This window comes from Anolis sagrei, chromosome 3, assembly GCF_037176765.1.
Source record: "Anolis sagrei isolate rAnoSag1 chromosome 3, rAnoSag1.mat, whole genome shotgun sequence".
Taxonomy (NCBI): Eukaryota; Metazoa; Chordata; class Lepidosauria; order Squamata; family Dactyloidae; genus Anolis; species Anolis sagrei.
In genome coordinates, this window is record NC_090023.1 from 110,016,356 (window position 1) to 110,160,534 (window position 144,179).

At 40.9% G+C, this 144,179-nt stretch overlaps 3 protein-coding genes across 12 annotated transcripts; 1 reads left to right on the forward strand and 2 right to left on the reverse strand.

Annotated features, from left to right (window-relative positions):
- Positions 1–10,150: 10,150 nt before the first annotated feature.
- On the reverse strand, positions 10,151–17,408 carry ING1 (inhibitor of growth family member 1). 2 transcript variants are annotated; one of them, XM_060769606.2, is made up of 2 exons: positions 16,724–17,408; positions 10,151–11,953 (listed from the first exon to the last, which is right to left on the reverse strand). In XM_060769606.2, exons 1-2 carry the CDS (start codon positions 16,869–16,871, stop codon positions 11,250–11,252), a joined length of 852 nt encoding a protein of 283 aa, XP_060625589.1. In that variant the 5' UTR covers positions 16,872–17,408; the 3' UTR covers positions 10,151–11,249. The 2 variants fall into 2 exon arrangements, with proteins under 2 accessions (XP_060625589.1, XP_060625588.2); XM_060769605.2 differs by lacking the exon at positions 16,724–17,408 and adding an exon at positions 13,633–14,498.
- Positions 17,409–17,469: 61 nt separating this feature from the next.
- CARS2 (cysteinyl-tRNA synthetase 2, mitochondrial) lies at positions 17,470–65,888 on the forward strand. 5 transcript variants are annotated; one of them, XM_060769601.2, is made up of 16 exons: positions 17,470–18,198; positions 19,762–20,134; positions 28,207–28,257; positions 30,552–30,669; positions 31,856–31,927; positions 33,510–33,615; positions 36,203–36,286; positions 37,128–37,257; positions 41,911–42,044; positions 42,368–42,432; positions 46,956–47,022; positions 49,325–49,463; positions 53,094–53,217; positions 57,873–57,974; positions 59,983–60,243; positions 61,797–65,888. In XM_060769601.2, exons 2-16 carry the CDS (start codon positions 20,124–20,126, stop codon positions 61,857–61,859), a joined length of 1,527 nt encoding a protein of 508 aa, XP_060625584.2. In that variant the 5' UTR covers positions 17,470–18,198; positions 19,762–20,123; the 3' UTR covers positions 61,860–65,888. The 5 variants fall into 5 exon arrangements, with proteins under 5 accessions (XP_060625584.2, XP_060625586.2, XP_060625585.2 ...); XM_060769603.2 differs by having other exon boundaries at positions 17,470–18,097; XM_060769602.2 differs by lacking the exon at positions 17,470–18,198 and having other exon boundaries at positions 18,392–20,134.
- On the reverse strand, positions 65,799–100,847 carry NAXD (NAD(P)HX dehydratase). Of its 5 annotated transcripts, XM_060769595.2 has the most exons (11): positions 89,804–91,026; positions 85,969–86,340; positions 81,996–82,146; positions 79,193–79,238; positions 77,464–77,552; positions 75,726–75,834; positions 74,114–74,164; positions 73,677–73,781; positions 73,259–73,379; positions 69,585–69,705; positions 65,799–68,795 (listed from the first exon to the last, which is right to left on the reverse strand). In XM_060769595.2, exons 1-11 carry the CDS (start codon positions 90,522–90,524, stop codon positions 68,645–68,647), a joined length of 2,037 nt encoding a protein of 678 aa, XP_060625578.2. In that variant the 5' UTR covers positions 90,525–91,026; the 3' UTR covers positions 65,799–68,644. The 5 variants fall into 5 exon arrangements, with proteins under 5 accessions (XP_060625578.2, XP_060625580.2, XP_067322953.1 ...); XM_060769597.2 differs by lacking the exons at positions 85,969–86,340; positions 89,804–91,026 and adding an exon at positions 100,742–100,847; XM_067466852.1 differs by lacking the exons at positions 85,969–86,340; positions 89,804–91,026 and adding an exon at positions 100,738–100,821.
- Between the last annotated feature and the right edge of the window lie 43,332 nt (positions 100,848–144,179).

Here is a 144,179-nt window from a genome sequence, read left to right on the forward strand (position 1 = left end):
ATTTGGACTCTCTCTAAAATTTGGAAATCAAAGGAGAAAAATCTGCAATAAAAGCCTTGCCTAAAATCAGTTTAAGAATATTAATTAGATCTTCTAAATTGAGATAGTACAATGTAGTTGCGCTAATTCATCTAACTTCCAATGTTCTGGTTTGGTACTAAAAATCATTATTACTGGAGCAACATAACATTTTTATCCAATTGCTGGAGAAGTTATAGATCTGTGGTAGATCTGATTCGGATGTAATAAAAACAAACTGTATCTGGCATATATTTGATGTATGGAGAAGGTTTAAAAAGCTGTTTATGGCCTCTGTTTCTCCTCACTCACTATAATATTTTGTAAAGAGGAGCAAGGAAATTAGAAAATAGGTTGGTGTGAGTGGATGCAAATTTAACTGAGATAGAATTTTTCGTTTAAAGCTGGAGACATTAAATCATAAACAATAATACTCAAGGAAATGTTACCTCTCTGCCATCCAGTCTTCTAACGTATGCAAATGAGACACATACTTACAAGATTACTAAAACTTTATGTTCCACTTAGAGCTAAAATGAAATGTAAAACCTTGATTTAAACTGGGCAAATCAAAAGAAGACTGTTAAATACTAATTATTCTAAACCAAGACCTGATCCTAAGCAAATAGCTATCATAACAAACATGGAAACTGAAAATATCAGGGGAGATACAGTACTTGCAGAGTTTGGAATTGACTCTTTTGCTCACCAACTTTTTTATTCCCTAAAAAAACAGCTGGGGGCAGATAAATCATTATTCAGATCTCTCAAGTGCCTTTGCCCACTATTAGCTCTGCATGTTATCAGTGGTGTCACTAGGATTGGATTTACACTGACATATAATGTAGATTAATTGTGTTGAACTAGATCTGCATTCTGAAGCTGTATTATATGGCAGTGTAGATCTAGCCTAAGACTGGTGTCACCCAGCATGGTAACTCATGTGCCACCCCCATGGAAGAGTAAGTGAAACATAGAAAGCCTATTTTGTTTAGAGTCACAGCCACTGTGGCCAAATGACAATCTCTGGCAGGGATGTTTGGAAGAAGGTGTGTGCTGTTGCTGCCTGGGGGCTATAGTTCTTAGTGAAAGAAACATGGACCTGACATCTTTTCCCCAGGGGATTGCTTCTTGCCTTCCTTTAGAGAACTGGAACTCTCAAGCATCAAGACGCTATAGATAGCTTGAAATAGGCTTTATTGTTCACAAAGAGTTATCTTTCTAAGGCATTAAATTTGATGTTCCAAAAGGGGTAAAGAAAATATACATTACAGTCTCTGGATTCTTGGGTCCAAGGAGTTTTCCAGCTGAGTAGATTTCCAAGTTCCCTCTTTCTCAATGACTATGAAGTCGGAACATTCACAACCCCAGTCCAATGACCTTTATTGAAGGCAAAAAGTCTTTCTCTTGATGCCATGTTGAAGGCACTTAAGATTCCTCAACGTCGTCCAGGAGAGCTGGGCATGAAGTATGAATCTTAAGGGTATAAACCTGAGAATTGGTGGTAAGAGATTATTTGACTGAAGGCTTAGAGCCGAGCCTTTCTCACATCCATCTGTTGAGTTGTTTGGTGGAAGAATGAAAAAGAAAGCACTGCTCTCCTCCCTAGAAAGGGGTGGAGTCAAGCAATTGAGCTGGGGGAGCAATTCAGCCAATGCAAAACAACATTGATAGAAAGCTGTAGATAACCAAATAATTCAATTATATATTTACATACAATTGGCGCCAGTTGCGCCGTCACAAGGTGATAGAGGTGCCTTATTGAAAAAGAAAAAGAAAAGGTCACTTACCAGTCAGGATGGTAGAGAGAGGACAGAGGTCCAAAACCTCAACACATTCTCTGCACACTCCCCTAACAGAGCAGAGTGAATGTAGGAAGGTGAGCATGGTGCCTGAATTACTGTACATGTGCGAGTACTTGGGGTAGACAGAGAAAGGGGACCTCTTGGAAACAGATTCTGTTCAGATCCCAAATCTTGTGCCCCTCCCCAGTGTCTCTAACGGCTGCCCTCCTGTTTTGGGTCCTTATCCAGCCCCCATAAATGGCCCATGCACTCCTATCCCTGCCTTGCTGCCCTGACCGAACCAGAGGAGAAACCTGTTGCGCACATCCACCTGTGAATGGGAGACCATGGCCAGAGGAGTGGAGGTGACAGTGTAGAACAGCAATGAGACCAGGCACATGCTGTGTTCCAGTGTTATGCAGGTCATGTTATGTTTGGACTGTTCCTTCCAAGCCAGGTGGCCCAACATGATATTGGGAACCTATGGAGCAGCCACTTTTCCTCATCTTCCAAGGGGCCCCAGTTAGAGGGAAGTGACAGCTCTGGTGGACCCAGCAGAAGGCCATGATCCAGCAAGCTACCCCACTCTTCTCTTTATCAATCTATCGGGAGAACAATATTCTCTCTTATTCCATAACTTCCCTTCTGAATTGCTAGCCATTGCATTCTCTTCTCTTTCAGCAAATCTAACAAGATTTATGCCTCACCCATAACAAAGAATGTTGCCACAATTCTGCTTCAGATCTTTGACGAAAGATGGAAGTTATATGTTCAATCAGCTATAAAAGCTAGGAGGAAATGCTATGAGGAGCAAACTATAACACACAAATGGTCCTGGCAGACAATAAGGGGGGAAGTATAAGAAAAATATTTAGGAGAATGAACAAGTTGGAGAAAACTTGGTATTGTCCTTCTTACCTCATCAAGACAGAAACCCTCTGGAAGCTGTTAAGAAAGTGCATGACTTCCTACCAAAGGTTGAGTGTTCTAGAGAGCAGAGCTAGGATCTTTGTCCTACATCTATCATGTGTACATCAATCACATTCATACACCACTTGCAATGCATCAAAACATCAGCCAAAGGAAGGATCCAATTTCATGTAACCATTAATTAATTGCTTTTCAGGGGCCCCAGGTAGGCTGATATGGGAAAAGACTGGCATGCTGTCTGGTGCTTTGTTACTTCTTTGTGTTTGTGCAGAAATGGAGGAAATAATAAATGTATATGAGTGAACCCAAAAATGAATTACTGGTTGCCATTCCTGGAGTCACACTGGGTAGCAAGGTGTGATAAAGCTTTAATTATTTAGGTTAGTTAATTAATTCTGGAATCAAGTTGATTCCATAATTAAGCTGACATTTCAACTTTAGCCAATCAAATAAGTGGAAAAAAGAAATCTGCTCCTCTTCATTAGAAAATTTCTAGCTTAACTGATGTTATAACCATCCCATCCTGGTTTTATCAACCAATCTTGGGTTCAGGGTGATAAATTACTGTATTGTGGAGTAACTAATGTGTTTGGGGCCTGACATAAGTAGTAGGCCATAAATTAGTTATGGTCAGAGACAGAGAGGCTTCAGATGGGGAATTGAATTATCTAAGCAAGGGCAAGAGGCAAATGAAATGCAAATTTTGGGAGAAACTAGTGCTTTTGTGTCATTGGGTGAATTACCATCAATTAGCTCTGATGATCTTTGCTGTTACTACATGCACAAGCATGGATTTGAGTTGCTCTTACAATCTGCTAATCATGATCATTCCTGACTAATCCAGTCCTTTCTAATTCCAAGTAGGCATGCATAAAATGGATATTTATTTTATAGCCTTTTTGCTGCTTCTCCTGCACATACTGGACAAGTAAAGGGTTTGTTCTAGAAAAGCTTTGTGATGCCACTTTCCTGTTACATAAAGACTGCTGAACCCTTTGGTGATGTTGTAGCTTGTCACAATCCAGGCTATTTCCCTCCTCCAGCATATCATCCAATACCTGTTACGTAAATGCAATCTTTGGTGGGTTCCTTCATCTTTTTGGATTCCTTTTGCATTTTACATAAAAGTAAGGCCTATAGAGGGAGCATCTACACAATAGAATTGATGCAATTTGACATAACTTAAATTACTGTGGCTCAATACTTCATTTCACCTTATTTCTTAATTAGTCACTCTCCACCAAGGTGCTCCGAGCAACTTACAATTTAAAATAGCATTTTACAATATAAAAACATTCAACATAAAAACATTCAACAGTGACTATTTGGCAAATTAGATCTGATTACTTAAATGCACAACTAAACAGCCAAGTCTTGAGCACTTTTACAAAAGGTTGCAGCTCCAACATTGCTCTAACATATGGAGGCAATGAGTTCCACAGAATTGGAGCATAGTTCGAAAAAGCTCTACGCCTTGTAGTTTCCAGGTGTACCTCCCTGGGCCCGATATGTATAGGAGATTTTCCTGGGTGGATCAAGGTGACCACTTATGGAAAAAAGGAAAAAGTATGACAGCACCCACACTTCAGTTATTTGGAAAGCTTAAGGTTTATGAGTCCACCAAAGTCTTACATTATTTGAGCAAAGGTTTACTCTCAGTTACAGTACCCTAACAAGTTCATCTGGTGAAGACGCAGGAGAGGGCCTTCTTCGTGGTTTCCCCTAGGCTGTGCTTCATTCGGCAAAATACTGCACTCGCAGAGCTCAGGCGGTGTGGTATTTCAGTGTCAATGTTGACTTTTGTGGAGAGGTGGCTGCCAAGATAGTAGAAATAGTCAACATTTTCAAATGTTTCACAATTAAGCTGTATTTCTGGCATTGGAGAGGGGATTGGTTGGTGACTGCTGGACTGTAGGTGACTGTAGGAAACCTACAAAATAACATGAACTGAAATTTATTTTGGCAACCGTCAAAACCTGAATGTAACTGTGAAGCATTGCAAATTTCACAGTGTTTGTGATTACAGTGTAATGCTGAGAACATGCAAATTTTGATGTGTTGCTGAGGACATGGTTGTTAGTATCAGTGCATCTCAGTAAAAGAAATATATGCATCATTTTGAAAGGTTTACAGCTACAGAACTGGTTTTTAATGCTGCTTTTATCTTTATTCTTGTTATCTATATACCTGCTTTATATCAGCATGTTCAATATTTCTATTGAAGATAACAGTGGAAGAAATATAAAAGGATTCCATAACCATATTGCAAAATTCAAACAGATGTTTATTTCTGTGATGTTTTGATAGAATTCAAATCAGCACCCTAGGAAAAGGTAGAGTTTGCTATCAGTGCCTAAAAAGGATGCAGTCTGGAGGGAGTGACATTTCTAGGGATCTGTAAATTCCCAGCAACTTATTTTGTTTAAATTTTCTAATTTGATGATGATGTAGGTCTTGCTATGAGGAACTTTATGTTCAAGATATCATGAAGAATTATCAACAGCACACACATACTGAATTGAAAAAAGGAAGTACAATAATTGCATGGATTAGTCATGCCCAACACTGAAAAGTTGCTGGTAGAATCATAAAGTTGGAAGAGACCTTGTGGGCCATCCAATCCAACCCCCTGCCAAGATGCAGGACAATTGCATTCAAAGCACCCCCAACAGATGGCCATCCAGCCTGTTTAAAAGGAGCCTCCACCACACTTCGGGGTAGAGAGTTCCACTGCTGAACAGCTCTCACTGTCAAAACATTCTTCCTAATGTTCAGGTGGAATAATATTTTCTGTAGTTTGATGCCATTGTTCTGTGTCCTAGTCTCCAGGGCAGTCTTGGCCTCTTCTCAGTCTTCTCTTCTGCAGGCTAAACATGCCCAACTCTTTAAGCCACTCCTCTCTCCAGACCTTTGATCATTTTAGTCACCCTCTGGACACATTCCAGCTTGTCAATATCTCTCTTCAATATCTCTCTTCAATTATGGTGCCCAGTAGGCTTGGTTGATCAAAAAGATCACACCTTTGGATCATAATATCCCTAAGGTAGCTTAGTCAAAATTTGCAGATCAAAGGTGTGATTCAGATTTAAATGTATGTAATAGTGATGGCAGAAGCACTGTCATGAGACCTGGCTGAATGGCCTAAACCAGGGGTCCCCAAACTTTTTGAACAGAGGGCCGGGTCGCAGTCCCGCAAACTGTTGGGGGGCTGGATTATAATTTGAAAAAAAAACATGAATGAATTCCTATGCACTCTGCACAAATATTATTTGCAGTGTAACCCCCCCCCCCCCCAAATCAAAAAACAAAGACCCACACTTCTATATAAATAAAAATGTAATGTTTGTTTGTGGGATTAACAGAACTCAAAAACCACTGGATGAATTGACACCAATTTTAGACACAAGACACCTAACAACCCAATGTATGTCCTTCACACAAAAAATGATTTTGTCATTTGTGAGTTATAGTTGCTGGGATTTATAGTTCACCTACAATCAAAGAGTATTCTGAACCCCACCAACGATGGAATTGAACCAGCCTTGGCACACACAACTCCCATGATCAACAGAAAATACTGGAAGGGTTTGGTGGTCATTGACCTTGTGTTTTGGAGCTGTAGTTCAACTACATCCAGAAATCACTGTGGACTCAATGATAGATCTGGACCAAACTTGGCACTGATATTCCATATGCCCAAATGTGAACACTTGTGGAGTATGGGGGAAATAGAATTTTGACGTTTGGGAGTTGCAGTTGCTGGGATTTATAGTTCACCTACAATCAAAGAGCATTCTGAACCCCATCTAAGGTGGAATTGAATCAAACTTGGCACATAGTTCTTCCATGATCAACAGAAAATACTGGAAGGGTTTGGTGGGCAGTGTCCTTTGGTTTTGGAGTTGTAGTTCACCTGCCTCCATCAATCACTGTGGACTCAATGATAGATCTGGACCAAACTTGGCACTGATATTCCATATGCCCAAATGGGAACACTTGTGGAGTATGGGGGAAATAGAATCTTGACTTTTGGGAATTGTAGTTGCTGGGATTTATAGTTCACCTACAATCAAAGAGCATTCTGAACCCCATCTAAGGTGGAATTGAACCAAACTTGGCACACAGTTCTCCCATGGCCAACAGAAAATACTGGAAGGGTTTGGTGGGCAGTGTCCTTTGGTTTTGGAATTGTAGTTTACCTGCCTCCTTGGAGACCAGAGCAGAGGGTTCCTGCAAAGCAGAGCAGAGGGTTCCTGCAAAGGCCAGAGCGGCGCCGGGTGGGTGTGACCAGCAGCGCCAGGTGGGCGTGGCCAGGGAACGCTGGAGTTCTCTGGCCGCGCCCACCTGGCGCCCCTGGCCACGCCCACCCGGCGCCGCTCCGGCCTTTGCAGGAACCCTCTGCTCTGCTTTGCAGGAACCCTCTGCTCTGGTCTCCAAGGAGCCAGGTATACTACAAAAGGCTTCTCCCTCCCACACGAGCAGAGTGGCCAGAGCAGAGAGGTCCCGCGATGGGCGGAGCGGCGCCGGGTGGGCGTGGCCAGGCCTCGCGGGCCGGAGAAATGCCCTCGGCGGGCCGCATACGACCCGCGGGCCATAGTTTGGGGACCCCTGATTTAACCAAACACAAAATGCAGATCATGTAGAACAAGAGACTGTACGTAGAACAAATCCAACACCATCAGCAAGGTGTTACTAAGTGCTTGACAGGGAAGATCTGTCAGAATTGACTGTAATTTAACTAGATCAAGCAAAATCCTCTGAGAATATCTTTATCTGAATTGGTGGTCCAAGGAGGTAACTTAGGTTTGGTTACCTGTGACAGATCCAATATACATTAAGATCCTTACTGAAACTAATTGTTTTATTCTTTTGATGAGAATGTAGAACCCCATAGAACTCAGAGGCCAGTGTCAAACACAAAATATTTTACTCAGAAACCAGTTGTTATCATTGCTAAGTGGTGGGCTTCCTTTTACAGTACTAGTGAGTAGGCTTATGCATTTTGGCTGAACCTCAAGCCAGATACTGGCACATCTTCGTATCCATTGTCACACGCCTCCCAAAAATGGGCGCATTGCCAGATAGCCATTTTCGGTCCTCACCCCAAAAATGTGGCTAGATCCGGTACACTGGCAGCAATGGGGAACTTACAAGGCTCTCCTTTCCGTTCCTGGGACCCATTCCTTTTTCCCTTTAAGAGAACCTGGATATTAGCAGTTGAATTAAGAAAGCACCCTATCCATCCCATTATCGGGGGGGGGGGGGCGGACTTCTCACAGGCTCCCCTTCCATATCCTTCATTAGGACCTGGATTAAAACATCAGAATTAACATACCACTCTTCCTGCAATCCTTTCCCTTCTGTCTATAGAGGAGACCTGGCTTAATGTGTTGTTAAATCTGTTTCTACTCTAAAGGAGAAGCGCTGCAGGTAGGCACACACTTTCTCTCCCTGCAGCATGTCAGAGTTTTCCATGGCATTTTAAGGAGGCCGGAGAAGGAAGAGAGATAACCTGGAACTATAATCTCTGGCCTTCCTTAAAAAAAACACCTCTTTTTTCTCTACTGGAGGGCACGTTTCAATCTCCTTTCTGCTTTGTGTTTAATGCTTCCTTAAAACTGTTTCTACTTTAGAGGAGAGGTAGGCAACTACAGGTAGCAGTTTTCAGAGAATGAGGGTTTTCTTTTTGTTCGCTGGGATTAATAATAATAATTGTCTTTCAGAAGTATTTGAAGGAGAGGAAGGGAAGGAGAAAAAAAGCTAAAAGGGTAACTTTCCCAAGTCCCCAAATGCATGCGCACCGCACACCCCACTCATCCGTCCCACATGTCCCTAACTCTCAGTCATTCCCACTAAATAAAAATAATCAAGAAAATAAAGAAAATCAAAAAGATTTAAATGTGATGCCAAATAGGGGAGGAGGAGCTGAGATTGGCTGCCATGTGGTCCTGTTATGGAGGAGAATCCATGACAGATGGGCCCTTGCCATTACAAGCACCTGAACAAACTGAAGAAGCTGAATTGGCCAAAAGAAACAGCTAAAAACGGATCTGGCCTCAAGCCTACTAGTGAGATCCCATAAACCCATTTGTTAATGGAATGCCTTGGAGAAGTGAAAGATCTCTGCTGTTCCTGTCTATAGTTAATGGGACTCTTGGAAAAACCTAATCTATTTTGTAGGCTGTAATGAGGCCAAAATGCTGTTTTGAGATATAAAAAGGGAAAGAAACACTGAGTTACTCATATCTATAAAGATATCTCCCATGGCAGTGTAAGTAATTTATAGAATTTAAATTAAATTAATTATATAAAGCATCTTGAATATGCTGCCCAAAACAACTATATGGGACAATCTATGCAAAGATACATAGCAGCAGTGAATCAAGGAGTATATTTTCAATTAAAGTAATAGGTCTTCTCCAAAGAAAAATGCAAAACATTGATGCATCTCTCCCCATTTGCTCTTCGGAGATTCAGTAGAATTCACATCTATTTTAGGTTCTTCTTTTATGGTCACCATTATGTTACCAGTGTTTTTCTTCCTATTTACTATTACTATTCAATTTGATTTTTCAAGTAGGATTGGGGAAACTTCAGATCTCCCGTGATTACTTTTACAGTCATTTAATTTTCCAGAGCTAAAAACATGGAATGATAGTAAAGTCCAGACAGATTTGGAAGAGCATCCCCCAGCAATAATCAGCATAAATATTGAGTTCATGCTTTGGTCTGATTTCTGCTACGTTATCTATATGAAGTAGTACCCTGTTACTGTAATATTTATTCCCAAGATCCCTGGTAAGCTGGGTGTCTCAGTGGTACTGTCTCATGATATATATATATATATATAGAGAGAGAGAGAGAGAGAGAGAGAAAGGGAACAAAAATACTCATATATTTACATCTCTGGATGAAGAGCCAGCAATGTATGACAAAAAAGCATAACTGAAATGGCAATTTAACAATAGAAGACAGCAAGTTCAGGTCTAGGCTACAGTTTGTTGATAAGTGGTTAAAATATGATTCTTCCACTACATGTGAACTAAAGCAAAACTGAAAGAAAACGAAATTAGAAATATATACAGGCTCTATTGATTATGGAAGAAGGAAAATAATATTCAACATTACTGGACAAGAAAGAATTGGAAAGAAGTGGCAGCAGATGCCATGAAAGCCAAGCAAAATGATTACTATTTGGCAATAGGAAAGGAGCAGGACTTAGAAACATTATGTGTATATATTTATATAGGGTTTTAAAAATTATTATTACCACAAATATAAAGCAACAAGTGTTGCCTAATTGTTGCAAAGGGATTTTAAAGTAAGAGCCCCTGCACACAAGCTTAAAATAAAAAAGGCATATGAAAACAGAATGAGGAGCAAAGGGAGAGCAAGCACATACAAACAAGATTACCCAACTTGTTTAATTTATTCTTTATTATCATTGCTGTACAGTTTTCATACATACAGAAGAAAATGCATATTGGCTACACCATGGCATGTGGATGCATTTCCAATTATAATACAATTAAGTGCAACTCCACTTGAAAATGTACATTTTTACAACTTATACAAAGTAAAGACTGCTACTCTATTATCTGTGACAGTATAAAGCTTTGATTTATGTTAAGTTCCATTACTAAACGTCTTCCTGGTTAAATACAAAATATACTAAATCATTTTAAAAGGCCCTTGTGGTACTTGGCCAATATATAAAATATGCTGTGTAAAATTTAACCTTTTGCATTTTTAAAAAATAAGCTTGTAGCTGTAGTTAAACATATTATTGAGCTGCTAGACGGACACACTTAACGGGAGCCATCCTGTAAGTTCTTACATGCTATTGCGCATCAGAGGAATTTTGTGCCCTGATCGAAACCTATTCCTTAGAAATAAGTCTCACTGCAAGCAATGAGGCTTAGCAGGAGTTTAAAAGAGGGCAAAAAGCTTTTGGAATTACTGTGTTTGAAACATGGAAGACCTTCCTCCTGAAAAATGGCCCAATGTTAAATACACTTAAGCCCAGTAAAGCCAATGGGCAGAAGGACTGTATGCTCTTTTTGAGAGATAATAGAGTGGTCATTTATGTTTAGGATAAATTTGTAATGTTCTGCTGCTTTATTCAAACAGACCATAGAACAATTTGCTGGAAAGAAAAACAGCATTCCACTATAAAGAAAACTGGAACGCTATCCAAGATATGTTGACTATCTACATTTTCATGGGCAGAGTCTTACCAATGAGTACAGACAGATTTTTTCATAAAATGAAGCCAAACGTTACATGTTAACTCTTATTAATTCACTGTATGCTTTGGCCAACAGATTGTTTTCTTGTTAACAGCCATATCAAAGGGTGAAAAAACCCAAACATTTCCTTATTGCCACCCCTATTACAAGAATTGTTTGATTTGCAACCTTCTTTAAAAATATACATTTTACAATCCTAGTACCTCAACAAAAAGTGAGACAGAATAAATAAAAGTTTTCATGGCCCTATTCTCTTCTGATTTCAAAACTACCTGTTGTAAGCCCTTTCTTTTTTAGATTTTTCCAGTGCTTTGTCCATTGTTTTCTCATTTTCTCCTCTACATTTGGGACAGTACCACTTCCCCTTTGGTTTATGATTGAGTCCCACACATGAGAAGTGAAACCATTCGATTGGGCATTCGTCGTTATCACAGCCTATCATTTCTCCATAGGAGACCTGGTTACAGAGACAGTAAGTTGGCTCATTGGGATCAATAGGGAGGTCTGCTGGGGAAGCCTCCCTCTCTGCTTTGGCTTTAGACCTCTTCTTTTTCTTGGAGGTTTTTGCTTTCTTTTCCTTTGGAGTTCCTGAGGTGATGTCATCATGATCATGATTATTAGAAGCATTCTCCCGGTTTTCATTATTTCTTTGCCTCCTGGATCGTTTGTTGTTTGGCTTCTCAGCCTGAGTGATTGTCTCGTTCTTTGACTTGTCTTGATTAGCTTTGCCACTGTTTCCAGTGGTGTCATTCGTCTCTTGGCAAGTCTCAAACAGTTCTCCATGACTGTCAAGTTGCCTAGTTCTGTTCTCCACCAGGTCTACCATTTGGCTGACAATCTGAATCTTTTCATCCCCCAGTTCCTGACTCCGGATCAGTGATCTCTGTATACAGTGCAGGACCCTTCTCTTTTGTACTGCATCAGTCTCTCGTTTGAACTTTTCATAATAATCATCCAGTTCTTTGAGGATCTCTGTGAAAGAAGAATAAGATATGATATTTGTTAGTCTTATATGTATAATAGCAGAGCCCCCCAGTCAGAGGTTTAGTGAAGGGGAAATGTCTCAAAATTTCTCACAATCTAACTGCTATGGTTTTAAATACAATACAGCCCCGTGTGGCGCAGCAGATTAAACCACTGAGCTGTGGAACTTGCTAATAAAAAGGTCGGTAGTTTGAATCCGGGGTAGCCTCTCATGGTTAGGTACAGCTTTTGCAGTTTGAAAACATGCAAATTTGAGTAGATCAATAGGTGCCACTCCGGCGGGAAGGTAACAGTGCTCCATGCAGTCATGCCAGCCACATGAACTTGGAGGCGTCTATGGAAAATGCCAGCTCTTCAGCTTACAAATGGAGATTAGCCCCCCCCCCCCCCCCCGAGTCAGACACAACTAGACAATGTCAAGGGGAAACCTTTGCCTTTACAGTTGCCTGGAAGCACTTAAATATATTGCCCTGCTCTCATAGGAATGTACTTGAATCTTGTATCTCTGGTCCACATAATCTAAAGCAGGGCTTCTTACAATGCCATTACAGATAAAAGGATAACATGAATTCAACATTTCCTGGTTTATTTTATCTAGTATACTAGTTCTTTAGTCCAGGACTTCTTAAACTTTTCCATTTGCGATCCCTTTCAAACTGAGAAAGTCTGAGGGTATATAGATGAGTAAAATAGGTATAAAAGTCAAAGCTTTAAAGATAACAACCCAATATTTGCAACGTTTGCTAAACAGGTTATTTTCCTTTTTATTAAATACAGCTGAAGCATCTTTTGTACTGTAAACACTACACAACAGATTCTTGTAAATATCTATTACTGCCACTAGGTGATGCTCAGAAATCTTTTACTATTGCCAAATTTTTGGGACCCCATTTGGGTCAAGACTCAGTTTGTGAAGCAGTGATCTAGAGTCTGGTGCAGGGCCACCAGATCTGGGGACTGGGATTTGGAAAAAAACTGTCTAATCCAACTAAAGCAATAGCTGTGATTCTGGAGGGCCTCTGGCCCTTTTCCGTTTGTGAAAACTGTTTCCACATTGTTAATTTTCTTCCTGCAGCTTGACAAATTTTTCTGGCTTCCACCTTTGCCCCTGGCAGTTTGCTTCATTTTTGGTTTAGGTACACGTTAAATGCCTTTTTAATCTTTTCATAGTTTAATTAATTTACAACATTTATATGTCGCCCTTCTCACACCGAAGGGGACTTAGAGTGGCTTACAAGTTATATGTACATACAATCTATTATACAGGGTTAGTCAAAATGCATAGGCCAATAAGCCATTCAATTGAATGGCTTATTGGCCTATGCATTTTGACTAACCCTGTATTATTAGCATAGCACATATTGTACTATACCACTATATTGTGATATTACTAGTAATATTACATGCAATATAAAATAAGTATTTTTTATATTACATGTAATATTACTAGTAAGATTACAATATAGTGATGTAGTACAATAATTAATATTGCATTATTATTATTATATTGTATTACATTAGAATATTATTATCAATATTATATGTGTATGCAATATATCATAATATTAGCACAGCACAATATTAGTTTTACTATATTGTTGCTGCGGGAGGGGTTCCCAAACAATGACTCAGAAAACATGGTGGAACTCTTTCTTCCTGGTTCCCACTCTTTCTTCTGGCTCCAGAGCGGCAGTTGGTGCTTGGGGGAGGGGCCCCCAACTGATGACCCAGGTGACATGGTGGAATTCTGTCTTCCTGGCTCCCCCTCTTCACTCTGGCTCTAGCGTTGGTGCTGGGGAGAGGGGCTCCCAACCGATGACCCAGGAGACATGGTGGAAGTCTGTCTTCCCGGCTCCCCTTCTTCACTCTGGCTCCAGAGCGGCAGTTGGTGCTCAGCAGAGGGGCCCCCAGCTGATGATCCAGGAGACATGGTGTAAGTCTGTCTTCCTGGCTCCCCTTCTTCACTCTGGCTCCAGAGCGGCAGGTGGTGGTGCTCGGGGGAGGGGCCTCCCAGCTGATGATGCAGGAGACATGGTGGAACCCCCTCTCTTCGCTAGTTGAAATGACATTGAATCCAGGTCTTCGTTGGAAGGTGAGCATACAACTGCAGCCTCCAGTTAAGTGGGCCAGTTTCTCTCACATGGTGAAGAGGACGGTTAGGACACAGTCAATGCCTGAAGTTGAGCCAAAGGTGTTGCACTTCCCTCTGCCTAGGCCAGGCATGGACAAACCTCGGCCCTCCAGGTGTTTTGCACTTCAGGTCTTACAATTCCTGGGTTCAGGCCTCTTCCTTATCTCCCCTCAGCCGCTTAAGTTTTCTGGACTTCAACTCCCACAATTCCTAGCCTGAGGCCCCTTCCTTTTTCCCCTCAGGAATTGTGGGAGTTGAAGTCCAGAACACCTGGAGGGCCGAGGTTTGCCCATGCCTGTCCCAGGGATACCCGAGTGAGCATTAGGAGAAGCTCCTTCTTCCTTTTCGTGGTTGGGCAAGAGGACTTCCTCCGTGTTGCACGTAAGAAGCCCCGCCTGCCGCCCGCCCCCTCCCTAAACAACCACGCCACGTCGAGAGAAGCCCCGCCTCCTGCGCGCGCCCTGGCAGCCCCGCCAACAGACTGGCGAGGGATGACACTGGCCCCGCCCCTTAACGGTCACCGTCAGTCGCGCGGCCGAAAGGGCGGGGCTACGGCGGAGGAGAGCCCGCTCCCTCTCCCCTCCCCTCCAGCCACAATTCCGGGAGGCGGAGCCATGGCTGCAGGAGCGGGAATGGGGAAGGAGGCGCCCCGCCCCTTTGCCATGGCATTGGAAGAGGCACCTGCCCGTCACTCCTACCAGTTGGCCTTCAGCGTGCCTTCGTCCCTCCTCCTCCACAGTCCAAGAGGAGGCCCCTCCCCTTCCCTGCCTGTTGGGCCTCCATTGTTCTTAGAAAGGAAGTGGCGCGTTAAGAGTTTGAGCGTTTGTGCGCGTTTTCCCACCCTTTACATCCGTCTCCAACCGAAACGCCAGGACCCGAATCCACGCAGCTGGCCAATCAACTTCTGAGAACCTGCCTCCATAGAATCTGGCCAATCAGAAGACAAGATGACGCCGATAGCCCGCCCTCTGCCTCGACAGCATCCCCACCAATCACAAGGGAAAGCCCCAGCCGAGTTTCCGCCTCTTTTTGCATCAACATGCCAATCAGGTGTGGAAAGCAGAACTACGGGCAGCCCTCATTTTTCACTTCGACCTGTCAGTCAGGGCGAGGCGCTAACGCTTCCTGCAACGAGGGGAGCCAATCCTCCGCCGAGCAGCCGACGGGGCAGTTCGAACTATTACAACAAACCTCCCCCTGCTGCTTCCCTTCCCGCCCCCTCCCACCATTCGCGTTCGTCAGCGTCACTCGAAGGCCGAATCATTGAGCAAAGGGGGCGGGGCCTCGGCGGCTTCATGAGGGGAGCTCCGGCCAATAACGGCGCGCGGGGGGCGGGGCCAGCACAATAGGGTAGTGACGCTAGGCTATAAAAGCGGCTGTGACGGCGCCTTTTACTCTCTTTGCTAGAGCTCCGGCGCAGAGGCGCCTCCCTTTAGCGCAGTCGAGTGCTTACAGCGGGTAGAAATGCCCGCCCTTGTCCTTTCACAGTGTCCCCCCCGCCCTCCCTCCGTCCCTCGCTCGAACTGGCATTCACACCCTCAACTTAATACATACCCCCCTCCCCTGGTTTCCTCACGATAGGAAAACTCCCAGGTCTGGGGCATAACACACTCAAACCGTTGAGGGGAGGAAAGGGGGGCAAGAAGAGCGTGTGGACGGCGGCGGTGTCACCTCTATTACAGAGGGACACTTTCCTCCTCCTCCTCCTCTGCTCCCTTCAACTCCTTTCCCCCCTCAAGTGACAAAGAAAGGACCTTCGGAAAAGCCCTCTACTCCCTTAGCAAAGCTACCATTGATTCCCCCTCGCTTGGGTAAAAAGGGGAAAGAAGGGAAGGGGAGGGCCGAGCAGGGAAAGCTGCAAAATAAGGAGTTTCATGAAGGGGGAGAAGAGAGAGAGAGAGAGGAGCACTCGCCAAGCAAGCAGCACATCCCCAACCCACACACTATTTATATAATATCTCTTTCCCCCCTCCACTCCAAGGGATGGCTCGGAAACCCAAATCCCATTGAAAAAAAGCACAAAAGGAAGAGGGGGCGAAGGGAGCCAGCCCGGCCCCCCTTTCCCCCACTCTCCCTCTGCTACTACCAGCCATTGCTGAGAAGGCTAGCAAAGCCCCTTCCGTGGGGAGAAAGGGAGGGAAGGCGTCCTTTTCCTTTCAGAAAACACTCTCCAAAGGAGGGAAGAGAAAGAAAACCCCACGCGTCCCGGTGCCCTCGCCCGCCCCTCCCTCCCTCTCCCTCTGCCTCTGCCCCTGCCCCTACTCTTGCCCAGAATCAGAACCATAATCATAATAATAAAGAGGAAAACAATACAGCAAGTCCTTGCTGGAGAAGAAGAACCCAAGACCTTTTGTTGTTCCAGCCCCAAAGAGAGAGAGAGAGAGAGAGGGAGGGAGGGAGAGAAAGCCGAGAAAGGGGGGGGGGGGGGACGTCGACAAAAAGAGCTGTGGCTGCAGAGCAACCCCTTCTCAAACCTCTCCAAATTAATACAAAAGCAAAGAAGCAAAGAGAGGCTTTAGAGGTTGAGAGGGGAAGGAAACAGTCACATAAAGGGGATCATCATCTAAAGAAAGCAAGGCAATCCCTGTGTAGCAGCTTCTCTTTCTGTCTCTCCTCGAGCACTTTACCTTGGTATTTGGCGTCGATTTCCCTCATCAGGGAGACATTTCTCTGCAGATCGAAGGGCAGGGATTCGATGGAGTCCATGTAGTCTTCCACATAGTTGGCCAAATGGAGCTGCTCCCCGCCGCCGTTTGCAGGGTTCAACATTTTCATCCGGGCGAAAATAATAAAAGAGATTGTCTCTTTCTCTCCCTCTCTCTCTTTCCCCTCCCTCTTCTCCCCCCCTTTCAAGCCAAAGGAGGAGTCCCCGAAATCAAAAAGCAGGAGAGCTACATCGGAGTCTTTTCTTCTTCTTCTCCTCCTCCTTCTTCTGCTAAGATCAGGCACAGTCGGCGAGTCAGTCCCTCCTACAGCTGACTGAATGGCTGTCGCTGACTGTAGGAACAATCAGAGGGATTTGTGTGTCTGAGGAGGGAGGGAGGGAGCTCTTAAAAAGCCACAGAGAGAGAGAGAGATACGATCGGAAACAGGGAGGAAAGAAACACCCGGCGAAAAGGAGGAGGAGGAGGAAACAAAAAAATAAATAAAAGAGAGTGAGTGGAGCCGCTCCTGTTCCGCCCGCGATGTTATTAATGCAGCCTTTCTCTCTCTCTCTCTCTCTCTCTTTCTACGCCGCACTTGATCCAACGTGGAAAACCCAAATACCAGTTTCAAACACTTGGGAAACATTCAGCCCCGCCGCCCAGTGCGCATGCGCACCCCTCCCCGGCTCCCGCTCCTCCTCCTCCTCCTCCCCCGCCCGTCCGCCCGGAACCGCGCTCTCAGTGTGGCTCGGTTGCGGCAAAGGCCAGCCAGGCGCTTCCACTACTGAGCGGGGGTCGCGGGGCCGTGTGAGAGGAGCCCCGTGTGTGTCTATGCGTCTGTGTGTGTGTGTTGGCCGGCCTGGGCGAGCCCCTCGCGGGGTGACAGCGGGTCGCCATGAACTTCGGAGGAGTTCCTTCGCAACCTGCGGCTCCTTTATTGCGGCCCCTCGCAGAGGCGCGTGAGGAGGGCACGGCCGGGGCGCTCTCCCGCTTCCCTTTCGGAGGACTTTCCACTTCCTCCCCTTCCCCTCCTTGAAACTAACCACCCGAGCAACTGCATCCATAATTGTGAGCCAGGGACAGGCAGCTCTCCTGGCCAATCAGGCTCCGGTTTGTGCCCCGCCCCTCCTCTTCACTACCCAACGGAGAGGCGCAGCTTGTGGACCCGGAAGAGAGGGAGAAGCGGCGAGGAAGGAATCCAGCGCATGCGCAGACCTCATCCACAAGGCGATGAGAAAATGGAGGCCGATGGGGAAGCGGGGTGAACTACATTTCCCGGCAGGCCTCTTTTTTGTGCGACTGAGCCTGCGTGGGAATCATTGCAGTTCGAGCGGGGGCAGCCCCGGTGCTTTTAAGGTTGCCTGATCTTAAAATCCGAGCACACCCAGCTGCAGAAAACAAAAGGGGGGAAGAAACGTGGATCCCGACCCCTTGGAGAAGAGGAAGCTCTTGGATGAGTTCGTTTAGACATAGGCCTTTTCCTCTCCGTAGCCTTAGAATGGATAGGTAGTGGGTTCCAGTGAGTTTGCCAGGTTGTACTGACACGTTCCTTACTATGGAGTTGGTGGATCTAAAAGCAAACACTTTCTATCAATGTGTTGTGGAAGGCTTTCATGACGCAGGGTTGCTGTGAGTTTTCTGGGCCGTATGGCCATGTTCCAGAAGCATTCTTTCCTGACGTTTCGCCCGCATCTATGGCAGGCATCCTCAGGGGTTGGGAGGTCGGTTGGAAACTAGACAAGCGGGGTTTATATATCTGTGAAGTAATGTCCAGGGTGGGAGAAAGAACCACCAGCAGACCTCACAACCTCTAAGAATGCCTGCCATAGGTGGTGAAACGTCAGGAAAGAATGCTTCTGGAACATGGCCATACGGCCCAGAAAACTCACAGCAACCCTGCGTCATGAAAGCCTTCCACAACACATTGATAGAAAGTGTTTGCTTTTAGATCCACCAACTCCATAGTAAGGCCTATTGAGCCCAAAATGATATATTTAGACCCATGTAACGATGTGACTGATTGGGGCGTGGAAAACCTTCAGGAAACCCTAAATGCTCCAAAAAAATCTCAGGTTACCCAAAAAGTGGGGCTAGAAAGTGACAGTTTTGTTTTCTGGTGGTTCAATGTGCATATACTTTATTTCGTGCACAAAAGTATTTAAAATATTGTATACAAATACTTTAAAACCATGTGCATAAGGTGTATACGAAACATAAACAAATTCCGTATTCAGGCCTGGGCTCCATCTTCAAGGTATTTCATGAGGCAGGTATTCAAAAATAATAATAGAAAATATGAAACACAAAACACGTCTGGTCTCAAGCTTTTTGGATAAGAAAAAAAAGCAAAGTTATTTATTATATGTATTTATTACATATTTTTTGCTAACACTAAAAATCATACAATCTGTAAACTTAAACCAAAAGCATATAAACATTAAAGGAGAATTAAATATAGGACTATTAAAATACATAGATAAAACTGCTAAAAAAGCTAGCAAAATGGCTAATTTGATGAACCACTCCTGTCCAGTGAAGGTGCCTAAGAAGAAGAAAAAAACAATAGAGGGCTTTTTTTTATACCCACACTGTAGGACTTCCAACATTTCCTGTTATTTAGACATTGCATTGCTGGTTAAAAAAGAGTTAAGCTGTATAGGACCTGCCTCATTCTAGTGCCCTCCAAATTAGCTGCTACACTGGCTATATAAGATGGGAGCTGAAATCTCAGAGATTTGTGCCGTAGAAAGGCAAAATAGAAGAATGCCAAAAATATGAGTGACTTGGGCAGCTCTAGCCTCCCAAGAGCTTGCTTTTCAGTGTGAAAGCATATAATTCCGATTGATTTTCAGAATTGCAATAGGAAGGCTGCCATTTGGGAGAGGGAGTAGCTGCCAAATTTAAAGCCCCCCCCCCCCCCAAAGAAAGGTAGACACAGAAGCTCCACTTCATCTGCAGAGCAAGAAAAATCAAATCAATCTACAGGATACCTCTGATTATTTTCCTCTTTTTCAAAGCAGGATTGAGACGCACCCTCTCCTTCCACGCATACTGATTATTCCCAGTGGCATCTTCCAGTGGCATAACCAAAAAGTCTTCCTTAAATGCGAATGACTTCTATTATTTCCAGACGAAGAAGTTGGAAGAAAAGGGCAAGTCATGAAAGACAGTCTTCCCCCTCTACATTGTGGCAATCCAGGGAGGGAAGGAAAGGGGAAACCTTTGCAAGGAGGCGCTTCCTTTATTGCTTTCTCGGGAGGCTGAATCTCCTTCTTCAGCCACTGCTTACTGAGCCAGGATGAAAGAATGGATTTCGCTATAGGAAGAAAGGAGGAGCTTCTCCAAAACCACAGCGCTTTGTTGTCTTCCAGCTTTTCCACTGATGACCATTAAGTAAGTCTCTCCTGATTTTTCTGGATCAAGCAACTAGGGCAAGCATGTCTGTAAATTTTAACTCCCACCTCCCCAGATTCACACTGGAAGCCACAGCCTGTCATTTGTGAAATTGGCTCTTTCTGCACCTGGCCTTCGACCATCTCCTAGATCTTTTAGGTGAAGCAGGAAACCTTAAAGGATGCCCCCAGTTTTACAAGAAAAAGGATATGTGCAAAAGTAACTCTGCTGCCTAAAGACTGATCAGGGATAAGAAGGCCTTTTCATATTTCAACAGAAGGGATTAAGTAAATACCATGTACAGTATTTATAATGTTCCCTTTTTACTTTTTCAGTCTAAAAGCTATTTATCACTTTATTCTTTTTTGGAATACTGTCATTTTTTTCTGGGTGCCACAGTTCAAGAACAATATTGATAAGCTGGAACATGGTGAAAGGAAGGCAACTTAAGATGGTAAAATGTCTGGAAATCATGTTCTATGACGAAAGGCTTAGGGAACTGGGTGTGTTTAGCTTAGAGTAGTGGTTCTCAGCCTGTGGGTCCTCATATGTTTTGGCCTTCAACTCCTAGAAACCCTAACAGCTGGTAAACTGGCTAGGATTTCAGGAAATTGTAGGAGCCCCCGGTGGCACAGTGGGTTAAAGCACTGAGCTGCTGAGCTTGTTGATCGAAAGGTCCTCGGTTCGATTCCGGGGAGCGGCGTGAGCTTCCGCTGTCAGCCCTAGCTTCTGCCAACCTAGCAGTCCGAAAACATGCAAATGTGAGTAGATCAGTAGGTACCGCTCCAGCGGGAAGGTAATGGCGCTCCATGCAGTCATGCCGGCCACATGGCCTTGGAGGTGTCTACGGACAACGCTGGCTCTTCGGCTTAGAAATGGAGATGAGCACCACACCCCAGAGTCAGACATGACTGGACTTAATGTCAGGGGACTACCTTTACCTACCTAATATAGAACTATAGGCATTAGAACTTGAATCAGTGTATCCAAATTGATATTAAAAGTTGTTTGGCTGTGAAATCGTCTATCTCTCCTTCTTTGGGGGTCTTTAAACAGAGGTTGGATGGCCATCTTTAAGAAGTGCTTTAGTTGCGTCTTCCTGAATAGCTGAGGGTTGGGCGAGACAGCCTCAATGGTCCTTTTCAACTCTTGGATTTGCACTAGCTTGGGTCTCTTAGGTTTCAGCACTTAATGTTAATCAAATATAGACACAACGAGGCAAAAAGATAAAAGATGATGAATGACTGGATCACATCTGTCTGGGAATGAGTCTCATTGACAGCAATTGGCATCTCTGGAGTGAAGGATGCTTTTAAAATTTAGCCAAGTGGTGTTTTAAATGTGGATGAACTTCCCAGAAGTTGCTTGTGGGACTCTGTTCCAGTCTGTTTGCAGAGCCCTGTTCACCATCATCTCAGATAAGAAGAGGAATAGCATCATCTCTTATGTTAAGCTGGAGATGTGAAAGCATTTAATAAAATAAGTAGGACATGTCATCAGCAATAATACCCATTACTAGGTGGTGGGGATATTCCAGAGTGAGAATTAAAGGACTTCTAACTGCACATGTGATTTAGGTTTGTGCTTTAGTTGACTTTCAAAAAATGGTTGTGAAATGTAGCTTTTGAGAAACTTCTGGAGATGCAGTAAAATCTCATATGGGGGAAACAGTTAAAAGATTATCTGATAGGAACTTTATTTCACTGGATACAGTGGAGACGAAATCAAGATGATACGGTGCACTGGATACATAAAGGACTGAGACGGATTTTCGGACAGCAAAATAAGCAGGGTATTTTTTGTGGTACATTTAAAAAAAAAGTTAAACTTCACGGCCAAGTATTTCATGTTTGCTCAGAGATTAGCCCAAATGTATTTAGTGGAACTGGTTTGGATTTATACTCTAAATAAGCTAAAGTTAACCATGTCTGATTAAGAAGGGATTTGGAATCTGTTTTTGGAACCAAAAATATTGAGACATACTTTTTTGGTAATGCTATGAGAACCTCTAAAAATTGACATAGTTTAGGGGCCCAACATGTTTTTCTTAGTCCAGCCTTAAATGGAGTTTCCTTCCTAATACATGTATTTAGGACTCCAGCCTTGATCCTACTGAGTTTGAGGATATTTACTCCCAAATAAGCATATTTAGGATTACTGCCTTAACTAGTACAACCAAGAGCCAGGGCATCTCTCTAGGGATTGAATAATTTTAAACTGGTCTACTGTAATGGCACAAAACAAATGTAGAGATAACCGTTTTAGTACATTTTCCCTCTGTAAAAGTGTATTTTGGGAAGGCACCCTTCAAAGATTAAAAATGTTAGATATAATAAACCAGGAAATGTTGAACTCAGTCATGACACTCCCTTTCTGTAATCACATTCTAACATGAAGGGCTGCATTTCAAACTTCAGTATTCAAAAATCAAATGTTATATTAGTCTTTCATTTGCCCACTCTAGAAAACATCTTTATCCTTTTAAAAAAAGATTCTGAGAATGGATAGATTTAATAGCTACTGTGGGTCTCACTCGAGAGAGAGAAATGGGGGTATTACTATATGTGTATTCTTTTTTTTAATAAATTGTTAGTTTGTAAACTTTGTTGTGTTGGGCTTGGTCCCACTTGTAAGCTGCCCCGAGTCCCTTTGGGGAGATGGTGACAGGATATAAAATAAAGTTATTATTATTATTCTATTATTATTGCTCATTTGGTGAAATGTTTGTGTGATTCTGTCAGTCATTAAAAAAAAACACCCAAATCTTATTAGTAGACTTCAAATAAGGATTGCTTTTTTTTTTTTGTCGTGTCAGGAACGACTTGAGAAACTGCAAGTCGCTTCTGGTGTGAGAGAATTGGCCGTCTGCAAGGATGTTGCCCAGGGGACGCCCGGATGTTTTGATGTTTTATCATCCTTGTGGGAGGCTTCTCTCATGTCCCCGCATGAGGAGCTGGAGCTGATAAAGGGAGCTCATCTGCGCTCTCCCTGGATTCAATCTTGTGTCCTGTAGGTCTTCAGTCCTGCCGGCACGGGTTTAAATTAAAGAAAGTCAGGTGGATTCATACATAGTTCTAATTTACAGTCTTAGGCTGCAATACAGTTCAAGTACAGAAAAATTGTTATTGCTTGACTTCAAGTCATTTCCAGCATCTGATGTCCATAAGGCAAACCTAGACAGGTTCTCCGTAGGCTTACTACAAGTGAGACATGAGTAGACGGTACATGGCAAGAACAAGACGAAAGCATTTGGTTAGTTACTGCATGGAAGACCATCAGTGAATACTAGTTACTGTGGGCTATACGTCAGAGGAAGATAGTGTCAAAACTATATCTGAATATTCCTAAGAAGCCCTATGGAAAATTAATAAGTCTCCAGGTGACATGATGGTGTGGGAAACACAAATAAAGCTGATGCACTGAGAAACATAACAAAAGTGTCAAATTGCTTCAGTGAATTCCGAACTGGGGATAAATACCAAAGAATAATCGTGCACATACAGCTCTTTTTCCCCCAAAGTACCACCCAGTGTAGTCATGTTGAAAATTACAAGCTTCTTCAAGCCACCTGTAGTAATTTGTTTATCTATAATCCTGTTGCTTAATGCATGTATGTTCTGGTATGCAGCTTTCTTTCCTTGCTCTGTGTTTTCCTGAGAAGCCTTGGGAGGGCCTGCAGATCACATGATCCGCTCTGAGACTAGCACAAAGCACCGACTTCTTTAGACTTTGGGGCTGCTCAGATCGCAGACTTGCAAATGCTTGCCTGCTGTTTGTTGTAAGAGAGATATTCTGACCGGATGGCACAGAAACTATCTCAAACATATCTGTAACTGACTGATAAATTGTGCACCTGCGTATGCTGAACACATGAAGATTGTGAGTAAACCAAATATGTTATTTTTGTATACTTTATTTTGTTTCATGAGTGCATACTATAGACAAGTTGTTCTATGGGAGAGTAGATATATATTTTGGGCACTGAAAAACATTTCTGAAGAACTACTATTTTATGCACTGGCATATTCTTTGTTTTCCTAAAAGATGAGAGACAACAGGTTGTTCAGCCTAACACTGAAGCCAATTGCCTTGCATAATTACATTTGGTTGTACACCACTTGAGAAGATTCTACTCAAACGGGTTATGATCTCTAAAAGGTCATGCTTTTCTAAAAAGTCACACATGGAGGCCTGATGGGGATTGTGAAAGAGTGACATGTGACACCACAAGCTCAATTGTCAACTTCCAAGCCCTAAGAAGAGAACCATCTGTTCCAACATTTCAAGCCAGGTTTACAACACTTGTGCATCTTAGACTGTTGGATCAATACAATTTGATGCCACTTGGAATTGTCATGGTACAATGTGATGGAATCATCGGGTTTTGTAGTTTGGCAAGACACCAGTCTTATTAAGGCAAAGAAGACTGAAGACTGTCTAAAACTACAACTCCCAGAATGCCATAGTATTGAGCCAGGGCAGGTAAAGGGGTATCAAACTACAGTCATTCGACAATGATTGTAGAGGCACACTTAGAGAATGATATAAAGTGTTTCATATTCCACAGCAATAAGCAGTGTGTGTATACACCCCATTTTTGTATTTATATTAAACATATTTTTTTTCAAATGTAAGCCCCACTGCATTTTAGGGGGGCAGATGCCCTGGAAAAGCGTACAGTTTGGGGGAATATATATGTATATGTGTGTGTGTCTATATATGTGTGTGTGTGTGTGTATCTATACACACACAAAGCTGTCCCATGCCATGCATTGCTGTGGCCCAGTCTGTGCATATGTGTTTTGTGTGTGTATATTTGTGTTTGCGTGTGTGTGTGTATATATATGTGTGTGTGTGGTTTTGCACATGCGTTGTAATGTGTTTTTTCTTTTTGCCTTTAAAGTCTCCCCTGCTGTGTTTTTCAGTGTTTTTATGAGTGATGGTCACTCGCTGCTTGAAATGTGTTTTGGGTCCAAATTTGGTGTCAATTCATCCAGTGGTTTTTGAGTTATGTTAATCCCACAAATGAACGTTACATTTTTATTTATATAGACATATATAAACAAACACACACACATACACAGGGTGTCCCAAAAGTCTTATACACAGGGAGACTTCACAAATTCAAAATGTGTTTTTTATATTTTTGCATAATTTTGCAAATATTTAGCAAACTGTTGTGTTGAATCTTTTGTAAGTAAAGGCACGTTTAGCTACAGTTCCCCAGTATCTCTATGTAAGGCGACTGGTCTGCAGGCCCTAATTCTTCCGTTAACTCACACGGATAGGACTGGGCTGTTGGTCAGATCAGAATCTACCTCGCTTTCTGCTCAGTGGAAAACCGGGCAAAGATTGCCAACCGGCGGCCACCCGAGCTGGCGGCACGGAAAAAGCTGCAGGAAAGGCGCCCGAGCTCCTCCTTTTCCTGCTGGGCTCCGGCTGTAGCCGAGGGCTCGCTGTTGTTGCCGGCGTACAGTCAGCAACGGCTGTTGTTGTTGCTACAGGCGACGAGGGCTGTTCCGCTGGGCAGGCGCGAGGAGGGAGGGGGCGGAGAGGGCGGAGAGGGGAGGAGCCAGAGCCTCGCCGCCTGCCTATTGGCCCGCCTCTCCTCCCTTCCTGCCACGCGGGCTGGGCCTCGTCCTAGGAAGCGTCCTGGCAGTGGTGCGCATGGCTCGCGCTGGGCTGCTGCAGCTGGTGCTCCTGGGCCCGGCCCGGGCCCGCCTCCTCCTCCTCCTCCGAGCCGGCTCTCCTTCCTTGCAGAGGATGGGCCTCTCCTCCGGTGGCGCCAAGTGGCTCCAGCCCCGCGGCCCCGAGAGCGGCATCCTGACCTACAACAGCCTCAGCAAGAGCAAGGAGCCGCTCGTCTTGAGGAACCCCGATGTGGTCACTTGGTAGGAGACGTTTCGGCATGGACTTGCAGCTTTTGCAGGAAAGGAGGCTCGTTTGCCTTCCTGGCGGGGTTGGGAATAGAATCACCATACCAGGCTTCCTGGCAGTGAGGATGCTGCAATGGGGGTGGGCGACCTTCTTTCTTGACAGTGCATCTACACTGTACAGTTAATGCAGTTTGAAAACGTTATAACTGCCATGGCTCAATACTATGGAATACTGCAAGTAAAGGCATCTACACAGTATTATTAATAACAATAATATTGTACTCTCCTCTCTTTACCAAGACTCAAAAGTGGCGCACAACGTTAAAAATGATACATTTCGAAGCCTACAATATATAAATAGAATTAAACACAGGATTTATTCTACAGGTCGACTTTATACTGTAAACCCTGTACATGCAGGTGAGGGCAAGTCAGGACCTTTCCACACAACCATATAACCCAGAAGATCAAGGCAGAAAATCCACATTACCTGCTTTGAACTGGGTTATCTAAGTCCACGCTGCCGTATATCCCAGTTCAAAGCAGAAATTGTGGGGTTTTATTCAGCTCCTTCTACACTGCCGTATAAAATCTAGATTATCTGCTTTGAGCTGGATTATATGGCAGGGCAGACTCATATAATCAAGTTCAAAGCAGGTAATGTGGATTATTGGCTTTGACAATCTGGATTATATGGCAGTGTAGATGGGACCTTAGGTGCATCAATACTGTAGAATGAATGCAGTTGGATACCTCTTGAATTGCCATGGCTCAATGATTTGGGATTCTACAAGTTGTAGTTTGGTGCAGCGAAAGCACTCATTGACTTGAAAAGTCTAAAGTCCTTGTAAAACTACAATTCATGCAGTTTGGTGCCACTTTAACTGCCATAGCATTGATGTATGGCAATTAAAATGGTGCCAAACTATTCATTCTACAGTGAAGAGCTAGGCTAGGATTCTGGGAGACAAAAGTTGAGATTCCCAGGGCCCTTCTGCACAACCAGAATATCAAGGCAGAAAATCCTACGATATGTGCTTTGAATTGGGATATCTGAGTCCACACTGCCATATATTCCATGGTAAAAATATGATGTGGATCCTTAGCATATTGAGAAAAAAGCTGGTCTCCATATCAGATAGTTGTAGGGCTCTTCCAGACAGGCTCTATATCCCAGGATCTGATCCCAGGTTTGTTTATCTCAGATTATCTGGCAGTGCAGACTCATATTATCCAGTTTAAAGCAGAAAACATAGTATCATATCCTGGGGTATAGGGCCTGTCTGGAAGGTCCCTACATTATGTAGGACACACCCTTTGAATGATGGATTTAACTTCAGGAGCAAATAGGGAATAGTCCGTTAATGGTGATCAAGTAGAAGGTAGGCCCATGTCAGAGAAGGGTGAATCCATGAAGAAGGTGAGTCAGCTGACAGCGACCTCTTGAGTGCCCAAACTAGGCAAGGGCAAGAATGTTTAGACGAAGCTGGTTATTTGGCTAAGATGGGTATTTGTGGTGCACTATTTATTTATTTATTTACTACATTTATGTACCGCCCCTCTCAGCCCAAGGGCGACTCAGGGCGGTTAACAATAGGCAACAATTTGATGCCAGAGCAGTTACAACAAAATAAAATAATCATTAATACTATATTAATTATTAATTAATTGATATGAATACTAATTAACACTAGGCATTTTTCTTTGACTTGCCTCAGTCCTAGTCGGTGTGAGGGACTTAGGAGGCCACAGTTGGCCATCTATCCATACATAGAAGCAAGGTTTGGGAGTATTAGCCAGAGGGGTCTGGACTCCACTTCAGTTCTAGCAGGGTCTTGCTGTTTTCTTTCACAGAGACCTCTGTGAAAAATTGTTGTATTCCACACTAGTCCTAAAGTGTGTGTGTGTGTGTGTATATGTATGTTTCGGTCAGTGACCAGCACCAAAGTCCTAAAGTAAATTCCAAAACCATAGGCCATTTATTTCTGTATAGTTTGTGGTCGTAGCTTTACAGTCTTGGCACAAAACCTTTAAGCAAGCTTGGCCCTGATGGGGTTGGTAAACCTCCAAGCACATTAATTTGATGTTCTTGATACCCCGCTTCCATGTCTTCCCAAGTATCCTTTGCAAACATTTCCATTTTCCACCTTCATTTAGCTGTCAATTAGTATTTACATTATTTTTTCTTCTTGATAGGTATAGCTGTGGACCAACTGTGTATGATCATGCACACCTTGGGCATGCTTGGTGAGTTTTTACACATCATTTATCTTTATTGATTATATTTATTGAAATAAGCATTTTAACAACTAGGCTAGATATAGAAGAGATTCCAACTTTTAGTATATTAATAGCAGTTGTTATTATACCAACAGTCATAAAATTAAAGTTTCCAGACTGTAGAAGAGTTAATTCTTTAACATTTTAGGAATCCCCCACCAATGTGGCTGGAGCTTCTACATATTCTAGTCCATTTTTTTACTACAAACAGGCTTTTTCAACACAAAACAGATCTTTACTGAGGTCCCTTCCACACAGCTGAATAATGTAAAGTGCATTGCAGAAGTCCAACGTTGAGGTTACCAGTGCATGATCTTTATGTCCTCCAAATCCAGGAAGGAGCTCCGCTGGCAAATCAGCTGAAGCTCATAATAAGCACTCTGGACTGTGGCATCTACCTGGGTTGACATTTGGAGAGGCGGCTCTAGGAGTACTCCCAAGCTGCAAACACAGTCTTTCAGGGGGAGTGTAAACCCATCCAGAACCGGTTGACATACATCTAGTCCCAGATTAGGACCCTTGATCTCAAGCACCCCTGTTATGTCTTAATTCAGTTTCAATTTCTTTTTCCTCATCCAGCCAATTACCTCCTTCAGGCATGTATTCAAAGGAGACACACTATCCTTAGCTTTTTGAAGGCATGTAGAAATAGATTTGGGTGTCATCAGCATAGTGATAACACTTCATGCCATGATCTCTCCTAGCAGTTTCATGTAAATATTAAATACTCACATTGGGGATAGAATGACACCTTGTGGGATACCACATAAAAACTCCTCTTTGGAAGAGCAGCTATCCCCAAGCACCACCATCTGGAACCTGCCTGAGGGGTACGACCGGAACCACTGCAACACAGTGTCTCCAATTCCCAGCTCCTCCAGGAATTCCAGAAGGGGACCATGGTCAGTGTTACTGAATGCTGCTGAGAGATCTCGGAAGCACCAACAAGGATACACACCCCTTGTTGATGTTAAGATAGAGATCATCCACTAAGGGGGTCCCCAGGTGTTTTGGTCTACACCTTCCAGAAATCACAGCCAGTTTTCCAGCTGATAGGATTTCTGGGAGTTGGAGGCCAAAACATCTGGGGAGCCACAGGTTGAGAACCACTGCACTAAGGTGATCAAGCTGGTTTAAAATGGGTCAAAGAAGTGTTTGTTATCCAAGACTTCCTGGAGCTGTGTCATATCTGTGTCTTAGCTGGACCTGTTAGGCACGTGAGTGCAGAAGGTAGATCAGGAAGTATTTTTGACTCTTATGTAACAATAGCAATAAAATGACTCCAAGTCAGCACGGCATATTGCTGAAACCCTACTGTGCTCCAGCAGTAGGCCAAGCATATATTTTGTTTGGAAGAATAGTTACCCATGTTCCGTTTATCTCCTGAGGTCAGAATTGTTTAATTCCAAGTGTGTGTCCTTTCATAATAGGCTCTGGTTGTATGGTTGGAGTCTGACTGTCCCTGATTTATTTATGCCATAATAAATTTAGAATCATTTGAGATTCTGTAGTTCTAGTACACTCACATAGTGATCCTCATTCAGAGGGACTGAATGGCTGGCTCAGCAGCAGTACGTGTGAAAAGGTCTTGGAATCCTTGTGAACAATAAGTTAAACATGAGCCAACAGTGTGATGCAGCAACAAAAAAGCCAGTGGGATTTTGACCTGCATAAATAGGAGTATAGTGTCTAAATCCAGGGAAGTCATGCTACCCCTCGATTCTGCCTTGTCCAGACCACACCTGGAATACTGTGTCCAATTCTGGGCACAACAATTGAAGGGAGATGTTGACAGGTTGGAATGTGTCCAGAAGAGGGAGACTAAAATGATCAAGGGTCTGGAGAACAAGCCCTATGAGGAGCAGCTTAAAAGCTGGGCATGTTTAGCCTTCAGAAGAGAAGGCTGAAAGGAGACATAATGGCCATGTCTAAATATGTGAGGGTGATAAGGATGAGGAGGCAAGCCTGTTTTCTGCTGCCCTGGAGACTAGGGCACAGAACAACGGCTTCAAACTACAGGAAAGGAGATTCCACCTGCCTCGGAATGTGGTGGAGTCTCCTTCCTTGGAAGCTTTTAAACTGAGGGTGGATGGCCATCTGTCGGGAGTTCTTTGAATGCAATTTTCCTGCTTCTTGTCAGGGGATTGGACTGGATGGTCCATGGAGTCTCTTCCAACTCTATGATTCTATGAGTGTACCTTGTTCAGATCTTAGTGTTGCATTTTTTATCAACCATAATGTGCATGCACCTTTCTTTTCAGTTCCTATGTCAGATTTGATATAATTAGAAGAATAATGACACGCTTATTTGGAAAGGAAGTGGTCATGGTGATGGGAATTACAGATATCGACGACAAAATAATTAAGAGAGCCAATGAGGTAAGTAGTACAGATCTCTAGCTGTGGTTAATTTTTGAATTTTGTTCATCATTAAATCTATTAGATTTGGCTAGTCTTGTGTACAAGATCTATTTTTTTGTGTACTTGGGAGGCTGACAATTTGCTTTCACCCCTTTTCCTGATTTCTTTTTTTACATCAATTAAAAACACTGCTCGTCTCAAAGCAAGCGCAAGAGTTTGAGATCAGGATGTTGTTCTTGTATGATCTCTTCCTAGACTCGCCACTTTTCTCATCTTAATTAAACTGTGGTTGCTATGTGACCAGAGTAGCAAATTGGCTTCGAGCCATGTTCAAAATTTCCTATTGTTTGGCACAACATGACTTGAATGCTTCAGTGCCAGAAAATCCTGCTCCACCTACTTACTTCTTTATTTAAACACATTCTATTGATGAATCTTAGTAAATTATACTGTCTTTTTGTCTTCTGCAATAAAGTTTTTAATAATACACTAAGCAATTGAAATATTTTGTATGTCAAGAAATCTAATCCCAATTAAGCCATTTGACTCTGTCATGTCTCTTGTACCTTAAGGGGATTCACTTTGTTTTTCACTGCACTGAGATGTCTTACATGTTGCACACAGTTTGTTTCCCTAATTTGAACAGTTGACACACTTTAAAAGAAAAGTTTATTCCTGAGGTAATCCCAGGTCAAGATTATATTGACAGCATAATGGTATCATGTTATTATAGAGACAGATTTGGTCATGTGCTGATTCTCACCCCAAATAAGAGGATGTCACAATAGTCAATAGTTCTTCTTGTTCAGTCTCCTTCCAAAACACACGGGATTTCCTCATTCCAGTTGGGTTCATCCTGTTGTGTTCTTTGCTCTGAATGACGTGAATATTAAGTCTTTTTAGGAATGTCTGTGATCATGCTGCGTGTTTTTTGCTCACTGCGGCTCAGGAGAGCTGTTTCCTGTCATTCCTGCTTTGCAACATTTAGGGTGTACTTGAAATCCAAGTTAAATTTAAATGAAGGAAAAGATCACTTGTTCTCTATGCCCCAGATCCCCTGACATGTAAGATTGGTATTTTCCTCAAGTGAGCATATAATGAGGCTTCATAGTTTTGTTTTGATATTTTCTCTCACTTTCTCAGCAAGTTGTTAGTTATCCCATGTATATATGTGATTTACCAGTGTGCTCCTTTTTCAAAACAGATGGGTATATCACCATTGACTCTTGCCCGTTTTTATGAGGAAGACTTCAAGCAGGATATGGCTGCCTTAAAGGTACAAACATTTAAGCTGATAAGTTAAACATTTTTGTTGGTTAATGTTTTTGATGGTAAGAATCTCCATCTTTGGTCACCTGAGCAGTTTATTTTGCCAGGTTTATTCTAATGATGATGATGATGATAATGATAATAATAATAATAATAATAATAATAATAATACCACAACTGTTTCTGTAGTTGTTTTGCTTCCAGTTGCCCTACAGGCCCTTGTCCTGGTTGCTCAGACATGGGTCCTGGTCCCTGTAGCCGACTAGTCAATGGGTGCCCAGGAGAAGCACTCGCTGCGGTCCTTATTATTCTGGGCGACGACTAAGCTAGCATAGACTTCTTTAGAGTTTGTTTCACCATATATAAATGGGTTGGGTGCACTTAGTTCTACTACTCAGTTGAGACCACTCTGGCTTGGTTGAACCTACTGGTAGTTTATACTACCGCCAGCACAACTCTTAACATCATAGAAGCAGTTAAGCCCCCCCGCCAACGACAAGGTGGCAACCGGTAAAGGGGGGGGGGGGGTTCAAGGCATCAAGTCTGAAAAAGTTACAGAAAATAAACATGTCAAACTACTCTGGGACTTCCGATTTCAGACTGACAGAGCTTTGGAGCACAATACTCCCGACCTCACGATCGTGTTAAAAAACCGAGTATGTATCATTGACGTTGCAATTCCAGCGACAGCAGAATTGAAGAGAAACAACTGGAAAAGCTGACACGATACGAGAATTTAAAATCAAGGTGCTCCCCGTGGTGATCGGCACACTGGGTGCAAGCCTAAACACCTTGGCCTGCACATAAACACAATCAGCGCTGACAAAATTACCATCTGTCAGCTGCAAAAGGCCTCTCTACTGGGATCTGCACACATTATTGCTGATACATCACATAGTCCCAGACACTTGGGAAGTGTCTGACATGTGATCCAATACAACAACCAGGATAGTGATCTTGTTTGCTGTGTACTAATCTTGTTGTGTTTCAAATAATAATACTGTTATTTATATTCCACCCTATTTCCCCAAGGGGACTCAGGATGGATTACAACACACTAAAAACACATAGTGGTAAGCATTCAATGCCTCACCACAAAAACAGACAAGGATACAATTAGCAACCCACCTAAAGGGCTCAACTATCAAGATGCTGACTTGTCTGAGGCCTTATTGGTTGGATAGCCCTTTAAATATGCTTCTAGTCTGCTTAATAATTAATAATTAAAATAATTAGCTCAACATTAACCTTCAGCTTTGCTAGTGTAAATGAAGGCTGTTCGCATTTAGGTTTTCATAAATCAGGCTATTACTTTGTCCTGTTATCTCTACCTGGTAGTGACTAATTCATTATGGCTGCATTCTCCATTTTGGCACTAGGCCTACAGTTCAGACCTCAGGGCAAAATCATTGGCTGTAATATCTTATTTTGTCTTGTGCTCCAGCCTCTTGCATTTTGTACGCTTGAGCCTGGTGAAGAGATTTGGAGAATTTGAAGCTTACACTGTATTTGGGGACATTTTAATTCATTCCAGCAAAGGTGTGGATTCTGGAGTAATAATATACATTATTATTATTATTTCCCCTAAGGTTCTTCCTCCTACGGTCTATATGAGAGTGACTGAAAATATTCCTCAGATCATTTCTTTTATACAGAAGATCATTGCTAGTGGACATGGCTATGCAACCTCAAAAGGTAGAGAACAGGACATTTATCCATTTATGTCTGTGTTAGATATTAGCATGTTAGATTTGATGTTTTTGTTAATGCTGTTTATGCCTCACCTTGACAACATCTGCTCCACCTATTGAACTGCAAATGCATTCATTGTCCTGCAGGTATTCAGGAAGGGCTTGTTTCTCTTCACTGAATTTGGAAGGCTGTTTAGAGGCCATATCAAAGGAAGCAAACAGAGGTAGCAGGCAATTTTGCTAGTTTAGAGTCCACCCACAGCAGCAACTCTTTCCTTCCCTATACTTTGCTATATAATCATGGTCTTGTCTATTTCTCTTTCTATCGGTTTTTGCCTGTCTAACACTTTTTCTATCCTCACAGTTTGATTCTTGACCAAAGTTTAAGACCTCTGCCAAGAAATGTCTCTGACATGAATGCTAAAAGAAATAGACTTGAGATGCCATTTTAAATGTACAGCTTGGCATTTCTACTAAAATAGGCACTAATGTAGGAACTAATATATGCTAATATGGCTGTCTGTTGTCTCATTTCTTGTGGTTTTGTGCTTTCTACAATTCTGATTTTTTTTAAAGACCGTCAATACAAAATTGCAAATGCTTTAAATCTTAGCATTACTCATGAATGAGTGTTTTGGATTCATTGATTAAACTGCATGTACTTCTGTTAGTTTCCACTGGGTGTCCATTACATTAAAATCCCTTGCTTGTTCTTGCTACACAGAATAACTTTGCAGAATAGCATTTTGTCATGATTCCTAGCCATAGTGAATGTTATTGTTAGTTCAAGAGGCCCAGTTGTCCTGATGTTACCTTACTCCTCCTCACATTTGGCCCATGGACAGGTCAATTCCCCCGGCCTTTATGTTTATCTGTGTTGGTTGTGGAGGGAATGAGCTGCCTCTGAATCACAAGGGACTTCAGCAGATTTCCCTGTTCAGTCTCAGCTAGAACTTAAAAATAATTACTTTTCAAAATAATTCATTTCCATTCTTTGTCGAAGGCTACAGAAAATAATTTATTTTCATGACTTTTTTTTTCATCTCAGAAGCGATTTGAAAACTGCAAGTTGCTTCTGGGGTGAGAGAACTGGCCATCTGTAAGGACGTTGCCCAGGGGACGCCTGGATGTTTTACCATCCTGTGGGAGGCTTCTCTCATGTCCCCGCATGAGAAGCTGGAGCTGACAGATAGGGGCTCAACCTGCTCCCTGGATTCAAACCACTCACTTTTCGGTCAGCAGTCCTGCTGGCACAAGGGTTTAACCCATTGTGTCATTTCATGACTTATATCAGTGTTTAAGAGTTAACTAATTGCATTTCATGTGTAGTCTTTATTAGCTTCACATTACTGCAGGAGGCAGGCTTCTCTTGTAATTGATAAGTGTATGGCACAATAATTTAGGAATTTCTGTCATAATGCCTCTAAAAGGATTATTATGAAGTAGTTCTAAAATAAGAATAGGCAAAGTATGACCCTCAACTTTAGATTAAGGGTCGGCATTAGACTCCTAGGAGACCTTGAAAGGCTGTACCTGGACTGTTCCTACTTCAAAATATATAAAATAAAACAAATCAAATATTGTTTTCCCCCTGAAACACTCTTGAGAGGACCTGGAGGCATTTTGACCATTTTCACCATAGTTTGGATGCCTTCTTGGACAAGAAGCCTTTTTAAAATAGCATGAAGTTAGTGTAGATCATTTCCTGTTTCAGAAATGACTTTCATGTGATAATTTTAAAATATGCAATTTTTAACTCTCAAGATAGTGGGCATATTCTCCCTGCCTATAGAGTGTATTTTAGGACAAAAGAAAAAAGAGTGTATCCACCTTGTTCTGTATCAGTGGTTCCTCAACATTTTTTTTGACCAGGGACCACTTTGACCAAGGACCACTCTCAAACATTAGTACCAAAAGGGTTACGAATCAGTTTTTGGTCAACTTTAGATTTGGTTTGGTTGTTTGGGGTGCTGATTCAGAAAATTGCATTGGATAAACCACATCAGCTCTAGTTTCTGAACAGAACATATGCCATCCAGTAGTCGCTCTCTGCTCACCCAAAGAAAACCATATTTAATAAACTAGAACTGATGTAGTAGTAGTAATCTTTAGTGGGTAGTCAGCCTCTCCCCTCCTGACATCCCAATTTCCTCGGCACTATAAGAGCGTTTTGTGAGACCAGTAGCTCTCTTTGCCGTATGGTTTTGAGGCAACTGTGCAGTAGTGGTGAGGCTGTGGACCATATGTCCTAAAACATCTGGAAATCTATATGATTTTTACTCCTGCTTTAAGAAGGAGACTAGGAAATGCTGCTTGTGCCACCAGTAAAGCAACTGTGATTTTATTGCATCCTTGCTACAGAAAGAATAATGGCCCACAGTAACTCAAAACAAATAGTTATGTTAAGTATATATTCTAAGCTCTGATCAAGTACAGGATGCTTTATGTAGTGAAAGGGACCATCTCCCCATAGCTTCTGGCACAGGTGGGTTGTGTGGTACCTAGAAAGTGTTGAGGAATTTGTGGATTGCGCCATTTACTATTAGATAACGTTAACTTTATAATAAGTCCGAACTGTTTATTTCCAACAGGTAATGTTTATTTTGATGTCCGTTCTAGGGGAGACAAATATGGAAAATTGGCAAATATTTATCCTGATGCTCAAGAAGAACCAGGTATGTAAATGAAGATGTGAACTTGAATCTGAATGCTTTCTTAATATGCTAATTGGAGCCTGCATGAAACTGAAATATATCTGAAATTTGCTGTTGTATGATACACTTCATGTTGATAGATGTTTGAGGCAAACAATCTATTCTGGAGGCTTTCCCTGCATTATAAACAATGGCTACAATGCATACTAAGGAAGTCTCACAGTTTTAACAGTAACTGCGTACAGTGTGGTAGACAAATTGTAATCCAAAATGTAACTTGTCCAAATGCTGAGTCTTATTTTGGTACAAATCCAGGGCCAAAATCCAAAAAAGGAGTGCTACCTGTATCAGGCCAACCAAATGTGCACAATACATTATGCGAGCTTTCAGATCTCAAAGGCTTCTTTATGAGTCGTCGTTGTTAAAAGTTATTTTAAGGCTAAAGGGGGAAAATACAACTTGTATAAATCTGTTCTCCCTCTTTCCCACCAGTGCATTGCCTTTGTCTACTCAGAATGCCCATGCAAAGTCATTCAACAGATGTCTAGATTGCCATGATTTTATTGTAAGTTCTAAAATGAGATAATAAGGGTTGAATCGGCACAATCACAAAACTGTAGAATATTGCAATACAGATTTCATAGTAATGATATCAGAACGTGATACAACATGCTTAGTGTTTGTCATGTGCGTCATAGTTAATTATTTGTATTCAAGCTTTACACTCCTTCCTACACCAAAGTGTTTTCAGTGCACGAAAAAAAAACATGGCGTATATAGTGTTCATGCTTTTGAAATGCAGTTGTCATCTTTTTATTTTTAACTTCGTCTTCACTGACATATTGCCCCTAATTATTGGCAGTGGATAGTGATAAGTCCCACATGAAGGATTTTGCTCTATGGAAGGCAGCCAAGCCTCAGGAGATGTGCTGGGATTCACCCTGGGGCAAAGGGCGGCCTGGCTGGCATATTGAATGTTCAACCATATCCAGGTAAGCTAGTCTGAAATCCTTCTGCTTGCCTCTTTTTCAGTATAGAGTACGAAGCTGCAACAGAGCCACCACACCTTCCGTAGAGTGTGCTTTCCCCCACAAATCTTACATCATATTTCATTTTAAAAGGCAGTTTAATTTTCATTTCTAATGGGGAAGTGTTCATTATTTTTAAATATTATATATAGTTATATTTATTATTTATACAATACTTGTATATTTATTTTGTATGTGTGTGTGTGTGTACCCCACTTTTCTCAAAAATGAGACATGGGGCATCTTTCAAATGTTAAAACCAATACAGAACACTTCAAAGCACCTCCAAATACATAAGTAAAACCTTGCAGTCATGCAGTTGACTATTCCAAAATTTAATCTCTTAAAGACAAATACATTAAAAAACCAACCCTAGAGTTTAATCCCTTTAAAGTAAATTCATTAAAAGACATGATAAAAATCAGCTAAACAGCACTCCATTAAAATTCTTAACAATCTGCTGCAACAGAAAGTTTTTGCTTGTCATAACATAAACCCCTAGGATGCCTGGGAGCAGAACACCATGTGTTCATGCCAAATGTGCCTGGGGAAGTAATAGGACTGAGACGAATGCATTTTATCAAAATCTTAGAACCTTTGTGGTTGTATGACTTCAGGTAATCTCTGATTTATGCCAATCCTAAAGGAACCTTGGAGCCCCCATTGGTGTAACGGGTTAAACTGCATGAGCTGCTGAACTTGCTGACCGAAAGGTCGGCGGTTCAAACCCAGGGAGCGGGGTGAGCTTCCGCTGTTAACCCCCTGCTTCTGCCAACCTAGTAGTTCAAAAATATGCAAATGTGAGTGGATCAATAGACTGCTTTGGCTGGAAGGTAATGGCACTCCATGCGGTCATGCCTGCCACATGACTTTGGAGGTGTCTACGAACAACTCCGACTCTTCAGCTTAGAAATGGAAATGAGCACCACCACCCCCAGAGGCAGACATGACTACACTTAATGCCAAGGGAAAACCTTTACCTTTTTAAAAGTAACTTTATCCCTGGGTTTTCTGAGTGACTTCCCCAAGTTCAGCCAATGGATTTTCATGACTGAGGGCCAATCTGACTATTGGTCTCCAAAGTCATAGTCCAACATCCAAACCACTATGCCACATCCTCAAATAGGGAGGTATGTCCATCCAGTATCCTAAATATGAGCTATATAGAGCTTTATAGATCAAAATCAAGACTTTGAAGTGTACCCAGAAATGGACTGGCAGCCAGTGGAGTTGTTGCAACCATGGAGTCATATGCTTCCTTTAGGCATCACTGGAGCACAACTGAAATGCCTGTGGGCTTTTCAAAAGCATGTAATCCAAATAGGATGTGAGTAGTGTGCATAACTCTTTTGTATGCATATATATGTTTTAGGATCCACCAAGCAGGTGTCAGTTGACTGACAGCCACTGGATTGTCAGAAGGCAACAATAAGGACATTTATTTATTGGTTTTGAGAGTCACCAAACCATAAACTGTGGTGTGTAATGTGATTGTAGGAGGTTTATAGAAGTAGGGACATGTTTAGGGGAGTTTTAGGATCCTGCTCCTTAAACTGTGGGTGCCAACCCCAAATGGGGTGCCCTTAGCTCAACCTTGGGATCACGAAAAATTTGGCAACAGCAAAAGGTTTCTGAACACTATCCATTTACGCAAATCTGTTTGCAAAAATGTGCAATGTTTATAGCGGAGTGTGCAGAAAATGCTTCAGCTGTACTCCACAAAAAGGAAGTCAACCTCTTTAGTAAGCCTGGCAAATGCTGATTTCTTGCCAATCAGTGCTTGACTTTTGTATCTATTTTATATACCTATATAGCTGGGGTCTTGTAAAAATGTTTCTGGTGGAAAGGGCTTGTAAATAGAAAAGGTTTAAGAAGCCGAAGCCCTGCTCTCGGGGATATATGGTGGTGAATGCTGAACAAAGAAACCAGTTTATTTTGCATTCCAATTATCTCTCCTGACAAAACAGTGATGAAGATGAGAGGAAAGGGGTTCTAGGTAGCAAGCAGATGTCTTAGCGATAACAGAAAAAAAAATATAAACATGGTACTGTCATCCTCTGCTTTGTGCTGTATGTTCATCCAAGCTGATTGGACTTGCGGAAAGTGTTTCAACCAAGACCATTACAGTAGATTCTGTACCAGCTCCACTGCTGTACCAGCTCCCTGCTGTACCAGCTCCACTGGCTGCCGATTTGCTACCGGGCTCAATTCAAGGTGCTGGCATTGGCCTATAAAGCCCTAAACGGTTCTGGCCCAAGATACCTAACTGACCGCCTCTCGGCCTATGAGCCCACGAGGACTTTGAGATCTTTCGGGGAGGCCCTGCTCTCGATCCCGCCTGCATCACAGGCACGGCTGGCGGGGACGAGAGATAGGGCCTTCTCGGTGGTGGCTCCTCGGCTGTGGAACACCCTTCCCGTGGACATCAGGCTAGCCCCCTCCCTGTTGATATTCCGCAGGAAGTTAAAAACCTGGCTGTTTAAGAAGGCATTTGATCAAGAAGTGCAATGACTGGTAATTTGACCATAGGAATGGAACAACGGAAATGATATCGGATTGTGGGTTTTGACGATGAGACGACTCGGAATGACTTTTGTACTATTGTTGATGTTTTGATAAGGTGTTTTTCTAATTAATGATGAATTGCAGTTTAGTTTATTTTATACTATGTTTTGTAATTTGCACTGTTTTCCATGTTGTACACCGCAATGAGTTGCCCTTGGGCTGAGAATTGTGGTCTATAAGCGCAGTAAATAAATAAATAAATAAATAAATAAATAAATAGATTCATTTCTGTGCCTTATAATAAAAATGTGGTGGCTCATAAACAAAGAAACAGAAATATTTTAAAAGTGCTCAGGTTCGTGAAGATTAGTGTGGTTAGTAAGATGGATGGCAAGTGAGAAAAAAAGAAAGTAGATTCCATTCAAATTAGCATACAAAGATTTTTTTTGTGAGGCAGGGATAGATGTAAAATGATTTCAGTTACTCATCATCATATCTTTTTTTTGAAGAGTCAGTTAAACATTTATGGTCCTCCATAGGTAGTTTTGCTTTATCATTTGACAAGTTAGTGTTGGTTGCAAGACTATGATTTTTAGAGCTAATAATAAACTGTTTAAAGATAACAGCAGAGCCATCTAGAGGCAAATGGAAATACTGCAGCATCCAAGGAAATAATTGTCCAAATTTGTATGGTCTCTTGAAATACATGGAAAAGGAAACCATGCACGCAAACCTTCCATTCCAGCTTCTCTCACCAGTTGCAAATTGTTCTTTTGAGTCCGAGACAGTTTTCTTCGGAACCCACATTGCTGTTAAATTTAACTTTGGCAAGTTAAAGACCCAACCACTGCATTTCTGACAAATTTTTCATATATTGCTTTGGGATTTATTTTTATTTATCGTGTCAGGAGCAGACCAAACAGATGCACTGCATTTTTAACAAACAAACAAAAAAACAGAACACAAAGTTAACAAGCTTGGTAGTTGATTAAATGTCCTTTGACCAGTAGCTGGCCACTTGGAGTGCCTCTGGTGTTGTTGCAAGAAGGTCCTCCATTGTGCATGTGGCAGGGCTGAGGTTGCATTGCAGCAGGTGGTGTGTAGTTTGCTCTTCTCCACACTCGCATGTCATGGACTCCACTTTGTAGCTCCATTTCTTAAGGTTGACGCTGCATCTTGTGGTGCCAGAGCGCAGTCTGTTCAGCGCCTTCCAAGTCGCCAAGTGTTCTGTGTGCCCAGGGTCTCTCATTTGGTATCAGCCATTGATTGAGGTTCTGGGTTTGAGCCTGCCACTTTTGGACTCTCGCTTGCTGAGGTGTTCCAGCGAGTGTCTCTGTAGATCTTCAAAAACTATTTCTTGATTTGGGATGCACCGATGTGTATATGGCCCCCAAAAGAGGAAAAGAATATCTTTATGACAAACTACATTGATCATTTTACCTTAACTCCTGATACTGCACTGTCACTTAGAAATTCAGAATGCCGGTCTGCCAGCTGCTTTTCTTGAATCTTTCTTGTACAACTTTTTAATATGTTCCTTTTTATGCTTATTCAGCTTGAGATCAAAGCTGGATAAGCATCAATTGATAAAGTGCTGCAGTCTGTTTGCTTTAGTACACAAAACATAGAGTTACTTTATTGACCCATATTTTTTAAAAAATAACAATTTACTCATTCATTTAAAAAGAAAATGTAAAGCAAGTGAACTTTGGGTTCTATTAATACAATCAAAAGTGGGTCCCCAGGTGTTTTGGCCTAGAACTCCCAGAAATCCCAGCCTGTTTACCAACTGTTAGGATTTCTGGGAGTTGAAGGCCAAAACATCTGGATCCCACAGGCTGAGAACCACTGCAATAGTTTCCTTTAGTTTCTTATGCATTTTTTGTAGTTTTCAAATCCAAAAAGCTTGCATTCAAATAGAATGTTTTCATATTTTGCAAATGGTAACTAATGGTATGAATCAGCTCCAGCCTTGGCTCCAAATTCTTCATCACAACCTGGAGTTTTGGTTTATTAGTCCTGTTAGGACCTGATTCATGAACATTTTTGTGATTCTGGTCAGTCCAGGCTGGCATACTCTCTTTCTTCAATTATTGAATATTTCTGTTTCAGTTTAGTGTTTGGAGGACATTTGGATATTCACACTGGTGGAATAGATCTTGCGTTTCCCCATCATGAAAATGAAATCGCTCAATGTGAAGTTTATCATCAGTGTGACCAATGGGCAAATTATTTTTTACATTCTGGTAAGTTATTAAATAACCCATTTTACATTGTAATACCATTTTTTTATTTGACCATATTTTTGTTCGTGTGTCTCAAGATCCACACCACTCCTATGAATTGTCCATACAGATATTTTTCATGGGTTATATAGTGCCCGAATAACATCTGAGGGCATAACTGTGGGGAGTATTATTTCTTTTCTTAAGTGAACTGTGTATCCCTGTTGGTGTTTTCTCACCCCTTTTTCCTTAGATTCTTGGGAGTAAGGGAATGAGGGGGCTCACTTGGTTTTCCACTTGAAGGTTAAAAAACAAAATACAATCAACTTGCTTTTGTTTTTCAGGACATCTTCATGTTAAAGGGAGTGAAAAAATGTCAAAATCACTCAAAAACTACATTACTATTAAGGTACTATAAACTACTGTGTTTCATTTTAAACTTGAATTCATCCAAGCTGCAAAGGAGATTTTGGGGAAAACAAGAGGCTATTGCATTACAATGTTCCCTCACTTATTGCAGGTGTTCTGTTTCAGCACCACCCGCAATAAGTGAAAATCCGAGAAGTAGGGATGATATATTAATTGTAATATTTATACAGCCAAAAAATGTATACAGCCAAAATTGGGCTGAAGGTCCAAACCTGCTTCCAGCCGCCGCTGGAGAAACCAGTGCTGGACACAGAGAAGGCACACTGCCTGGCGCGGCCTTCCGCAGCCCTTTTGAAGGCTGTCCGGAGCTCCTGAGGGTGGCCAGCCCAGCCAATCGAGGAAGAGCAGAGTCTGCCTCCCATTGGCTGGCCACCCCACTGGAACTTCTCTCGCTGCCGAGGGGGCTGCCGGGAAGAAGAAGACCCCTCTGGCACCATGGTGGCAGACGGAAGGAAAGGAGGGAGGGAAGGTGAGGAGGAGGAGGCAAAGAGGATGGATGGATGTGGGGGCACTGGGCTCGCCTTGGGGGCCGTGCAGAGAAAACCTCGGGGGCTGCTCAGAGAAAACCATGAAACAACGAGGCAACGGTAAGCGAACTGTGAAGTGGCGAGGGAACACTGTGTATGTTTAATACTTTGAAACTTTCTGCTGTGGCTGGGCTTTGAAAACAATTTGTTGTATTTGTTTTCTGTTCTAACTTGAAAGAGCTCATGGGTTGCTTCTGCTTCCATTTTATCCTTTAAGTTGCATATAACACAGTTCTGTGCAAAAACAGTGCTTTGCAAAAGTATTCACCTTCTTTCGGCTTTTCCACGTCCTGTGATGTTACAGAACATATGTGATGTTACAACCTGGAATTAGGATGGATTTAATTGGATTTAATTACCACTTGATGTACGGAAGATGCTCATCACTAAAAACGTAAAATATTTTTACTGCGGCAGACAAGTTAAGTCAGTAAAAACAAACTGGCACTTTGTTGCATAAATATCAACCTCCCGAGTTAATAGTTGGTAGAAGCACCTTCAGCAGCAGTATAACATTGGATTGGCACAAGAACTGGGGGCTCTGTTTTGATCTGTGAGGCTCCTCCAATTATGTATTCTTTCATGGCCAAATTGCTCCAGATCCCCATTTGTCAGTTTGGATGGCTGTTGTTGATGCACTGCAATTTCAAAGACTTGTAAAAAAATTCAGAACCTTCCAGATACAGGTAGCGCCAATCTGAGAGCATGTGGCCTTGGAATTGCACTGAGAAGATTTCTGGAAGCAGTGGATTTCACCAAACATTATTTAGATGTGTCATAGCAAAAGGAATGAATACTTTTCAGTCTACGAGTGTTACGTTACCCAAATTTGGGCCACTAAGAAAATATTTTATATCCTCACCGTGCTGATGCTCTTCATAGTCTCAAGTCTGTGGATACAGATATATTGTACCTTTGCTGGCAAAGTGATAACGTTGCCAACAAAATCCATTACTGTTCCACAAAAAATCTGGAAAACTCAAAGGAGAATGGAGATAGTTCTGCAATGCATTTTTGTAATTTTCTTGAGTTACTAAAATTTAATCTTAGAACTTTAGGGCAGAGCAAGGCTTTAAATCAGGCATGGACAAACTTCGGCCCTCCAGGTGTTTTGGACTTCAATTCCTGGCTGTTAGGAATTATGGGAGTTAAAGTTCAAAACACCTGAAGGGCTGAAGTTTGCCCATGCCTGATTTAAAGCCACAAATCTCTTTACCCAAGGTATGCATCTATACAGTATAATTAATACATCAGTTTAAATGCCATGTTTCAATTCTGTGGATCAATGGAAATTGTAGCTTTTTTGCCTTCTCTGCTTAAGAGTGCTGGAGTCCCATAAAACTACAACTCCCATGATTCCATATTAATAAACCATAGCAATTAAATTCTACAGTGCTGCATTAATTCTATAGTATAGATGCACCCCTAGTCAAGCATCCAGGTCACAACACTAATAAAAATATTGGCATATATTTTTGTGGAGTATTGATGTAAGGACGCATTTATTAGAATGTAAAGCTTGATTTCTGTTTAAGGATTTATTTTGTGTTCTTTGTACATCAGTTTTCGATTTTAACTGGAGAGGCTCTTCAGTTGGGCTAGCTTGTAGAGTAAATGATGGATCCTTTTTCTTTTACAACCATCTAAATCCTCTATGGAACTGGAGTTTCAGTCCACTGATCCAGACTTGCTCATGTTGAATCACGAGAAAGCTCTCCCTTATGAAAATCCACAAAAGGACTTCTTTGCTTTTTGTCTCCCTGGTTTGGAAATGAGCAGATTCCAAACACCTACTGGAGCATGCCTTCCTCCTTTCTAGAGTTGTGCTAAATAGTTTCAGTCAAGCTGTTTTTGTTTTCTGAGTCTTCATGATTTTCTCATCCAAAGTTTAACAAAATTCACTTACAATATGCTTGTTGGCATAAATCTATATATTTCTCCAACCACGCTGTCTTAAGAAAGGGGATAAAGCATACAATGTTGTTTATTGAATTCAATGGAAAGAGTGGTCTGAGAAATGGTAGGACAGTAGAGAGACCAAATTTTTGAGATCTACCATAAAGCAATATAATTAAAATCTAGGTTTGGATCCTTGGAGCTGGACAACAAGGAACTGGGAGAACCTTGGCTGGTTCTATATTGGAAATATTCACCCCCTCTTTCATCGAGCTATTGAGTTTTGTAGAAATCGGACTCGTATATAACGCTGGCATTCACACATTTTAATTTCACAAATGTTAGCCCTGTTTCTTCTACTTCTTTATTTATTTTTATCCCGCTTTTCTACCATGGGTGGGACTCAAAGCGGCAAATAAATGGTAAAAAGCAAAATCTATGTAGCACAAGAACACAACATCATCCCCAACCCAAACATATAAACAATAAACCAAGACATTGCAGAAACACATTGCGTACACCACATAAAATAAGCATAAAAATAGCAAGATTTATCACAATCCCTGAGCCTCAAGCCACTGAGGTTGTCCTAAAAGCATTGTACTAAAAAGTCTCAAGCTCCAAATCTTTGGCCATGTGAGCCTTGCCTGACTGAGATATGGGCTGTTGGGTAAGGCCTGCTTCCATAAAAAAAGGTTTTAATCTAGGAGGAAAAGGCCAATAACAAGAGGGCCAAACGCACCTCTTTGGGGAGGGAGCTCTGCACATGTGACAATGGTGGGACCGAGAGAAGGGCCTCTTCTGATGATCTCAGGGCTCATGTGGACTAATAGGAGAAAATGGGGTCTCTCAAGTAGGCTAGGCATATTTGACCTGGGTATATTTGACCTGTGGATTCCAATAATGGCACCAGTTTCCTCCTATCAGCTTTAGTTTTTGAGATATAGATGCCATCTACCAGTCGCCATTTTCTCACCCATAGAAAGTAATGATGACCATATCTAACAAACTAGAGCTGATGCAGTCTATCCAATGCAATGTTCTGAATCAGCACACCAAAGAACCCCAAGGACAGGCCTAAAAACCAAGACACAAAGTTTTTTTTCTGTTGGACTGTGTAATCTTATGATAAAAATAATAATACTTTATTTATAACCCGCCCTATCTCCCCTGGGGGACTCAGGGCAGTTTCCAATCAAAGAGCCAAACATTCAGTGCCAATAACACAAATAACAGATAAACTCAAAAACAATAAATAATAACAATCCCAGTATAAAACTTATAATAATTAATCCTTAAAAGAACAAAAGATTTATCAACATTAACAACTTAAATAAACAAAATATGACACATCACAAACCTTTACCACATAATTAAACATTATAATAAAAATTATAAAGTGTTTCTGAATTCAAGGATAACAGATGTGAGACAACGGGAGTATATAAATCACATATGAACCCTCTGCATATTTATCCATGTTGTAGCTTCTAAATGCAGATGTTTCTGCAGCCATGAGAACTAGAAGCTTGCTTCATTTATTTCTGAGTGACTCAAAATTCCTTATCAATGTACCAATATTTTTCGTAAAATCTGTGGTTACAAAGGCAATCAGTAAAAAGCATTAGGAATAAGTCTATAACATGAAAATAATGGGGAGTGTTAAGGAATGTAGAAAGATTGGGTATAATTTGTTAGAGAATTCTTCCATTGGAAATCAAGAGCTCTGCCCCAAACCCGTTACAGCAGGGATGGGCAAACTTCGGCTCTCCAGGTGTTTTTGACTTCACTCCAGAAATCCGAGTCAGCTTACTGGCTGTTAGAAATTGTGGGGGTTGAAGTCCAAAACCCCTGGAGGGCCAAAGTTTGCCCATGACTGCCTTACAGTCATAGACCTGCAAATAAATTATCTCTGGGAGTTTTGGTTTCCCTCCCCAATGAAGAATTGGAGACATGCTACCTTTTAATGTGAAACGTAGGATTCTTGAGGGCTTTTCATGCTGCCACTGATGTTCTTATTGATTGTGTCATCATTGGTAGTAGGACAAGAGTTAGCATTGATTTCTTCTTTCTCTTTTAGGATTTCTTGAAGGAGTTTTCATCTGATCAGTTTAGAATGCTTTGTTTGCGGAGCAAATATAGGGCAGGTAAATAATTTTTTTGTGACTTAGATATGGGACTTTGTGACTTATTGTTCATGGTATCATTGGAAGACACATGTATCTTCATCTGTTGAGTAGCCACGAAATGGCTGTTTTTGTTTCAGATGGAGTTTTTTTGTGGGGAGGAAATGTAATTTTGGAGGTAACCTGAGTACATTTTGATTTTTTTAAAAATAAATCTTTACATTTAGCCCTGGGATAACTGTGACTAGGTGGAAAGATCTGTTATATTTTTGCAGTATCTCTGTGAAGTATTTTAAGGGGCAATGTGTGTATGTGTTTGTAGACGTGAGAGAGACAGCCAAACAAACAAACAAATGGGCAGTTCACCCAGCAAGTTACCTAGTGAAGTGGATACTTTTGAGGGGGCATTGCTATACGCCTGTGAAACGTGGACTGTTTACAGATGTTCACACCCAACTCCTAGAACAATTCCATCAGTGTCGTCTCAGAAAAATCCTGCAAATCTTTTGGGAAAACAGGCAGACACATGTCAGCACGCTCAAAAAAGCAAAGACCACCAACGTTGAAGTGATACTCCTCCGGCATCTACTCCGCTGGACTGGCCACATTGTCTGAATGCCCGATCTCTGTCTCCCAAAGCAGTTACTTTACTCCCAACTCAAGAATGGAAAACAGAATGTTGGTGGACAGGAAAAGAGATTTAAAGATGGGCTCAAAGCCAATATTAAAAACTGGCATAGACATCGAGAACTCGGAAGCCTTGGCCCTTGAGCGCTCTAACTGGAGGTCAGCTGTGACCAGCAGTTCTTTGGAATTTGAAGAGGCACGAATGGAGGGAGAAAGGGAGAAGCGTGGTAAGAAGAAGGCACGTCAAGCCAACCCTAACCGGGACTGCCTTCATCTTGGAAACCAATGCCCTCACTGTGGAAGAACATGCTGGTCAGGAATAGGGCCCCACAGTCACCTACGTACCCACCGCCAAGACACTACACTTGGAAGACCATCATACGCAGACAATGATGGATTGCACAAGTAAGTTAGTAAGGATACTTCTCAGCCAAAGTCCAACAAAAGTGACCTATATTATACTAGGATTTTTAGAAAATATATCTTTATTTTGGGGGAAAATTGTTTTTTTTTTTTATAAAAAAAACGACTATTTATATGCACAGTCCGTTTTGAGAAGATCTGCATTTTGTGAATCACCTGAAGAGATCTTTGCTTTTGTCGAGAAAGAAACTTTTTTGATTCACTTTCCATCAGCTTCTACTCAGTACACCAGATTAAGAGGACCTCCAGTCTTCCACAGGATGCATTTTAAAACTAGAATCACTGTGTTCAATACTTTTTGTATATCCGAAGAAAGTCCATATGTAATATCTGAAGCCATATTAAATAAAAATTAGGTGATCCATGTCTTTCTGGATCAGACCAAAACCTGCCTAGCAAATGCTATTTTGTAACCCGCGGAGCAATTCTTCACAATCTCCTCTCAAGGATGGACAACCTCTTTTAGATAGAGAAATGTACTCAATTTCAGAGTAATTTTGGGAAGATGCAATCTAGTGGTGGATGGCATCAGAGCCAAAAGGTAGGGGCAGAAATGCTGGTATAATTCAGCTTAAATGGTTCCTTCCAGTAAATAATAATAGAATGGAGTTGTCATATTGAAAGCTGGAGAGTGTTCATGTATCTAATGGTTATATAGAGGAGATAATTCTACCAGATGTTCATTAAGCAACCAGGTAATATGTAATAGCTGTTGAATTTCCCTCTTCTACATAACAATTAAAAGTGTAGGAGCCCTTTCTAGCTTTCACTCTGGTAATGCTATTTAAAATGGGAAGGAAACTTGTACAAGAACTGGGGAAATACTGAAGAATAGTATCATACAGAAGAAGATCTAATCTTTAGCAGTCTCAATGCTAGGTTCAGATATGGTGTCTCTTCTGTCTATCCCAGTTGGCATTGTATAACATTAGGAAGAACAAACAACTACAGTACTAGTGTTTTGGGGGTTCCTTTGTGAAATGGGACTCTTGCCCAGCCACACAACCACTTGTTCCATTTTCTTTATTCATATTCCTCATCCAGAAATGACCAGAGCAGAAATGTGGTGAACACAGTTTCACTTTTATGTAAGCATCGTTTCTGTTTAATATTTGTTACTGTGTGCCTTCAAGTCATTTTCTCACTTATGGCGACCCTAAAGTGAACTTATCACGGGGTTTTCTTGGCAAGATTTGTTTCGGGGTGATTTGCTTTTGTTGAAGGTTTAGTGTTACCTTATGTAACTAAAGATATATATCTGTGTGCATTTAAGGTATAGAATACAGTGATGACCACATGAATGATGCAAAGAGCATCCTTCATATAATCTATTCCTTTCTGAGCAGTGTGGACGCCTATATGAAAGGACAATTTCTCTGTGAAGACATTAGAGAAGACATACTGTGGGAAAGGTGGGTGTGATGGTTGATTTTATCATTTTATGTGTGTGGTTTGCTTGGTGTATCCATGCAGCTAACAGGATTTATTTATTTTATTTATTTGCTTTATTTCTATACCGCATTTTTCAGCCCAAACAGGCGACTCAATGCAGGAGTAACTTCTTTTAGACACTCAAGTGATCAGATGCCATTACTTTTGAAAAAAAAATCCCTTGTATTTCTTTTTTAAAAGCCTAAAAATTAAAGCTAACTGGCCTGGCAAATGAAGCAATACGTGCAGGCAAGTGTCCCCCCCCCCCCCCCGGAATATATTTTCCTCCCATAGAGGGTACATTTTAGCATTTCTGTGTCCTGTTGGTATAGTTCTGGTCTAGAATAGATATGTTAGCAATGATTTTCCAAGGTTTGCCGAATACACATATCTTCTGGGAATGCATTTCAAGACCTGAGACCATAGTGAACCCTACATCTGTTCTAACTGATAATACACAAATCCTAGACATGTCTTTGCAAAAAAAAAAAATCCCTTTTCAATGCTAGCAAAAAGCATGCAGCTCTGTGACCACATTTAAAATGTTATATTCTCCTTATTTTTATTTATTTGAGTTGTCTTCTTGATTGTTAATTAGCCCAAACTGTTTTTTGTTTTAATGATTTATGGAGGGAATCCAGGCATATCATGAAGTAATCATATATCATTTTTATTGATTCATGGTGGGCTCATGAATCAAAATCTGTTCCATCCTATTAAAAGACAGCCATATTCCCTTGGATGTCAGCTTCTGATAGTGTACAATTTTTCTCCCAGTAACACATAAATCTCTCATATTCCTCAGGAATAGATTGACCTTTCTTGAATGTAAAATAATATATTATCTCCAATAATGTTTATGTCGTCCACATTTAACGATTACTTTAGCCTCCAATAATTCGCAGTTAGCTTGTTTGCTAACGAATGACATATCTGCTGTGGTAGAACTGTCAGTCTCTATCCTGGTAGAGATTCCCATTTTGCAGTTATGAGCGAGATCAGGTCCTACTTCCACTTCCAGAAAGGCGAGATTTCTCTTATTTCTTGAAATGTACATTGTGGGATCTATCCACAAGATATAAATAACTCACTCATTCATGCCTGCATTTTTACGTCTGGTCCATGCAACAAAACATAGGGACTTAACTTCAGCGAGTGAAGTTAAGTTCTGTGACCCTGTGAATGTGGCAAGGTCCTACCCTGATTCAAACAAATGGTAGGAAAATCTGTTCCATCCTATTAAATCATGTGCATTCGGGCCAAAAGGCATACCGTTTTCGGGTCCGTTTTTGTCTGACCCCTTTTATTATTTACCAGAAAATTACCCAAAAGAGGAGAGGTGTTTTCCATTTCATTCGGCAGAGATTCAGCTCACTGGCTACAATGGGAAATTTTAAAGGCTTAATCCTCAACCATTTTAAGACCTATCTGCATGAAGCCTACCTCAGTTGTAGACTCCATTTACAACTGCAGGCCTGCCAAGTTTCAAAACAATTCACCAATCAACTGATTTTTTAGAATTATTTTAAGTTTTAAGCATAACATTTTTTAAAATAAGACAAACTGCAAGAGAGTGCTCTTGGAATTGTAGTCATTGTTGTGTCCATTCTCAGCCAATCAGAGGATGGACACCACCTGGCTTTTAATTGGCTGAGAGAACACACACAGAGAAAAATTTCAATTCCCATCATGCTTCGAGAGGAACTTTCAGTGACTGCCCTATGCTAGTGCCACTGGGAAAGCAAGTTCCCAGGGCCCTCTCTGGAGGAAGAGATAGCTTTCCAAGAAAAAATGGAGGAGGCTTCTTCTGCCAGGGAGAGAAAAAGACGCCACAGATCCCCCTACCTCCGGTATTTTGAGGACTTAACTCTTTCTGAAAATATCGTCACTCTGAATTAGTTTCATTGGTCTTTTTGTCTCTCTCTTCCCCTTTCTGTTTTTGGAAATTACATGAAAATGTCCCTCCAAAAACTATAGATCTTTTCGTTAACAATGATTGGGGCCCAACTCTAGTCCTTAACCCAGATCTTTTCCTACCATTTGTTTGAATCAGGGTAGGGCCTAGCCACATTCACAGGGTCAAGACTGGATAGGGGGTGTGGTGGTAAGCTACAGATGCTGGGAATGTTACCATCTCCCATGTCCCACCCTAAATGTGGCTAGCCACACCTGGATTTAAATATAGAAGCCTACTGCCATCATATGTAGTTTGACCCTCAGAGCATTTAGGACACAAGAGCACAGAATGTGGGTGTCAGAAGTTTGAAAGTTCCTTTTAGTGCCAAATCTCTCTCCTCTCCCTGCCACAGGTACTATCTTCCTATCCATCTTGTTGCCACCTTAGCACCCATAACAACACCTGAACCAGCACTTGAACTATATAAACCATGTTTCTCCTTCTTTGTTTAATGAGTCTGCATATTGCATAATTATATAAGTAACTAAAAGGGATGCTATTTCACATGCAGTTAAAATTAAATTACAATGATAGTGTATTGCACATATAGCTTGATTACTTGCAAAGGATCTAATTTACAAGCAATTCAGTATTGGTGATTGGTTGTTACTTTAAAGCAATGGCATGTACAAGATGTAGTGGGAGATCAAACTTAATCTTGCTGTCGAAGACGGCAGAGAAGAAAAGTCTGTCAGCAAGGACTTGTCTCTTGAGAACATTTATAGAAGACGATAATTGCCTATCACTGACAAATCTACCCAGTGGAAGGATTTCCACCACAGTAGCCAGCATCTCTCACCTTAGCCCTGCCATATCAAAGTGGTGGTAGTCAGAGGTAGAGCAGACCTGTTCAAATAAATCGGTAGTTCTCAACCTGTGGGTCCCCGGATGTTTTGGCTTTCAACTCCCAGAAATCCTTACAGCTGGTAATCTAGCTGGGATTTCTGGGAGTTGTAGGCCAAAGAACTGTGGACCCCCAGGTTGAGAACCACTGAAATAAATGGAAACATTTCCTATGTGAGTATCTTAGTCCTGGTGGCTAAGTCTAGTGATATGAATGTCTTCTGTGACCATTTGCATAATAAGAACTTTGGTGGTTACTTCCCTTGGTTCAGTCTGAAAAATGTTCATTCTCTGGCACAGTGGACTTGGCACAACCTTGGTGACATCATTGGACATGAGCCATTGTTATTCTGTGCCCCCAAATCATTTCTTACTTTTAGTAATTTAAGGCAAACCTTTCACAGGGTTTTCTTGGCACGATAATTTCAGAGGGGATTTGCTATTGCCTTCCTCTGAGACAGGAAACATGGCTTGCCCAAGATCACATGGTGAGTTTCCATGATTGAACAAGCTTTCTCAAAAATGGCTAACTCTGTGTTCATCTAACAGCAGCTCCAGAGGGATCTTTATAGGAATATGTAAAATGAGTTTCAAATGTTATTAGCTTTGCATGAAAAAAAAATGCCTGGTTACCAAATGGCAGAGCTTCATTTTGCCTAGCAGTAAGTTTACAAATGAATATTATCTTTTATTGAAGCTTGATCCGATCAGTTTTAAGCATATGTGTAACTTTCTCCTTTGATGCCTATAACATTAGTGCCTTAATTAATCTTTTGCCTCTGTTGTTCTGTTCCTCTCCTTCTTCTCCAAGGCTTGCTCACACTAAAGCCACCGTAAGGGCCGCCTGTGCGGATGACTTTGACACCCCCAGGGCTGTTGGTGCAATTATGGACCTCATTCACCATGGCAACAGACAGCTTAAAGTTGTCACTAAGGTAACCCATTAGGATACAAAGATCAGAAAGCACAGTTGTCTACACGTTTGAACTGACAGATCAGTTTATTATTTGCTTTAGAAGAATAGAAAATCAAAAAAGAGCAGATTAAATTACCTCCCGTGGCTGAGGTTTATATAAACTGCCTTTCCAAGTAGCTAAAACTATACTCTTATTCTGCTTCAGAATCTTGTTCTGTTGTATTTGTAGTATGCTTACCAAATGATGCTTCTGTGCCAGCTTTGCCCTTCATAATTTAGACCGTCTGTGTCTTTGTTTATCCCCGAAGAGTCAGGTGATATACCTTCCAAATACTTGTGTACATTTGCTCTTCCTCATTTTAGCAGCACTACCAAATTTGGGTTTATTTTATGGTGGGTTTGAAGAGGGGCCAGCATTAACCTTCTGGTGTAGTTGAAGTGCTCAGCTTTCAGGTGAGAATAGACTTCAGAGATATTGACAAGGTGGAATGTGTCGAAAAGGTGGAATGTGCCGACAAGGTGGAGGGCGACTAAAATGATCAAGGGTCTGGAGAACAAGCCCTATGAGGAGCGGCTTAAGGAGCTGGGCATGTTTAGCCTGAAGAAGAGAAGGCTGAGAGGAGATATGATAGCCATGTATAAATATGTGGGAGGAAGTCACAGGGAGGAGGGAGCAAGCTTGTTTTCTGTTTCCCTGGAGACTAGGACGTGGAGCAATGGCTTCAAACTACAAGAAAGGAGATTCCATCTGAACATGAGGAAGAACTTCCTGACTGTGAGACCTGTTCAGCAGTGGAACTCTTTGCCCTGGAGTGTGGTGGAGGCTCCCTCTTTGGAACCTTTTAATCAGAGGCTGTATGGCCATCTGTCAGGGGTGCTTTGAATGCAATATTCCTGCTTCTTGGCAGGGGGTTGGACTGGATGGCCCATGAGGTCTCTTCCAACTCTATGATTCTATGATTCTGTGATTCACTTGGAACTGTCTCACTTCACCTGGAACTGTGGCTTTTTATGTGGATATGTTGAATCTTTCCCTCAGTTGCTTGCCTATTCGAGCTCTGTCCATACATTCAGCTGGAACTTGTTACAAGCAACGAGATACCCCCACCTTGCCTCCTCCTTCATCTTTATGCTTTTTGACTCCATTGTAAAGGCAAACCCTGTATGGAACTCAGAAATGGAGAGCCACTTGGTGGATCCCGTGATGGCAGGGAGAGGAGTAACAGCAGGAAGGATGGGAGATCAGATGGAGCAGGTGGTTCTTGAACTTGAAACTCAAACATCCACCTTCAGTTTTATTCACCTCTCAGTTTGCTGGAGCCTAGGCAAAGCCCAGCACCAACAATCAAGGACAAACTGGGGAACACCTGCTGGGAAGTCCAGCTCTCTTGTTTGCATCCAGATGACACAACAACAGATGTGCTGTTGTTGATATGCGGGAATGGACAATGTACAGTCACTGCTCAGGAAGGCTACAGCCACTCCTAGTAAATGTGTATCTCCAGAATAGCATAAAATGTGCTAGGGAGGTGGCAAAAAAAGCAGAGATTTGGCTGAAATGTAGGGATAGAGCAGCAAGAGAGTGGAATTGGTTGCTGCAGAGCATCTTCTGGGTCTTTTATATAAGACATGGAAGAATGTCTTCTGGTTCATTAGTTCATTAGTGTTTCCATCTACCCCTCAAGTCCCATTCATAATAACTGTGTTGCCTTATTTATGAAATGAGATCTGATATTCAGAAACTGCCAAATACTGTCTCGGAGGCCAAATTCCAATTAGTATTTTGAAAACTAGTTTTGACCTTCCTGAAATACATGCTGTGAGAGAAATGGCTTCAACATCCTTGTCAGTTTTCTGGGTTAGTCTTACAAGATCACATATTCTAGATGGATGATTTTTTTTTATTTTAGTCTAACTATAAGATAAAGCGGAATAAACCAAATCTCTACTGCTGTGGCTGATCAGTTTGAGTGAATAAGGTGTTCACACACTATGATCAGATCAGCCTCTTCTCTCCTGCCCTTCAGGAAAAAAACTTAAGACATGACTCTGGAACCAATTTTTTGACAAGTAGTTGGAGCACTGCAATAAGTGACTATAAAACAATGTGCTTGACAAATGGAACGGCTCTGGATTATGGTTTTGATTGGCGTTGTGAAGAAGCGTTAATCCCACTAGATGCCACCAAAAATGTAAAGAACGTATCAATGCCACCAATAAAATGAAAAGACATGGTGTTAATCCCACCAAATGGGATTACCAAAAATGTAAGGAAGTTCCTAGACTGCTATTAAATTAAACTGCCACCAATATGTATAGAGACGCTGGTATTAAAGTCTCTGTTTATCCCTATTTGCGTTGTGAGGTAACTTTGGTAGAGTGGAATGCACCGAAGTAAAATCAATGGAGGAGGCAGGTTTAAAATACAAAGAGAACAAGTTTATTGTTAAACAAAGCGTAATTGTTGCAATATTGAGATGTTGAGCTTGGCATATGCTTGATGGTTACAATATGGCTTGGTCGAGATACATTCAGGCTTTAGATGTTACAATCTTATAAACTCCTTCTTCAGTGAAATGCTTTATTATTTCAGCGTTCCTTGTTGTGAATATTCACACTGTTTGGTCCTATACCGGATCAAACCACTGATCTCCAATCTTCCACTACTGGCGATCCTAAAACCCTCTCTGTTAGATTCTTTTTCCTCAAAGTAATCTAACGAGGTTTTCCCTTCAACTCCCTTGCTGAAGAAATATTCACAAACACTAAAAACTAACTGAATCTACACTACTTCACAACACAGAGCCCTAACTGACTCTGCCCTCTTCTCAGGGTCTCTTCCTCCTGACTGAACTACTTTCCCAGAGTCCTTTCTTGACTCTGCTCCTCCTCTCAGGGTCTCATCCTCCTGACTGAAAATTAACTGTCACTTTCAAACCTTTTTCTCCTTAAGCTCCGCCCACCTCCTCTGCCTTGTCTTGTCATCATGGCAACCTATCCCTCACAGCTAGGCCATGGCAACAAATGTAAACCACAAATACAGTTTAAACACAGTATAATAAACACTTTATAATAAACATTTCTCTACAGCGTGATTTTGATTGTTTTTAATAATTTTTATTTTAATTGTTTGGTTTTAATTGCAATTGTTTATTGTTACAGTAGAGTCTTGCTTATCCAACCTTCGCTCATCCAACATTCTGTATTATCCGACGCAGTCTGCCTCCCATCCAGATCCACAGCTGTTTCAATACATTTTGATGTTTTGGTGCTAAATTCGTAAATACAGTAATTACTGCATAATGTTACCATGTATTGAACTGCTTTTTCTGTTGATTTATTGTAAAACATGATGTTTTTGTGCTTAATTTGTAAAATCATAACATTATTTGACATTTAATAGGCTTTTCCTTAATCCCTCCTTATTATCCAACATATTTGCTTATCCATTGTTCTGCTGGTCCGTTTCTGTTGGATAAGCGAGACTCTACTGTATATGGCATCAAATTGCTGTCTGTTGTAAGGTTACCTTACAACATCTATTTGTATGCAACCCATAATCTGCTATATTATTATTTCCAATATCTTGCCTTCTGCTATAATGATTTCCTGGAAATGTGATCCTCACAGAGATACCGCTCCTCTTTCTGACTCCTAGTTTATCTTGCATGAGGTCCATTGATGTAATCAGAGCTGCGTTATATAACTACGCGTGGGCCATTCTTTCTGTCCCTCCTCACTACCACCAGGATTACAAATAATAATATATAATACTTCACCCAGGTTGCTTGTATTCCATGCTAGAGGAAAGCTGAATTATGGAAGCCCTACAAACTGTACAAATCTCATGATGGATGCTTGGTTGCTTTCTTCAGCCAAGCTATTCTTTTGCAAAGTCAAGATTGCAAAATCTAGTCTCCTTGCCAAAGGAGGCCTAAAGCCTTTTGCAACTGTACACACACTTTCCCCAGTTTCTAAGATCCATATACATTTAGCTTTATCTTTGCAACCATTAAAACCAGAGATGTGTGAAGTTCTTTAAGCGAATGCTGCATTTCCCAATTCTAAACCTTGAATGCATGACTAGATTCCCTCCTTGAACGCAAGTCAACAGAATCTTATCAATGGAGGACAGCTGTCCCTCTGTAAAGTACTCCTTCACAGCCTATTTATTCAGCTATCCTGGCTTGGTTCTAACTCCTAAAAGCTGTGTATTTGGCAAAAGTTGTGTGGAAAGAAAGTAAAAGATCAGAAGCTTTGCTGTCCTTTCATTGGACCGTTCATTCATCCCCTACCCTTTGCAGTAATGAGAGCTATGAGGGGGAAAACACAATGTTTCAAGAAAGCCACTTTCGGTGCCAAATATTGTCTATCCACATCAGAAATGCAGCTTACATCGTACTCTGTTCGCATACAGGACATATCTTGTGCTTTTAAAGCATTCTGGCGATACAGCTTTGTGGCCAATTACTGCAGTTAAGAGTCTCTTGCTCTTAAAAAAGAAGAGGGTTTAGGAAAGGTTTCGGATAATGAGATTTCTGCAAAGCGGCTTTCTGCAAGCGGATATTGGTTGCCTTTCATCTTTTGTTCATGTGCAGAGAGGCGTTGGTCACCATCATGAACTGTTACAGTTACATCAGCTCTTTTGTATGTGTTTGTGTGTCTCTTTGAAAGCAGGAAACTGGATCTCCTCGAAGCGCCGTGGTGTTTGGAGCCATTGTTTCCTATATAGTGGAATTTCTTAACACTGCTGGGATCACCTTCTCTGAAGGAGAGGTAAGGGGCTACTGTAAATGTGTGTTCAGACTGAAGGCACACTCCAGGCTTCAAACAGACAGATTGCCTGGCCCTTCGTGCTTTGGAGGAATCCTCCCATGAGCCCTTGTTTCCAAATAGTGTGTAGAAACATAGGAGGCTATTCTGCCCAGCCAAACACTGTCTCTCTTCTCATCAGAAAGTATTTCTCCTGGATCAGTGACAAAAATCTGAGATCGTTCTCTCACCTCCTCCTCCAGATTGAACCTGAACTTTTAGCTTGCAAAACTTATGGGGAATTTCCAGGGTCCTGTCTACACCATGGACTGGGTTGTGGCGCAGCTGGTTGGGAGTCAGCTGCAGTAAAATCACTACTGACCGAAAGGTCATGAGTTTGAAGCCAGCCTGGGTTGGAGTAAGCTCCCGACCATTTGTCTAGCTTACTGTCAACTTTTGCAAAAGATAGTTGCATCTGTCAAGTAGGAAATGTAGATACCGCTTATGCGGGGAGGCTAATTTAACTAATTTATGATGCTATAAAAGTCTCCAGCAGCATGCGAAAGAATGAGGAAGTACTCCATTGGTGTCACAAGTGGACAGCTTTTCTGGTGGCTGGAATTTGAAGCATAGCCTCATGAAGCTGGAAAGTTAAATAGCCTCTGTGTGTCTGTCTATATATGTTGTGTGTCTATGGCATTGAATGTTTGCCATGTATATGTGCATTGTGATCTGCCCTGAGTCCCCTGCGAAGTGAGAAGGGTGAAATATAAATACTGTAAATAAATAAATGTGTGGACAACTATTGGAGAGAGATAGGAGCCAAATACCCCTAAAATACCCCCACAGCAAACCCAAATACTTGCAATTTTCTTCTGCTGTCCCCTTGAAAATGGTAACAGGAAGTTTTTTTCTTGTTGCCATTTTGAGAGGGATTGCAGAGGAAACTAAAACCTAGGTGTTTCATGCAGAAAGGGTTTCTGGGGTGCTTTTGTAGGTTGGAGTGTTTGGATGCATGTTTGTACATTTGGGAGGCTTTCTGCATGGTTTCAGGCAAAATTGCTTGAAAATTGAGCTCATTGAAACAAATGTTTGCGCAGGGTTTGGGGCCTTGGGGTAGAATAGATGGGTGTGGGGGGCTTCAAAGGCCACAAAAAGGGGCCCTGGGATCATCTACAGCCCATGAGCAGCCCTTTTTCCAACTCTGATTTACACAGTATTTACATGACTAAAGGTTGCCACATTCGCAATCGCAGCCCAAAAGATCAGAGCCAAAGTAGCAAAATCCATACTGGGGGTCAGAAATGGAAACGGTTTGGAATGACACAAAGCAGACACTGTTATTGTCATGTTTCTGCTTTCATAATTTTAAAGAACTTGTTTTAGTTTTAATTCTTGTTATGTTTTAAGGTTTATATTGGAAAGTGTTTATAAAGTTAGTATTTTAATGATGTCATGGCCTATGGCTAGTACAATAAACAATTCATTCATTCAGTAAAACATGTACCTATATGGCCTTCCCTTTTCTGCTCTATCTAAATCAAGACTTCTTAAACCTTTTCCACTCACAACACCTATCTGCCTGATAAATGTTTATGTGACCCTAGTTATATAGGTATATAAAATATTTTTTTTAAAAAAAAATCAGTCATTTACTGAAAATCAGCAGGTGCAAGGTTTGCTAAACAGGCAGTTTTTCCTTTTTGTGGAGTACAGCTGAAGCCATTTCTGCAGAGTCTCCTGTAAACACTGTGCTAACATTTATGTAAATGCCTAGATGGTATTTGAAAATCTTTAATATTGTCAAATATTGAGCTAAGGGGACCTCATTTGGGTCTGGACCCACAGTTTAATGGAAGTTCTAGGTTATTTGCAGTGCCCATTGTTCCACAGAAAGATTTTGTTATAGTTGAAGAGAGCTCTAGTTCCCTTGTTCCCTTGTGTGCCTAGTATACAAACCAGCCTTCTGGGTATAAGCCGCTGTTTTTGCATGAATTGCATTTGGGTTTGATTTCTGCTGTATAACTTGCAGGTCACTCCAGAAAACAAACATTCAGCCATTCTTAGCAGCGTGATTGACGAATTGGTAAGCTTCCGAACCAAAGTACGCAATTTTGCACTTGCTGCACCTGAGGCAACTGGAGATATGTCCACTGAACATGCTGTCCCATTGAAAGAAGCAAAACAGCGACAGAAAGAGGAAAGACAGAGACTGTTGAAGGAGAGAGAGACCCTTCTGCAAGCATGTGATGGCCTGCGTCAAGACCTTTCTCTGTATGGTATCATTATAAAGGTTCGTCTCCCCTTCTGACTAGGCGTTACTTGCTGGATATTCTGATTCACCCTTGTAGGTTTGGATGAGGCAGACTTTGATGCTACCTTTTCTCAATCCTGTGAACAGGCAGATCTTTCATTTTTGCATTCATTGAACTATTCTAACTGAATAGAGAAAACTGTGAGTCTGCACTAAACTATCACATTTGATCAAAACTTTAATCAAAGCCAGCTTCTTTTGTAAAGCAAGCATCTTTTGTAAAGGCGTGGGCAAAATGTGACTCCTCATGCTTATTTTTGTGGCCCTTCACCTTCAGATTACTCAGACCATTTTTTCAGCTTCTCTTCCTTCCTCAGAATGAATTAATATATATACTTATTTTGAACTTAACCTCATGTATATAAGTTGATGGCAGGTTTTGGACCAAAATAGTGGATTTTGATATGACCTGTGGGCAAGTCAAGGGTATTTCTGAGAGGAGGGGAAAGCAACAGTGCTGACTCAGGGCCTTTAGCCACTGCTGACATCTTCCCATCTTGGCTTTCAAAAAGGCCAGAAGTGGTGTCACAGCAGGGAGTGTAAAAGGAGTCACTGCTTCCATTAGTTTCTCCCAGGATAGACAAAGTTCTTGCCTTTCATCATTCTACTCAGAGAAGCGGATGGTTCCTTTTTTGAAAGAGTTGAAGGTGCAGTACTCATATTGACCCATGGATAACTCGACCAAAGCATTTTCTGCAGAATCCACTGTAAATACTGCATGTTGTCACTAATGGATTTGTATAAATGTCTAAAACAGACACTGGGCGACATTCAGAAAACTTTTACTGTTGCCAAATGTGTCACAACCCCATTTTCTCTTATGGGACTCCATTTGGGGTTGGGACCCATAATTTAAGAAGCAGTGGGCTCTTTCTCAACTACTTTATTTCTTTTTTTACTGAAAACACACAGCTGCAGCCTAATACTGAAACTTTGTTTTTCTCACTCCTTCACCACTCTCCCTCTCCCTACCAATGCAGCCTAAACAGCTTCTAGGTAGATACAGGAACAAGAGGAAACAGATGAAAAGAAGAGCTTATTTGTCAGAATTTTGTGCCTGTATTGTGTGTTTAAAAAATGTACAGGCAGTGCCCAAGTTATGAACAAGATAGGTCCTGTAGGCTTGTTCTTAAGTTGAATTTGTATGTAAGTCATAACAGGTACATTTTTAAGTGTAACTCCAGTCACACACACACACACACACAAGATTTGGATACCATCTGTTGTGTTTGTTTTGCTTTCTGTGCTTCTATTCAGAAGATTTTACCTCACTTTCTGTCCTTGTGAGAATTGGATTTTGAAAAATTGGCTTGTTGTGAAAACAAGGATTGGTGATAAAGCTTCGGCGGAAACACCTTTTCCCCATGATAACTCTTTTAGGAGTGAATTTCCCTTCCTAGGATAGAGTCCCTCTCACTTCCTGTTGTCTCACCCCCATTCTTCACTATTCGTTGTTTGTAAGTTGGATATTTGTAACTTGGCGACTGTCTATATAAGTTTTAATCTCGTTTGTTTGTTTGTTTTGTACACAGGATAGAAGCGCAACTTCTACATGGGAACTCAGAGAACCAAGTAAAGAGCTGGAAAACAGCTAATGTGTGTACAGATGGAGTGTTTTAAAACAGAGAATAATCTTCCTTGAATTATTAGGCTTCATATTGAAGCAGCCTAAACATTTCTTCTGATTTTTGCTTTAAAAATTGAAATCCAGAAGCTTTGTCTGTTTTTTGGTAAAAAAAATTGTGTTCAGGATGGCCAGAATAGAGAACAGATAAGACATCTGTTCATCTACAGCTATTATTTTTCCAGCTTTCTTTTTGAACAATCTGTGGCCCTGTGTGCTTCACCACCTGCATTAATCATAGAATCATATTGTTGGAAGAGACTACATGGGCCATCCAGTCCAACCCCGTCAAGAAGCAGGAAAATCACATTCAAAGCACCCCTGACAAGTGGACATCCAGCATCTTTTTAAAAGCCTCCAAAAAAGGAGCCCCCATCACTCTCCAGGGCAGAGAGTTCCACTGCTAAACAGTTCTCACAGTCAGGAGGTTCAGGTGGAATCTCCTTTCCTGTAGTTTGCAACCATTGTTCCGCGTCCTAGTCCCTGGGCAGCAGAAAACAAGCTTGTTCCTTCCTCCTTATGACTTCCCCTCACATGTTTATACATGGCTATCATGTCTGCCCAGCTTTTAAGCCGCTCCTCATAGGGCTTGTTCTCCAGACCCTTGATCATTTTAGTCGCCCTTCTCTGGACATATTCCAGCTTATCAACATCTCCCTTCAACTGCAGTGCCAAGAATTGGACACAGTATTCCAGGTGTGGTCTGAATAAGGCAGAATAGAGGGGGAGCATGACTTCCCTGGATCCAGATACTAAGCTCCTTTTGTTGCAGGCCAAATTTAAACTGTTTCATCTCAATCATTCTTTTAAAAAAGTAACCACAATTTTATAATGAAATTATAATTGCTAGCTTTAGTGACACAAAAGGTGAGTTGCATATGTGGGTTTTAATCTTCACCATGGTAGTCTGCAACGTTCTCTGGAAATGATGCATATAGGGGTGGGTGGCAGTTTTGATGTGCCTCTGAAGTGTTCATGCCTCTTAAAAAGCAAATTTGAGAACAGAACATCTTAAAGATTTATTCTGAAGTGACAAGAAACATCTGGGAGGCAGGATGCTCAGCCATAGATCCTTTTATAAGAAGTGCAAAGTTTGGCTGGCTAATGTTAATCTTATGTCACACAAATGTTTTACAATATCGTCTTTTCAGCCCTCGCAGGTTCAAGGGTATTGAGAAGCTTAAAATAGCTGGCCTCATACCGTCACTTTAAACATTACAGATTGGCCTCAAACAGATCTCCAAAAAATTCCTAATGTTAAAAACTCAAACATCCTTGAGAGACCTTTGAGTCAGAGCAACCCTTTCCATTACTAACAAAATACCGTTTTCTGGCTATGAATGAAGCCATGTTCTGTAAGAACAGGTTCCATACCTTTAACTGTGGTTTTCCTCTCATACAAAGAAACCTTACATAATTGTAACTGCCAAACTCTAGTAAAATTTGAGGTTGAAAGTGCAATTTTTAATGCTTGGGATGTAAAGCTGCAGCAGATTGGGCACTGCTGAACCCTGCCTGTCTCCCAACAACAGCAAAACCCCAAACAGCTTTAAAAGACTGTAGAAAGGAGAGTAGAAAGCAGGATTGAAGTCCTGTGGAAAACATAAGGCTTGAAGGCCTTTATTAGGAGATGTACACATCTCATGTCTCTATATTTATGCTCCCCCTCCCCCCCAAAAAACCCCCTCACATACCAGTAAGCAGTCCACCCCTTCTCCAAACTTGGCTATTTCTGTGTTGTCAGAAAAAGAGTTAGCTGGCATGGTTTGAGCTACCCTATTTCACCGATTTTAAGACAGTTTTAAAAACCAAAATTGAGGCTCCTAAAATGGACTGTGTCTTACAATAGATGGTATCGTAGAGTTTTGTAGGCTTTTAGAAAAAATATAATATGTGCTTTGCTGCCATAAGTTTCACCGTGGGCTAAAAACCCCCTATTTCTATTGGTTTTCTAAGCAAAGTGGCAAAGTGCTTTTCCAAGTGTGTAAAACCACATTTAGGGAGCAAGGTTTCCTTGTTTCTTAGAGAAGTAGTTACCAAAGCTGTACTTCATTATATGCAATCCCTGATCCTGTTGTGCACCTCAAAATGTCAAAAAGATTGCATTATGAAGCTGCCTTCAAAAGGAAAGTGATTGTGATGTCAATAAGGTAAATGTCCGCCATTGGCTAAAATATTTCAATGCTATTTTTTACTGCAAAGTATCCACAAAATACTTTGTGCCTCCAGTGGCGTAGTGGGTTAAACCGCTGAGCTGCTGAACTTGCTGACCGAAAGGTCGGTGGTTCAAATTTGGAGAGCAGGGTGAGCTCCTGCTGCTAGCCCCAGATTCTGCCAACTTAGCAGTTCGAAAACATGCAAATGTGAGTAGATCAATAGGACCGCTTCTGTGGAAAGGTAATGGTGCTCCATGCAGTCATGCTAGCCACATGACCTTGGAGGCGTCTACGGACAATGCCAGCTCTTCGGTTTCGAAATGGAGATGAGCACTACCCCCAAGTCTGACACGACTAGACTTAATGTCAAGGGGAAACCTTTACCTTTACTTTATCCACAAAAAATACTTTACAGGACCCTAAAAAGGCATATTTCCTCAAATGGATGAGGGAGTGATAGATTTTGTACAGCACGCATGAGAAAAAGGATTGCCCATTACTAGGTAATCAGTGCAGTTGAAAGCCGTTGAGATCGCAAAATCCTTTTGGGATAAAAGAGTTTTTTTTTAAAGGTGGTCAGAACTGGCGTTACAGACTCATGTCTCTTGATGGGCTATCACTGAGGAATCAGACACCTATCGGTCAAAAAAGTCCAGCAGACAAGATGAATAACTTCCAGAGATGATGTCGTCGATTTATAGGGAGGAAAGAAAATATGACTTCAGTCAAATTGGAAGTGCTGATGAAACTCCGGATCTTTTAAAAATCTGTTTATTCAGCAATATAAATATTATACAATTTATAAATACAATATTTTGTCCTCTTTGACATATATTACTATATCTATCAATTTAAACTATTTCCCCCCAACTGCCAGATTGAAAAACAATGATCAAAACAGTAATAGATTAAAATTGACTTCCCACTTCCTGTTTCAAAGACACAAAGGGGGAAATGTTATAATCCTGTCGCTGCCCAATCTGCTGCAGCTTTACATCCCATTTTAGACAGTTTCTTCAGTGTGTCATGTAAAATTATTTTCGTGAAACCAGACCTTTAAAAAAAGCTTTTAAAAAATTGAAACTACCTCTCCCCCAACCCCTGCCACCCGGAAACGGCAACTCCAAAATCAGGCTGCATCTTAGATTCTGTAGCAGTCAATGAAATAAAATATTTTCTTGTAGCTGTATGCATTGCAAGGGTGTCACCTGTACAAAGTTTGCCAGAATTCCAGGTCTCTAAAGATGCCAGTTGCAGGAAAATAGTTGAGATGTATCCTCACTCATCGCCTTGATCTCCAACCACAGGGAAATGGTTATGCTGGGAAAGGAGGTTGCACTGCTTACAATGTGTGTGGTTGTTTTGTGGGGGGGGGGGGGGCACATGTGATAGTTTGGGGTGCCATTGTATTGGTAGACTTCTAGCTCAACATTATCAGCATGAGATAACCTTGAACAACTCTACATGTGGCACAGAATGGAAACTTAGATTTGCTTTCATGATAGACAAGCAGGAAAGGGTTTGTGTGTTTTACTTGCAGCATTATGCTTCTGATTCGCTGGTACATGGGGAGGGGAAACTGATGGCTCACAGCTGCTGCTAAGAAAAAGTGTAATGTTTCAGATTTCTAAAATGTCTTTAGTTAGAAAAGAGAAATAGAATAGTTTTAAGAGAAACAGGAACCTATTGATTTCTGTGGTGAAAGATTCACTTGTCAGGTCCTTATTAGTTCACCGAACAAACACACAATGCACTTGTGATTTGCAATATTTTATTTTCTTAAAATGTGAACAATGTGTTTCCAATGGGTGTAATACAATTAAAAACAGGCATGACTGACTCTATACTGACTGTTTGGATTTGCTTTGAAAAATTCAATATCAGATTTGGTTTCCCTGCAAGTATAACTAAGATTTTTCTACTTAAGTTTTAGAAACTGATCGCTCCATCATAATATTTTAAGCTATTTTCTAATGATTCTTAGTGAGGAATACATTTTCCAGTAATATCCTTATACCCCCCAAGTAAACACAGAGCTCTAGCAAACTGCTCTATGTTCAGGCCTTCATTTTCCCTGTACTTACAAGACAGGCACATATGCAGACAGTACTGCAGGATATTTAGGGAAAACTGTTTTAGCTATAGATCCCATATCCCTATACAGGCCTCTCTTCAGCTTGCAAGAAGATATTTGCATTGGCTGAAGAGGGAGACCTAGAAGTAGACATGAGAGGAAAATGCATTTCCCTTTCCAACATATGCAATCGTGTGCCTGTGCAGACAAAAGAATTGCTCTGGAGCACTACTGCGACTTTCCAAAAATTTGACAACCCCACTTTAAATTGAGCATGCATCAGAAAAACAGTTTACTTAAATATTGCTAAGCTCTTTTTAGAGCCAAAGTGAACATTTAAGGAAAGATACATACCAACCACAGTTTGTAGTGCTGAAAGTAAAGGTAGGGCATAAACACCCTTTTTGCGGCTGTGCTAATTTTCCTCAGAGAAGAGCTATCTTCTGTTAATATTCTCAAGTGGTATGGACTGTACCTTTCTGCTTAGTTTGAGTTGGTGTGCTCAACACTGATACAGACAATGAATGAAACATTACATTAAAAGAAATAATGAAACTAAAGTATTGTTCTGAGGTAGTAGTTACAGTGCATCCAAATGTTAGCAGTAAGCACACTGAATTTATACAAAAAGATTGCCTGGCTGCAAGTAAGAAAGTAATATTAAATGGTGTCTGGCTACTGCATATGGTAGCAAACCCTAACAAGAACAACACCCTGTCCTTTTTTCAAAGGGAATGCTAGTTTTGAGCTAGAGATTGTAGACTAAGGCTGCAGATATCCCTATACATATTTGGAAGCAAGTCCCAGTGAATTCAGTGGAACTTGTTTCTGAGTAAATATGAATAGTGACAAGCTGCAAATCATTCAAGTAAAAATAAAGGGGATTTTGTCATAATCTTCCTTTGCAGTCTGTAAAAAATATTAAGGGATTTTCTCAAGTGAAAATACAATGCACAGATCCTACAAAATTAATGTATCTACTCAATCAGGAAAAATTGCAGAAGATTGGAGCAACTGACCTATCTTGAATGCTTGTGCTGCCACTAGTTACAAAGCTGCTTTCTCAACATTTTGTTCTTCCAGATGGTTTGGACGTCAATTCCCAGCAGCCCCAGCCAATATGGTTAGCATACAGGAATTATGGGAGCTGAAGTCCCAATACATCCTGAGAACCAAAATTTCAGAACATCTGCTCTGTGTTGTTATATCAGGAATACATTTTCCTGAGCTCCAATGATCATCAATGCTCCAATGATCATCAATTTTTGGCCTTCTATATTTTAGTCCCTGGAATTGCTAAATGCCACACTAGTCAGGGATTATGGGAATTGATGTCCTAATGAGGCCCGATGATGGAAAACCATTTCTTTGCCCTGCAATATGTTCTGAGCAGCCTTTCACCTTTTGTTCTCCAATTACTGTATGCTGGCAATAATTGATTTTGAAAAATCTACATACTTGTGTATCATTCTAACAAACAAAAGGTGACATTTTTACAGTAGAATAGAAGTATGAAGGGCATGTCCTGTCAGTTATTTGTGTGCAAAAACTATGTGGGTCCTGTGACAAGAGCTGCTTAGGATGAATTGTTGCTAAAGCCCCTCCCTCCTTTTTTGTACAACTCTCTCGACACCTTTTGCATAATTATGCCTAGCTTCCTTCCAAATTATTTGGTTTCATATTCTAAATTAGCCCTGATTAGTAGATGCTTTACTACATTCAGCTAATTCTACGTTCACGTGCCATGTCTTACAGCCTCTTAGCACTGTTTTAAATAAAGACTAGTGATGCCCATCCCTCCCTTTCTATCCCCCAAAACAAAAAGCAAAAACAGTGCTCATCTACCTAAGACTCAGAGGCCATTTTGCATGCAGTCCTTGCTCAAATATGGCATATTTCAAAAGCAACACAATGTGCAGAGTTTGAAAACCGGTAATGGAACAAAATAGAGATGAACTTGGTACAAACCAAGGGATTGTGGTGAGCTGGTGAAAGAATATTATGACAGAATCCAGCCAAAGTCAAGTACTTTCAAATCTTGTTCATTTCAAGGTTAAGGGAAAAGGGTAGAATTAGCATTCCTTCCACTGAAATCAGTGAAACTTGGATTACAATCCTGAACAGAATTATTAGAGAGCAAGCAACACTGAATTCAACAGTAATTTATAAACAGAATTTATAGGTGTTTATGAACTTCAATGTATTTTTCTATCATATATCAAGTGCATGTTTTGCTGCTAGCAGACACTTTGTTATTGCTCAATAACTTGTGAAATAGGACAGAGGAAAGACTTTCAATTTAGTTTTATTATATTATAACATCTGCAACTACAGCTTATTCAGCCAAAAAATGTATTCCAAACTCTTTAAAAAATATCTACAATTTTTCTATTTTTAAAAAATAAACACTACCTAGATTACCAATGCTGCTTAACAGCACTTGAAAATGGGTGCATTATGCATGGATATCGTATTATAATTTTTCTGCTGTCCGTGTTGTGTTCTTCCTTTTCTTCTGCTTTGGTCTTATGTTTCAAAGAGTTTATTAAATGCTGCTCCAATTTCTAAAATCATATCAGAGGCTGTCATAGACCGTCCGCATTTTTGAAAAGCTTGGTGGTTGCACTGCCTCGTAAGCGAGCATGCTCCAAATGCAGCCACTAGGAAGGGATTTTGACTAAAAGAGAAAGAAGAATCTAAATAAAAATGGAAATTTACACCCAGTCCCCAAGTTACAAACAAGATAGGTTTAGTAAGTTTATTCTTAAGCTGAATTTGAATGTAAGTTGGAGAAGGTAATTTTTAAAGTGCAACTCCAGCCAAATATATACATATCATATACATACACACATATATAGAGAGAGAGAGAGCTTCGAAAGCATAGAGAACAGTAAACATCCCTGTGGTGTTTGTTTGGCTGTCTGTGTCTCTGTTCAGAAGATTTCTTCTCACTTTCTGTCTCTGTGATAACTGGATTTTTTTAAAAAAAAAATGCTTGTGGAAACAAGGATTGGAGATAAAGCTTCAGTGGAGACACCATTTCCCTATGATAACTCTTTCAGGAGTGAATTTCCCTTCCTAGGATAGATTTCTTCTCACTTCCTGTTGTCTCACCCCCGTTCTTAACTATTACTTGTTTGTAAGTCAAATGTTTATAAATTGGGGACTGCCTGTATATGAGTATACGACATCTGCAAGGGGCTACCGAAGTAATGCTATTACTTCTCCATTATTAATTACTTATTAATTATCCAGGCATTTAATACAGAATGATCTGTTTCCTTCCCAAGTAAAATATTGGAGGTTTATTTCCTCCTGACTTAGCTGGTTTGACCTGAACCTCACATTCAGATTTCTTTTGACTGCATCCTTTTTTCCTTCCCCATCCCACACCATTAGTTTTTAACAGTTACTCAGTTGCAGGACTCATCCTCTAAAGATGGTCTGAGTGCCATAATTGCCTTACCCATTTGTTTTTTCTGGTCCAGCAAGCAAGGCCCAGTGAGCCAGGACTCCAAGAGACCCTGAGAGAAGATCCCCTTGTCCACCGCATCTTCTGCTGCTTCCTTCATGGCTACATACAAGCACTGGAAGACAGAAATGTAACTGGTGGAAGACATTCAGCCTCTCTTTCATAGACTCATAGAGTTGGAAGAGACCTTGTGGGCCATCCAGTCCAACCCCCTGCCAAGAAGCAGGAAAATCGTATTCAAAGCACCCCCGACAAATGGTCACCCGGCCTCTGCTTAAAAGCTTCCAAAGAAGGAGCCTCCATCACACTCTGGGGCAAAGATTTCCACTGCTGAACAGCAACTCCCAATGTTCAGGTGGAATCTCCTTTCCTGTAGTTTGAAGCCACTGCTCCACGTCCTAGTCTCCAGGGCAATAGAAAATAAGCCTCCTCCCTATGTCTTCCCCTCACATATTTATATATGGCTATCATGTCTCCTCTCAGCCTTCTCTTCTGCAGACTAAACAAGCCCAGCTCTTTCAGCCATTCCTCATAGGGCTTTAGTAGAGCTTATGACAGATGAGAGAGGTGTTCAGCAAGTATGCATCAGAAGCACAGCTGACTACTAGTATATCAAAACTAGGATGTTTTACAGGAACAAGAATTAAAATGAGATATTAGCACTGAATTATGACTTGTGTAAAGCTGTGAAAACTTAATGTTCAAAGATGCACCAACGGAAGGTTATTTTCTTCAAGATTTGGAGCTGTCTGGGTGATGTTAGCCAAACAAAGACAACAAAAAGATATTTGCATGTCTGCTTCACATTTTTCTGTCTGGGAAAGAAATAATTCTTTTTAAAACGTCATGTATGCCCATTAACTATTTCCCATGTGATCAGTTGCTCTTACAGCTGGTAATATCAGCCAAGTAAACTATGTATATTATCCTCATGCTTCTAGAACAGGGGTCCCCAAACTACGGCCCGCCGAAGGCCTTTCTCCGGCCCGCGCGGCCTGGCCTGGCCACGCCCACCCGGTGCCGCTCTGCCCATCGCAAGAACCCTCTGCTCCGGCCGCTCTGGCCTCCAAGGAGGCAGGTAAACTACAACTCCAAAGCCTTTTGTAGTTTACCTGCCTACTTGGAGACCAGAGTGGCCGGAGCAGAGGGTTCCTGCGAAGGCCGGAGCGGCACCGGGTGGGCATGGCCAGGAGACGCTGGCGTTCTCTGGCCACGCCCACCCGGCGCTGCTCCAACCATCGCTGGAACCCGCTGCTCCGGCCGCTCTGGTCTCCAAGGAGGCATGCAAATATCTGTTGGTCATGGGAGAACTGTGTGCCAAGTTTGGTTCAATTCCACCGTTGATGGGGTTCAGAATGCTCTTTGATTGTAGGTGAACTATAAATCCCAGCAACTACAACTCCCAAATGACAAAATCATTTTTTTTTAATGAAGGATATACATTGGGTTGTTAGGTGTCTTGTGTCTAAAATTGGTGTCAATTCGTCCAGTGGTTTTTGAGTTCTGTTAATCCCACAAACAAACATTACATTTTTATTTATATAGAAGTGTGGGTCTTTGTTTTTTATTTTTTTTGGGGGGGGGGGTTGCACTGCAAATAATATATGTGCAGAGTGCATAGGAATTCATTCATTTTTTTTTTCAAATTATAATCCGCCCCCCCCCCCAACAGTTTGCGGGACTGTGACCCGGCCCTCTGTTCAAAAAGTTTGGGGACCCCTGTTCTAGAATATTACTACTCAGCTGTTTTTTAAATAGAAGGAAAGGTAGCATATGACTACAAACTTTGACAAACACTATCATGTGCACTCTCTGATTCTCTCTCCCCTTTTATACGCATACTCTCAGTATCTCTTTCATCTCATTTGTCCTACAGGGCATAGTCATGGTGTGTTGGCCATTTATTCTCAAAAACAAATTTGGGGATAATACTGAATGAGAAACATAATAATAATTTCCTAAACAAATGGAAGGCAGAAGGAAAAATGAAGTATAATATAGGAACAGAAAACCACAGAAGTACTTATCCATCACAACAGAGTTAATCCATCATTCCTTTATCACGATGTTTTATCAATTTAATGGTATATACTCCCATGAAATGCCACTTAACTGAAAAACATTATCTAAATAAATTAAAGTTTACCATTTTGTCCAATATTACATTGTGGCAGACAATGATGTTTTAAATTATGCTATTAAACTTCCAAATCCAGCACAAGATGCAGTTAGAAATAAATAAAAATGATACTGAGGCTGCACTTAGGGAGAGACTTCTAGAACTCCAGGTTTTGTAAGATTACACCTCCCAGCATACCTGATCATCCTGGTGGTGCTGGGTGCAAATAAGGTAACCTGGTGCTTTGATTGCATAAACCTAAACTTGAAATCCAGATTATTTAAATATGTGGGATTGCAGTCAACAGAAATTACATTAATTTCAATATGACCACTTTAAGCATGAGCCAGTTTGAATCTAAGGCATCATTCCCTCTTTAAAGAGTGTGCTGTGGGATACTATATAACAAGAGAGTACTATGGGATACTATGTGGGCTGGCTTTAGCACAGTAGGTTAATCAGAAGCTGCAGCTGCAATAAATCCTGGCAACCGAAAGGTTAACAGTTTGAAGCCAGGTCAGGGTGAGCTCCTGCCCTTCAGCCCAACTCCCCTGCTCACCTAGTGGATCAAAAACAGCAATTGTGAGTAGATGAATAGGAACTGCATTAAGCGGCACAATGTATTTTAGGCACAGTGTTTTGGAGAAAAAAGTTTATGAACAAAAAAAGCTCTTTGATAAGGAGATGGAGCGACAGCACTCCCCTGTGGCTGGAACTGAGCACAGCCTCCAGAAGATGCCATGGACATGGATTTAAACCAGGAAGTCATTGATTTTTATAGTTTTAAATTGCTTTTTATATGAATTTTATTATTTGATTTAACCTGTTTTAAACAATGTATTTATGTGTGTTCCGCATCTAATTGTTGCCAGTCTATGCTGCCCTGAGTCGCCTTCGGGCTGAAAAGGGCGGGATAAAAGTGTGGTAAATAAAATAAATAAATGCCAATTGATGAGAAGACACCTATATATACCTCTATCTGTTGCCTGTCTTATCACTGTATAATCGGAATTGCATGTTTGCCGTATATGTGTTCTGTGATCCACCCTGAGTCCCCTTCGGGGTGAGAAGGAAAGAATATAAGTACTGCAAATACATAAATATTCTGCCAACCAAGCCTATGAACAATACCCATGAAAGCACTGTGTGTTTGCTATGGCATCCTCTTTCTAGAAGGTCTCTCTGGTGCTAACCTATTCATCTTGGTATCATTCTGATCACTTAGGACCAAAAAAACTCCCACCACTCTTCAGTGATGAATGTTTTATGACTATACAGCTGCATCATATGCTTGTTTTGAAAATGGCTTCAATAGCTAAGTTTCTGGATCACAAAATCTATTGTTACCATCTGAGTTACAATGTTCTTATTTTAGTGCTGACCATTACCATAATTCCATCATTCTTTTTACTTAAGACTTACAATGATGTATGTGTTGCTACTTTCCCTTCATTTCTCCTCTTTCAAATGTTTAATATATGCAATAGTTTTTATTTTCCAACCACATCCATCAATGCATAAAAAACACACACACATTTCCCTCACTTACCCTTTTCTCCATCTGAAATAAGATCTCGTTCTCCTTTTTGGACAATTGTCACATTTCCTAGGGCTTGGCTGAGCCTTAGCAGACATCCATGCTGGTCATTACTATCTACGGGATCCCTAAGCTAAAATAATGGGAAAGAAATCATACAATGTAAAAATATCCACAATTAGATGGCCTGAAATATCTCTTTTACGAGTATTTTATGGAAACACTTAATCAGAAAACTTGGGGCCAGGGTTAGCACCTCCTATGCATTTTATTTGTATATCAATAACATTAATGGTGAAATATTTATAGGGACTAAGCCTTCCAAAACATAGAGGAGTTATCTAAGTAAATATGGACAGGCCTGCACTGAAGGGGGAGTTTGGTTCTGAATGTGACTTGCTCGTATAATATCAACTAAAAATGAACTTACCATTGCTTCATATAATCTGCTAAATTCCATAGCATTTGGGGTAAGAATAGCTCGAGGATAATTCTGAATAACCGAAGGCTGCTGGGCAATTAGCCATAAGCCATCCTGCACAGGCAATAAAACAGAGACATTTACTGACAAGAATGATATCATGGGAATAAGCCCATTTCTTTCATGTCAGGAGCAATTTGAGAAACTGCAAGTTGTGTCTGGTATGAGAGAACTGGCTGTCTGCAAGGACATTGCCCAGGGTATGCCTGGATGTTTTACCATCCTATGGGAGGCTTCTCTCATTTCCCTGCATGGGAAGCTGGAGCTGACAGATGGGAGCTCACCCCGCTCCCTGGATTCAAAACGCCAACCTTTCGGCCAGCTGTCCTGCCAGCACAAGGGTTTAGCCCATTGCACACAGTAAACAATAGAACTATAATACTTACGGCATCAATTACAATAGGAATTCCTTTGACCTTGGCTTTTTCTATAATACCCTGTTAAAAAAAGTAACTGTTTTTAAAATGGACTCCATTTTGGATGAAAGTGATTGAGGAAAAGAATTCACACAGTAATAATATACATTAGGTTTTAAAATTACATTGTATTCAGGATTGAAGTAATTTTAGCCATACTAAATGAGCTTTAAAATAGGGATGACCTTTTTCACATATTTCACTGGAACAAGCATTTTCAAGTTTTGTCCCTGATGGCGAAATTATTATCAATGTTTTTTTATATAGCCATATAAAGGCAAGTCTTTCTGAATCTGAATAGGAAACATTAAAAAAGAAAAAGAAAATAAGACAGTGACAAATTGTTACGAGAATCACTCTACTCTTTGACAACTTCAAAGTGAAGCTCTCTGCAACTTCCCACATGTTGCAAGCCTGCCATCCCCACTATACAGACACAAAGTTTGCTGCCAAATTTTTATTCTGGGCATCCGTAATTCTAATTTACATACTGTCAGTTAATTAGAGGGAGACATATCAGCAAAACAAGTTAATTTTGACATTGTTCCCTCTTTTCCTAACACAGCTTGGTGAATTCGGCAAAGAGTTTTTTAGAAACATATAAACAAAATAATTATTTTGTAAACAACTGCAGCAAACACACCCAGGAGGGATGGAGATGTGGTTTATATTAGCAAGAACATAAAACTAAATAGCTCTTCCATGGAAGCTACATAGAATTCCAGAAGACAGAATAAATTCTCCATTACAGTAACTTGAAATATTATTTTTCACTGGCTTTTGGAATACATGGCTGAGGAGAGTAGTGTGATGTGTTAAAGAATAATGCTGCTTCTTTTAATTTAAAAGCTTTATCTACCTTACGTTCTAATATATGGCATACTAAAAATTTGACATTATGTTTTATATTTTACTGGAAAACAATTCCTTAAATCACACCATGCATTGATTTGACAGTGTCATCCTTCATTTGTAGGGCCAGCAAGTGTAGTGGTTGAGAACTGGATTATGTGCCTAGAAATGCATGGGCCCATCACATTCTCTCAGCTTAAGAGAAAAGTAAAGTAAATCCACTATGAACTAATCTTGTAAAGAAAACCCTGCTATAGGCCCACCTTAGGGCTGCCAAAAGTCAGAAATGACTTTAAGGCATAAAATAACATGGCCCATTTTCCTGTTTTTTTCTTTTTCTATTTTCACCTACGTCCATACCAAAGTGAGGTATTCCAGGCAAACCATCTTTGTTTTGCTTTAAACTCAGTATCTTTCTCTGAACATATGGGTGTATTCAACTAGGAGTGTTAACATGTCTGGTCCTGTTCTCTAAACAAATTCTGCAATTGTCTGTTAATAGCAAATAAGCACTGTGCTCTCTTATCTGAAGCCTTTGAATATTTTATTTTTCATAGCCTCTGGACTTGTAAAACAACGAAGTCAGGAAGGAGCCAGGCACTCCATGGCCTTCATCTGACTGAGCAGCATATTCCTATTGAGACTCTGGGCAAGTCTTTGGGAGGTTCATGAATAGAATAGGGTATGTACGAAAGAGGCCTACTACACAAGATATTGAAATCCAAATTACCTTAGCATTTGCAAGCAGTACATCCTCTCTCCCCAATCCAGGGCCAATGACAACCGAGTGCAATCGTGGTAGCCACTTTTCCACTTCATGAACAGCATCAGGCCTATCCCTAAAGGGGGAAATAGAGCACAGAATGGCAGGCTTGCAAAGGTCTGATCCTTGTAATGCAAACACGTGCTATTTTCCCAATTTAAGTGGGACAATCTTCACTGCAGTCCCATGTGTGAAGTTCCATTACTAAGCATAAAAGAATGAGGCTTAAAGGCTGCAATTCTCTGGGAAGATCCTGGAGGGATAAAATCACTCAACAGTACAGGCAAACTTCAGTTAATATAGCGTCTGACAACAAAGCTGTTTAAAAAAGTGTTTATACATTCAACCAGCCACACTCCTGTGTTTTTCACCAGCGTCAGATGAGTAGGATGGGTAAGGAAGAAATGCAGACTTTGTGAGCTGGCTTGCAGCAGTGTGTTGGCAGTAAACAATGTAATAAAGCTTGCAAGCTAAAATAAGCTGCCTCCAAAATCCTTTACTGAATGTATTCAAGCAAAATCCAGAGAAAAGGAGAGCAAAAATAAATCTGCCCCACCAGCTAGCCCACTATGTTAAAAAATACGTGGGATCACTTAAGTTTATTCAATCATTTATTTTTCAGTTGTTGTGGGTTTTTTCGGGCTATATGGCCATGTTCTAGAGGCATTTCTCCTGACGTTTCGCCTGCATCTATGGCAAGCATCCTCAGAGGTGAGGTGACCTCACCTCTGAGGATGCTTGCCATAAATCAGGCGAAACGTCAGGAGAAATGCCTCTAGAACATGGCCATATAGCCCGAAAAAACCCACAAGAACTGAGTGATTCCAGCCATGAAAGCCTTCGACAATACAATCATTTATTTGTTTACTCTAGTTGTATCCCATCTTCCTCTATCCCAAAGGGGACTCAAGGCAATTTTACATGTGGCAACTATTCACTTCCTTTGGACAACAAACAGAATACACTTAAGTTAAAATTAAAATTAAATGCACATTAAAACATGTAAAACATTGCATTCACTATTAAAATCATGTCATCCTCAATCATAATCTGGGGCCGTTCCATAGATCAACTGCAAATATTTTGAGGCTATTATTGCACTATAGATTAAGTCTGGTCACCAAAATAGAAGAGTGCAGGCTGATGAAAGAAAAGATAACCCCTGGATGCATTTCAGAAAAGCCTGAAAATGGTCTCTAGAAGGTTGAAAATGTTTTCATTTACATATGCAAAACACACCTGGCCCGACTGTTTTCTTTCATGTTAGAATACTGTTAGTTCAGGTTTAAAAACATGTTGACTTGTTCTTTTTTGGTGTAGGAATCTATCCCAATTTTTTCCAAGTTATTTCAACCCCTGGTTCCCAATTTTCTGTTCAAGAACCAATGTGCTGGAACACATTTAAGGTAATGTTTATTTCAAACGGCCAGAAATGGAAGAGGAGAGATATAACCATTCTCCTTTAACCAAAGGGGATGTCAGCCATTCTAAAAACCCACACAAAATGCCACACACAGTGTGCTCATCCAATACAGATCGACTCTGCTTTGAGTCTTGCATGAATATCCAAACAAAAATATATGACACTTTGATTCCAGCTTTGAACATGAAATACTCTTCTTACACAACTTCAGACTTTATCTTTGTTAAGTTGCAAAGGGAAAATACAAGGCAAAAAGCAAGAAAGACCCACCAGGATACTTACAGAACTGGATGAACAATGAGCTCTGGGCTGTAAGACTTGATTACACATGCTGCATCTTTGGTACAAAATACATGGGATAGATCTGCACCCTAAGAAGATATTTATATATAGTTAAGTCTTTGTCATCATTGTGCTAAACCAGGTGCGGGTATCATTTATTTATTTATTTCAAATATTTATACCCCGCTTTTCTCTACCCTGGAAGGGGGACTCAGGGCAGCTTACAGATGGCAACCATTTGATGCCCCACATATACGATAGATAAAACAACAATTACATAATCAGTAAAACATTAACATTAAATTAAATACCATATAAAACAGTACAAAATAGAATTAGTTGGCATGTCAAGTCCGAGTTCTACAGTCAACAACTTAATCCGAAGCCTCTCCATAGCCTGTTTTCCATAGCATTGTCATCATTTTTATTATGTATCATGTACTGACAGAGCTGGGGAAAGAGATTCTATGCAGACCTTGCTCCCCACTCCTATCAATCCCTCCCCATTTCTTGACTGAAAAAAAATCATTCTGGGGTGTGTATGCAGTTTCAGGTTCAATCCCACCATGGAACCAACAGGAAATACACTCTCAAAGTAGCTAGTAGTTTTCAGGGTTTACAAGAATGGCAATAGTGAAGCCCACTGAGGACTGGGGAATTGTAAAGCAGTTCTCTAACTCTTAGAGGGTGCCCAACCGCACAGTAAGTCATCAGGTACAGGGAATTTATTTAACACCATTAACTACTCAAAGAAGGTTAGTTTCATATCTTCCAGATTCATTTTGCCCAAACACTGTTTACACACTTCTATCAAATCTATTTCTTGTGGTTTACATTTACCAACCACGTCCTATATGCATTGCTCTGGAAATAAGTCTCATTGACTACAATGACACAATTTTGTTAATATCAGACATTAACAGTTATCCCTCCATATAAAAGCTAGTTCTCCAAATTCCATACCAGTCTAGGATAACTAAAGAGGATACCCATTCTTCCTCTCAACAAACATGAATAAAATAGCAATCCATTTATAAAAGCAGCTATTGCAAAATCATAGTTACCTATTGTGTAGACATTTCAATTTCAACTTATTTCTAAGGGCTTGTCTAAACTGGTGAAAAACAGAGTACAGTACTCAGCCCACAACAGATAGCAGATTCTGGTAGGCAGGCATGTAGCCGGGGGGGGGGGGGGGGGCTTGAGGGGCTTCAGTCCCCCCCCCCCCCCCCAAATTCTCATGGTGGTCCACAAGAAGGCCTTACTGGTACATTATTTAAACTATTATGTTTATTCATATCATGATCTGATCACCATGCTCAACATATCCCATATGCATGGGGGTATTGGGGTAACAATACAAAAGGTTTGCTAGGGTAGACCTTCTTTCACTCAGACTGCCCCCCCCCCCCCCCCACCCGAATCAAATATTCTGGCTGCGGGCCTGCTAGTAGGTATTACACTTCCCTCCTTTAAACCAATTTTGCCCATTTTGGAAACTCATCATGAGGCTTTAGAGCCATCTGGACAGTGGGACTGAGTCCTATTTGGCCTGATTTGCCATTCAGATTGGGTACTGGTGCCATCATCCTTTCCCTGTGTTCATCAGCTCAGGGAAAAGGGACACATCGTGCCCATGTTGCCCCTTCTCCTAACCAGCCATGGATCTGAGTTTACGACTGTGGTGAACGCCATCTACTTCCACTTTATACTTCTAAAAAAAGCTTACCACTTTGAGAGCTGAAATTGCAGCAAAATATGGTGCCCCAGTATACCTACAAATGGAAAAAGTTTAGATCAGGAAACTATTACATTTCTAATGTCACTGATAACAAATTCAGTTAAAGAATAACTAAAACACACTCACGTTTAAATTTCTGTTAGTTACAATTTTTAAAACTTGAAAATTATACCACCACAATGCAGTGCAAATTTTCCCCAAAAATACTGTATAAACAATGAAGTTGTCTCATGAATTAATATGGACAAGTGTAAATTGATAAAATCATATAAACTGATTAGCTTGTTTCCACAAATTACTAACTGTTGACAATGCTATGACTTAATCCATGATAACAAATCTAGCACATACTTTTACAAAAAGGAAATACAGTATCACTGCAAGTTGCTATTATCTTGTAATAAACTTGACAGGATAACAGTTTCTAAGCAACTGATACAAAATGGAATCTACAGAAAAATTCCCTTTGTTACTGGAAAAATTCAGTTTTCACAACTATTTATTGAAGGAGATTGTTTCGATATGCCATAATGCAGTTCATGGATCAAATACTGTCCCTCCCCCACAAATGGGAAGGAACAAAGAGCTCTGTAGGAAGTCAAATTTTTATTTGACTAGCACCTCCAGCTTCTAAGATTTTCACCCTACCTATACACTTTCAAGTATACCTTTGTAAATCTAAAGGCTAGAAATAGTCTCTTTTTAATGAAAGGTGAGATTCCCTGGGATCTGAATTCTACATGTAATAATATATTCCACTCTTCTGGGCTCACAGGATTGTGAAATAAACACACAGTCCTCACATGCTCTTTTTCAGCAGTGAGCACCAATATCATTTCTCCTAAAAACTAATAGTTTTCATAATAATCCATAGTATCTCAAAAAGCAGATGATTTATGGTTTGGGATCTAAACATTAAGAGCTTTTATACAGCTGTCAAAATTCTAATGACAATGGATTTCTATTATCCCTCCTCTTTTTCCACTAGGAGCTGCAACTGTAGGACATATATCTGAATATGATTACTTACACTTTTTTAGCTAAGCAGTGAACAGACTTTCAAGTAATGCTGATGGATCAAGTGGAAACTTTATTACTCCTATCAATAAGCTCAAATTGATCTTAAATCACAACAGATATCAGATCTAAATAGCCTTTCCACTCCACCACCTATGTGCTCTCTTCCTTTCTAATTATGATTCGCCTTAATAACTGACTCAACAATATTATGATTATTCTAAAGTATAACCTGAGTCCAAACTAGATTGGGAATCTACTCTGAAAAGTGACTTCCCGTTGATTTGATGATAAGTATTCCCAAAACACTAGATTTAGGACCCAGTGTAACACTGGTTTATCATTTCAACTTTCCTTAAAATGCCTAAAACTGAAGTTTTTCCTCTGTTTCAGAAACTTGACAGGAAAGTATTAATTTCTTCTCCTGCTTCCCATCCGTTACTCACTTCTTTTGGGTATGATGTAAAAGATGGGGTAGTTATTTTCAATTAACCCCACGTTATTTTGAACAGCACAAAATCTCTTTTTTCAAGCTATCTTTCTCAATTTATCACAGCCAACATAAAATGCAAACATAAATCAAACTATATGGATTTCTTGGTTTAGAATTTGCCTTCTTGCTTTATTTTCATACTTTCTAATTCAGGGGTTTCAAACTCATTTTCATCACATCAGACTTACGGTTGCCGTCAAAGGGGCATTTAATCCATGGATAGAGAATCCGTGGCTAAAGAGAGCCAACTATAATTTTTTAACATAATGATCAGTGCTCTTGAGTTTTTACGCACTTTTGGTGCCCAGAGGTTATTGAATGGCAACTCCTATCACTTATGATTATCTGACATGTGGACTGAGGATAATGGGAATTGCAACCCAACAGCACTGGTAGCTTTGTAACATTTTAAAATCAGACATCACATTCACAAGCCCTGTATCTAAATTCAAATCCCACTATCCTGACTAAACAGAACAAACTGCAGCCTCTCAGATGATACTGCATCACAACTCCCATCAGTTCTAGTCATCATGACTAATAATAAATACAGGGGTTATCGTTCACATAAAATGACGTTTTGGGTTGGAATCAGCCTGCAGGCCTTGAATTTGACAAATGTGCTCTTCTTGCTTTCTCCTATGGGATTTTGTAACTTTTAGACAATTGGGGTGGGTCTGCTTTCCTAATTGCATCTTAAAGGTCAATCAATTGTTTAAGTCCCATTTAAACAAAAAATCTGCAGAAAGAAGAGAAAGAAGTTGAAGGAACTAGCTACTAAGCACTCTTCAGACTGCCTCCCTTTGTTCCTAAACATTATAGAGTAACAACCCAAGAAAAAATTAGGTGTAATCAGCAGTGGATGGTGGCAGCAAAAAGAGCAGACACAAGTGCTGCATTTCCTAAAACCTACCCTAGAATGGGGCTGATTCTGAGGAGGGGTCCCAACTGTGTCTCTTGTGGTTTGGCTTCACCTTTTTTTAAAAAAAGAACTGTATTGTTTGCAATAAATGTTACTCATGCCTTTCACAGCAACAAGTATATTATGCTTGCAAACAGTTACTCAACTGGTTGCTTGCAATATCTAAAAACTGATCATTACAAAAAAAAACAAAACCCAAACAAACAATAAACAGAGAAGCAAGCTCTTTAAAAAATTGTGGAGAGGGGATGCCCTGTTTCTTCTAAGCTATCAAAGTGGCACAACCAATGGTCAAAGGTGTGGGAGAGACTGCTGAATCACTGGTGATTAAGTAGTATTTGAATGATATTTTCACTTACTCTTGGCATCCTCCAACTATTCCTATTCGTCCATCTTGGCCTTTATGTTTTTTGGCAGTTAGAGGAGGAATGATGTTTCGCACCAGTTGGAATATATTCTCCATTTCCTTTATAGAATGTGTTTTGTGCATTGAAAAAGATCTCTCTATAACTGAAAAAGCAGACATTCAATTTGTTATGTCAAATATGAACGTTTCAAAACATGAATATAATGTGACTATAACATACTTCCAATAAATTACAATGCTAAATATTTTTGCTTATATTGTTAATTAACTTGATGACCTGATTTCCACCATCATTGAAATGGCCTGATTTACACAATGAATACCTGTCATAAATCAGGCCATCATGTTAATTACAATGTAAACAAGAATATTTATTCCAGAGTAGCTTTCTGGCACATACTGCCAGATTACTCCTATTTGCAGCAGGAGCGGCTAAACAGACTTCTGGTTTACGGAAAGCTTAACTTGACAAGACTCAAGACTCCAGCTTGTCCCTCTCCCAATAAACCAGAGAAAGAATAAGTGGACAAAATAAGCCTGAGCACTGGTTCCTGACAGGTCCAGAAGTTAAACCAAATAAACCATGAGTTGAGGGTCTCTAGTTCATTTAACATCATGTGCATCAGTATGCAGGCTCAACCGTATAAATAAAAAGTCTTTCAACTTGTTGCAACACCAAATCTACTTCATGTTACCAGACATCCCAACAACTCACACAACCTTATTAATAATAGTACTTAAATAAAACATATGGGTTGGTGTCTATTTGCTTTTTTGAACCATGTTCAGTTCTGTACCATCGTCACCTAAGCAAGCAGTTGTAAAATCATTCGCAAAATAATGCAGAAGGAGATCTTTGGACCTTCACACACTGGCATCATCTTCCCACACTCATAATGGGACAGAATCACATGCTTTTGGAAGGGAAGGTTCTAAGAAAATGCATGCACATTGTTGCTTTCTTTCCTGCATGTCCAGAACCAGATACACAAATTTTAAAGCTCATGTCAGTTACATGAAGCTCATGTCAGTCCTTGTCAGGTGTTCTACAAATCTGGACTTTAAGAAACAGAAGTACTTCAGTTCCTATAGGTCTAAGCATGTCTACTCAGATCCCAATGAATTCAGTGAAGCTTACTCTTGAGTTGCCTACAGGCTGAGAAAAGTGATATACAAATACAGTAAATAAATAAATAAATAAATAAATACTTCAAGGTAAATAGAAAGTGGGCTGCAGCCTCAGCACCAATTGAAATGGACTCATAATGTAGGAGTCATTTAGAAAAGGTATTGCAGACACATGGGCTGGAAATTGTATGAACTGAATTAACTCCTATAACTGCAATAATAGCACTGACGAGACGGAAACTGTGCTGCTATAAGGCATGGGCTGGGGTCTCAATCACTTAAACCTCTAACTGCAAATCAGAATGGTCTTAGCTCAGTTTTTAGGAGAGAAAATGCTGACGTTTTAGTCACATGTGCATTTTATTTCAAGGTCCAAAAATGAATACATTCATGCAAAGTTAATCCTCCATATTTCTGCAGCCTTGGTAATTAATCTTCTAAATGATAGTTCAAATTACATAATTAATTGCTATCAAATTGATGGTCTTCATTAGTGTTTCTATTGAAGCATATCCTATGTACTTTTTAAACAACCCGTTCAAATTATGCTTCGTTGTCACAATCAGAAACATTTTGATAAGGACCATTAAGTACCTGTGGAGGGACAGTGAATAGTATACAGGACAAAATCTGTAAGAGGAAAAAACTCTAAACAGCTGAACAGCAAAACATTTATGGAAATCCCAATTATTAAATAAATCTAGCAATTGAATAGAGATCTAAATTTTTACTGGAAATGCAACAGATCAATAATATTAACTTATTATTTACACACGCACCCTATGTGTAGTGCTCTTCCAATGATACAGATACCTTATCATATTTTATTCTACTTGTGAGCATTTTATTTTTGCAATACGCTATTCTGGGATAGGCATACCCATGATGAATTAGAACAGTGGCACATGCTAAATCCATTCCAGATCTGTTCAGGCTTCCAGTATCAATTCCAGAAACTGCATCCAGATCTTTCTAAACAATCACAAAAATGAAGAATTTGCACAAAAGGATGCCCATGAATAAACGTTAGACTTTACCGAGTTCTATACTGCAAATTGCATACCATGGATTAAATCTCTAAAGATCCTAGACAAATGTGTGATATTCCTTGACTATGAGAAATCACAAAAAACAGAAGTATGAACACAGCTATGTACACATCTAAAGGCCTTTCATCCAGCCTTTTCCCTTTTCTAAAGAATTACAGCTTTTCTTGCCATTTACCCTAAACCAATTCTATTAAAGTGCCAGTCCTCAAAACAGTGTTGTTACTCTTTGTCAGATTTTCAGGAAACAAACAATTGTATCAATAGGCACAAGTTTAGTGTTTGCTCCTGGCACATCAGACAAAAAGGACCTCTACTCCTGTACATCAGATAACCTGAATATCACTGCTCTAAACTACTTAGTTCGACAGTACTTTGTCAAAACACCTAAATGCATAACGATTCAAGTAAATATAATTCACACTTTAGATTAAAGTAACCGGGACATCAATTTAATATATTGGAGTCCTGTGAGATACTGGGGTCCCAAAACTGCTGGTTTCCAACTGCTGGGAAGCTTGGGAGCAACGGATTCAAACTGCAGGAAATGAGATTCTACCAAAACATTAGGAAGAACTTCTTGGCAGTAAGAGATGTTTGGTAGTGGAACATGCTGCCTCAGAGCATGCTGGAGTCCCCTTCTCTCAATGTTATTAAGCAGAGGCTGGATGACCATTTACTCAATCTCCATTTATCATACAGGCGTTGCTGCACTCCATAGGGGTCTGCTCCTCTGCCCCTCAGGAACCAGCTGGCTGACAGTCCTATATTGCCTCATGAGAGCAATTTCTACCATGAGGGGGAATTTTGGCAGTCAACCCAACTCTTGCCCATCTCAATACAGACTGCGAGTGGGATGGTATAGGAACAGAATTACAGAAGTTAGCTCAGACATTCATCAATCACAGAAGCAATGCATGTTAAGTGGGGATTGGGAGCTCAGGATGGGAGTACTGCATAGTATTGCTACTACAGTGCTTATTCATTTGTGACTTCCCAACAGGATTCCAGCTCCTATAACAACTTGAATAAAGATTTAGGCTACCTAAAATATTGTGGGAGCTGAAGTCCAAAACACCTAGAGGGCTGAAGTGTGTCCATGCCTACTAATTCCTACTAAAAAAGTAAATCCCACATATGAAAGGGAACAGGAAGTGATCATTATATATAAAATACCCAAAAACTTTCTTGAAGAAATCTATTTTAACAACTCATACACTGTTTTTAAACTATATTTTGTAGTTGCCAATACCAACACATTCTACCTCGGCCACTATTAAGAGAAACTATTAATTCTGGATCAGATACAAATGGCTAACCATCAAGTGATGCATTTTTATTATCAAAATAAATAGAATACTCCTCTTAATCTGCTAGTCACAAATGGTTGCTCTATATAAGGAATGGGCAAACCTTGGCTCTCCAGGTGTTTTGGACTTCAACTCCCAGCTTACCAGGTGTTGGGAATTGTGGAAGCTGAAGTCCAAAACACCTGGAGGGCTGAAGTTTGTCCATGCCTGCTCTACAGCTTTAAAAACCTGGGCCATGCAAATTGTTTAAGCCATTGTGATCTACTCCATACCAATTCTGTAAAACAGCAGAACTTTCACATAAATCCTATGACCAAGTGAACTTTTGTAATCTCAGCTCAATGTATTTATTTATTTTGCAAACCGACCCCCAAAACTGCCCAAGAATAATTCTGCTGTTTTTTAAGGATTTCACAACCCATTGGCGCACACATCTTAAACTATCAGGTGCAGACAATGTTTATGCAATAGAAACTGGTACCTATGGGTGGAGATAAAGTCGTCATAGAATTATAGTTAAAATTATCTCCATATGATCGGTGATTTGATCTCTGTGAAGGATTGCTCGGCATATACTGTGACCTTTGTGATACTGTGGAGGAAATGCCTGCTAACATCTGTCCCAACATCTGCAACATCTGGAACTCCCTAGCATGCTCAGCTTCCCGTCGGTTTTCCTCAGCTTTAAGCCGTTGCTCTTCATATTTGTAAAACTTCTCTTCAGTATCCATGCTTTGTAGTAGAAACCTTTCCATCATTTTGTCCAATGTTAAGTTTCCATGACGTTTTTTTGATCTTTTAGCCTGAGATAATAAGGGTGGTGCATTGGTGTGAGCATTAATTTGCCTAAAACCTAAAACAGAAGCAAATGGGTTAGTTTGCAAGAATAACTGCACTTAAAGGAATTTAAGCAGTGAAAAGTGTCTAATTCCACACTTGGCAGAAATTCCAATTTAGCAACTGTCTTTCATATTTTAGAGTACATAATCTATTATTTTAACTATGTGGTAAAAACCTTTTCAGCTTGTCTGCTAAAGTTTTACAAGCATTATTTAATATTTGTATTGTTGTAGCAGACAATATAGTAAGAACTAAAAATGTGACTATGTTTCAATGATCTGAAAAATTCCAATAAATAGACAAATAATTCTCCCATTAAGTGGCAACCCCTTTACTAGGGTGCAAATTCCACTGCACACAGTGGGGCTGATCTCTGAATAAACACCCACAAGATTGCATGGTTAAAAGTATACATGCATTAAATTTTTTAATAATTACTGAAATTAAGTTTTCACAGCAATATATTCATGTTGCTTTATTTGCAGTTTTAATCACATTTTCTATATCTGTATCACAAAGAGTGCTGCTGTAAACATTTCTCCTTTGCTATTATTTACATGCAAGAGTTTGTTCTAAGTGAGAGCAAACTGGCTTAAGGGTGTCAGCTTTTGGGCCCAGGTTTATGAGGAGATGCAAACACTAAAACATCCCTTGTGATTACATTTTAAAAAAGCACAGAAATACATGTGCAAATGGTGCAGGGATTAGTACATATATCATCATATTGCTCCTATAATATATAAATGCATTTGAATGGTATTGTGTAAGAGGTCTGGCACCATATTGAGCATCAAACTGAGCATTTTGTTTCCACCTGAAAGATTTTCTACCCCCCTAATTTGATCAGAGGTTACGCTGAGGATTCTTTGTCTGGCTTGGGAACTTGAGCTCCTTATTGTGTGATATTTCAATGGCATGGTGCCTTCTGAAATGTGCAGTAGTATGAAAGAATGCTGCTACACATGAAGAGAAAGTCACCAAGCATCATGGTGCTTTTTATTGCTGAAAAGAGTTAGCAACTTGTGTACAAAATTCAGGGATGATCCACAGTTATGTTCCTGGGGCAATTATAAATCAATGGTAATTTATTTTAGAAAGGAAGGCAACCTGCAGAAGCAAACGCTGAGGCCTTTAAAAATGCTAGCAGGACAGGAGTCTAGTTCAAAACATTTCTAATAGAATGAAGATGAATATGTTTTTCCTGATTTGCACCACACAAAGTTTTGTGCAATTGGTTGTCACCACAGTAGGGATGGTGGGAACTGTCTTCCATTGTTTTAGACAGGAATAGTAAGAAAATGGCCAACTCAGTAACAGATATTTTTTCCTCTCAGATGGAGACATGCACGGAAGGAGGCAAACATATACTGTATATACCAGGCATAGGCAAACTTGGGCCCTCCAGTTATTTTGGACTTCAACTCCTACAATTCCTTACAGGCTCAGGCCCCTTCCTTTTCCTTATCAGCTGCTTAAGAGGCTGAGGGGGAAAAGGAAAGGGCATGAGGCTGTTAGGAATTGTGGGAGTTGAAGTCCAAAATACCTGGACAGGCTTGGGGGCCAAAATTGTGGGTTTTGAAATGACTCGTGATTAAGTCAAGGATCATTCCACAGAGAGGGGAAAACACCAATACTGCCTCAGGGGGACACCCCCTGCCCAATTTCCTGTCCAGGCATTCAAAAAGGCCAGAAGCCGCAATGAGGCAGAGGGAGTAGAGGGGTTCAGTGCTTCTTTTAAGTTCTCTTGGAACGGACTAAGCTGTTGCCTTTCACCACTCTAACTCAGAGAAGGTGATGGATCATTTGTTGATAGGAGTTAAGGCACAGCAGTCACACTGACCCCTTGGATAGGTCAACCCAGGTTTTGGGGGTCAATTTTTTGGCTAAAATTTCCAGACTTACACATGCCTGTACTCTTAACCTTACTCTTAACAGATGGCCTTTGTGATTTGAAAGACAAATCCCCTTAGTCTGTAAAAAAATCTTTAGTAAAGAGTGAGCCCTAATGAATACAGGTAAATTGGAAGTGCAGGGTTACTCTGCTTCTAAGGCTGCGAAGAACAAGGTGACAATAGGCTATGGGATTGTAAATTAGGTATTTTCTGTTTCCCCAACTAGTTTTATACAAAAGAAAGGGTTGCTCTGTGTGACTGAATGTACAGTGGGTTTTGTGTGTCTGCTGGGATTTGGTTCCTGGACCAACCTAAATGCTCAAGTACCATTATATACAATGGCGCAGTAAAACAATGCCCCTTTAGAGCAATATCAAGTTCACTTTTGGGAATATTATCAAGCAGCTGATGGTTGAACCTGTGGATAGGAAGGATCAACTTTGCTTGCACTAAGAGTGCATCTGCACTGCAGTCATGATGCAGTTCGACTTAACTAACTGCCATGGCTCAATACAATGGGATCCTTGATGTAGTTTTGAGAGACATCAGCCCTCTTGGGCTGAGATGGCCTTGCAGAACAACACCTCCCAGGATCCCATAGCACTGAAGCATGGCAGTTAAAAAGGTGCCAGACTGCAGGGCTGCAGTGTGTTAGTAGACCTCAATATGAGAAGGCCTCAGTATTAGTTTGCCTCAGTGTGTAGGAGGCATCAGTCAGAGAGCCCTCAGTGTGAGAAGGCCTCTGTGGGAGAAAGGCCTTAGTGTGAGGTAAGCCTCAGTATGAGAAGGTCTGGTGTGAGAAGCTTCAGTGAGATAAGTCCCAGGTTGGAGGCCATTGAGTGTGAATTTCCATTGTGTGAATGCTGCTGTGTGTAAAAAGCTCCTGTGTGAAGCTCCTGTGTAACTTCGGTGTGAGAACAGGCTCTGTGAGAGCGAAGCTGTTTACATGAGAAAGAAGCCTAGCGTGCAAGCAAAGAAGGAAGTATAAAAGTCATTATTTGTATCATGGAAACCTTGCTCTGGTAAATAGTGCAAACCTATTATTTTGCTACAAAGAAAAGCCTCCTATGGAAGAGATAACATTAGTCTGTGTGTTTTTGTTCTTTTTATCACTTTGGGCTACTGGTGATGGGTTTGCTGTTCTTGCTAAATTACTCTGCTGTGCAACAATTGATTTTAAAATGGAGATAATTTATTTTAGTGTTTATGTATATTTAGAGTTGATTTTATGTTCCGACATATAATGTTTGTTGTATATATGTTGTGCTCCACCTTGAGTCCCCTTGGGGGTGAGAAAGGCGGAATATAAATGTCTTAAATAAATAAATAAATTTATGAGGAGGGTCTTTTGTTAATAAGCCCACTCACCCAACAGATTTCTCTCACTTCCTGTTCTTAACTGTGAGCTGTTTGTAACTCGGGGACTGCCTTCTCTAACCTTAGTGCTAGGGAATTATGTGAGTCTTAGTCTTACAAGGGCTTCCCTGTCCTGGAGAGAGGCCGTGCCAGACCACAACTCTCAGGATGGGGATGTCAAGTGCACTGATTGTACAGCTCCCATGTTGTGCTTGTGAGCTGGCTCACCTTCTGGGATGGCGAAGGGGGCTCCCTCCACTTTGATGGGGTGCTGGGTGAAGGAGGAGCACTCCCCGGAGTCCTGCATGAAGGGGTCCCGCGGGGGAGACCCCAGCTCGGCCCCGTCTTCTTCCTCTGCATCTTCTTCTTCCTCCTCCTCCTCTTCTTCCTCCTCCTCCTCCTCCCTATGCTGCTCCTCCCTGCGGCTGAGGAGGCTCCCGGGTCCGGCGGAAGGGGGCGCGGCGGCGGCGATGATGGCGGCGGCGGCGCCGTGGTGGTTCCCTCCTCCTCCCCCTCCTCCCCCTCTCCTGTGCCTTTCGGTGCCCTCTTCCTGGGGGGTCACGGGGGGGCTGCCACGCGGGGCGCCGGGGCCGAGCCCGGGCAGCCTGGAGGCGAGGACGCGGTCCATCTCGTGGTAGTACTTGCAGGCGTTGGCGTAGGCGCTGGCGTTGGGGCCGGGCCCCCCTTTCCGGGGCGGGACGTGCCCGTTGCGGTGGAGGCCCTCGCGGGCCTGGAAGTACTGCCGCTTGAGGCCCTTGATGCGGATGCGGCACTGCTCGGGGGTGCGCTCGAAGCCCAGCTCGGCCAGGCGGCGGGCCACGTCGCGGTAGACATGGCTGTTGCGGAAGTGGCCCTCCAGCGCGCTCTGCACCCCGGCCTCGCCCCAGATGCCCAGCAGCGCCCGCGTCTCCAGCTCCGACCACAGGAAGCCCCGCGTCGTGGCCAGCATCCTCCCCCGGGCGCCCCGCCACCAGGCCCGCCGAGGAGGAGCAGGAGGAGGCGCCACCGAGCCGGGCCCCGCCAGCGGGACAGCCACCGGCGGAGGGTCAACGCCCCCCGCGACGCCGCCCCCACAGCATCCCTCGGACCGAGGCCTACTCCCCTCCTCGCCGCACAAAAGGCTGAGGCGCGCGCCCTGCCTGGCCTGGCCTGGCCTGGCCTAGCTGCCCCCTTCAGCCGCCCGCAGGGAGCGCCAGTAGGCCCGCCCTGCGCCTCATCGCCTCAGCGAACAAGAACCACTACGATGGCCTGGCTCCGAGGGCCCGCACCGGCCGAGCGGAGGGCCTCTGTCCTCCCCCGCCCCGGCTCCCTGAGGGCCCCAGGCGGGACGGCGTCACCGCGCATGGCGCTCTCCCCGCTGCCGCCGCCGCCGCTCCGTGCGCGCGCCCCGCCGCCAAGTTCACGCACACAAAGCCCTCCGCAGCTTGATGGCCTCGCTCCGAGGAATACATTAAGAGAGGGAGCGGGGGGGGGGGGGGAGCGGGGAGGGAAGGAAGGAAGGAGGGGGAAGGAGAAAGGACAAGCGCGAGGCCTGGGAAAAGAAAATGCACACACAAGTTTGCACACTGGCCCCTTACAAAGCGTACCCACAACCCGTATACACTATATAGGCAAGCCTTATACACAAGTCTTATAAATGTACATTTCAATCTTATACACAAGCCTTATAAACCACACACACAAAACCTTATACATAAACCTTATAAACCATATACATAGGCCTTATACGCTCCATACATAAGGCTTATTCATAGTTTTTATAAAACATATACATCAGCCTCATATATCGTATATTAAGCCTTCCCCACATGCCTTATAAACCGTATACATAAGCCTTATAACTATAACTGTATACACAAGCCTTATACACCATATAACTGTATATGCAAGCCTTATACATAAGCCTTATACGCCGTATTCACAAGGCTTATTCATAATTCTTATAAACCATATACATCAGCCTCATATACAGTATATACTGAGCCCCCAGTGGCGGAGTGGGTTAAACCCATGTGCCAGCAGGACTGAAGACCAACAGGTCACAGGTTCGAATCCAGGGAGAGGCGGATGAGCTCCCTCATGTGGGGACATGACAGAAGCCTCCCACAAGGATGATAAAAACATCAATTCATCCGGGCATATCCTGGGCAACATCCTTGCAGACAGCCAATTCCCTCGCACCAGAAGTGACTTGCAGTTTCTCAAGTCCCTCCTGACACAACAAAAAAACCCAAGAACCCGTATATACCAGCCTTCTCTACAAGCCTTATAAACCATATACACAAGCCTTATAACTGTATATGCAAGCCTTATACACAAGCCTTATACACCGTATACACAATGCTTATTCATAATTCCTATAAACCATATAAATCAGCCTCATAGAACATATATATAAGCTTTCTCCACAAGCCTTATAAACCGTATATAAGCCTTATAACTGTATGTGCAAGCCTTATATACAAGCCTTATACACCGTATGGTAAAGGTAAAGGTTTTCCCTTGACATTAAGTCCAGCCATGTCCAACTGAGGGTTGGTGCTCATCTCCATTTCTAAACCGAAGAGCCAGCGTTGTCCATAGACACCACCGAGGTCATGAGCTGGCATGACTGTATGGAGCGCCGTTACCTTCCCGCCAGAGCAGTACCTATTGATCTACTCACATTTGTATGTTTTCGAACTGCTAGGTTGGCAGAAGCTGGAGTTAACAGTGGGAGATTACACTGCTCGGAATTGAGCCTGTGACCTTTCGGTTAACAAGTTCAGCAGCTCAGTGATTTAACCCACTTCATCAGCCTCATATACCGTACATACAAGCCTTCTCTACAAGCCTTATACACCATATACACAAGGCTTATTCATAATTCTTATAAATCATATACATCAGCCTCATAGACCCAAGCCTTATAAACCACACACATACACCTTATACACAAGACTCATACACAGCAATAACACAACAACAACAACTTTATTTTTATGTTGTTGTTCATTCGTTCAGTCGTCTCCGACTCTTCGTGACCTCATGGACCAGCCTACGCCAGAGCTCCCTGTCGGCCGTTACCACCCCCAGCTCCCTCAAGGTCAGTCCAGTCACTTCAAGGATGCCATCCATCCATCTTGCCCTTGGTCGGCCCCTCTTCCTTTTGCCTTCCACTTTCCCCAGCATAATTGTCTTCTCTAGGCTTTCCTGTCTCCTCATGATGTGGCCAAAGTACTTCAACTTTGTCTCTAGTATCTTTCCCTCCAATGAGCAGTCGGGCTTTATTTCCTGGAGGATGGACTGGTTGGATCTTCTCGCAGTTCAAGGCACTCTCAGCACTTTCCTCCAACACCACAGCTCAAAAGCATCGATCTTCCTTCGCTCAGCCTTCCCTAAGGTCCAGCTTTCACATCCGTAGGTGACTACAGGGAATACCATGGCTTGGACTAGGCGGATCTTTGTTGCCAGTCTGATGTCTCTACTCTTCACTATTTTATCGAGACTGGACATTGCTCTCCTCCCAAGAAGTAAGCGTCTTCTGATTTCCTGGCTACAGTCTGCATCTGCAGTAATCTTTGCACCTAGAAATACAAAGTCTGTCACGGCCTCCACGGTTTCTCCCTCTATTTTCCAGTTGTCAATCATTCTTGTTGCCATAATCTTGGTTTTTTTGACGTTTAGCTGCAACCCGGCTTTTGCGCTTTCTTCTTTCACCTTGATTAGAAGGCTGCTCAGCTCCTCCTCGCTTTCGGCCATCAGAGTGGTGTCATCTGCATATCTGAGGTTGTTAATGTTTCTTCCAGCAATTTTCACCCCAGCTTTGCATTCATCCAGCCCCGCACATCGCATGATGTGTTCTGCATACAAGTTAAAAAGGTTGGGTGAGAGGATGCAGCCTTGCCGTACGCCTTTCCCAATCTTGAACCAGTCTGTTGTTCCGTGGTCAGTTCTGACTGTTGCTACTTGGTCCTTGTACAGATTCCTCAGGAGAGAGACAAGGTGGCTTGGGATGCCCATCCCACCAAGAACTTGCCACAATTTATTATAATCCACACAGTCAAAGGCTTTAGAGTAGTCAATGAAGCAGAAGTAGATGTTTTTCTGAAACTCCCTGCCTTTCTCCATTATCCAGCGGATATTGGCAATCTGGTCTCTCGTTCCTCTGCCTTTTCTAAACCCAGCTTGAACATCTGGCAACTCTCGCTCCATGTATTGCTGGAGTCTTCCTTGCAGGATCTTGAGCATTACCTTACTGGCATGAGAAATAAGGGCCACTGTACGGAAGTTGGAGCAGTCTTTCGCATTTCCCTTTTTTGGTATGGGGATATAAGTGGATTTTTTCCAGTCTGATGGCCATTCTTGTGTTTTCCATATTTGCTGGCAAATGGCATGCATCACCTTGACAGCATCATCTTTTAAGATTTTAAACAGTTCAGCTGGGATCCCATCATCTCCTGCTGCCTTGTTGTTAGCAATGCTTCTTAAGGCCCATTCAACCTCACTCCTCAGGATGTCTGGTTCTAATTCATTCACCACACCGTCAAAGCTATCCTCGATATTATTATCCTTCCTATACAGATCTTCTGTATAGTCTCGCCACCTTCTCTTGATCTCTTCAGCTTCTGTTAGGTTCCTGCCATCTTTGTTTCTTATCATACCAATTTTTGCCTGAAATTTACCTCCAATGTTTCTAATTTTCTGGAAGAGGTCTCTTGTCCTTCCTATTCTGTTGTCTTCTTCCACTTCCATGCATTGCTTATTTAAAAATAGTTCCTTATCTCTTCTGGCTAACCTCTGGAATTGCGCATTTAACTGGGCATATCTCCCCTTATCCCTGTTTCCTTTTGCTTTCCTCCTTTCTTGGGCTACTTCAGTGTCTCAGCAGACAACCATTTTGCCTTCTTGGTTTTCTTTTTCTTTGGAACGTACTTTGTTGCCGCCTCCTGAACAATGTCGCGGACTTCTGTCCATAGTTCTTCTGGGACTCTGTTTACTAAATCTAGTCCTTCAAATCCGTTCTTCACTTCCACTGTATATTCGCTAGGAATGTTAGTGAGATCATATCTGACTGGTCTGTGTATTTTCCCTGATCTCTTTAGTTTTATTCTAAATTGGGCAATAAGAAGTTCGTGATCTGAGCTACAGTCAGCCCCAGGTCTTGTTTTCACCGACTGGATGGATGTCCGCCACCTTTGGCTGCAAAGGATGTAGTCAATCTGATTTCGGTGTTGACCATCTGGTGAGGTCCATGTATAAAGCCGTCTTTTAGGTTGTTGGAAGAGAGTATTCGTTATACACAGCGAGTTTTCCTGGCAGAATTCTATCAGCCTGCGTCCCGCTTCATTTTGTTCTCCCAGACCATGCTTGCCTGTGATCCCAGTTGTCATTTGACTTCCCACCTTGGCATTCCAGTCTCCTGTAATGAAAATAATGTCTCTTTTTGGTGTATTATCCAGTAGGTCCTGCAGATCCTCATAGAACTGATCTACTTCTGCTTCTTCAGCAGCTGTGGTTGGGGCGTATATTTGGATCACTGTGATGTTGAAAGGCTTTCCTTGCACTCGAACTGAGATCATTCTGTCATTTTTTGGGTTGTATCCAAGCACCGCTTTAGCGAATTTCTTATTAGTTATGAAGGCTACTCTTTCTTCGATGTTCCTCTTGTCCGCAGTAGTAGATCTGGTGGTCATCTGATGTGAAGTGGCCCATTCCAGTCCATTTCAGTTCGCTGACCCCCAGAATGTCTATCTTTAGTCTTGACATCTCACCAATAACAACATCCAATTTGCCCTGGCTCATAGATCTTACATTCCAGGTTCCTATGGTGTGTTGATCTTTAGAACATCGGATTCGTCGTTCGCCTCCAGTACCGTCGGCCGCTAGCCTTCCTTTCGGCTTTGAGCTAGCTGCGTCATCACATCTGGGGCTAGTTGAACTTATCCTCTGCTCCTTCCCAGTAGCATTTTGGCCATCTTCCGACCTGGGAGTCCCATCTTCCAATGGCATACCGACATATCTCTGGTTGTACTGGTCCATTTAGTTTTCTTGGCAAGGATACTGGAGTGGTTTGCCATTGCCTTCCCCAGGGATCACGCTTGGTCTGACCTCTCTGCCACAACCGTCCCGTCTTGGGTGGCCCTTCACGGTTTCGCTCATGACATCATTGAGGTGCTCAAGCTCCAGCGCCCCGACAAGGCGGTGATCCTTTGCTGGAGTTATTTTTATACCCCGCCACTATCTCCCCGAAGGGACTCGAGGCAACTTACATATGGGACAGAATGTTCACAAGACATAAAACAAAACCAATCCATTAAAACAAAAACAAAAAACACCATTAAAATAAGAACATCATAAAATGCATCAACCAGATAAAAACATAATTAACAGAAGAGTATAAAACAGCAACACTGAAGTTCCATCAGATAATGTTCTAAAAAACCAACGACCAACATTTTCTAAAATGGGCAGGACCAGGCTGTAAAAGGGCCGGTATGGGATAGTGCAAAGCAGCATACCATAGGGCTGGGGATTTGGATGAAGTGCAGAAAACAGAGTACTGTCTGGAGACCTAGACACTGGACATTTATAAATTAGTTATTCTCAAATGCTAGTTGGAACATCTAGGTTTACAAATCCCTGCGGAAGGATTTGAAGAGCAAGAGAAAGAAAGGATAAAGGTTGAGCAGCCCTTATCTAAGAATTCACCTTAGCTTTCTAATGGCACAAAAAACTTAGTTTCATGCACAGAACTATTGAAAACATTGAGAATAAAATTACTGCCAGAGTATAAGGTGTCCACAACACATCCATAGGTTAGACTTAGGTCCCTTGTCTATATGCAAATATTCCAAAATCTGAGACAAAAAATCCCAAACACTTTTGGTCCCTAGACTTTAGTCTGTGCTGAGCATCTCTCACTCCAAAATAGTCCAAATGTCCAATGCCCCAAATAGTCCACATGGGTGGTCCCTTTGTTTTCTGATAGTACACAAAGTTTGTTTTAGGCATACAAGTATTAAGAATATTGTATAAAATCACCATGAGGCTATTTGCATGAAACATCAGTGAATTTAAAATGGGTTAGACTTGGGTCTCATCTCCAAAATATCTCATTATGTACATGCAAATATTCCAAAGTATGAAAGGAACCCTCCTAAAATCCAAAGTATTTCTTGTCCCAGGCATTTAAAAGGTATCCAATCTATACTTTTTAAAAGTGTGCTTCACAAACTAATGTGGGAGGCCAAGCATTCCTGCCCCTATGCCAATTTGTGCAGCACTCCACTCTTAAGCAGTACTGCTTTAAAGTTTCTTGTACAAAGAGATATGAATTTAAAATACACGGAAATGGCCAGGGAAAAGGATATAATTTTATAGTAAGAATAAAAGCAGTACATTGCTGCTCTACGCCAGACTTCAAACATAAAGCACCCTCCTCCTCAATGTAATAATGAGAAAGGCAATAGAGCGAGCTCACAACAAATTACCAAAATACTCTAGTTTTCTGCTCCCACAAAGCACAGAAAATAAATCCAATGGCAAAGCAACAAGAAAAATAAAAGGGCATTCCATTTATGTTCTTCAGTTTGCTTATTCCTAGCTGTTGATAGCAACCACAACAGATGGTTTGTTTTATCTGTATGGCCTTCCTTCCATCAGTATCACGTATAAAGTATAACTACAGCAAAAACATCTTTAAATGATACTAACTTTGTATGCAAACTTCACTGCTTCCCGTTTGCCCAGGAGCCAATTTCTCAGAGATCTATCACAGCTCAAGAAATATTTATACGATTGTGCATTTACTTGGCACAAATGCAATTTCTGAGGAAGGAACTGACAAAACCACTTCAGAGTACTCCTTGCCCAATAATCCTATGACATGCATGGAGTTGACATAAGTCAACGGGTGATTTGAAGGTGCAAACACAAGTGCAAGAGAGACATTAAGACTGCATAATATGACTGTCCCCACCAGAGGGCTTTCTACACCAAAAATATACTATTATTAATATTGGAGAAATCACTTTGTCATCTGTACCTGTGAAATGGGTCACTGCAACTTAAATCCAGAGATAGCTTGCACATGACTACATATTAAATTATGTTCATCAGATTCAGTTCACTGATACACCCACAAATAATTACTTTGTAGACAAGCCAAACTGAATATAGGCCAAGCCTTTCCTGGGACACCCTTCATAGAATTTACATGAGGTGATTTGTTCTGTGGGTTTAGGGCTACAATGCCTAGACATGGGGCCTATCTACACTGCCATATAAAACAATTTCAGTGAAACTGCATTATGAAACATTATCTGGCAGTGTAGATGGGGCCTTAGGGCCTCTGTTACTGCTGAGAAAAATCTGCAGTATTTTTAATGCTCTAACAGTTAATAAGACCTTAATTCTTCATATACATTGTGTAGTTTCATTGACTCAGAACTTTTTGGAACAGACAAATAACTTTAGAAGTATCTTTGAGTTGCTACAGCCCGACTATGCTACATAAGCACTGAATGAGTAGGTTCAATCATACGTGTTACGGGAGATGGATTACAGCTGTGGTTCTCCAGCTGTGGGTCCCCAGGTGTTTTGGACTACAACTCCCAGAAATCCCAACCAGTTTACCAGCTCTTAGGATTTCTGGGAGTTGAAGGCCAAAACATCTGGGAACCCACAGGTTGAGAACCACTGGATTACAGTCTCCACAGGTGTCTGGGCATCACAAAACCAATCACCCCTATCTGCCATAGACAAGGATTGGGAATTATGAAAACTAGCACTCCTATGCTACAAACACTTCCCTAGAAATGACACCACTGAACTCAACAGAGCTTACTTCTGAGTAAACATACATAGAACTGTGTTGTGTTCTTTTACCCCTTATTTTTTAAAAATTAAACAATGGATTTACACTGTATATTTATTGCAGATTGGCACCAGTTCAACTGCAATGTCTCAGTGCTATGGGATCCTGGGGATTGTAACTTGGTGGCACTGCCAAACAGCGCAGCCTTCCCTGCACTGTTCATCAGGGAAAGCTAAAGATCTTATAACACTACAACTCACATGAGTCCACAGCATCAAGCCATGGCGGTTAAAGTCTTGCTGAAGTGCATTCATTCAACAGTATAGATCAGGCATGGGCAAACTTTGGCCCTCCAGGTGTTTTGGACTTCAACTCCCACAATTCCTAACAACTTTGGTAGGGATGAAGTTTGCCCATGCCTGGTATAGATGCACCCCAAGTCACCCTCGCCTAAATGCATAAGGTATATAGGTAAATTATTTAAGACAACCTATAGAGTAAATCTAGGATTTATTCTGTTTTTAAAATTATATGTTTTAGGTTTTAAACTATCATTTTAAATGTTATCAGCCGCTTTGCATATTTTTTAAGAGAGACATATTATTATTATTATTATTATTACTTTTATTATTATTAATAATAATTCTGGGTTGCTGTGAGTTTTCTGAGCTGTATGGCCATGTTCCAAAAGTATTCTCTCCTGACATTTCGCCCACATCTATGGCAGGCATCCTCATAAATCTGGGCGAAACATCAGAAGAGAATGGTTCTGAAACATGGTCATACAGCGGGAAAACTCACAGCAACCTAGTGATTCTGGCCATGAAAGCCTTCAACAACACAGTAATAATTCTACAGTGTAGCTGCACCTTCGGTCACCCCACCTATATGCACTTGTAAAATCTGTTTAATTCTAATTCGATTATACATTGTAGGTTTCATTATTAATAATTTTAATACTAATGCTACTAATAATTCTACTGTGTAGCTACACCTCTAGTCATCCTCACCTATATTCACTTGTAAATTCTGTTTAATTCTGTTTTGATTATATGTTGTAGGTTTCATTATTAATAATATTAATATTACTACTAATAATAATAATTCAATTGTGTAGCTGCACCTTCGGTCACCCTCACCTATATTCACTTGTAATTCTGTTTTGATTATATGTTGTAGGTTTCATTATTAATAATATTAATACTGATACTACTACTAATAATAATAATAACTCTACTGTGTAGCTGCACCTTTGGTCACCCTCGCCTATATTCACTTGTAAATTCTGTTTAATTCTGTTTTGATTATATGTTGTAGCTTTCATTATTAATAATATTAATATTAATACTAATAATTCTATTGTGTAACTGCACCTTCAGTCACCGTCACCTATATTCACTTGTAAATTCTGTTTAATTCTGTTTTGATAATTATATGTTGTTGGTTTCATTATTAATAATATTAACACTACTACTACTACTACTAACAATAATAATAATACTACTGTGTAGCTGCACCTTCGGTCACCCTCACCTATATGCACTTGTAAATTCTGTTTAATTCTAATCTGATTATATGTTGTAGGTTTCATTATTAATAATATTAATACTACTAATAATAATTCTACTGTGTAGCTGCACCTTCGGTCACCCTCACCTATATTCATAGAATCATAGAGTTGGGTGAGACCTCATGGAAGAGAGTAATATTAATACTACTAATTATTAATATTAATACTAATTATTAATATTAGTAATATTAATATTAGTAATAATAATAATTCTACTGTGTAGCTGCACCTTCAGTCACCCTCACCTATATTCACTTGTAAATTCTGTTTAATTCCGTTTTGATTATACTACTACTACTAGTAATAATAATAATTCTATTGTGTAGCTACATCTTTGGTCTGTTTAATTCTGTTTTGATTATTAATCTTTCATCGCTTAAACAAGATTGTGGGAGTTGAAGTCCAAAACACCTGGAGGGCCCAAGTTTGCCCATGCCTGATGTAGATACAACCTATGTCATCCTCACGTATATGCAAAAGAAGAGTATACAGGTGTATATAAGTAAATTATTTAGGCCAACTTGTTGAGTAAGCAGCCAGGAGAGAAAGGGGCGCCTTTTCCAAGGATGCCACTACTACCTATGCTGAAGGAAAGGCGCCAGGCTCTTGCCCCCACATGGCAGGTGCTTCTGTATACCTTTGCCATCCTGCAGCCAGAGCACAAGCGCTGCCGAGGCCAGTGCTACGATCAGGCCAGCGCCTCTTCCGTAAACCATGCCCCCTTTCCCCTCCCGGGCTGGAGCTGTGGCGGCTGCTGCTCCTGCAACGGCTCCGCGCCCTGGCCGCCTGCCTTACCTACCGATCCCCCGGACGAGGCTCCAGCCACCTCCCGCCCAGCGCGCGGCGCAAGGCATCGGCGCTGCTTCCGGGTCCCAGGCGCGAGCCAGGCCAAGGGGACGCCCAGGACTGCCCCGCCTCCCTCTGCCGCAGGAACGCCCCCTCGCGGAGAGCCAATCGGAGCTGCCCCTTCGCTGATTGACACATGCACAGGGCCGGTGGGCGGGCGAATGACGCAGCCTCCCCAGGTAAATGTAAACAGGTGGAGAGGTTCCCGGTTATGTGAAAGGGGCTGAGGGCGCATCTACACCTTTGAATTAATGCAGTTTGACACCATTTAAGACATCACAGCCGCATTATATGGCAGTGCAGATGGAGCCTCATTTCCATGGCTCCCTGCTATGAATTTGTAGTCTGGTGAGGCACATTCACTCTTCGGCCCCCATCTACACTGCCATAGAATGTACGAGGGTTGAATGAAAAATAATGCCTCCACCTTCTACACTGCCAAATAATGCAGTTTGAATCTGCATTATATGATCGGTATAGACCACGCATGGGCAAACTTCGGTCCTCCAGATGTTTTGGACTTCAACTGCCACAATTCCTAACAGCAAATAGGCTGTTAGGAATTGAGACCATTAAATTTCAAAACACCTTGAGGGCCGAAGTTTGCCTATGCCTGGTGTAGACTCATATAATGCAGTTCAATGCAGTTCAAATTACATTATATGGCTCTATACTGACCATATAATGCAGATTCAAACTGTATGATTTAGCAATATAGATCCAGCCTTAATTTGGATGAGTTATGAGATGGTTTGACTCACTGGAAAAAACAATAGTGTCAGTAAAATTGAAAGTAGCAAGAAAGAGGAAAATCACAACACAAGTGGATTGATTCAGGCAAGAAAGCCATGACCTTGAATACGAGCAGGGCCGTTGAGCAGTTTTTGTTGGTCTTGTCTACTCTTCTACTTATTTCTCCAATCATGTGCCTTATGAGGCAGACAGGTGTCTGTGTATACTTGGTTAAGTGCAAGGCAGAGGGCGGAAGGAGAGGAAAAGAGAGCACACCCAAACCTGAACAACCAGAGTGCTCCACATGTTTTTGGAATGCAGTTCACAAAATTCCCTATCTTTGGCTCTGATAGAAAGGGTTGATATGTTTTGTGATGCCAAAATATCTGTTAAGGCTACCTCCCCTGAACCCACAAGTGTGAACCTGCTATTTTCATCTGTAGCGATACAATGGGATTTCCAGTGCTGTTCATCTGTCCCAGGACCAAACTCTGGTTCACCAAAACTAAACAAAAACAGGTTCTTCTGGTTACCTGAACTGCATCATGGCTCTGAACGGGAATCACAAGTAGGAACAAAACTACTAGGAAGCAAATGCCTTTGAAATCAGTGAGAGGGACTTCAGGTATTCAGGAGTAGCAACATGGAGCATAAAGGATATATGGATGTGTAACAATCAATCTTTAATTTTTGAGTAAATTATATACAGTACAATAGAAAAAATGCAGCTGCTGCTTTGGGCCCCATCTACACTGAGCATTTAATGCAGTCCAAAACTAGCTTCAAACTGGTCAACTATTTGGGCTTCAAAGTGGCTCCAGGATTTTCCATGTAATCATCTGCACAGCAAAACCACTTTCTTCTGTACGGTTGTGTTGTTAAAGTGCAAAGTATGGAACCCTGCGCAGACAGTCAGTCAATGCAACTTAAGCAACATGCAGTTAGTGAATTCTTGACAGCAGAAGGTGTCACCCTAAAGGAGATTAATCAGAGAATGCAAGCTGTTTTTGGTGATTGTGTTGATGTGAGTACTGTGCGTCATTGGGCGAGTAAGTTTAAAGATGTTGAGATGGGAAAAATCTGACTTGCATGACAAACAAAGAGTTAGACGTCCAGTGACAGCAACCACCGAGTTTCACAAGCAAAAGCTTGACAGATTGGTTCAGGACAATCGTTGGATCACTCAGAGAGAAATTTCAAGCATAATCGGCATTTCACAAGAGTGTGTGGCTCACAATATTGCTTTGCTTGGCTATCGGAAGATCTGTGCACGATGAGTACCGACGCCTGAAATGAAAGCGCACAGACTTGAAACTTCAGAGACTGGATCTCACCACCATACAACATCCTCCATACAGTCCAGATTTAGCATCGTCTGACTTCCATCTGTTCCTGATAATGAAAGAAGATCTGCGGGGACATCATTATGCTTCTGATGACGTTGAGAGAACTGTGAGACGCTGGTTGTGGAAACAGAGTGTTGACTTATTCCGTAATGGCTTCAGAAAACTTGTTCATTGTTGGCAGAAATGCATCCAATTGTCTGGTGGTTATGTGAAAAAGTGAATAGTGGTAGTGGTAGTGGTAGTAGTAGTTAAAGAGCACATTCTAAAGATTATTTCTGCATTTGATTTATTAAAATATTCCCATCCAAACCCAAGTAATGAAGGTGGAGGCATTGCTTTTCATTCAACCCTCGTAGTTTGAAACTGCAGTATATGCTCAGTGTGTAGACTCATAAAATGGAGTTTATTGACCTGCATTGCTGAGTCCACATTAACCTTATAATACAGTTTATGATTACATTCTATTGCAGTGTAGCAGTGGCCTTTGGTCAAGAAAGGGAAAGACCTTGCAAAACCACAACTCCCAGGGTTCTGTAGCATTGAGCTATGGAAGTTAAAATGGTGTCAAACAGCACTAATTCCACAGTTTAGGTGCTAGGTATATCTTGAGAATGTGTATGCATTCCACCTTCAACTCCCAGAATCCCTAATTATTGGCCATAGTGACCACTAACCAGGACTGTTAAAGAATTGAAGGCTAAAACATCTGGTGTATCAAAGGGTGAAAATGGCTGTTACAAGCTATATATGACTGAATGGAAGAGATGATTTACTTTGATGATTATGATTTTACCATTAGGAGGCTCTAAGTAATTATAATTATCACCTTTAAAAACATAGTATAATGTGACAGATAATAAAAGAGAAGCTTCATCAACTTGATATCTCGCCAGGAATGAAAACAAGTCTTAAATCACAGGTATCTTCTTCCTCACGCCATTGAACTCAGGAGCAGCAGATCAATGCTGGTTTTGAAAACAGGGGGCCAAGAAGGTATGATTAATTATGCTGCTTTTTGGAGGATGCCAGCATTGATTAATGGATAGGATAAATGGCAGAATGATTCACCTCCTGCAGGTCAAAGTGCTTGCGTAAAGCTGTAATCAACATGTTGGATGCTGAGTTTGACTCAGCAGTTGCCCCATTTCAGAACAAAGTGCAATTGAAGATCTCCACCGCCCACAACTGTGTAAGCCTGCCCTTTCTTCCAGGAAAATTTCACATCTTTTAAAATGTTTCTTATTCAGTGTTATGTATATTTTAAGTTGTCAAGTTCCATGAAAAAAATATGGGTCTTTACTCTGCATTGGGTTTGAGTCTGAGAACAACTTGATTACAATTTTGTCTTAACTTACTATGTGGCTTTGGGCAAGTTACTAGCCCCTAGCTATTGCGCGAGTGGGCTTATTAACAAAAGACCCCATGAATGTATAGCAAAGTAACTTATCAGCAGCAGCGTAACCCAGCACCAGTAGCCCAAAGTGATAAGAACAAAAATGCACAGTTCAATGTTATCTCTTCCATAGGACGGCTTTTCTTTGTAGCAAAATAATATGGTTACACTATTTACCATAACAAGGTTTCCATAACACAAATAAACAAATACATAGTAGCTTTACACGCAGCAGCCTTTACACTGGAGCTTTGTACTAGAGGCTTCTCTCATACCAGACCTTCTCATATCAGGCCTTCCTCATACTATGAGGCTCACCTCACAGAGAAGCCTCCGCACACAGACTGAGGCGTTCCTTCACTGAGGCAAACGAACACTAATAGGTTTTGGTCTACTCACTCTCCTCAGGGTGACACTAACTTTGGTCCACTAACCCTAAAAGGCTTCGGCCTACTCACTCCTTTGGTGCTTGAATCACACTTTTGTAATAAGAAATACCTAGTTAATATTTAATATTTCTGACACTAGCTTAATTTCCTTATAAGAGCAACAAGAATAATAACAATAAATTAGGAAAAAATACTAGCACAAATAATAAAAATAATCAAACCCACCTGTTGACTTATGGTTACCTTGTTAACTTCATAGGATTTTCTTAGGAAGGAATATTTAGAGGTGGTGTGCCAGTTCCTTCCTTTGAAATGCAGGTTGAGTATCCCTTTCTGGATTTCCAAAATCTGAAAATACTCCAAAATTGTCCTCATAAGTGGCTGAGACAATGACATCTTTGCTTTATTCACAAAAGGATTTAAAATATGGTGTATAAAATTACCTTCAGGCTATGGGTATAAGATATATTTGAAATATAAATGAATTTTGTGTTTAGTCTTGATTCTCATTACTAAGATTTTTTATTATTATGTACACATATGTAAGTCTGGGTATTCCAAAATAAAATACATTTTTTCAAAAGTCTGAAATTTAAAATACCAGTGGTCTTCCATCCACAGACACACACACACACAATTAAACAAAGTGATGGTCCTTCCCTGCAACAAGCCATTTCTTCTCTTCATTAAATGTTTCCATTTCTTTCAGGGCAACAACATTTTTCAAACTTCTCATTCACACGTCCTTTTGCCTTGTTACAAAAGCTAAAAAACTTTGAAATACATATTCCAAATAAACAGAATGCCAAAAGTTTTAAACTTTCAAAGCGCTTTTAAAATGTTCAAGATGTATAATACCAGAAAGTGTAATGCATCTTAAATCAAGAGTTCAGGGGGTGCACAGCCTCAAACTTTTGACCTCTATTTTAAAAAGGGGGAGAGGGGACATATTTATTTATTTATTTATTTATTGTATTTATATTCCACCCTTCTCAGCCCACAGGATACTCAAGGGGGGGGGGGGATTACAGTGCACATATACATGCAAATATTCAATGCCATTAGACATACAACATATATAGACAGTTACAGAGGCAATTTAACATTCCAGCTTTCCAGCTTCATGAGGGTATGCTTAATTCCGGCCACAGGAGGAACTACCACTTCACCTTCCATTTGTGAAACCAAGTCCTTGATGGAACAGTTCCTCATTCTTATGCATGCTGCTGGAAGGTTTTATGGTGTTGTAAATTAATTAAATTGGCCTCCCCACATAAAGCAGTACCTAAATTTCCTACTTGACAGATGCAACTATCTTTCAGGCTGTATAGGTCAACAGCAAGCTAGATTATTAATGATTGGGAGCTCAGCCTGACCCGGGCTAGCTTTGAACTCATGACCTCTCAGTCAGTAGTGATTTAATGCAACTGGCTACTAACTAACTAGCTGTGCCGCAGCCCGGTCTCATATATATCCCCATATATGGAGATGGGGATAGCACAAATTGGGAGGAATCACGTCCCTGGTTGTATGGTAAGGTCAATGCTCTCATAGTCCATTCAAAAACTAATTGGGTGACAAGATGAAGGACAGTAAGGCATGATTCCATCTCAGCCAAAATCGGTTTCCCATGGGGTAACCTATTTTTTGAGATGTGTGTGATAATGTCCTCATGTTTGCTTTTGCAACTTGATATTTTAAAGTTTACATTTTGGTATCTGTTGGTTTTGCATGATGTTTTATAATTTTCTCTTAAAAGTGGCTATGAACTTAGATGGAAAGTGGTTAGGAATCTTGTGCAGTACACTTGAACACATAATTATTCCATTTCTAACTGCTGATATGCTGTGAATTTACTGCTTCCCACATGGATCACGACACCAAATCTATAAATTGTTCCCCATTCAAGAGCTTTCAAATGACCATGTTATAATGTAGGCAAGTGTAATATAAGGCCTTTTTAAGTGTTGCTGGGTTGCAATTTCCATGAGCTTCTTGCCAACACAGTCAATGGTAAAGGATCATGGGAGTTGGACAGGTGTTTTCCATACCTCTGAAAATGACATAGAAGGAGGTTAAAAAGTATCTTGTGCTCGGCTTCGGGAGTTGTGTGTAGCCTGTGCCATAGGTTCCATGCATTAATATTTTGGTCTGGTTAACCCGTTTGAAAATACCTTGCTGCAGCAAATGAATGGAGGCTGAGACTGTTGCCTATTAGCAACGTAATCATAGTGAGTGTGAGTACTCTGTAAAATATAATCTATCTATATCTATCTATCTATCTATCTATCTATCTATCTAAATGCTCTGTTCATTTTGAGTGGCATCATAATTCACTCAAAATTAGGAATTTCCACCAAAATTTGGCCAAAAGACACCTACTAACCCAAGGAGTCACCATCACTCGAAAAAAAAATTGATTTTGTCATTTGGGACTTCATTTGTAGTTCCTGGGATTTATAGTTCATCTACAATCAAAGAGCATTATGAACTCCACTAGTGATGGAACCGGACCAAACTTGGCACACAGGACTCCCATGACCAAAAGAAAACACTAGAAGGGTTTGGTGGGCATTGACCTTGAATTTTGGAGTTGTAGTTCACCTACATCCAGAGAACACTGTGGACTCCAATAATGAAGCATCCAGACCAAACTTGGCACAAATACTTCATATGCCCAAATATGAACTCAGATGGAATTTGGGGGAAATAGACCTTAACATTTAGGAATTGTAGTTACTGGGATTTATTGTTCACCAAGAATGAAAGAGCATTCTGAACCCCACCAATGATAGAATTGGGCCAAACTTCCCATAATCAAACAGGAAATACTGTGCTTTCTGGTGGTCTTTGCTGACACCCCTTGCAACCCCTCCCCCCCAGGGGTCCCGACCCCCAGGTTGAGAAATGCTGCCTTAAGGCCATCCAGTCCAACTCCCTTCACCAGGGCAAAAACAACATAATCAAAGCCCTCCTAACAAAGAGCCATCCAGCCATAGATAAAGATAGATGTATATGATTCACACACACACACACACACACACACACGTATATGACAGATATTGTATCATAGATTTTAAAGGGACCCCTACAGGTGCACATGCACATTACATGTTGCATGTTCCAGAGTAGGCAAACCAGACAATCTCTACATCAACACTGACAAAGAAACAGCAAGAAATGCTGTTTACCCACAAGCATAAAGAAATTACATATATTAGAAACCAACACTTTCTCATTATTTTCCAAATCACCAGACTGGGCCACAGCAACGCTAATAAATAATAAAAATATATTTATTTATATCCCGCTTTTCTCCCTCATAGGACCCAAAGCAGCTTACAACCAGGCCATTATGCAAAGTAAGCATTTGCAGTATAGTTGATTTTGCCCAGGGGCGCTCTTGGTGCGCTCTTGGTGCGCTCTTGGAGGAAAATAGACCTTGACATATGCGAGTTGTAGTTACTGGGATGTATAGTTCACCTACAATCAAAGAGCATTCTGAACTCCACCAATGATGGAATTGAACCAAATATGGCACACAGAACTCCCATGACGAACAGAAAATATATATCAGTGATTGGGGGGGGGGGGGCAAAATACTGTTTGCTTACCGTTGAAAATTACCTAGGGCCGCCTCTGTTTACAACATATTATCATACAAACTACAATTCAAATATATAAATCCAAACCAATAAGACAATAAATAAGTATAAACATCTTAAAATTAACATTTTAAAAACAAAGACAATATACATTCACATTCATGTGGCATCATGTCGAGTTACATATATTGCACTCTGCTCCAGTCAGTAAATATAAATAAAGCATGGATGAAAAAGCAGGAAATGATTGTGAAATAAGTGTGGCTGAAGGATCAAGATCCCCATATCAGGTTTTAGAGACTGTCATATCTTAAGCCAAAGTGAAATCCAGGATAGAAGGAGAGCAGAGTGATCAAATGGCAAATAGCTAACAAGTTTAAGAAACTACATTTTAAAACTTATTTCTTGTTATCTTACCCACCTGCAATCTCCTACTCAATATATTTGTCACAAACAGTGCCCTTACCAACCCTTCTTAGCAGCATTATACGGGTACCTCTTCCATGCCCTTGTTTTTTATCCCCTTCCGGCTTGTACAGCACTTTCTCAAATTACTGCTAAAGAAACAAATCACTTGGTCTTGTGACAGCAGTAACACTCAAGCTGATATTTTGAAGAAAGCCCCTTGCTGTAAAACATTGAACCTCCATGAATGACAATCTGGTGGCTTTCAAGAGGATTTAAATTGGGAAAGGGAAAATGTGGTAGGAATATAAGTTAGCACCCACTGTTTGCACATTTCTTCTAACATGGTATTGATTCTTCTAGTCAGCAATAGTAAAATCTAGGACATAACTTCTTCTTTTTCTGGTTAAAATCCTGTTTGTTTGTTTGTTTGTTTGTTTATATGTATGTTGGTTACAATTTTTCTTGGAGACCCTGGTGGTGCAGTGGGTTAAACTGCTTAGCTGCTAAACTTGTTGACCGAAAGGTCGTAGGTTTGAATCTGGGGAGCGGCATGAGCTCCCACTTTCAGCCCCAGCTTCTGCCAACCTAGCAGAAAAAAATGCAAATGTGAGTAGATCAATAGGTACCACTCTGGTGGGAAGGTAACGGCACTCCATTCAGTCATGCCAGCCACATGACCTTGGAAGTGTCTACCGACAATGCCGGCTCTTTGGCTTAGAAATGGAGATGAGCACCAACCCCCAGAGTCGGACAAGACTGGACTTTATGTCAATAGAAATAAAAAAATACAATTTTTCTAAGAAAGATTCAAGGCATCTTAAATTGAATTTCCCTTAACTGAAATATTTGGGACCAGATGCTTTGGATTTGGGGGGCTTGGGGGCAGGATTTTAAAATTATTGTATTTGCATAACATACATAACAAGTTATCTTGAAGATTAGACCTGAATCTAAACATGAAATTCATTTACAGCCTGTTTCACATGCTTCTTATGCACATGTTGTTCGACTGCAACTCCAACTGCACATCCCAGCATTCCTCATTATTAGCTATGCAGGTTTAGGGCTGGTGGGACTTGCAGTTGGAGGGCTGAACAATTCACACACATGAATTAAAAGCTTAGAGAAGTCAGAGCTCTCTCTCTCTGTTTTCTCTCTGTATGTATACTGTATGCTGAGGGCAGTATGGGACTCTCTCATCTCTTACATGAGATGACTTTGTATTAATTTATGGAAATAATAATTATTATGGAAATGTTGCCACAGAGCTTTTAAGGAGTGCTGCTTTATGTTCTTCCTTTAGTTATCCAGCCACTGACTTCTGTTTGCCTGCATCACAGCTTAGGTATGACACTCACCACCTCACCTGCAAAAGAGGAATCCGGAGCATAAAAAAACCCCCTCTCTCTTCAAATTTGGGAGCCAAAGAGATGAAAGAACTCTTTGCCTTTGTGTTGGTGTGTGAATGAGAAAGCAGTGGACACATAGTGTATGCCTGGAGCTAGTTATTTATTTATTTATTTATTGTGTTAGAACCTAATTGAGGGTACAGTTGTAATGTATTTAAAAACACAAACAAAGTTAAAAACTTGGCATTATACTAACTGTCCTTTGATCATTAGCTGGCCACTTGGAGTGCCTCTGGTGTTGTTATAAGAAGGACCTCCATTGTGCATGTGACAGGGCACAGGTTGCATTGTAGTAGGTGGTCTGTGGTTTGCTCTTCTCCACATTCACATGTCGTGGATTATTTTGTAGCCCCATTTCTTAAGGGCGAGTCTATTCAATGCTTTCCAAGTTACCCAGTCTTCTGTGTGCCCAGGAGGGAGTGTTTCATTCAGTATCAGCCATGGATTGAGGTGCTGGGTTTTAGCCTGCCACTTTTGGACTCTCGCTTGCTAAGGTGTTCCAGCAAATATCTCTGTAGATATTAGAAAGCTATTTCTTGATTTAAGGCATTGGTGTGCTGGTTGATATCAGAACAGAGGATGGGCTGGAGATGTCACTGCTTTGGTCCTTTCGTTATTTGCTGCTACTTCTTGGCGGATGTCAGGTGGTACAATATCGGCTAAACAGTATAATTTCTCCAGTGCTGTGGGGTTTAGACATCCTGTGATAATGGAGCATGTCTCATTAAGAGCCACATCCATTGTTTTAGTGTGGTGAGTTGTGTTCCACACTGGGCAGGCATGTAGCCGGGGGGGGGGGGGGCTTGAGGGGCTTCAGCCCCCCCCCCCAAATTTTCATGGTGCCTCTTGAAAAGGCCTTACTGGTGCATTATTTAAATTGTTATGTTTATTCATATCATGATCTGATCACAATACTCAATATATCCCATATACATGGGGTATTGGGGTAACGATACAAAATGTTTGCTAGGGTAGACCCTCTTTCACTCAGACTCAGCCCCCCCCCCCCCCCCCGAATCGAAATCCTGGCTACGGGCCTGACACTGGAAATGCGTACTCAGCAGCAGAGTATCAAAGCGCAAGGGCAGATGTCTTCACTGTGTCTGGATGTGATCCCCAGATTGTGCCAGTCAGCTTTCATATGATATTATTTCTCATGCCCACTTTTTGCTTGATAGTCAAGCAGTGCTTCTTGTAAGTCAGAGAATGGTCCAGGGTACCTCTCAGGTATTTTGGTGTGCTGTAATGCCTGGGACTGGAATTCTTGTTTGAATTGGGGGCTATTCAGCAAGCCAAATTGAAGTTTGCTGGGAACTATTAGTTGTCTATTGTAATCTTAGGTTTACCACATTATAACTCACCTTCTTATTTGATGACACTCAATTCAATATGTAATATATAAGAAAATATAAACAATGTTTGAGAATGATTTTCCACAGTGGATGCACTTTTTAGAAAGCATTTTCTTCCAAAGCATCATCATTAGCAATCCAATTTGCTGGAAGTCTGTTTTTAGAAGCTAAAGCTAGCGGATCCAGCCTCCTATAACAAAGTGGAATGGAGAGCACATTTTAGGGACATTTTTTCATGAGCATATATCCGCTGCTGTTAAAAAAACCCAGCCTGTGAATTCTGAATACTGTGCTCAAAACATGTGTGTACTCCACTGGGGCCTGCCAGCACTAAACTCTCTTTTCAATTCTGTTTTGTGAATAGCTACAACCAAATGTAATACTGATGTATCCACACTGAAGAATAATTTTCACAATTGCTGCCTTTGGAGACAGTGTTTCCAAAATAAGCAAGCTGGCATGAAGAGGGACAGGCAACAGATGCCAGATTTTGTTTTCTCAATGACTGACAATTACCTAAACATTATTTTTCTCAAGCAAGCACTCGTGATGACACAATAAACAGATTACTAGATATAGTGACTTGAGGACAATGGCAACTAAGCTGCCAGGGGAAGTTCTGTCTTGGGCAGGTTTTTAAACTAGTGTCCCTGTTTCGGGAGAGACAGCATTACCCTGGAATATAATTGTAGGCACTTCACATTTTACTCTCAAATGGGCCTGTTGACTACAACCAGGTCTTTTTTTTCCACCCGAAAATTGTCAGTGAAGAAAGGGACTGTGCTTGCCTGAGAAACCACTTCAAACACAGCATCCAGGCATTGTCAGCCTCCTGCAGTGAGCTACGTAGCAGAACAGCAGGTCACAAGCCTCAGACAGATGCAGAAATCAAATGGACCTTTCTATCTATTATTCTTTGTTCCCACTAAAAAGAGCTTAGTGGGTCAGGGAGGACTGGGTGTAAAACTGGTGGAGGAAAAATGCTTTGAGAAATCATTGCCAATGTTTAGGACCAAGCATGGAAGGGATGAAGGTGGAGAGATATGCGGGAGAGTAGAATACAAATCAAGAGACAGGGCCATGCAGTTGTTTGAGCATGGGACTCTAGATTCAAACCCTGGTCACCCATGAAAACCCAAAGGATGATTTTGGGTGACTTACCTGAGCAATCCCCATTATAGGGTCACCTGAGGTTAGAAAAGACTTGAGGGAACACAGCAAGAAAGCAATGCACTGAATAAATGAACAAAATATAAACACAATAGAAGGGATGCAATGTGATTCTCTTAAAAACTGCAGTTGTCAAGGAGGAGGCTCCTCCTTGCCTCCTGTCAGCTCTTTGCCAAGCAACAAATAAGCATGGGTAGGGGCTACTGAAGCATTTCAATAGCACATCTTGTTGTGACTTAATATTGGTTCTGAAATAACCCCAGCAAAACTCCTTCATTCTTTGATTTATTGTATTTTCCTAAAGAACCTTTAGATGTGAAGAAGATCATTAGATTTTATTTTTCACAGTCAGGCCTCTCCCATTATTCATTTGGGTACTTAATCTAGAAAAATATAAAAGCTCCTTCCTCCTCTCTCACTTAACTTCATCCTCTGTGAAGATCAGAAAACTCCTGAGTCATTTCCCCAACAAGATGGAAAGCAACACATTAAATCAATAATGTTATTTGTAATATGTCTCTTTAGATTAAAAAAAATAGAGCAACTATTTAAGAAATTTAAACAACAGAATATTGTGTTTGCCTTCATGTTGTTTCCAACCTATGTTATTAATGTCTTGCTCATAAAGCAAAAAGGGCATAACACCTTAGTTTTTTAAAAAATGTCCTAAGTGTTGTTTCTTCTTTGTGAATAGTGATTTCTAAAAACTTTCTGTTCTTTACTACCTCGTTTGAATCCTCCTGTTAAATTACTATTGGGACCAAAGATGCTGCTGGTCTACAAGATAAAAAGAAGCCCACTGCCATGAGAATAGGATTACATAATATGAATGTGCTGCTGGAGATTATGTGAGTTTCTGTCTACGTGTGTACAGGCAGTCCCCAACATATGAACAAGATAGGCCATGTAGATTTGTTCTTAAGTTGAATTTGTTTGTAAGTCAGAACACTGGGCCCGACACTGGGAATGTGTACTCAGCAGCAGAGTGTAACTCTCTCTCTCTCTCTCTCTCTCTCTCTCTCTCTCTCTCTCTCTCTCTCACACACACACACACACACACACACACACAGTTTGGATAGCATAGGGGCTAACACCCTTGTGATGTTTGTTTTGCTGTCTGGGTCCCTGTTTAGTAGATTCCACCTCACTTTCTGTCCCTGTGATAATTGGATATTGAAAAATGTAGTTTTGTGGAAACAAGGATAGGTGAGAAAGCTTCAGTGGAGACACCTTTTCCCCGTGATAACTTTTTCAGGAGTGAATTTCCCTTTTGGGGTGCAGATTTCTCTCAATTCCTGTTTTCTCACTCCTGTTCCTCACTCTGAGTCATTTGTAAGGGCCTTCTACACCGAGCTAACACTTGAGAGGAAGTGGGTTAAAACAACCTGTTTCCTCTCGGGCTGTAGTCCCTAACCCCAACTCAAAACTTGGGCTTTCCTGGGAGGGGTGGCTAGATGGCATCCCAGGTCCAACAAAGGTAGAAATGGGGGGCAAAATGGGGAGCTGGGGGGGATCTTGCTCCTCCAGGCTTTGGGGAGCCCAAAGAAATGGGATGGCTGTGGGGACTTGCCCCTGGGACTACGGAAGAGGTGAGGGACCTGTGGGGACCTTAGCTTAACATCCGGATATTTAGAGGTGTTTAATTAATGCAGAGTACAGTGGGAAAACCAAGTTTACTCTGCATAAATTCACTTTTACCTAAGGCATCGCTTGGGTGCCTTAGGTAAAAAGTGAGACAGATTTTGGGCCTGTTTGGAATGGCCCAAAGTCCGGTGTTTGTAACTCGAGTACTGACTGTATATGTATGCAGGTTTAAATAATATAAAGGCTCCAGATCCAGTCTAGTCTTGGAAACTAAGCAAAGAAAACCCCTTGTCAGTACCTTGATGGGAGACCACCAACAAATACCAGGTGCTGAAGGCTGTTATTCAGAGGAAGGAACTCACAAAATCACCTCTGAGCATTCCTTGCGTAATAAAAACAGATGAAATTCAAGGAATTGCCATAAGTCAGCAGACAACCAGAAGGCATGTACACACACACACACACACACACACACACCCTTTCAGCATCTCCTTCATCCTTGGTCTCAAGTCCTATATTGAAGATCAAACTCATAAGAATATTAGCTTATTATCGAATCAAGCAAAGGTCTGTTCAGCTGCCAATTGCAGCATAAGCATGTTGTTTCAGAGTCCCTACCACAAGTACGTGAGCTTCAACAAACAGAACCAGAGTTGTAACTCCTTCTTGCAACCTCATTTGATGATGGGAAGAAGACCTGAACATCCACCTCCTTGTGCCCCAATTGGCAGCTGAATAGACCTCCTTCACCCAATTTGGCTGCTAGCTGTTAAGGTGGGCAGGAAGGTGGGTCATGCCAGGAAAATTTAGACTAAAAACATTAGTAGCTGCTATGGAATATCTGCAAAGAGTCACAAAATATTCATAATGTTCCTTGGTCCACCTCCTATTGACAAAGGCTTTGCTGCGACTAGGGCAAAAGGATGGTGTTGTTTCATTTATGTTTCCCAGCACTTTTGTAGTTGTTACTAAGATCTACCAGGGAGGCCCTACTCTCAGTTCCACCCCCATCTCAAGTATAGTTGGTGGGGATGAGAGAGAGGGTCTTCTCAGTGGTGCCCTCCGGCTTTGGAATGCCCTCCCGAGGGAGATCAGAGTAACCCCTATTCTTCAAGCCTTCCATACAAAATTGAAGACATGGTTTTTTTGACAAATGTTTGAACACATTTAGACTTTGTTAATGAATACATGCACTTTACAAGACTTAGACTGATTACTGTTGATTTATACCTGCAGCTATCACTGTATTATATTTATTCTAACTAGGGGGCATTGTGAAGTTGTGATGTTTATGTTGGTTGTTCATTGTTTTTCTATTATTGTTTTTACACTTTCTGTATTTTGTGTGGTTGCACCTTGAGTGCTTTGTGAGCTGCTCCGAATCCCTCTGGGAGGTGGTGGTGGGGTACAAATAAAATTTGTTTATTTATTTACTAATACAATCAGTCTTTGGAATTGGCTGGAGTTTGGTTCCAGGGCTTCTCCTGGATACCAAAATTGTGGGTGCTCAAGTCTCATTATATACAGTGGCATAGTAACATGGTGTTCTTCATGTAAAATGGCAAAACTTGATTTTTTGATTTTCGTTTTTTTTAATATTTTCAAGCTGTGGATGGTTAAATCAGTGGATACAGATCTATGGATTAGGAGGGCTGACTGTAATTGCTTTGCGCCTTATTTATTTATCTTAAATCAGAGGGATAAAACTGCTTCCATCCATACACAGTATTGCTGTTTTCCAGTTTGTTCTTATTAATTTACACACTGTGCTGCATTGTGTCATTTTAGCGGCAAAAGCATTTGAGCCACTAGGTGGCACTCGGGAAGGGTTCTTGTTGGACATAAAGAAGTAAAAGTTTCCGTTTTATCTCAGGGCAGTTCAGACTGTTACCACTCTGTTTTGAAAGCAGCTGAAGATCTTCCAAGACAACATGTTAAGAAAAGACAGCTCTATTTGCTTTGAGGCATTTGTGGAGCTCCTTAGACACTTCCAAGTTTCTGTTGATGTTTGCCTTTTTGGCAGTCCAAAATTTGACTCAATTCAGTGCTTGAAAATAACATTAACACCCAATTCTTTGAAATGTTGATGAAGATTTTGAACATTGTCATTTAAGCCACTAGACAATAATATTATTAAGGGATTGATGACATGCCCCCTGGAATAAATTAAAATAGCTTAAAACAAGTACTGTTTTATGATATTGCAATTAATTCCTTCGGGGATAATGGGTTGGCTATTGGGGCCAATTTAATAACTTGTTTTTTTTTAAAAAAATCAATGCATTATGAATAATATAACATTAACACCATAAATTAAAATTTCAAAAATTAGCATGTTTATTCAACGTCAAGGCATTATTGCAGAAACCAATATTTCTAAGCTCTATCCTCATAGTGGTGTGTCAGCATTGCTTTTGGTGATATTCTGAACAAGTTCATTCAGTGTTGGAAAAACTAAATCACAGGAGGTGACTATCTCAAATTAATCTGCCTTGTGTGTGTTTGTGTGTATCAAAATATTTATTTATTTATTTAGGATATTTCTATCCCACCAACGCAGACCCAAGGCAGCTTACAAACAGAATACAAACGTTTAAATCCTTCAATCAGGAGAACAAAATAGAAAAATCCATGATACAAGAACAATCAATAAAATCCCACATTTCAGCTAAAACCATCACCTCCTCCCCCATGTGTCCCTACTCCATCCCAATCATAAAATCCCCAACTCCTGCCATGGCTCAATTAAAGGCCTTGTTAAATAAGAAAGTCTTGACCCCCTTACTAATGGCAATGTAATTACACAAGTATATGCAGATGGCTACTTAGATAAACAAAACAGCTAGCAAAATAAAGAACACATATATTTACCTCTGTCTCATAACAAGAATAATAATAAATCAATTGATAATATCCATAAATTGGAATTTCAAGGCAGGCAATTCAACTTTTACTACTGGAGACATAATAATAGATGATCCAAGAAGACCTTGCTCCTGATTTAGTGGCTGTTTTGTTACTCTATGTTTGTGCCTCTCTTTTGGTATACTGTTTTGTAGCTGCTTATTTTTGTTCAGAAAATTCTGTGCTCAGTGTTATTTACAAGCAATTTTCATTACAAAGCAGCATAGAAGGCCATTATATTTATTAGCATTGTTTGGAGGCCCATCCTTTCATCCTTGATCTTGCATCTCTTCTGGTATGCCATTATATTATAGCTGAACCCTATGCATTATATAGCTTGGATACTATTTTTTTCTTCTAAGAAAGAGCCTAGTTAGTGTTACAAAAAAGAATTAAGCCTGCAGTCTTGTTTTCACTTGCCTGGAAGTAGGTCCCACAGTTTTCTCAGTAACAGATATATAAATAGATTAACAAACTGTGGACCAAGGACAGCATAACAACAGGCAAGCTGGCATGAGAACTATAATCAGCACAAGATTTCTCTGACTATTAAATTCTATGTCTAACTTTGTTTTGTGTATTTTAATATGTATTTTTGGGCCCCCTGGTAGGACAGTGGGTTAAACCGTTGAGCTGTTGAACTTGCTGATCGATAGGTTGGCGGTTTGAATCCGGGGAGCAAGGTGAGCTTCCGCTGTTAGGCCCAGTTTCTGCCAACCTAGCAGTTCAAAACATGCAAATATGAGTAGATCAATAGGTACCAGTTCTGCGGGAAGGTAACGACACTCCGTGCAGTCTTGCTGGCCACATGACTTTGGAGGTGTCTATGGACAATGCTAGCTCTTCAGCTTAGAAAAGGAGATGAGCACCAACTCTCAGAGTCGGACACAACTAGACTTAATGTCAGGGGAAACCTTTACCTTAATATGTATTTTGTGGAAATATATTTTAATATGTGTATTCTACTGAGTGTTTTTAAATGATTATGTGTTTTAGCAATGTTGTTACCCACTTCTCCTCCCCCCTCCCCCCTCCTCCCCCCTCCTCCCCCCTCCTCCCCCCTCCCCCTCCTCTTCTTCTTCTTCCCATTTAAAGTTCAATATCATGAAACATTTAGTTTGAGTCCCTCTATCCACTAATCAGAAGGTGAACTAAATTTAATCAAGGTGAAACATTGCATAAGGAAACCTCCTTGTGGTAAGAACTGTTTGATGGTAAAGTCCTGCTAGAGATGCTGGTGAACTCAGTCCTGCTCAAACTACAGCATCCCTGGTCTCATCTACACTTTGAAATGTCATTATATGGTCAGTGTAGACTACATTACAGTATATGAGTTAAACTACATTATATGAGTCTACACAGGGATTGAGTAATGGGGTTGAACTGAACTTCCTCTGAAGTTCCTCTCAACTTTTCCTATTCTACCTTTATGGGACTAGTTTTGAATAAACATGAGAAAGGCAACTAAATTATAAACACGTGTGCATGTTAAAAGGCAGATTGAGGACAGGAGGGCCCAATCAGTATTGAAAATGCACAAACACATGGAATGGAATATCAACCTTAGTGACACCGGTGCTCACAATATTTGGTGCCTTCTCCTTGGTGTACTATTGGGTTCTCTTTGCACCACAATGGCAAAACTTATCCCTTCTGGACCATGAAGTTTAGAGAGAGAGCCACCGAAACTGAAGGCAAAGCCACCCATTTCCCCTCCCTTCACGGTGAAAAATGGGTGGTAAGGACTGTCATGGTTAGACTTGGCTCTCACGCTCTTTCTCTCGAACTTCCATTCTCTTTTGGCCCTTGCCAGAGAAGCTCAGCTGCAAGACATTGATTGGTTTAGGTGCCACCAGCTGTTTGTAAATGGATTGAAGCACCTGAGCCTCTCCTTGGCTGCTTGGCCCTTGGCATGCCTACCTGCCTGGGCAGGCATATATGCCAATAGCCCAGCACTGAGAAAAAAGCCAAGCCTCACCTGTGGGCCACAGTGAAGGCCTTTGCGGGCTGCATCTGGCTCATGGGCCAGATGTTGTGTAGGCCTGTTTTAGTGTACAGGCAGTCCCCAAGTTACAATCACCTGACTTACAAATGAATGGGGAAATGAAAAACAGGAAATGAAAAAAAATTCTACCCCTAGGAAGGGAAATTCACTCCTGGAAGAGTTATCATGGGGAAAAGGTGTCTCAATTGAAGCTTTATTTCCAATCCTTGTTTCCACAATAAGCCACATTTCCCCCCCAAAATCCGGTTATCATAGGGGCAGAAAGTGAGGTTAAATCTTCTGAACAGGGACAGACAACAAAGCAAACACCACAGTAGTGTTAACCCTTCCCTATGCTACCAAAACCTAAAGAATATATATTATTGGATGGAGTTACACTTTAAAAATGTATCTGTTCCAACTTGTATGTACATTCAGCTTAAGAACAAACCTACAGAACCTATCTTGTTCGTAACTTGGGAACTGCCTTCTATTACTTATTAATATTTCTTTTTCTGCCACCAAATTATTATTTTAATAGGCCACCTCCTTCACTGGAATATTTAAAGAGCCACACAAAGACTTAAGTTGGAATAAAACAGGAAAATGTTGTTCATTTTGAATAGTCAATATGTGTAATGGTGTCAAATAACTTGTCAGGATTTTCTTCATACAGAGGATGGTACTTATATCTTGAGTTTTGTAAAACAAAGTTACACACATAGAAATCCAAACAGGATCTTTTAAACCTTTTTAAAATCTCCCTTCCTTCCACAGCACTCTAATCACTATAGAGGCCTGTTAACTATTGTCCTCAAAGAGGAGTCTTTAAACCACAAACAGTTTCCAACCCTTCTTTCCTTCCTCCCCGCTTTCAAGCTTCTGTCTTCCTTCCCACCAAACTCCAAACAGATCTTAAAATGGCTGCCTCAGCTTCTTCTCTCCCCTCTAGCTCCACCCATCTCCAGTTACTGAGATTTTCCTGCCAATTTTATTAGCTAATCAGACTGCACTTCTGGCTATGAGGCTGCCTGTTTGTTCCACCCACCTTTCTCCTTAGCTTTTGCAAGCTGGGCCTATTTTCAACCCTTTAGGGTAGGCCAATCTATTACAGGGATCAATATTGTTTCATGGGCAGAATCAAACTGCTTTTTACACAAATGTTAATATAGCATTCCTTAGTTCTTATACAGATTATTAGATATTAGTTTACTGAATGTCCTAAAACATGGTTATTGTTACATTTTAAAGGCAGTTTAGGTTGGATATAATGATATGTGGCACAGTCATTTCAGATATATAATTGCACAGTGCAAAATGAAACTGTTCCCTTGCTTGGGAAGGAGGTATACCAATATGTTGCATTTGATTTTCTGCTTTAATCCTAAAAGGGGAGATTGTGTTCTTTGAATATAATAACCTTCTATTCTTTACATGTTATAATAGACTCAGGAGACGCTTGCCAAAGAGCCCAGTCACATACAAAGGTAGTAGCAGGGCGCACAAAGGTTCACAGTAGCATTGTCACTAACTTTCCAGAGTAGGTTATTATAGCAGCAGTGGCAAAGCAAAGAGAACATAACATGCAAGGCTGTGCTGAATATCTGTAAGCTGTTTTCTTTAAAGGAGGAATTACTGATGGGGAGTAGTCTGTTATGTAACCGTTGTTCCCAAAGGGAGGAAAATGGGGCAACCTTTGTGCATACAGATAAGCTTGTTATGTTGGATAAGTTTGTTCTGTTGGATGGCAACTCATGTGCATAAGGATAATAAAATGCCTAAGGGCAGAGCCTGTGGAAGATACAGAACTAAGCACGCAAAGTGCCTTTGCCCTGGTGCATCCCAATCAATTCTCTGACTTTCTCTGTGAAATTTCCATTTATTAAGGCTGCAGTATAGAGCAGTCTTTTAATCTGTGGAAGAGGGGGAAATAATCTAAAAACAGTTGAACGAACAGGAGAAACTCCAAACGGGATCACTAGTAAATGAGGAAGGATTGATGTTGTGATACAGCATAGGGAAAACAAAGAGATAACAAAACAGGAACAAACGTGGACATCGTTTAAATGGAAATGTTAAAGTGCTTAATAACCATGACTAGATTGGAGTTAATGGTTGCATGACAAAGGGGGAATCCAGCAGTGGAAGACTTCTCATTCGATTCATAAATGCATATATCATTTTCCTACATTACACTTTTATGTCAAAAAAAATCTCATGGATACTTGTTAGAATTCTGCCCTGGGGCAAGAGCTTGATCTGATCATGCCCCTATGGTTTGCAAATTAAAACTGGGGTTGGATGATAGATAGCCTTGTAGTTGGAAATGGGCATACCAGTCCTATACTGAAATTATGCCAGAGGCAGAGATACATAACTCTTATCAAGGTGGGACAGTAGCTGTATTATACATGTTATACTCACTTGTGGACCACGAGAGGGCTACCTGATGGCCACGGTCAATTAGCATATTTGTTTGGGAAGTAGGTAATCATGAATTCTGAAAGAGTGGAGCTTCTGTAAATTTGTTTTTCTGGAAAAAATACTCATAAGAGTAAATTGAAAGCCAGCATGGTCCAGGGCAGCCTTACTCAACCTGAGGGTCAGGACCCCTGGGGGGGGGGGGGTCATGAGGGGATGTCAGAGGTGTCACCAAAGACCATAAGAAAATGCAGTATTTTCTGTTGGTCATGGGGGTTCTGTTTGGGAAGACTGACTCAATGCTATTGTTGGTGGGGTTCACAATGCTCTTTGATTGTAGCTGAACTATAAATCCCAGCAGCTACAACTCTCAAATGTCAAAGTCTGTTTTCCCCAAACTTCACAAGTGTTGACATTTGGGCATATTTAGTATCCGTGCCAAGTTTGGTCCAGATTGATCATTGTTTGAGTCCACAGTTCTCTCTGGATGTAGGTAAACTACACCTCCAAGACTGCCCACCAAACCCTTCGAGTATTTTCTGTTGGTCATGGGAGTTCTGTGTGCCAATCCCACCAGTAATACTGAACTTGAAGTATTCAAATTTGGGTGTATTGGGTCAGTGAATGAAAATACATCCTGCATATCAGATATTTACATTATGATTCGTAACAGTAGCAAAATTACAGTTAAGAAGTAGCAACAAAAATAATTTTATGGTTGGGGGTCACCACAACATGGGGAACTGTGTTAAGGGATCACAGCATTAGGAAGGTTGAAAACCACTGGTCTAGTGGTTTGAGTGCTAGCCTACAAGTTCATATCCTTGCTCAGTCTAGGAAATCCATGGGGTGACCTTGAGCAAATCACACACTCTCAGCCTTAGCAGAAAACAATAACAAACTGTCAGAATAAATCTTGCCAAAATATCATGTGACATGTTCGCCCAAGGGTCACTGTAAGTCAGAAATGACTTCAAGGCACACAAGAAAAAGACTAAATATAAACAGGACTAGATTCTCATGGTTATCACTAATCTAAAACTCAGGTTTTCAAAAGTACCGTGACTATCCTAAGATTATGCTCCACTGCTCAGTAGTTGTAACAAGTTGTAAGAAACTTTACAATAAGCAGAACTAATGCCAATAGCAACACCTCCTGGCTCCTTACAATTTTGTTGTTGTTCTGTGTCTCCAAGTTGTTTCTAAGGTGGCCCTGTCATGGGATTTTCATATTTTATGAAAATTTACCAAATGGAAGAGCCTTAAAATGTTTCAGGATATTGATCCCAAGCAATTTTAGGATGAAGAATATTGATCTGAAAGAATTTTAATGAATTTAAAAAACCCAACCACTTTAAAAGAGTCAAATACTGAACTTGAAGAAACTCACAGAGAGCTTTGCAGAGCTATAGAAAAATTTGTCTCACTTCAGGTCCCTCAGAGCCCTATTAGACTCATGTTGGCAGAGCAAAAGTGTGAGAGAAGTACCATTTGTGTTGCTTTCTCTCTTTTTGTTTCCCAGTGAAAGCAAAGGAAGGGAGACGTACAGATCTGTAGATTATTGGTAATGTTGCTAGGGAAGCTGAAGATCCTTTTGATCCACTTCCTCTCCCAGCACATCCACTGCCAACCCCAAACATGCCCCATTTGCCTCCTTTCTGACTATAGTAGAGACATCAGGAAGGGACTATTAACCCTGCCAACATCCTCCCCAAACACCATACTGTCCGCCACCCAAGTGAAGGCTTTCATTCGGGGATAATTTCATCATAAATGTTGTTTTTCATCCAAAATAGACCTCCCAGGGTTCCTTACTCTTCCCATTGCTGTGGAATTTGCATGGCCCCACCCACTACCTCTCTCTTAACCCTTTCCTACTCTTTCCTGTGGCACACAGCAAACAGGAATTGATCAGCAACTGAACAAGAGTTTGGGAAGAATTTACCATGATTTATAAGAGTCGTAATTCACCTACATCCAGAGAGCAGTGTGAAAACCCAACCAGTGAGAAGCCCCTTGACCAACTGAACATACTGCTGGGGTTTGTGGGAATTGACCTTGATTTTGGGAGTTGTAGTTCACCTGCTAGATTCAGAGAGCACTGAACCTAGCCCATGTTGGATCTGGACCAAACTTGGCACATAGATGTAACATGGCCAACTGTGCATACAGTCCTGGTTTGGGGAGGTTTTGGGAATTGTAGTTCATCCACATCCTTACGCATTTTCCAATGGGAGCATTCATTGATTTATAATTTTTATGTGATATTGTTTTATATTTAGGCATTGTTTATGTTATATAATGCACTGCAATGCCTTGTAAGCTGCCCTGAGTCCTTTTTGAAAGATGGTGGTAGGATATAAATAAAGATGATGATGATGATGATGATGATGATGGTTTCCAGCCTGATGGGAAAATGGAAATGAAGTTCTGGTTCTTTAAGGCACAGAGAGAGGTCCAACTGGAGGAAACCTTATAAACCCTATTGTCCTGTAGACACAACCACAGGAAGCAAATGATCGTACTGTTAATTTGTCTCAGACCAACAGCTCTAGAATCTGTGTGGAAACCCATGCTTTTGTATCTCTTCCAGATGCCACAGCATTTTCTTTTGACCTTCAGAAAAGTTTTAAAAAGGAGAAGACTCACACTTAATTTGCACATATATTATGGCACAATGTTGCTCTTATTTTGACTATTTTCCCTCTCTGTCATTTTTTATGTAAACTGCATTTTGCCTTATCTTTGTTAATTATGCGTTTTTAATTAGTAATGAGTTTTAATAGCTTGTTTCTCTATTGAATTGATAGGTAAGAGTTTCAAGGCCACAATAAAAGTAATTCAAAAACATTCTGCAGCAGAGTGTAGAAAACAGCAGGATGGTACAATATGAGGATAGCAAACATCCAAAGCACTCTTGTGAATCATGCTTTGAATGGGGAAATCTACAAAGCCTCCAGCACATTGAGTACCCTCTCCATCCTATTCTTAGCTCCTGCAGAAATTATACAACCCATAACTATGTCACTGGGAATTTATTGATGAGAATTAGCTTCCTATCATCATTCATATTGAGCTGCTTGCTACACAGATAGTCACAGCACATCAGAACAAATGGATAACCAATAAGACTGTTCCAAAACAGAGTGGAAATCACGTGGTAATCCAAATGTTGCCAGACTGCAACTCCCAGCATTCCTCACTAATGGCTATCCTGACCAGCCTGATGGGACTAGCAGTTTGACAACATCTGTGCGGTCCTATTCCAAATAGATAAATAAATGCAGTGAATCTGGTCTAAATCAAGAAGACAGGGAAAAGAGCAACTTTGGAGGGCTAATTGTGGTCCTTGATCATTTACTTGGCATATAGTACATATAGAACAAGCAAACAAGCTGAAGAGACTTGAATAGTATACCTATAAGAAGATCTGTACTTATTATTTATCCTTATTCTGAATTTAGATCTAGATTAAGTAACATTACACTACAACAGCCTTTCTTAACTTGATGCCATTTAGATAATTTGGAGCATAACTCCAGTGACCAAGAGGGTAGTACACAGCAGTCAAATATTCAAAAGTAACATCAACATGACTTTTGAGGTTGAAACCCTTCCACAGAACTCAATTCAGCTATAATACATAACTGAGAATCAAGAAAGGAATGGCTGGTTGGATCCTCCCAGTTTGATGGTTATGACTTTGAATACTTGCATTACCAGACTATATGAACAATTTCAATTTAGCATTTGCAAGCATTTGTTGTTGTTATTTGCCATCAAGTCAACTTTGACTTTTGGTGACCCTATTTTATTTATTTATTTATTTACAGTTCTTATATTCCGCCCTTCTCACCCCGCAGGGGACTCAGGGCGGATTACAGTAAACACATATATGGCAAACATTCAATGCCAGTTTGACAAACAACATTTAACAGACAAAGGCTATTTAACTTTTTTTTTTCTGGCCGCCAGGGGAGCTGCTGCTTTTCATCGTCCATCAACGACACCGATGAAGTTCTTCCACATTCCACATTCCCCGGAGTCTTCTTTCTTTATGGCCTCATAAATTAGTTAAATTTAGCCTCCCACACAAGGTGGTACCTTATTTTCCTACTTGACAGATGCAACTGTCTTTCGGGTTGCAAAGGTCGACAACGGGCTACACAATGGCTGGACACCCACTCCAGCCCGGGCTGGCTTCGAACTCATGACCTTTTGGTCAGAGTGATCTTAATGCATCTGACACTCAGCCAGCTGCGCCACAATCCCGGTGCCTATGAATAAGAGACCTGCAAGACCCTTGATCATTAACTCCCCTATTCAGAACTTGTAAACTCAAGGCCATGGTGTGTGTAATCGAGTCAATCCAGCTATAATGTGGGCTCCCTCTTTTTCCTATCTCCTTCCACTTCACCAAGCATTATCATATTTTCCTGTTAGTCCTGTTGTCTTATGATATGTCTATAGTACAGCAGGCATAGTTTAGTCTACTTAGCTTTTAATGAGAGCTTGGGTTTGCTTTGCTCTATAAAAATAATAATAAAACTTTATTTATACTCTGCTCTATCCCCCAAAGGGACTCAGGGCAGATTCCAAACATAAAAGGCAAACATTCAATGCCCAAATACAGCAACATTACATCCATACTAACAAAATTTATACAATCCAACACATAAATATGAATTATAACTTAACAAACTAAAATTAAATAAAAAGCAAAGCCTGTTATAACAGGCATAAGACAAAACATCCAACATCAAATGGAAACACTGATTTCCCATTTTTTGGGGGCAAATCAATTAATCATTGCTCAAGATATCTATTGAGCTGGTGGGGTGAGCAGGGCACGGATACGGATAGCAGCTATTAATCAGAGGTATAATGATAGTTTTACCAAGTAGTATTCCTCCTCCTCGTAAGCCAGTGAGCAAAGGTATGTGTTCAGCTGTTTTTTGAAACCAGGGAGGGAAGGGGCCATAATATATATATATATATATATACGTAAAGCAGCCCATGGTATCTATAGAAATCTTTTCAAATGAGTTGATTTCCTTCCTGTCAGCTTTTTTCACTGTCCAGCTTCCACAACCATATATAGAAATTGGATTTTTTAAAGCAGGGGTTCTCAAACATTTTCATCCATGGAGCCCTTTATGAAGCAAACGTTTCTCGTGAAGCCCCTAAGAAATGTTTATATGTCATATAACATATTGTATTATATATATATATATATATATATATATATATATATATATATGGATGGCATAGGTAAACTTTTTGACCAGCATAAACTTAACATTATTTCAGTGGAAGATCCCAGGGGCCATCCAGTTTAATCCCCTTCTGCCGTGTATGAAAAGCACAATCAGGGCATCCCAACAGATGGCCACCTAACCTTTGTGATAATAATAATAGTAATAGAAGCAACCTCAGGGGCCATCCAGCCCAATCCCCTTCTGCCAAGTAGGAAAACACAATCAAAGCACCTCCTGAGCAGTGGGAGGGAAATAAAGTTTTGGCAGCAAGCAAGGTGAGGGGAAAAGGATCTGGGCAGCAAGGGAGGTGAAGAAAAATGCTTTTTGCTGCAAGGGAGACAGGTTGAAAAGACATTTGGCAGTGATGGAGGTAGGGAGAGGGAGAGGAGCAGAAAAGAAGAGGGAGGGAGGGAGGGAGGAGGAGAAGGAACTGCTGAACCCACCAATATACTTCATGGAGCTCCAAGGGCTCCACGGAGCACACTTTGAGAACCACTATTTTAAAGCATATGACTAGCAAATTAACTAAAGAAACATGCCCATATACTTATTTTTCCCAAATTGTTTTTTTAATGGGAGATCATTCATTTGGGTCAGAGGTATATCCTGTTCTGCTAGGCTTCCAGATATTGGCAAATGAGATGCTTCTTTCTAGATAGCATCATAAACAACTGGTGCAGGACATTTTATTTTTTTTTACCACACCCCATCATTTCCTAAGAAAATTTCAATTTCTATTATTAGAACCAATGGTTCTTCTGTTGATGAATATATAACCTAGTTTAAATGACTCACAGAGGAACAGACATCCTCCTGGCAAGATCATCTCATTTGCATAATGAGTGTCAATACACTCATTATGTGAATGAGACACATAGAAATGAAAGCAAACAGGAGAAAAAGTAGTAAAAACTGTTTCAATTTAGTTCTTCATTTTTGTTTTAATGGCTTCTCTCACTCAACTTTCATTCTATATTCCATCCCATAGGGTTTAACAGCTAGAATTGTGTGGAGCAGGTATAGCGTTGTACATCAATATGCTGGTGTATTGAATACACTGCTGGACAAAAACATAAGTCAGTGATAAAGTGTTGAACTATAAAATAATGAAGGAAATGCAGGTGGTTGTAGTTCTTAGCCACTGGAGCTATAAAATCAGAACACAATCGTCCTAGATTCCTAACCCATTTTTTCTTTTTTTATATACAATCAGATCAGCAAATCATGTGAAAACAATAGCAACAATGGGTAGGAGGAGTAATTCAAGCTGGTATTTAAAACGTATAGCTTATAAAGCTTTAGCGTTAAAGAAAATGGTTCACTTGACAGAAGTTTGGGAAGCACTGAAAATTATCTGTTGTCACAGTTGTTCTCTGGACCCTGACCTGAGTGCAGGTTTCTCTTGAGGTACATCTACACTGTAGAATGAATGCAGTTTCATATAATTTTAACTGTCATGGCTCAATACTATTGAATTATATGCATATAAGGAGAAAAAAGCATTAAAATCATCCATAATATCCAGTGAAAGTCCAAAAATGTACTTCCTGCTGGTGGAAGGAGAGCTAAGAATGCACTAAAGGGTTCACATGGGAGAGGATTTTGTATCCTCAGGACAGTCACCAAGAAGAATCTCTTTTGTGTCCTCACCAACTGTACTCATGAGATAAGTCTTTCCATGACTGACTCATACACCAATCCTAAATTAAAGTTCCAATTAAGTTGATGTGACTTTCTTAATGTTTCCAGGGTAGGATGCAATAATGATGGGATATGATGATGTGGGGGTGTTTGCATGTTCTTGAACGCACACCCATACACAAAAAGAAACTTGCATAAATGTATACAACAATGAAATGAGGAGATTTCTTAGGTACATACTGGCAAAATCCCACTCCTTTGCAGCTGGAACCAAGGGCTTCCAGTGTCCATAACAGAATCCGAAACAAGAGAAAACCATTGTAAGGCGATCAAACATGAAAAAAGGAGAAGCAACGAGGCTATCACATTTCTGTGATTTAGTCACTGAAATGTAAAGGCTTAAGAAGAGTTGTTTCTTTTTAATGAAGCCTCTTTTATTTTGCCAAGGAAAATAATTTATCAAGTCAATGAACAGCTTTTAACCTTTCTCAGAGGCATGAATTCTTCAGCTTAGAAATGCCAGCTCAGTTGGAACAAATGTATGTCAGGATGTTACTTTTTATCCCTCTCACCCACCCACCCTCTAATCTGGGAGAATTTCTAGCTGTTCGTTCCACAGAAATCACAGGTATGGTAGCAGATCTGTCAACCTGGACCCAAAAACAAAACCTACATGTTAATTTTCAGGCATGAGGCTTGGTTAAATTGCCATAAATTAGGTAGATATGAAATAAATTCTGTCTTCCTATTTGAATTTTCTTAAACAACAGTGGCAAGGCCACATCCTCCATAGTACATTAGGGCCACACCATGTCAAAAAGTTAAAGTCCTTTATCTCCATATAGCATTGTTCCAACCCATAATACTTCCCCACATATGCTGTGAGGGACAAAAACAAACAAAGCAGACAAGGACTGGTGCCATGATTAATGTTTCATCTATCTTGGGTTCTGTTCTTCTGAGGAAGAGTCTTGTGCTTAATTTTGTGTTATCGTTTCCCAATAAATATTGGCCATTATGGTTGCATTTCCCTTCCCCTCAATTTCACAACCAGTTGTGTGTTGGAGCAAATATTTTCTATATCATCTTCCAGAGTTCATCTACATACCACTAAATAACCCTCTAAGAACGGTTCACATGAAAGCCTCCAATGAAATAGAAAGGGGAGAAGCTGCACATCCAAACCAGGGGTGAGAAAGGCAGTATAGAAATTCTGTAAATAAATAAATAAATAAATAAATAAATAAATAAATAAATAAGGAGTCTACCGTATTACATGCAGCTTTGGACAAGTCTACACAGGGACCACCAAATGCAGCACCCAAACACGAATCAAGGAACATGAGAGGCACTGCAGACTACTTCAACCAGAGAAGTCAGCCATAGCAGAGCACCTGATGAACCAGCCTGGACACAGCATATTATTTGAGAACACAGACATGCTGGATCACTTTAACAACCACCATGTCAGACTACACAGAGAAGCCACTGAAATCTACAAGCATGTGGACAATTTCAACAGAAAGGAGGAAACCATGAAAATGAACAAAATCTGGCTACCACTATTTAAAAAATTCTAAAATTAGGACAGGAAACACTTAGAGCAAGCTAACAACTCCCAACAAAGGATCCCCTCAGGCAGGATGCAACCAGGCTTTGAAGCTTCAAGACTATTCAGTGCTGATCAAGATAATCAATTGCAACATTAGCATTTGCCTCCAACAAACAAGAGTTATTTCTCACACTCTGGACATTCCACAGATATATAAACCTCACTTGCCTAGTTTTCAAGAGACCTCACAACCTCTGAGGATGTCTGCCATAGATGTGGGCAAAACATCTAGAACAGGCCCATAGAGCCCAGAAAACTCAGAGTAACCCAAAACAATAACATTCAATAGCAGACTCTACATTTGGGTGTAAAAAAACACTAAGATTTTTTAATTTTTTTTTAAATTGATGGCCTGGAAACTTTGAAATTATTCCCGGGGGTTATAAACTTGGGCCAGGAACAATAGGACCCAGGGATTGCAGGTTCTCTGCCCCTGATTTGTATGCTAGCTTCATTGATAAGAAAATTATAACCATTACCATTCACATATCATTTGGAAAACAACTGACAGCTCTCCAAGCTTAATTGGAATTTTTATTGCTAGTTTCAACACTATGTCTTTTTGGAAAAAAATTAAAGCATGTAGTGTCCATTAACACATTTTAAGAAGAAAGTCTTGGATCTGAATAATAAAACTTTTCCTACGCACTCAGAAATACAATGTAATAATTCTTATTCAAGGTCAAACAACAGCAGCATTCTAACATGGACTTTACAGTGCCTTGGTGCTAAGGAAAGGACTCCATCTGATAGAGGCCAGCAGCACTATCAAGGTTAGCAAGAATCAAGGACTAAAAATGTCACCCAGAATCAGAAAGGGAGCCGACAGCAAAAACAAGCACCAGAGCTTTATGTCTTTTTGGATTATTAGACCAGAGGAAAGAAAACTGGGGATGCAAGCACAACTCATAAATGTTCTTGACCTTGACAAAACACACACACACACACACATCTTGGCACATTGACACATCTCATGGTGGAAAAAGATGGTCAACGGTGTTGAGAATTTTTCACATTCTGGAGCATTTTATTATTTGTACAAGAATCCCATGTAGAAACAATAGGGGCTTTTGGGGCATAAATGTCCTTTTCCCCCCTGCAAAGCATTGTTTGTGTGCAAATGAAGTTTTCATAAAGAAGCCCCAGAATGTGAAAAGTCATTGAAAAAAAGGCAGAAAAACTCATAATCTCACTCAGCAGAGAAAAAACCTTTTGAAGCCTTTTGTGTGTATGTGTGTCTGAAAATAAGATAAGGAAAGGTTTTCTTTCTTAATTAAAAGTAAATGAACAGGCATAACCTGGGAGTAAGATAAAAGGAAGGCAGTTTTCTTCACCCAACAAAGACAAACCACAAGGACATTATTGCCTTAATGAAACACATAGGCATTAGGTATTGTCGAAGGCTTTCATGGCCAGAATCACTGGGTTGTTGTAGGTTTTTTCAGGCTATATGGCCATGTTCTAGAGGCATTCTCTCCTGACGTTTTGTCTGCATCTATGGCAAGCATCCTCAGAGGTAGTGAGGTCTGAGGCATGTATATTAATGGCAGGCAAATATGGCCCTAGAGCCCTATGTAACTGTTTTACTCCCTTTCCTTTTACCAGGAGTGGAGATTTACCTTTTAAATAAGTTGCAAGGTCCCTTTGCATTGGTTAACATAAAACATAGCTTGCTCTTCAAAATCTGAAATTTACTTCTGGGCATTTTCAGCAGTTTTAAAAAATGTTTTATGAGGTTTGAGCAACTCCTAAAGTATCCCAGAACAGAAAATTGGCCTAAAGATTCATCACAATTGCCCAGTCCAATGTGTGTATTTCAGTTAGGGGACACTGATCCAATTTTTGATTTCAACCATAAAAAAAAAATCAATGGCATGACAAGGTATATGATTATAAAATAAACCCTTTTGGAAAATTTCAAAGGTCCCTTTAATCCAGCAGCCTTTTACTTTTACTGACTGGCCAAGTACTTCTGGGTGGATTATAAATAAATCCAACATTTGTCTCCCTTTTATCCATTAAAATAAATGAGACTTGCAGAATTGTGATTAATATTCAATGTCCTTAAGTCAGAAATAGTGTTTGCTGGAGTGTGTCCTAAAATAAACCAGTTTTTAAGTAGGAATAAAATGGTGGTGCAGTGGGTAAAACCACTGAGCTACTGAACTTGCTGACCGAAAGGTTGGCAGTCCGACTCTGAGGAGCAGGATGAGCTCCTGCTGTTAGGCCCGGCCAGAGGTGGCCCTAGGTAATTTTCAATGGTAAGGAAACAGTATTTTGGTGCCGCCCCCCCCCCCCCCCAACCAATCACTGATATATATTTTCTGTTTGTCGTGGGAGTTCTGTGTGCCATATTTGGTTCAATTCCATCATTGGTGGAGTTCAAAATGCTCTTTGATTGTAGGTGAACTATACATCCCAGTAACTACAACTCACATATGTGAAGGTCTATTTCCCCCCAAGAGTGCCTCAAGAGTGGCCCTGGGCAAAATCAACTATACTGCAAATGCTTACTTTGCATAATGGGTTGAGCTGCCCCTGGGCCCAGCTTCTGCCAACCTAGCAGTTCAAATACATGCAAACATGAATAGATCAATAGGTACTGCTTCTGCGGGAAGGTAACAGCACTCCATGCAGTCATGCCAGCCACATGACCTTGGAGGTATTTACAGACAATGCTGGCTCTTCAGCTTAGAAATGGAGATGAGCACCATCCCCCAGAGTCGGATATGACTAGACTTAATGTCAAGAGAAACCTTTCCTAATATGCTTTTGTGTGTGCTGGGAATTCCTTCTGGATGATCCACAAAAAGAAAACATCCTTTGTGTAAACTACCTAGAGTTTTAGGACTGGGAAAAAGGTAGGATATAACATCATCATCACCATCCCTCGGATGATGATGATATAACATCATCATAATTCCATCCCTGGAGGAGCAGCGGTGGCACAATGGTTAAACCCGTGTGCCAGCTGATCTGAAGATTGGCACTTCGAATCCATGAGATGGGTGAGCTCCCATCTGTCAGCTCCAGCTTCTCTTGTGGGGACATGAGAAAAGCCTCCCATAGGATGGTAAAAACATCCAGGCATCCCCTGGGCAACGTCCTTGCAGATGGCCAATTTGTTGTCAAAGGCTTTCATGGCTGGAATCACTGGGTTGCTGTGAGTTTTCCGGGCTGCATGGCCATGTTCCAGAAGCATTCTCTCATGACATTTCACCCACATCTATGGCAGGCAGGTTGTGAGATGGCCAATTCTCTCACACCAGAAGTGATTTGCAGTTTCTGAAGTCGTTTCTGACATAATACAAAAAAAAATTCCCATCCCTGTCGTCATCTCACCCCTGTTTAAAAGAGGACAACTTTGAGAAACTCATCAGACATTATAATAGGCAATACTGTAAGTTAATTCATGCTGCATTACGTACTTACAGGTGGCCTCACTGAGAAATATGTCATCCCTGCTACAATGGAGAATGCTAACTATGAGAAATTTCAGGAGACTGGAAAATTGGAAACACTTAAGAGAGAATGAAACACCTCTGAAGAATAAATTTCATACAGGGGGTTTCTGATGGTTTGATATATAATCCAGTTAGAGTGTTGCTGTTGTGTCTTTGTGAGCAGAAGCTGAAACCATTTGTTTGTGACTGAAACAAGTTACCAATTCTACTTATGATTTTAACAAACTAATCAATAAAAGGAAGAAAATCTTCCGTCTAGAGGGAGTGGTTAGATACCATCTGTTACCATGCTATTTAAAGACATTTCAACCCACTCAGCAGATCACTACGTGAGAGAAAAAAACTATTAGCTTTGCAATATACTGCTTTTGGTGGTTGATGTTAAAGACAGTAGTATATATTACTATTTGTATTATAGGGAATCATGGGCTCCCTTTGAGCCTTTTCAAAGCACCTTCTACACTACCATATAATCCAGATTATCGAAGAAGATAATTCAACAACAATAATCTTTATTGTGGTCCAAAGACCCAATTTGTTCATCAGAACACAGCAGATTTATAAATGAGTGCAATTTTAGATGCATATGAACATGGGTAAAAATACTGGAAATATATATGAGGCAAATTTCAACCTGTGTCTAATGCAAGAAGTTGTCTTATCCTGGCTACCACATTATGTGCTTCGAACCAGCTTATATGTCTCTACACTGCCATATAATCCAGTTCAAGGCAGATAATCTGGATTTTATATGGTAGTGTAGAAGGGGCCCAAGAGTTCAATGGGATTAGAAGTGAAGATCAAACTTCTTAATAATAATAAAAAGGGACTTGGGGCGGCTCACGTGGGGACAAGCCTGAGATTCAACATAGTTAAAATATAACAAAAAAATCATAAAAACATTCAACAATATAAAACAACTAGAGAGTACCATACATAGTGAACTTCTGACAACTTTCAATGGTCTGAGTAGTGCACAGTTCTGAGTTCGGGCGGGCAACTGGTGCAAATCACTTGCCAAAAGATAGGATTGATGGATAAAGTGCTAAGGCAGCTGACAAAATTAGGATCTGGGAGGTAGTGTAAGGAAAGCATAAAGTCTCTAAAAGGGAACAGTGGTAATATGTAAGATTTAATTATGGAACAAATTGGGAACTGGCATTAATTGGGGAACTATCTAGACAAAGGCACAGTGGAACATCCACATCTTTAGTTCTTTTTGGAAGGTGGACAAGGTGGATGCCAGTCTAATCTCCCCTGGGGAGAGAGTTTCAGAGCCAGGGGACCACCACAGAGAAAGACCTCTCTTGTCCCACCAACCACCTTTGTGACAAGGGTGGGAGTGAGAGAAGGCCTCCCCAGAAGATCTAAAAGATCACTTAGGTTCATAAGGGAAGATGCGGTCATGAAGATAAGCCAGTCCCAAGTCGTGACAATTACTGGTTGCTCCAGATCACTCTAGGGTAGGGGTTCTTGACAGGGCTCCACAGACTCCTTGGGCTCCATGGAAAGATTTCAGTGGGCCCGTGGCATCAGTGATACCACTTGAATGGAAAAAAGCCAACTTCTAATCTTTATTTTCTCTGAAATCTTGCATTTCCTTCATTTATGAATGTATGCAATAAATCATAACAGTATTCATTTCATATCACATTACAATTGTTGCATATCTTTAAAAATGGCTAATACACATCCCTACTTTGAAATTATGGTAGTTGTTTGACCAGGCACTCGATCACACATGATCACACTCCTGCTGTATGCAAACTATTATGTGACATAGTTGGTCAACTATCTGGCATTACAGAATAGGTAACAAACAGAAGGAGATCTCCTGAGTGGTATTTTTTAGGGCTGGGCGGTTTCGTTTCGTTAATTCGTAATTCGTTAAAAATTCGTTATTTTTTTGATAACGAAGCGATAACGAACCATTCTGGAGCAACTTAAAAATGAAACGAATCTTTAAATTCGTTTCATAATTGTTTCGGATTTGTTATGTATTCGTTTCGTTATCGTTTTGAAGTCGTTTCGTTATTATTTCTGCATGTCTGGGGCAAGTTTTATAGTTGTTTTTTGTTTAATTAGTGAAAAAAAAATTATAATATCACACCAACAGTCAACAACAGAGGGAGAGGGAAGCTTCAGAAGTTCCCCCTGTCCCATTTGGAGGTTTTTTAGCGTATTTCGCGGTCGCGTCCGCCATTAACGAATCGATTCGTTATTGTTTCGAAATCGATTTGTTATTGTTTCGTATTTTTTTTAACATTTACGAAATTTTGTAAATATCGAACTTTTTAAAAGAAAAATTTCGGAATTCTTTTTAAAATCGAAACGCAAAAACCCCCAAAAAACGAATCGATTTTAGAAACAAATTTTTCCGTTGTTACCCAGGCCTAGTATTTTTCATCTTTTGTGAGGATAAATCACAGGGTCGACACAATTTATAGATATTGAAAAATTTGATTTTGGAATATCATAAAACTGTCTGTGCTACATTCTGAGGGGAGATATTGATTTTTGCCTGACTGGCAAAGAGGTTAAGGACTTCTGCTCAAGGGTATTCTATGTGCTGAAGACCAAAGTGATGAGGTTGGTGTTTCCTTCTCAGAAATCGAGAATGTACTATGCAACAGTGGCTCTCAAAGGTGGACCTCCAGATGTTTGCCACCAACTCCGAGAATTCCTCACCATTGGGTGTGTTCGCTGGAACTTTTGGGAGCTACAGTCCCAAACATCAAGATGTCCAAGACCCAGGATGCATCTACACTGTAGAATTAATGTAGTTTGACACCACTCTAACTGCCATGGCTCAATACTAAGGAATCCTCTGATTTATAGTTTGGCGAGGCACCAGTACTCTTTGGTAGAGTAGGCTAAAGACCTTGTAAAGCTACAACTTCCATGTTTTCTTAGCATTGAGCCATTACAAAGTAGTATCAAACTGCATTAATTCTACAGTGTAAATGCACTCTCAGAAGCACTGCTGGAGAGCATTACCCAGCCTTCTCTACAACATGAAGCATCAATAGATTTTACAGAAATTAGCATGCCTATTAAAAACAACAAACACAACATTCTCAAAGGCCTTTTGAAGAAAAAAAAAGGTTTCACCTGCTTTCAAAAGGTCACCAAGAAGAGTATCTGTCCAGTCTTTCTAGGAATGAAGTTCCATAGTCTGGGAGCAGCTGCTAAGGAGGGTCCTCTTCTGTTTTCCTACCAAATGTATTTGTGAAAATAGTGAAAGGGAAGAAGGTCCTCTCTCAAAATATGGGCAGGCTTATACGTAGAAATATCTCAGCCATATAGGTCCTTATAGGACAGGAATATCATGCACAATGGGTCTTTCTACCTAGTTTGTCACTTTTTATTTATTTACTGCATTTGAATTATGTCCTACCCTTTAGCCAAAAAAATCTCCAGAAATATTTTACAAATAGATAATTTGACAGTTCCTGACCCTCAGGCTTACAATCTAAATAAGACTTGACATGCAAGGAAAAAGCAATAGGGAAATAGTGTGTATATGTGTTTGTCAGATGTTGGGGGGGGGGGGGAGATTAAACTTCAGCAACAGCTATGTGCTGGCAGGATGAAAGTGTGCTTGGCTGCTCTCCCTCTCTCTTAGAGGCCAGAGTAGTGGTAAGGAGAGGAGCTCTCAGTAACAAGTGATAGCTCAGTGAAGATGTCATTCCATGTCATTCCATCCATGGTGGCTATATACTGCCTAGACATCCAGCTTTTCTCCAGTATCCATCTGAAACATTAGTTGGCTCAATTGTGAGCTTTAGTTTTCCCCTGCCGAGTTTAATGTCTGGCTCTTAAGGTACAAGGGGAAATCTGCAAGTAGTATATGCTCAATAAATAAATAAGAAGCCAACTTTCCCTCCACTTCCATTACTGTAACTAATGAGGCAGTTCCTTCGAACTTCTGTTACATTAAGTAATGTCAGAGACATGCAAAACAAAACAAAAAAAAAGGGAAAAATACAACACATTGACTTGCCCTATCTTCTCCCAGAAAGCTTCCCTAGACTCTTAGCGTCCATGAAGAAAGGCAGATGGAACAGTAAGTATATCAATAGTTTTCTTTGTATCTACTTCCTCAAGTTTTGGGGGTTTTTTTGCAAAAAAAAAAAAAAAAAGGAACAAACACAAGCCTGCTCACAGAAAATGCCGTTATCTTCCAGATACTGGGAGAAATGGTACGATAAGCCTGTAGCCTCCATATAATCACACTATTTCCTATAAGATTTGTAATGAACTGGTCTTCTGCAGTGGCAAGCTATTCAGATGACACCAGCTAGTAGCTTCCATGTATCCACTCCACATTTAAGGAGCTATCCAAGGTGCTGAACCATATAAGTCAATCTTCCAAATAGTTTTAGCATCTTGGATAGCTCCTATAACAGTTAGATTAAAACTCAGAGAACATTAATCATTCCACTGACATGGGAGCTATGGACTGCCACTGCATGGAAACAGCTTATGGCACTAATTATATATAGCGAAAATTCAGTTATGATGGTTTAATATGAGATCATACCATGGATAAGATATCTGACAACACAGTTCTGTGCAACACACTTCAGGAAAGATATTGGCAAATTGAAAGGTGTCCAGATGAGAATGACAAGGATAACAAAAGGTCTGGAAACTAATTTTTACAAGGAATGATGCAGGGAGCTGCGTAAGTTTGGCTTGGAGATGAGAAGACTGATAGGACACATGATAACTATCTTTAAATAGCTGAAGGGATGCCATGTCAAAATGGAACCAGCTTGTTTTTTATTGCTCCAGAAACTAGAACACAAAATAGTGGGTTCAAGTTACAAGAAATTAGATTCTGCCTAATAATTACAAAGAAATTATTTGCTGTAAGAGCTACATAGCAGTGGAGTAGACTGCTTTGGATGGTGGTGGATTCTATCTTACTTTAGTTGTCTTGCCCACGTAGGTTCAACTACGTGGCCCTTGTGGTCACTTCCACCAGGATTCTCTGGTCTATATCAGTACTGCTCTGTACACAATTTAAAATGTACTGTCTTCTTCATGACAGTACTGTAAGAAATATCTTTAATTAGTTCAGAGATTTAATCAAAGATATCAGGTTCATGCATTTTGTTGTGAAATCCAACAAAATGTGCAATTTATTTACTAAAATTTGGCTTCATATTTCTGCTTTTGTCAATACACTGAGCATCACAGTGTAATTATGTTGATTATGTATTAATCATGTTACACACACTCTTTCTTTCTTTCACACACTCTTGCTATTCATCCATTTTTTGATCCATCAATTCATCTTCACCATAACAAGGTAGATGATCTCCACAGATAACTAGATAGGGAGAGTGTGTCCCTGTTGGTTCTCCTGGACCTCTCAGTGTCCTTCGATACCATCAACTATGGTATCCTTCTGGGCCACCTGGCTGGAATGGGACTTGAGGGCACTGTTTAACAGTGGCTTTGTTCTTTCTTGGAGGGACGGACCCAAAAGGTGCTACTGAGGGACTCATGCCTGACCCTGTGGCCATTGTTCTGTGGGGTCTGCAGGGCTCTGTACATTCCCCCATGCTGTTTAACATCTACATGAAGTTCTGGAGAGAACATTCAGAGTTTTGGAGTTTGGTGACACCTGTATGCAGATGACACCCAACTCTATTACTCATTTCCACCAAAAGCCAAGGAAATGGCCCAGACTCTGAACTGGTGCCTGTCAGCAGTAATGGACTGAATGAGGACAAACAAATTGAAATTGAATCCAGACAAAACAGAGATTCTCCTGATCAGTCGCAAGGCAGATCAGGGTATAGGGTGGCATCCTGTGCTGGATGCGGTAGCACTTCCACTGAAATCACAGGACTGCAACTGGGGGTTCTCCTGGTCTCATTGCTAAACCTGGAGGCCCAAGTATCAGCCATGGTCAGAAGGGGTTTTCCCAGAGAGTGCTTGGAAAATTCAACTAGTTCAAAGAGCTGCAGCCATATTGTTTACAGGTTCTGGACACAGGGAGAGCACCCCACCCCCACAACATCTTGTTTCCAAGCCCAATTCAAGGTGCAGGTTTTGACCTTTAAAGCCCTAAATAGTCCAGGTCCAACTTACTTAACTAAACACATCATTTCATACCAACCTGCCCAAACCGCAAGATCATCAGGGGAGGCCAGGCCCATATCCAGGATTTTGATGGGGGGGGGGGGGTGAGTTTGTTTTGGCGGGGGGGGGGGGTGTGAATCTCAGTGAAAGAGGGTCTACCCTAGCAAACCTTTTGTATCGTTACCCCAATACCCCCATGCATATGGGATATATTGAGTATGGAGATCAGATCATGATATGAATAAACATAACAGTTTAAATAATGCACCAGTAAGGCCTTTTTGCGAACCACCATGAGAATTTCGGGGGGGGGGGCTGAAGCCCCTCAAGCCCCCCCCCCCCCGGCTGCATGCCTGGGGGAGGCCCTATTCTTGCTTCCGCTGCCATCTCAAATACGGTTGGTGGTGATGCAAGAGAGGGCCTTCTTGGTGGCTGCTCTGCGGCTCTGGGATACCCTCCCCATGGAGATCAAAATGGCACCCTCCCTACTATCGTTTAAGCAACAGCTGAAAAAATTCCTATTCAAACAAGCCTTTAGCAAATAAATCTTATGCTGAAGAGATGAGAAGGTTCAACCTTCACTGGGTGGTGCTAAGTGCAATAAGATACGACAGAACTGGTACAATAGATATGACAGAACTGGTACAATAATGTATACCATTTTAAATGTCTATTTATGTTTTACCTTTATTTTTTTTTTACAATGTTTTATATTCATACATTTGACTGTTGTTTAACTTTGTATCATGTTTTTAACATGTTGGAAGCCACTTTGGATCTCTATTGTGAGAGAAAAGTGGCATATAAATAAAGATTTATTATTATTATTTTACTGACACAAAAACACAGTATGTCACAGCAAACAAGATCTATATGCTGGATTTCGTTTCTCAAAATCACTAGTCAAACACTTCCCAAGCATCTAGGACTGTGTGATGTATCTTCGAAAGATGATCACAGATCTAAGTAAGGTGGCCTTTTGCAGTTGACAGATCATGATTTTGTCAATGTTTATTGTTTCCAATTATTATCTGTCACCGTACAACCTTCTATTTGGTGTTTTTTCAGCCTATTCTTAATAAAAGTTACCTGCCACTTAAAACAGCTGGTGTCTGGCACCTAGCATCAGCTTTTAAAAAGAGTTGCTCTTTTGTAAAACATACTTTCCACTAGATATTATTTTGAAATGTAATAGAAATAGCAGCCAGTGCTTGGGATTTATGGGCAGGGAGAAAGAGGGAAAGAAAGACATCCCAGTAGCAATGAGAGAAAAGAAAAGCAAGTCTGGAGATTTGCCTAATCGTTGATCTTCCTTTGTAAATCAGATCATCGGCTCTGCATGAATCACTTAGCTTAATAGTCACTGAGGATTTCATTTGGCTGCATGAACCTGGAGGATGGTTCCTCTGAGTTTTATGGAATTAATTGCCCAATCGGAGAGAATTTCCATTGTAATTCAACTTTCTTCATAATTTAAAAAAGAGTTTGAGTATGCTATGCATGAGTTTAGCAGATGGTGGGCAAAGCAGAGATGCTCCAATGTGGACTGTGGCATCTAACCAGGATTAAGGGCACAGAAAATTTGCTTTTTTGCTTTAGAATTGCCACTATACTTTGGACAGTTTGGCCATTGGAAATGCCTGGGAGGTATGGTTCAAAACAATGCTTTCACAAGCTCTGCCAGGATTCCCCCTTACATCTGAGTGTTTGCTGTTGTTTTTAAGTTCCAACCATCATTAGCTGCAGCTTACTTCAAGCAGCTCACTTCATGACAATCCTTCTGCTTTGGACATCTCCCTTTACGCCCCCTCAGTTAGCTTTGAGTCTTCTGGAAGTTGGCAATAAAGTCATTTAGGCATTTGTAGGCCCTTCAATGCGATTCTATGGTCAACATACACTGGAAGGTGACCACAGAGCCACAATGCAGAATTTAGAGATTCGAATAGAGATGTTCTCGTGTGTTAAAAAAACCTGTTTTTAAATTTGCGATTTTTTTCCTATTTGTGCATGGGGACTTTACCCCTATCCCCTAAGAAAAAGAGGGCCTACTGTATTTGGATGTGGCAGGGGACATAGCCATGAAACCATCTCTACTTTGCTCTGCTATGACACACAAACACACATATACTTCTTTCATCACAGCATGCAGTGACTTTATGCTAGTCCCACTTTTACAAGGTCCAAAGTATTAATCAACATTACAGATCAATTTTGAAATGTACATATTACCATTCTCTCTTCTTTCGCTCCCTTCTTCCCTTGGTTGAAAGTACTGTGCAGAACAGAAATCTCTCCATCAGATATGATTGGACTATAATTCAGTAGAAAGTGCTGAAGAGTTCAGTGCTAAGGATATCTCTCTATTGGGATATTAAGTTAATTGGAAGCAAAAACTTTTGTGTGCTCATGCTAACTCTTCAGCTTCAGGGGTGATGAAGTGCAACCCATGAACTGCATGCAACTCTGCCCCAGTTTTGCAGTTTCCAACCCCTGGAGGAATCTCTAAACTTTTGGACATCGATTTTTATTTGAGAGAGGAAGTTATTTGGAGGCAAGTTTTGCTTGAAATCACTAAAAACAAGTTAAAAACACATATAACTGCTTCTCCTGCACAAACATCCACAATTTCTTAAACCAGCAGTTCCTAACTCTTTCTTTACCTTGGACCTCTTTAAATAGACATTGTTGCCACAGCCCACTCAAGTTTTAAAACCCTAATGTGAATCAAATATTTATTAAAAGTTGCTCATTAAGAGTACTCAAATTTCAATAGAAAGGAGAAATAAGTAAATGCAGACACTCCTATTAGAATATTTTAAATGATTCAATACAACAATAACAACAATAATATCTGAATATCAAACCATGGTTCAAATTGTTCAAATAGTTTATATTATTTATTGCTTATTTTTATAATAATAATAATAATAATAATAATAATAATAATAATAATAACTAGCTTTACCCGCCATGTGTTGCTGTGACCAACCTTCTCTCCCTCTTTCTCTCCTTCTTTCACTCCTTCCTTCATTTCCTTTTCTTCTTTCCTTTCTTCCTTCTCTACCTGTTTACTTCCTTCCTTAGCTTTTTGCTCCCATCCTTCCTTCTCTTTATTTCTTTCCTTGCCTCCCTCTTTCTCTCCTTATTTCACTTCTTCCTTTGCTCCGTCTTTCCTCCCTTCCCTTTTTTCTTTCCTTCTCTCCTCCTTCCTTCTTTTCCTCTTTCCTTCCTCCTCCCTTTTTATTTTCCTTCCTCTTTCTCTCCTTTCTTCCCTCTCTATCTCTTTCGTTTCTTCCTTCGCTCTTGACTTCCAGACTCCCCTTTCTTTCTTTCTTTCTTTCTTTCTTTCTTTCTTTCTTTCTTTCTTTCTTTCTTTTCTTCCCCCCTTTCTCTTCTTCCTTTGCTTTTTTCCTCTCTTCCCCTTCCCAAATTCCCCTTCCTTCCTTCCTTCCTTCCTTCCTTCCTTCTTTCCTTCCTTCCTTCCTTTTGACACCTTCCCTTCCCCTTCCCTTTCTTCTTTTTATATCTTTCTTTCCTTTCCTCCTTCCTTCCTTTCTCCCTTCTTTCCCATCCTCCTTCTCTCTCTTTATTCTTTCTTTCCTACCTTTTTTCTTTCATATACCTTCTCAACTTCTACTTCCTTCCTTCCTTCATACACCTTTCCTTCCTTCCTTCCTTCCTTCCTTCCTTCCTTCCTTCCTTCCTTCCTTTCTCCCTTTTTTCCCATCCTCCTTCTCTCTCTTTCTTCTTTCTTTTCTTCCTTTCTTGTTTCATATACCTTCTCAACTTCTCCTTCCTTCCTTCCTTCCTTCCTTCCTTCCTTCCTTCCTTCCTAGACCTTCCCTTCCCCTTCCCACTTTCCTTCTTTTTTTCCTTCCTTCCTTCCTTCCTTCCTTCCTTCCTTCCTTCCTTCCTTCCTTCCTTCCTTCCTTGCTATTTACACCCCTTCCCCTCATTTCCATCCTTCCTTCCCTCTCCCGCTTCCTTCCTTCCTTCCCCTTCCTCACCGATGGTGGAGCCAGACGGCTGTGTGCAGGGGCGGCCTGGGCCGGGCGTTGTGGTGGCCGATGGGCTGTCCTCGGCAGAGCCGGACCGCGGCCTCTCCCGGATGGGCCAGGAAAGTGCGCAGTGGGGGCCTCCCAGGCAGCCTCCACAGGTTGCGCAGCATCCTGGCCCCCAGCGAGCACAGCCGGCCGAGCTCCAACTCCCAGGTCAGGGCTTCAGCGTCAGCGGGTAGGCCGCATTCTAGAACTACAGTTCCTAGAGTGCATTGCATGTGTACTTCCTCTCCTGGGCACGGCGCATGCTCAGTTGGTTTTTGTAATTGTGAGTTTGTTGAAATGTTGTTGTGCATACCTTGTGGGTTGAGGTATGTGCACGGCAAATTTGGTGAGTTTTCGTTGGGGAGTTTTCGCGTTTTGCTGTCCTGTTGAATGCCCTTTCCCATTATACACACACACACACACACACACACACACACACACATAGATGATAATAATAATAATAATAATAATAATAATAATAATAATTGTGCGGTTTTCTGGCATTGTATATTTCTGCCGCTGCTGTAAATGTTCATTTGTATTTTGATTCTGTAGCCCACTTGCCGATGGATGTCCGGAA

What these genes read in the sequence shown, in the direction of transcription:
- ING1 (XM_060769605.2), bottom strand. Translation starts at nt 14,065, where the DNA reads ATGCTCACCTTCCAACGAAGACCTGGATTCAATGTCATTTCAACTAGC. An exon ending in CTCTGGAGCCAGAAGAAAGA is followed by an intron (nt 11,954 to 13,632) that starts GTGGGAACCAGG and finishes CTTCTTTCACAG; the next exon opens with AGATCCTCAAAGAACTGGAT.
- NAXD (XM_060769595.2), bottom strand. Translation starts at nt 90,524, where the DNA reads ATGCTGGCCACGACGCGGGGCTTCCTGTGGTCGGAGCTGGAGACGCGG. An exon ending in TTCCTATTGTAATTGATGCC is followed by an intron (nt 73,782 to 74,113) that starts GTAAGTATTATA and finishes TTGCCTGTGCAG; the next exon opens with GATGGCTTATGGCTAATTGC. An exon ending in TATTTCAGATGGAGAAAAGG is followed by an intron (nt 69,706 to 73,258) that starts GTAAGTGAGGGA and finishes TCTGTCTTCCAG; the next exon opens with TGCTTGTATGTAGCCATGAA.
- CARS2 (XM_060769599.2), top strand. Translation starts at nt 25,802, where the DNA reads ATGGCTCGCGCTGGGCTGCTGCAGCTGGTGCTCCTGGGCCCGGCCCGG. An exon ending in GCGGAGCAAATATAGGGCAG is followed by an intron (nt 47,023 to 49,324) that starts GTAAATAATTTT and finishes TGTGCATTTAAG; the next exon opens with GTATAGAATACAGTGATGAC. An exon ending in TGTATGGTATCATTATAAAG is followed by an intron (nt 60,244 to 61,796) that starts GTTCGTCTCCCC and finishes TTTTGTACACAG; the next exon opens with GATAGAAGCGCAACTTCTAC.